Source organism: Mytilus californianus, unplaced genomic scaffold (genome assembly GCF_021869535.1).
Source record: "Mytilus californianus isolate M0D057914Y unplaced genomic scaffold, xbMytCali1.0.p SCAF_9, whole genome shotgun sequence".
Lineage (NCBI taxonomy): Eukaryota > Metazoa > Mollusca > Bivalvia > Mytilida > Mytilidae > Mytilus > Mytilus californianus.
Window position 1 is genome coordinate 63,358,393 of NW_026262745.1, and position 122,885 is coordinate 63,481,277.

General features: G+C 32.3%; 3 protein-coding genes and 3 long non-coding RNA genes across 7 annotated transcripts; 2 read left to right on the forward strand and 4 right to left on the reverse strand.

Annotated features, from left to right (window-relative positions):
• Positions 1–25,429: 25,429 nt before the first annotated feature.
• Positions 25,430–35,259, forward strand: LOC127714674 (uncharacterized). Of its 2 annotated transcripts, XR_007987864.1 has the most exons (3): positions 25,430–25,566; positions 30,130–30,305; positions 34,854–35,259. It is a non-coding gene; the product is annotated as an uncharacterized LOC127714674 (long non-coding RNA). The 2 variants fall into 2 exon arrangements; XR_007987863.1 differs by lacking the exon at positions 25,430–25,566 and having other exon boundaries at positions 29,689–30,305.
• On the forward strand, positions 31,486–32,899 carry LOC127714676 (uncharacterized). Its single transcript, XR_007987866.1, has 2 exons — positions 31,486–32,045; positions 32,357–32,899. It is a non-coding gene; the product is annotated as an uncharacterized LOC127714676 (long non-coding RNA).
• Positions 35,260–47,585: 12,326 nt separating the features above from the next.
• On the reverse strand, positions 47,586–80,371 carry LOC127714661 (uncharacterized). Its single transcript, XM_052220733.1, has 13 exons — positions 80,271–80,371; positions 73,366–73,475; positions 72,040–72,108; positions 70,527–70,601; positions 64,772–64,849; positions 62,301–62,399; positions 61,522–61,698; positions 59,737–59,892; positions 58,148–58,294; positions 54,458–54,550; positions 52,010–52,090; positions 50,329–50,412; positions 47,586–49,154 (listed from the first exon to the last, which is right to left on the reverse strand). The coding sequence occupies exons 2-13, from the start codon at positions 73,380–73,382 to the stop codon at positions 48,989–48,991; spliced, it is 1,242 nt and encodes a 413-aa protein (XP_052076693.1). The 5' UTR covers positions 73,383–73,475; positions 80,271–80,371; the 3' UTR covers positions 47,586–48,988.
• LOC127714673 (uncharacterized) lies at positions 65,870–69,729 on the reverse strand. The gene is made up of 3 exons (XR_007987861.1): positions 69,594–69,729; positions 67,277–68,104; positions 65,870–66,284 (listed from the first exon to the last, which is right to left on the reverse strand). It is a non-coding gene; the product is annotated as an uncharacterized LOC127714673 (long non-coding RNA).
• A 5,257-nt stretch (positions 80,372–85,628) lies between the features above and the next one.
• Positions 85,629–89,085, reverse strand: LOC127713942 (uncharacterized). Its single transcript, XM_052219896.1, has 4 exons — positions 89,007–89,085; positions 87,356–87,464; positions 86,157–86,236; positions 85,629–85,771 (listed from the first exon to the last, which is right to left on the reverse strand). Exons 1-4 carry the CDS (start codon positions 89,050–89,052, stop codon positions 85,629–85,631), a joined length of 378 nt encoding a protein of 125 aa, XP_052075856.1. The 5' UTR covers positions 89,053–89,085.
• Positions 89,086–94,071: 4,986 nt separating this feature from the next.
• On the reverse strand, positions 94,072–113,858 carry LOC127714656 (uncharacterized). The gene is made up of 12 exons (XM_052220719.1): positions 113,766–113,858; positions 110,547–110,607; positions 107,490–107,670; positions 106,671–106,973; positions 105,950–106,022; positions 104,456–104,538; positions 103,298–103,369; positions 102,294–102,338; positions 101,770–101,817; positions 100,894–101,163; positions 98,766–98,843; positions 94,072–97,889 (listed from the first exon to the last, which is right to left on the reverse strand). Exons 2-12 carry the CDS (start codon positions 110,571–110,573, stop codon positions 95,035–95,037), a joined length of 4,035 nt encoding a protein of 1,344 aa, XP_052076679.1. The 5' UTR covers positions 110,574–110,607; positions 113,766–113,858; the 3' UTR covers positions 94,072–95,034.
• Between the last annotated feature and the right edge of the window lie 9,027 nt (positions 113,859–122,885).

Genomic DNA, 122,885 nt, shown 5'->3' on the forward strand with positions numbered 1-122,885 from the left:
TAAAACATCATCATTTTCATCTCTGTCTACATATTTTTAATGATCACCAGCACCAGTCAGGACCAAATCAGCAGCACAGAACGTTCTCTCGCAGGACAACCTTACCCACCGTGATTCTTGTCACTTAGTCTCATTAACATCTGCTGATGGACTGCTAGCCCCGAGTGTATCATCAGCTGAGTGACTTGGGATTATTTTCCTAAAATTCTGTTTAAACATTTAAATTTTTTTTTTTTGAAAAAGAAAAACATAACTTCGTCAGTACTTAAGGTAGATTGGGTGTCTTCCTCCATCTTGGATTTTGAAATACCAGAAAACAATTGGTCTAGATCTTTAAGAAAATGTGCAAATTTTGAGAGTAGTAGGTAATTCATGTGTAAGAGTTTTCATTTCTATATAGAAAATGACATGCTTTATAATATTTATGGTTGTATTTTACAAAAAAACAGAATACTTTTGTTTGATTCAATTTTTTCCAACTTTGCCACATAAGGGGAGGCAACTCAGATGTAAGGGCAGATAATTCAGATAAAGTTACTTTTACAATAGAATGTGTTAGGAATTTACCTATTTTATTATGTAGCAAGAAAACGGGTCCCGTGACCCCATTTCTTTCTTTTTCTTATCTGAAAGCACAATATAAGAGCTATCTTCTCATATCTTATCTCAAAATTCTATGGTGTAGTTTTCGTTTTATGGCAGAAAATGGGGTTTTCCATGCATAATCTTTACAAAATTTGTCAATTTTGCACAACATGTAGCGTGAAAATAAGCCCCGTGACCCATTCTTTTTATTATTTGTTTTAAAAAAGCATGATATAAACTACATTTTGGCAAATTATTAAACAATTCTATGGATTATAATTTAGACACCCCATCTACCTTAATTACTTTTTTTGATGTTCTTTTTTTTTTTCATATAGCTTCCCACTTAGTCAAGTACTTATACACTCTATGTTACAGAAAAGCAGTAACGCAAACCCGTTTAAAAGGTTTTTTTCATTAATAGAATCCGATACATATATGGCATTGACGATTTTTCCTATCATCTTCTGCATATAATGTGTTACATGTAATACCATGACTATCAATGCCTTAGAAAATACACGAATGATAACATGTTTATGACGCGCTAAAAAGTTTTCACAATAAAAATTGATTATTGAATGTTGAATATTGAATATTGAACCAACTTGACATCCGTCTAAGCGCGTGGGACAGGTATTACAATTATTATGTACTCATAAAATTTGTCTGCGTTGCTTGAGCCAAAAAGTAGCAATGTCAATAAAAAATGAAAATTCAATGCATTTAAAGCCTACAGTAACAACACATGGGACAAATTAAGCTATGGTCATTTATTTTTCTCAGTTGGAAATCTAGTATTTTCAATGTTATTTTTGTTTTACGTTTCATGAACAGAACATTCACAGAAAGATAAGATATTCTTTCAACACTGATATTTTATGCCAGCATAGTGCGTGCTAACTACTGAGTCGTTCATACACACGGGGACCAAAGACCAAATGACGTAGAAGTTAATAAACTTGCATACTATAAGGGACCCACCATTTGATTCTATTAAAGAGGGGGGGCTAGGATGAAACATTTTGTCCTGCATTTTTTTTAATAACCTTTGTCCTGCCTTTTCATTTTTCACGCTGTTCGGTCCTGCCATTTTTTATTGGTTTATCCCGACTTTTTTTTTACATAAATTGTCATCCTGCCTTTATTTTTTGCCAAGTTGCTCATCCTGCTGTTTATTTTACTCATTACTCCTGTCCTCCTTTTTTCAAATTTCATCCAAATTTTCATACAAAATGTGCTTCGGTCAACGCTTTTACGTCCCACTAAAATTATAAAAGAAGCATTCAATTCTGAAATATAAACACATATTTATTTATTGAACTTACGAATATATCTTTAACTAGATAAATACTCACCATTTCAAATGATGTTTGTTCAAGAAAATTAAGTAAATTAAGTTTTATTTATTTCCCTGAGAATTGGAATACTCAAATTTACAATCATTTATTTATAATTATGATATCTTATTGGGCAAACATGTCAAATATATAAAGGTATTTTATTTCTTAAATATCTAATATCTGCACAGTTGCTACATTTATGTCTTCCACTAACTTTAAAAAAAATGTCCATTAACCGAAAAACTGCTTATACGAGTTTTTGTTTTATAATCATAATTGTACGTTATCATAAAACAAATATAGATAGATTTCTTCTGGTTATCAAAACGTTATTAAATATCGTGCGCACTCCAGCCATAGAAATATAAAACAAACTTGATAAACACACATATCGTTTGCCTTTGTAAGCTTGCACAAAACACAATCCATATCTAATTTTAAACGACGTAAATTCTTGTTTTAGTGAAAATTTCGAAAGATGAAAAAAATATGAACTATCGATAAAATATTGATTATAATAAATAAGGCCTTGTCAGCGCATTGATAGGACAATTTTAACGGGAAAATCGGACGTGTTAGCGCTAAAGTACAAATAAATAACCTATTGTAGCGCCAAGTTTTTTCACCCAATTCAAATTCAAGGTTCACAATAAACATTTATTAAAACATGGAGTCTTCAAATAAGTGAAGTTGAAAGATAATCAATTCAATAAAGGTTTTTCATAAGCTGTTTCTAATTAGTTTTGAAAATGAATATACCGATAATAATTATGAAATCTCTTTAATAAGAGATCGACTAATACAAAAATCAATGATGAGACAATGTAAAAATATCACATTATATATACATAATTATCTAAACACACTTCATTCATTTTAATGAATGTTCAACTTGTAAACTTTGTTTTCTTTAGAAACAAATTGGTAATCGTTAAGTAATATAATTTATTTTGGTTATTATCAATACTTAGTTCACATTTAAAACAGCAAAACCAGATGAACCTAATTTAAAGCTTATTGGAGTCCAAATTAAAATCGTACCACAAATCATCAATTTAACATATTACAGCGGAACACATGCGAAAGGTATTTTGTAAAATTTATGTTTTTTTCTGTTCCAAGACCACTACCATATTTCGCTGTGCTTTCATGTCGTTGAGAAACATTAAGCACTAATAGCAAACAATTGTGGCTCTTCTATTTTGGCAAACGTCATTTGTTATTCTGTTAAATTCAATATAATTGTATTGCAAGAACAAACAACGCAGCCAAACCTTGCACTTTTATTTGTTTGGCTTTCCAATCTGTCGGCCATGAGTCTAAGAATTAATACTGCTTTGGTGGTCTCGTGGAAATGTGCGTTAGGTAGTGGGTTCGAACCCCGACCGGCTCCTACTACTAGTAAATACTTGAAACTTGCTATGTCCTGCTTCCTCGCATTGAACGCGGCATCACGGAGTTATTAAAAGCAAAGATTGGTCGGTTCGGAGTCGGAATAATGTGTCTGGTAAGTCGACATGGCTTCCTATAAACTTTTTCTTGGTAAACTAGCACGTTGAATCCGACGAAGCGTGTCGGCTAAGTACAATCCAGAGTTTAATCGCAAGTAACATTTTCATATCCTAGTAGTCCTGTATATGCATACAATTCGACACTGGACGTTATACAGAATCCAGCCATCAAATGATAATTCCAGAAACACGTTTTATGCGGACTGTAATCATGATATATCTTTATCTTTTATCATTAACTTTTTCTGTTAGTGGGTCGTTACCGCTGCTTGTGGGCAAGATATCTCTCCACCTATTAGCAAGTGGCTGGGAATTAGCATGTTTTAAAGATACATCTTGCTTATAAATTTCATAAAATTCGTTAATAGTGCTTACACAACGTGGACATGTCAGGCAAATTTGACCTTTGACATTAATGGTTGTTCTGTTTTTGTCGTCTGGTGTTAATGTTCTTAAATGTTTATATATTCTACCCTGCACAAGACTTTGGTCATAAACGTGTCGACGCGGGAATCCTATTTTGGGGAGATCGGAGTGGTATTCGTATTTTGTTATACACACCTCATTTACTATCATGCGAATATCAATAACCTGTAAAATATACAGAAATCGTTTGAACATCAAAATCACATCGGCAGGTTTAATGTTGTATAAAGAAATGTACTTTTTATTTTTATCGTAACTTATCTATGGTACGAAGCAATATTAGTACTTATATTTTACTTAATGATAGAAAAACACGTGTCGATTTCAGATGCTAAGTATACAAATATTTATTGAGTTCTTTTTTTTTAGATGCTGATGAATTTCATTATCTATCTCATTTTGTTAAACGGTAAGTTTTTTAATTTATTCATAATGGTGATAACGCAAATACATATATTTTATATTTTATATAAACAGGTCAACAACACAAAAAAACAGACATTTCATGGTCAAGACACTGTCCTTTTATTGATAAAGGACATGGTCGTTATGGATATAAATGATCGTAAAAGAATAAGTAATGGTGGTCAAATATAGCTATAGGATTGTGAAAGATCTGGTATGAGATCGTTGGGACAACTTAGTATAACACAATTCAAATTTGAAATATTTTTTTTTTAAATCGTTGTAATATCAAAGACGAAACAAGCATCAACATACTTATCAGTGGTGCTCTAATGAAATATGTCAAATGTCAAATCAAATCATGAAGAATGTGTACTTGCATGAGCAACACTACGGTTGGAACATGTGGCTCATGATCTTCTTCGCCCGATGGAGCACTTGACTCATCCTCGGTTTTTGGTAGGGTTTGAGTTGCTTAGTCTTAAGTTTTCTGGGTTGCTGTCTTCTTGTCGTATTTCGTTTTGTTGCTATGGCGTTCTTCGGGTTTATTTTTCCATTGGAAATTTGAATATCCCTATGATATATTCTGCCGCTCTTTTCAAAATCACTGAGAGGTCAGGTTAAGGAATTTGTGTTAGATGTTCGGACTCCTTGGTGTTTTCCCAACGATACACTGCTACTTTTTGCATAGGTACTATTTCTGTACTAAAAATTAGTAGTACTGGAAATTTACTTTTACTATTTAGTACTATTTCTTTACTTTAAAATTTTGTAATATTTAGGTACCTGTATTTTTTACAGTACTTGATTTGTACTAAAATAAAAATTTTGGTACATAAATAATAACAACAGTGATCGCAATATTCCATGTTTGAAAATCATAACTTTAAGAGATTTGAAATAGACAAACTTTCAGTATGTATACTAAAGAAATTTATCCTGTTGAACTTACTTTAAATAAAGCTAATACTAACAATGACCACTGCCCTTTCCTCGATCTTGATATCTATATCATTAACGGAAAGCTTAATACTAAAATATATGATAAAAGAGATGATTTTTCATTTCCTATCGTTAATTATCCATTTTTAGATGGTGACGTTCCCTTGTCACCATCTTACGGTGTTTACATATCTCAACTTGTACGATTCGCTCGTGTATGTAACAATGTTTTAGATTTTAACGAGAGAAATGTATGTATTACTGAAAAATTATTACACCAGGGTTTTCGATATCACAAACTAGTCAAAACATTTACTAAATTTTATCATCGGTATAAGGACATCATTCGTAAATATAGCTCAACATGCAGACTTCTTATACGTTCAGGTATTTCACATCCAATTTTTTATGGAAATATTCTTTATAAAGCACAAAAATGTCAGTATTCACCTCTGAAACTAACAAAACCTTTAAATAGACTTATTAAGAAGGGATATAGTTACGATACTGTTGTCAGGTCATTAAAGATTGCATATTTTGGCGTTAATATTGATTCACTTATAGGGTCTTTGCATCTGCACTAAACACATTTATTTAAAAACCAGTTGTTGGCATGACACGGGTTATGTTCTTCTCATATATGTTATGATGGTATGATACTAAACCCCTAACGGGAAGGATTGTGCCTGATATTCATATGATGAAGACATAATCTTTCAATCAGTTTAATTGAAGTCTGGAGCTGGCATGTCAGTTAACTGCTAGTAGTCTGTTGTTATTTATGTATTATTGTCATTTTGTTTATTTTCTTTGGTTACATCTTCTGACATCAGACTCGGACTTCTCTTGAACTGAATTTTAATGTGCGTATTGTTATGCGTTTACTTTTCTACATTGGCTAGAGGTATAGGGGGAGGGTTGAGATCTCATAAACATGTTTAACCCCGCCGCATTTTTGCGCCTGTCCCAAGTCAGGAGCCTCTAGCCTTTGTTAGTCTTGTATTATTTTTAATTTTAGTTTCTTGTGTACAATTTGGAGTTTAGTATGGCGTTCATTATCACTGAACTAGTATATATATTTGTTTAGGGGCCAGCTGAAGGACGCCTCCGGGTGCGGGAATTTCTCGCTGCATTGAAGACCTGTTGGTGGCCTTCTGCTGTTGTCTGTTCTGTGGTCGGGTTGTTGTCTCTTTGACACATTCCCCATTTCCATTCTCAATTTTATTTCAAAATGCTGAAAATGTAACGGTGTAACCAAAAATCTGTAGTACTTAAATTTCAAGTACAAATCAAGTACTGTGAAATACAGGTACCTAAATATTACAATAATTTTAAAGTAACAAAATGGTACTGAATATTAAAAGTAGATTTCAAGTACTAGAGTTTTTTTGGTACAGAAATAATACCTATGCAAAAGTAGCTGTGTACAGGGTAAAATATTCTACCCCATAACACCCATTTTCTTTTCATATAAGACTTCAATAGATCATAAAGGGCCATTAACCAACATTTAAGCAGACCCTAGAATCCTTTTCTTGATTTGAGACCCATATGATATCAATGCAAATATAAAGTAAAGTCCAAGCCAGTCTTTTCCCGCCATTTAAAAAAAAAATATCTCGAAAAGGAGCTCCAGAACTTGTCAATATTTTTAGCTTATTTTGTTCCTAAACTAATGCTCGTCGGACTTATAGTATCACTTTTAAATTCTAGTTTGTTTTTTTTTTTATTTCACCGAAGTATATCCTTGAATTATTAACATAATTTCTTGGTTGTTGGTGTTTAATGCTATTTTCAGCACCATTTGCTATATCGCAGGCGGTTAGTTTATTTTATGGAGGAAGCCAGAGTGCCCGGAGAGAACAATCGACCTTCGACAGGAAAACTCACAATCCTAGGGCGTGTTTTATTGGTCTCTTCTGTACATATCCAGAATGTCTTCTGGTGAAGAGTCCAAAAAAATGAATATGGACCTCTTCTGGAGATATTCTGTTTATTAGAAAATAAATATAAGTCAGTTTCGAGTCGGTAGACATTGGTTGTCGTTTGTTGCTGTGTAACATGTTTGTTTTTCGTTCATTATTTTGTACATGAATTAGCTGTTAGTTTTCTTGTTTGAATTGTTCTACATTTGTCATTTCGGGGCCTTTTATAGCTGACTACGCGGTATGGGCTTTGCTCATTGTTGAAGGCCGTATGGTGACCTATACTTATTAATTAATTTCTGTGTCATTTAGTGGAGAGTTGTCTCATTGGCAATCATATCACATTTTATTTTTTTTTAAATGACTGTAACATTGTGCTCTGTTTTGGCATATTGATGTAATTATATAATAAGTGTCTGACGAACAATGAAAATTGGTTGGAAGAAATCGCTGTGTTCGGGATATTTTTTCTTAATGCTTCCATAACTCAATTTTGCTAAACAAATTCGGATTAAAGCCCTGCCCATTTATATCTGGAATAATCTTAAACTGTACAAGAATTTGTCAATGTTTGTCTAGTATATGATCGAAATAGGATACCTTGTCTATCAATTTTTTTTAAAGTAACCAAACTGGATTATTTTTTTATAAAGCAAAGATATCGCAGAGTTCTCAAAATCTTTTTTCCCTGGTGGTCCTTGAAGAACATCTACTGGTCCTAACTATTATTTAAATTGCAAAAGTTTGATGTTCAATACATTCGGACCACCACTTTTCAAAAACCTTAATTTTATATGCATGTATACAAGGTATACAAGGTCATTGCGTTTCTCAGACTGTTTATGAATAAATCCGTTGGTTGTGTACTAATTGATACTTTAGTCTGGAGAACAAAATTTATTTCAATGATAGCTTTGAACTAACTTTCAGTAACTGCAAATACTCTTATTTCGGTGCTTTGTGTCTATTGTCTAGTTGGGTTTTTTTTTTGTGTGTCTCGTACCGATCTTTCGAGTTAATCTAATTGCAACTTCTTTTTACAGTTTGTTCTTATGTTATATAGTAGTTGTCGTTGGTTCATGACTGTCGACTCATATTTGATTTTTATGCCCCACAAGGGGCATTATGTTTTTCGGTCTGTGCGTTCGTTCGTTTGTCCGTCCTTCCGTTCGTTCGTCCGTCTGTCCCGCTTCAGGTTAAAGTTTTTGGTCAAGGTAGTTTTTGATGAAGTGGAAGTCTAATCAACTTGAATCTTAGTACACATGCTCTTTCTAATTTTAATGCCAAATTAGAGTTTTGACCCCAATTTCACGGTCCACTGAAAATAGAAAATGATAGTGCGAGTGGGGCATCCGTGTACTATGGATACATTATTGTTTGTAAATTGTTTTGTTATATATAATTAAGCCGTTAGTTTTTTAGTTTGTTTCACATTTTTTTATGTCGGGGTCTTTTATAGCGGGCTATACGGTATGGGTTTTTGTCATTGTTGAAGGCCGTACGGTTGCCTCCTTCATTTGAACTCCGGTGGATAGTTGCCTCATTGACAATCATACCACATCTCCTTATTTTCATATTACATACCTGACCTTAAACTCGTGTTTTCCTGAACATGCATGAAATATTTGTCACTGGACGTTAAAAATAAGCAACCAACAATCAATCAATTTAAACTTGTGTTAAATAAGGGGAAATCCATTTGATATTTATTTTTATTTTTATGATGTCTTGGGTTACAGGAGGATTTTAAATATGAATATGGTGGCCTCATAAGAGCTTAAAAAAGGTATGATTAGCGCCAGATTAAAATAAATAATAAATCCGCAAAAAATCCTCCTGCCCCTCCCCCTTCCCAGAATATCAAAAGTCGCCCCCTACTGTTACTGTCCGTGAAGGTCTTATATTAACCCAGCTTATCGTCCCTACTGGGATGTCCTAATAAGGGTGCCATACCATAAAAACGTTTATCCCACAGCTCACATTCTATTGAATCTGCATTCATAAATTTATTAATGCTATTTTGAATAAGCGACGCCATGTTTGTTATGTGCCTCTGCCGTCTAAACTACCTATTTAAAAGGAAGAGATAGAGATAGCCAGAAGATCTTCCCAATGCAAAAAAAAAACAGAAATGGACCTCTTCTGGCTCACTACCGAAGAACAAAAAAAACGCCCCTAGTCAATTAAGATTGGAGTCAAACGCACCTGTAACGTATGGGGTTTAACTTATAACCACAGTGCTGACATGTGATACAGTAGATGAACTACCGAGTCCCTTTGGCGACAGAAAGGCCTCTAAATAACAAAAAAATTACAAGTTTGATGTTATGAGTGAAATTTGTTGTTGCAGAATTGTTTTGTGTGGCTTTTAAATTCATATAAGGCCAACGCAATATTTTAACAATGTTACTTTAAATTACTATTACTTGAAATATAATGAGAATATATTTATAACTTCAGGATATCAGGTTTTAGCGGGAGATATCACACTATATACGACACCTGTGACATGGGAAACTGCCATGAGCGTCTGCAAAAGTCAAGGACAAAATCTTGTACAGATTTATAGGGAAGCCAAGAATCATCTTCTCAATGAACATCTGTCGTCCAACATGTAACTATTGTTATTATTATATATCAATGGCCTGGAAATGAACGCATACGAGAACGGATCTCAAAGACTGAACATTTTTAAGAAAATTTCGCTAGAATCAACATCATTGCCATTGCATATGAGTCGAGGTCTGATACTTAGTCCCGTTTTGAAAATGAGATTATCAAAAATATGTAAACAAATCAGTAATCATTTATATCGATGAAATGAAATACATTTTGAGAATAAGATTTTTAAAATAGAGTGTTCCTCTTTTCTTCGATACATATAACTTTACATATTATCATCTCACATTACTTTTATCTCTTACAAAGATTGCATAAACGTTTAAACAGTAGTGTCATTTAACCTTATATAATCCAGGCATGTGGTGATTTTTGGAGATAAAATTGACTTAACTCCATTTACCTGACTATTAATAAACTTCACCTGTTTCACGTTATTATCACAGTTTTCCATTAAATTTATTCTACCTTGATTCAATTCCATATACAATTTACAACTTATTACTTAGTTAAACGTGCATAGTCTATTATACGTGTTTTATAACAGTTATTGTATTACACCACTGTCTGTATTTACGATTCTTCAATTTAAGTACCCATTATTCATAACATGTTTCAACACTGGGCTTTGCTGTCATAACATATTTACACCGGTGCTTTGCTTTTGCGCCAATTGGCATTTGATTTGCGCCAAAATTATCTTTCATTTGCGCCACAAATCATATTTCATTTACGCAAAATTAAAAAATACAGGTAAATACAGGTAAATACAGGCGTATCCATCTGATGAGTTAAGCCTTTTATAACTATTCACCAAAGTTCAAATGAAGTAGATGAAAGCCATCAAAGACAACCGTACGGCCTTCAAAAACCCATTTACTATAGCCGCTATAAACGGCCCCAACATGACAAAATATAAAACAATCAAATTCTGAGAAGACTAACGGCCTGTTCGTCTCAGAATTGACAATGTCCATCTGGACACATCAAACATGTGAACACCATATAATTTGAAACCTAAAAGACGCTCAGTTTTATTTTGAAAAAATAGTATGAACTTACTTACCCAGGAGGGAATACTTTAACAAAACTCTTATGCATGATGTAGCAATGAAAATTTTAAACTTTTCCGTTATATATTACCTGTAAAATGGCGCAAATGATGTTTTTATTTTTGGCGCAAATGAAATATAACCTTGTGGCGCAATTGAAAAATTGGATTTTGTAAAAATTGGTGCAAATGCAATGTGCCCATTTACACATGCTTCTCATACTAAGACTCAGAAATCAACCAATCAAAACATGGATTTGGTGTATCGAATACAAATTTTGAACTCCGAGTTCTGATTAAAGTTACCGAGGCTCCTGAGGGGAAAATTCGTTTAGGAAGCAACCATTTAACTTCAAACAGGGGGGCGGGGGTATGTTTTTTTTGTCTGAGCCGGAAATTTGTTAGTTTTTCAACGTTATCGATCTTCTTTTTTTTTCTTCAATATCTAACACTATAAGGTATGGGGGAAATCTAGATTCAGAATACATTTTTTTGTTGCTAAACCAGAATTTTTTTTTTTATCAAATTGGGGATCAGAATATATTTTTAGAAAATTCCATAACCCTCCCCTTTTTGAAGTTAAATGGTATTTCTCTTATCTAGCTTGCTTTTGGTCTTTTGTTTCAGGGGAATGCACATCTGGATAGGACTGTATGCTTCAAATCCAAGTGATTATACTAATCGAATATGGTCAGATGACGGATCTTCGCCAATTTATGAAAATTGGTCCTCATCAAAAACGGAAGGTGCAGGGAAAATATGTACTTATACCGTTGTACAGAATACGGGACTGGAATGGAATTTGGCAGATTGTGATACTGAGAAGAAATCGTTTATGTGCGAAGAAGACAAACGTATTATTTTAGTTAAGAATTGAATCTACTTTTTGTAAATTTCTTGGGGTGTTAAAGCGTTGACCGAAGTACATTATGATGAAGCGCGGATGCGCTTCATTCATAAAATGTGCGCACGGCCAACGGTTTCACAACCCTTTTATATACTGTGCAAGCTTTAGTAACCATGTAACCTCAAGTTTCCAAAATATTCTACAGAAACACCAAATAAAAAAAATAATGGTGCCTAGAAACACCTAAGATATATTTTTATGACACAGAAATTTTTTACTGCAATGAAATGTAGGATTAATTTCCTACAACTGTCAAATTCAAAGGAATATTTTTATCGACCCTTTTTCGTATGCAACCGGATGTGACGTACTATGATTTGGTGGTATTGCACCTTTTACAGTTGATACTAGTTACTACTATATGAGAGAGAGAGACGAAATATATCAAAGGGACATTCAAACTCATGTCGAAAATAAACTGACAACGCCATTGCTAAAAACGAAAAAAGACAAAGAGACAAACATACAACAGTACACAAAACACAGGTTAGAAAACTAAAGACTGAGCAACACGAACCCCACAAAAACCTTGGGGTGATCTCGTGCTTCGGAAGTGCTCAACATGTGAGACCCGTAGTATTTCTCATGTAGGTGATAAGTCTAATTCGGAAGGTCACATTAGGAGAACTGACATGTTTTGGAGATCGGAACCTATTCCTACTTTTCCCGAAAAATATGGAATCAAAACATTTACATGTCATTGATAAATATATAGACTGGTTTCCTGTCCTTTATCTGTTTGGGTCTGCTATACCCGTATGTTGCAAGGGAAAGGACCAGCCTAGTCCAAGTAATTATGACGTCTTGAAAGGCTATTTTATTTTTTCTGTGAAGGCGTTACAGAAAAAAATTTAAATAGCCTTTCAAAACGTCGTAAATATTTGGACTAGGAACAGCCTAGATAAATTGTTCCTCTCTTACAGTTCTCTTCAACAAGCTTTATATTTTAAATGATATAATATACTTAGTATATTTTTATTAAAGATATATAAATAGGTTAAACATTTGTGCATTAAACACTGGACACTTTTAATTTGCAAAACACTCATTTGCAAATCCGCCGCCGCCTCTCCTTAGACCTACAGTGTCGTGTATATAACCAAAATGTGCGGAATTACATGGGATTCAATAATTTCATTGCTTTTCTGCTGTTATTATTATATATATTTTGTAATTTGATTTAGAAAAACATGGGATTTTCAATATCCCATGGGATACGGCAAATCCCATGGGATTGACCATTATCCCATGGGATTTTGGTTAAATCCCATAGGATTTTTTTGGGTCCCATGGGATAATTGTAGTCCCATGGGATATTTGTTGTCCCATGGGACAAAAAAAATCCCATGGGACTATAACTATCCCATGGGATTTTTAATATCCCATGGGACAAAATAAAATCCTATGGAATTCAAATTATAAATATACAGTAATGTGTATGTTACAATGAATTCTGTTTGGTAGTAAAAAGTTTATAATATAGATATGAGTGTATCTTGGTTTTTTTCATTTTGTCACAAACATGTTTTTAATTTGTTTATATGACAATAAAGATTATTATTATTTTGGAAAGTATAATAATATTAAAAGTCAAAAAATAAAATCCTTTAACTGAAATAAAATGACATGTCTTAATAAAAGAAAAAAATATTGATTTGAAATCTTGTCTTGTTTGTTTTATTATGAAAATAGAACTGAAAAAAATATTTCATATTCTGACTGAATAAATTGACAAAGCACAGTTAATAGTTTAATGAGGTAAAGTTTTCTTTGTTATAGTTCCATTGCAATACATGAATATGCAAACGATTTGAATCTTATACCTTTGTGGTGTTCATAATATTACATTTATATTTGCAAATTTATAAAATAAACACTTTTCCTGTTAAGTTTTAGTTTTCTTGTTTCAGCTTGCTATGAACAATTATTCAGTCCACTATATAAGAGTCAAGTAAATAAATTATTTCATCCACTAGAATATTCAAACAATTCTTAGACAAAACATTTTTGCAATCTGTTCTTCAAAAATCTTTCTCCGTACATCTTTATTGGATGGAGCGATTTAAATGAGTTGACAAAGCAAGTTCATTTGGACAATAAAATACTAATATATTTTTTCATTCCTCCCTTCTTTCAATTGATAATTACGTTGTTGCATATACATGATTAAGTTCTTGTGCATCTATGATCATGATGATCTGACTCCTTTTTGTTTATAGTCATTATGTTGAAATTTCCTCTTTCTTATGTAGGAAAAAAACACATTCCATTTCAAATTAATAAAAAAATCACACTATGTAGAAAAATATCAACTTTAAGTTTGCTGTTCAGTATTGACCTGTTGAATGATGATCATGAAAGCCAAGATGTCTGACCTACAAATACACAAAACTCAAAAATTATAAATGAAGAGAAATACAGCAACAAAATGGCTATTTTATCATGTTTATGTACATTTTGATAAAAATTTCATTTGAATATTTAAAATTGTAAGAACTCTTATTTCAGTGCTTTGTGTCTATGGTTTTCATATTAGTTGTTTTTTGTGCCTTGTTGCAGTTTTTGAGTTAAGCCAATTGCAAACAAGAAATGATTGTAACAGGATGCAGTTATGAAGTCTCCCAAACGAAGCTCCCATTATTCGTAATTCCCAGGGTCGCCTGACATTGGGCAACGTCCAGTGAAAATTGGTTTGGTCCAGTAAAGTTATATGCATTAGTGATGCCTGGGGACTAACCTTGTATATCATTCAAATCATCTCGGCATGACAAACCAGAATATATATGGTTTAGGGGTGGGGATCTCAACCATTTACAAGATACTAGAATATTGGGGTTGGGGAGGAACCCCTGGGGACTGGCCCTATACGTCATTCAAATGTTCATTACATGACGAACAGGAATATATATGGTTTAGGGGTGGGGATCTCAACCATTTACAAGATATTAGAACATTGGGGATGGGGGGAACCCCTGGGGACTGACCGTATACGTCATTCAAATGTTCAAGACATGACAAATAGGAATATATATGGTTTAGGGGTGGGGATTTCAACCATTTACAAGATATTAGAACTTTCTCAAATGGCAGGGGGTTGGGATGACCCCTGGGGACTAACCCTGTATATCATTCAAACCATCTTCGCATGACAAACTAGAATATATATGGTTTAGGGGTGGGGATCTTGACCACTTAGAAGATGACCCCTGGGGACTAACCCTGTATATCATTCAAACCATCTTCGCATGACAAACTAGAATATATATGGTTTAGGGGTGGGGATCTTGACCACTTAGAAGATATTAGAACTTTCTTAAATGGCAGGGGGTGGGGGTGACCCCTGGGGACTAACCCTGTATTTCATTTGATGTGCTTTATCATGACAAACCAGAATATATATGGTTTAGGGGTGGGTATCTTGACCATTTACAAGATATTAGAACTTTCTCAAATGGCAGGGGGTCGGGATGACCCCTGGGGACTAACCCTGTATATCATTCAAACCATCTTCGCATGACAAACCAGAATATATATGGTTTAGGGGTGGGGATCTTGACCACTTACAAGATATTAGAACTTTCTTAAATGGCAGGGGGTGGGGGTGACCCCTGGGGACTAACCCTGTATTACATTTGATGTGCTTTATCATGACAAACCAGAATATTTATGGTTTAGGGGTGGGGATCTCGACCATTTACAAGATATTAGAACTTTCTCAAATGGCAGGGGGTGGGGATGACCCCTGGGGACTGACCCTGTATATCATTCAAACCATCTTAGCATGACAAACCAGAATATATATGGTTTAGGGTGGGGATCTTGACCAATTACAAGGTATTAGAACTTTCTTAAATGGCAGGGGGTGGGAGTGACCCCTGGGGACTAACCCTGTATTTCATTTAATGGGCTTTATCATTTAGAACATTTTCAATTAAAAAGATTGTGTCTATCACGAACGGTTTACAATTTATAATCATTTGAAAATTTAAAAAAATAAAATCCCATAGGGTTCTATAGTAAAACCCTCTTTTCTTTTTGCCCCTCAAAGTACCCCTTTATAAACCCCATTGCACAAACAAAACCCTGATTGCACCACTAGACATGTTAGTCTAACATATTGTGAAACCCTAAGTTAATCTGACAAGCGGTTTTGGAGAAAGGGTGCGGACAAGTTCAAATTTAAAAGCGGCGGAAGAAGAAGAAGAAGAAGAAGAATAATAAGAACTGAGCAAAAACAATAAGTCTTCCCAAACTTGGTTTGGGAGACTTAAAAATGTTTACAGTTTGTTCAAATGTTGTGCTGTTATTAAAACCACTGTCCCAGGTTATGGGTGGGTTGGGTGCTCACTAAATGTTTATTTTATTAGTTGATATTTGCTTTGAATTAGCTGTCAGTAACTGTGAGTACTAATAGATCTGCATGTTGAGTCTTTTTTGTTAAAGGGAAAGAATAAATTTCCAGCCACATCCGGTCTGTGTTTTTTGTAGCTGTTTTTCTGCTTTGTTGCATTCTAATGAGTTAATAAAATTGAGAATGAAAACGGGAATGTATCAAAATAACCTGACCCAAGAGCAGAAAAAAACCCTTTTCAACTGATTTTATAGATTTTATATTGAACTGACACTTACACCACTGTCCTTATTTAGAGGAGGATTTGGCGCCAGCAAACATGTTAAACCATGCCACATTTTGTAAGTGTCTGTCCCAAGTCAGGGGCCTATTATTCAGTGGTTGTCAATTGTTGCTATATATCATATTTGTTTTTTGTTTGTTTTGTGCAAAAATCAGGCACTTAGCTTTCACCTTTGTTTGTGGTGTTTCCCCCAAGCATGTTTAGCATGGATAGACACCATGCCCTTTTTAAATGACGCCATGCCCTTTTTGAATTGTTTTACATTTGTTATTTCATGGCCTTTTATAGATTACTATGCAGTATAGGGTTTGCTCATTGTCGAAGGCTGTACAGTGAACTAATTTTGTTAAATTTAATGTCATTTGATCTCCATTGGAGAAAAGTCTCATTGGCAATCATACCGCTTCTTATCTTTATATCAACCCTGCCATATTTTGCCTGTCCAAAATCAGGAGCCTGTACATAGTTCAGTGGTTGATGTTGGTTCACGTCCGTCATATTTGTTTTTTCATAACTTTTTTTTTTATAAATTAGTCTAGTATATTTGAAGTTTGAATTGATGTTTTTTTTCCAAATTTTGTTTGTGGTGTCTTTTATAGATGACTATATTATGTATAGGGTATGGGTTTTCTCATTATTTACAGGTCATCATTGGCCTCTAATAAGTAATTGCATTGCATACATCCACTTAATTGAACTCTGGTGGATATTTTTCTCATTTATTATACCACATCTTATTTTCATAATAATCATTATTCAAGGGCAATAACTTTTATAGAAGTGGACTTACCATTTAGGCTTTGTTGACGTCTGTAAATCTATTTTTGTTGATAATTTCTTTTGTTTATAGTTTCCCTTTATCTTTAATGTTCTTGCCCTACACATAAAAGGGTAAACATTATCATTTAATGACAATAACTACTATGACATAATGAGTAGGCAACAGACAATTTTGGATCATTTGTATATCTTGTCTTGCTCATCATTTTTGCTGTTTAATATTATCAATATTCTATAAAATGAGGTCACAGTAATATTAAACTTGGCAGACAGACATCTTCTTATTTTTATATGACACCTTGCAGTCATTCCATACACCAACAAGTAGACATATGCTTATAATATCTGATAAAATGAAAAAACCAAGAAACCATAGCATTGACCAAAGAACCATAAAATGCGATCATGGTTATATGAATCTGCCAGACAGACATGCACACCTTACAATCGTTACATCCACCAAATATAATTTACCTGTTGCTTAAAGCATATGATAAACTGACAAAACAATGCAAACTTTTCATCGACCAATGAACCATGAAAATGAGGTCAAGGTCATATAAAACATGCCAGACAGACATGTGCATCTCACAATCATTCCATTCACCAAATATAGGGGCCTCATTCATGTTATTGCTTACAGTATACGAAAAAACCACAAAAACTAAACATTGTCCAATGTACTATGAAAATAAAGTCAAGGTAAGATGAAACTTCTCAGTCAGACATATGCAACTTACAATCATTCCATACACCAATTATAGTTGACCTATTGCTAATTTGAAAATAAGAAAATAGAAAAACTGACCAAAAAACAAAAAAATAACATTGAGCAATGAACCATAAAAATGAGGTCAAGGTCGAATAAAACATGCCAGACTAACATGTACATCCTTAAAAAATTTCATACAGCAAATATACTTGACATGTTGCATACAGTATTAGAAAAACTGGACATTTTTACCTAGGAATAGTGATGTCATGGACTAAGAAAATTAGTCTGGGGACATAAATAATATTTTACTGTCATCTGACTAAATATACTAGTAAATTCTGTATCCATGGACTTTTTATACTAGTTATATTTGTCTGACCAGACAATTTTTACCAGGACTTATTTATCTCTTACACTAGTTCTCAGAGAGACATGTCACCTTACCTTGACACATTATTCTGACTCTGAACAAACCAGTATTTGCTCTTACTCCTTAATAATACTGTGTGTTTAGGGGAGAAGCAGCAAATACCAACTTTAAAGTCTTTGGTTTTACCCTGTTGGGTTCAAAATAAACAACCTTCTGCACTTGAGGTGAACACACTACCACAAGACCAGGCAGTATAATACAAGAGTGCACACGCTGAAATGTCTCGCCTTCTTTACTAACCATTAATTTTATGTTGATAGTCCTAAATACAAAGCTTTACTACAAGTAACACATAAACTTAACATGATCCAAGAAAATGAGGTCAAGGTCAGATAAACCAAACGAGAAATACATGTACACCTTACAATCATTCAATAAACCAAACATAGTTGACCTATTGCTTATTGTTTCTAAGAAACAGTCTTAAACAAGAAAACTTAACATTGACCAATGAACCATGAAAATGAGGTCAAGGTCAGATGAACCATGCCAGACAGACATGTACACCTTACAATCAATTTAGGCATTAAATATAGTTGACCTATTGCTTATAGTATCTAAGAAACAAACTTAACCATGAAAACTTTACATTGACCAATGAACCATGAAAATGAGGTCAAGGTCAGATGATACCTGCCAGACAGACATATACGTCTTACAATCCTTCCATACATCAAATATAGTTGATCTATTGCTTATAGTTGAAGAAAAACAGACCAAAGCACAAAAACTTAACACTGAGAAATGAACCGTAAAAATGAGGTCAAGGTCAAATAAAACCTGTGAAACTGACATGTACATCATAAAATATTTCCATACACCATTTAAAGTTGACCTATTGCATATAGATTAGAAAAAAAGACCAAAACTCAAAAACCTAACTTTGACCACTGAACCATGAAAATGAGGTCAAGGTCAGATGACACCTACCAGCTGGACATGTACACCTTACAATCATTCCATATACCAAATATAGTAGACCTACTGCTTATAGTATCTGATATATGGACTTGACCACGAAAACTTAACCTTGTTCACTGATCCATGAAATGAGGTCGAGGTCAAATGAAAATTGTCTGATGGGCATGAAGACCTTGCAAGGTACGCACATACTAAATATAGTTATCCTATTACTCATAATAAGAAAGAAATTAACATTACAAAAAATGTTGACTTTTTTTTCAAGTAGTCACTGAACCATGAAAATGAGGTCAAGGACAATGGACATATGACAGACGGAAACTTCGTAACATAAGGCATCTATATACAAAGTATGAAGCATCCAGGTCTTCTAGCTTCTAAAATATAAAGCTTTTAAGAAGTTAGCTAACGCCGCCGCCATCGGATCACTATACCTATGTCGAGCTTTCTGCGACAAAAGTGGTAGGCTCGACAATAAGGAGTTTACCCAAGATTTAAAGTTTCCAAGTTTTTGCAAAAACTGGATTAAAATCATCATTGAAAAGCAATAACTTTTTAATAAGATTTAAGTTTCTCTTTAATTATTACAGTTTTCGAGATAAAAAGGCAAATTCAAGAAATATGAAGAAAAAAAAATGGTTAAAATCTGTATTTAAGGCAACAACTCCTATAAGTCAGCTGCCAGTTTTGATGCAAATTGACAGTAGATCTTTTTTTCAACATTCTGAACATTTCTACCCTTGTCAGATATTGTCTATCTATTTTGGCATTTTGTAGCTTATTACGCAGTTTGGCTTTTTAGCCCATTGTTGAAATCTGTACGGTGACCTATATAGTCGTTAACTTCTACGTTTTTAGTTTCTGTTGAAGAGCCGTCACATTGGCAATGATACCATATTTGTATATGTTTTTGTCATGTAGGTGTAAGGAGAAAACCTTTTGATTTTCTGGTGGGATAAAAAGGGGAGACAGATTTTTTATCACCTGAGTGCGGAAATATGAAGATATATAGATAGAAAAATTATAAAGGGACATAACTGAGGAACGGTAAAAGTGATGCTACCCAAATTTGAACTTGATCTGAGTTTTGTGGTAATAAGCATTGTGTGTAAGTCTCATAACATTTGGTTGAGGCTAACTTAAGTAGAGAACAGAAACTAAAAATTCAGCAATTTTTCTATTTGTAAACACGCATAACTCTAGAACGGTTGTGTATAAGTTTTATGACATTTGGTTGAGTCAAACTAAAGTTAGAGAACGGAAACGAAGAATTCAGCAATTTTTATGCTTATAAAGGGACATTACTCAAGAATGGTAAAAGTGTTGCCACCAAATTTCGTACTTAATCTGTATTATGTAGTAATAAGCATTGTGTATAAGTTTCATAACATTTGGTAGAGGCAAACTAAAGTTAGAAAACGGAAACAAAAAATTTGTACTTGATCTTAGTTTTGTGGTAATGAATATTGTGTATCGGTTTCATAATGTTTGGTTGGGGAAAACTTAAGTTACAGAATGGAAACTCAAAATTTTGCAATCTTTTGATTTATAAAGGGGCATAACTCAATAATGGTTAAAGTGACACTACCCATATTCAACTTGATCTGTGTTTTATCATTGGAAGTCAAAATTAAACATTGCATTGTATAAAGCATTGATTGTAGTTGATTTAACTATAATAATGGACAAAGGAAGATAACTCCAATTTTAAAAATTACTTGATATTTAGCATGTTTAGAAGAAAATAAAAATTTTGTAATTTTCCATTTATAAAGGGGCATAACTCTAGAACGGTTAAAGTGACACCACCAAAATTCAAACTTGATCTGTGTTTTGTGGTAATAAGCATTGTGTATAAGTTTCATAACATTTGGTTGAGGCAAACTTAAGTTAGAGAACTGAAACTAAAAATTTTGCAATTTTTCCATTTATAAAGGGGCATAACCTAGAACGGTTAAAGTGACGCCACCAAAATTCAAACTTGATCTGTGTTTTGTGGTAATGAGCATTGTGTATAAGTTTCATAAGATTTGGTTGAGGCAAACTTAAGTAAGCGAACGGAAACTAAAAATTTTGCAATTTTTCCATTTATAAAGGGGCATAACTCTAGAACGGTAAAAGTGACGCCACCAAAATTCAAACTTGATCTGTGTTATGTGGTAATAAGCATTGTGTATAAGTTTCATAACATTTGGTTGAGGCAAACTCAAGTCAGAGAACGGAAACCAATTTTGGGACGTACGGACGTACGTACGTATAGACGGACAAGGGTAAACTTAATGCCCCCACCGCTACGGCGGGGGCATAAAAAAAAATAAAATAGCCTTGCCAAGCCGCCCTTGCTAGACGTCATAATTATTTGGACTACCAAAAGATGTAACCTAATTCTTACTTGTTTGGGGAAGAGGGGATTAACCGAACCACTATTCAATCTAAATCAGTGAACTGAATTGTTGTCTTTTGCAGTAGTCCGAGTCGACATCTGTAACTAAGCATGCAAATTGATAGTCAACAGTATACCTTTTTTCAGAATGTCAGCTTACAACAAAGAGTCACTGGTGATAGGGGAGTGTAACCGATAAATTGATCCTGAATCAGATAAGATTTTCCCAGTAACGGAGAACCCCTTTCTTTGAGTGAATATAAATAGTGACGGGGGTCACACAAATAAATTTAAATCTGAATTACAGGAACATCGATTAGCAAAGTAAACTTACATATTAATCTCAAAGTTATTTACGGTAAAGATAGACTGTGCTCCTGAATTAAGGTATTATACATTTGTGTATTTTACTCGGGAGGGGGGGGGGGAGGGGGGGGAGACTTCCTATATACAAGGTGATAGGACGTGCCGCTGGAATAGGTCACTTTTTCCAGCTTGAAAATATGGGAATAGGTGGGGAAAACTTTCAGAAATATATGATAAGGTCGTTAAAGTTCCAATTACTTGTATATATGAAAAGCCCTGTCATTTTTTCACAGCCGAAAGTCTCGCCGTAAGTAAACATTACATACAGAATCTTAGCCTTAAATATTCCACTTTTCCAACAAACCCCACGAAAACCAACCAATATGGGAAAAGGTTACAATTTTAAGATCTAAATTATATGAATAGGGTGGGGTAACAGAACCCCAGCGACACCCCTTATCAATTAAGTAATAAAAGTATATAGAAAAAAATTCTTAGACAAGTGCCTTTGATTTATCTGTCAGTCCCAGAATAATAAATATAATTGTATCTTAATCTTTGGAAAAATCCGATTATTAAATTGTTCAATTCTTTTACTTCATAATTATGTCAAAGTATACTTTTTAAAGTTTTAAATTTTAAAGTTAAAATGAATATTCCGTTTTGATCTGAGGAAAAACTTTTTAAACTGTAATGACATGGTCAGTCAACTGATTTGTTGCATGGCTGATTACAGGTAATTAAAGCATGCAGTAATTTTCCATTACGACAGTGCGTACATACCCTGGGGTGTGTATAACGTATTAGAAATACTATAGTTTTCTAGAGAACATCCTGTCTATGTGTAATACAGATTGATGACATTACACAAAATTTCTTTCGTTAAATGTAGTTAAGTATCTATGTCCATTCCCTATTGCAACACTACAATTTTTTCGAAGAAAAAAATGTTAAAATTAAAAAAAAAATCATTTATATAAAATAAAGAAGAAAAAAGTAGCAAATAAACTTATGTAACTACGCATTGAGTAAACATAATTTCACTTTATATGTACAAACCCTTGAGAAAACGTATATATAGATGTTTTTAAAAAGGCCAATTCCCAGTGGATTTATTTCACACTAGGACCACAGGCACTTGTCTCAGAATTTTGTTTCCTATATACCTTAATGCAGGGACTTTCTATACTAACTAAGTATAGAAAGTCCCTGCTTAATATAATATTAAAAGTATATAGGAATTTTTTTTCTGAGACAAGTGCCTGTGACTAGGAACTAAGATAACTAGAACTAAGTTCATTGGAAAGTCTTTTTGTCTGATACATGTATACCTATAGATAATGTACATAATTAAGAACAGCTTCAAATATATGCCTATAAATTAACGGTACGTCTAAAAACCGCTCAGGACCTCCTAAGTGCAGACAGGACATAAAAAGTCACTCAGGACATGTATATATGTTTTAGTGAGCGTTGAGGGTATACATTCGATAGATAATTTAATATTTGATCTTATAATTTTGGTTTTGATAAAATAAAACCAACATTAAAGAAGTTATTTGGGATACGTCATGCATGACCGATGATCATATTCAATACCAATCATCATTTTGATTAGGACGTATGATCTTTAATAATTAGGACTGATTGGTGATGGTTATAAACACATACAAGTAAACTTTGCAAACAAACAAAAAAAAAACAACGTTTCCTTAGAAAAATTTTAAAAATACATGAATATTGTTTTTACAAAAAAAGTTAAATAAATTTTTCGTTTTGTATGTAATAATTGAAGCCATTTAGAAATATAAGAAATCTTCACATAGTCGGGAAATTTTCAATTCAAGTTATTTCATTTGAATACGTTAACAAATATAGATCTTATTCGATGTAAAATGTGGCGTCCTTGGAGATCAAAATCCCGTTTAAATAGGGTTTGTCTACTTTCGTCTATTGCCGAACATTCTATAATCAAGGATTTTTACAAATCCTTGCTATAATATAATGAATCGCGTCGCCAATATCACCACAATTACATAAAGTACAAATACAATCTTCTCCTAAATATTTGGTATCTAACAATTTCAATAGGAAATTTTGAGTCGAAACTGAAGTACCAAATCTACAAAAAGAATCAGAATTTTTTGTAGTAGTAGGCGTCGTAAACTTAACTGTTTATAATCTTTTTTCTCTCCTAAATTAATTGAAACTCCTGAACTAATTTAACATTATCTATAGACAACTTACATATGCAAATCTTTTTAGAAGTATGTGAGTGTATATAATAATTTGTTCATTAACCTCCCTTTTTCCTTCTAACAAATTACATTGTAATCGATTTTATTTCCAAATTTGTGTTTGCTAGGATTGACACTTAGAACGTACAACAAAAAGTAACAAGTAAAAAGTCATGATTCAGTTTTAGGATATTTTTTTCTTTGAATAAACTTAATTTTAAAAACGTTTCAGTATTTTTCTGAAACATTTTTAAAAGGAAACGGACTTGTTAACAAAATTTATTTTTGAATAATAATATCGAATAATGATTTTTAAGAAAACAATCTGCCAAAGTGGTTTGGTAATTAACTGGCTTCATGCTGTCAAAAATGTCTCCTTTTTATAAGTTATTGATAAAAAAAAACTATTTGAAGGCGAATTAATCATTTCCTCAACTAAATACATTTATCTATAAATAAAGTCAATTCGTCAAGAACTTTCTCTCATATATTTAAACAATTGTAAAATAATTAATTTAAACTTTTGTACTGCGACTTTCTGTCCTTTTACCAATACTTATTCCTTGTTAAAATTTTTCATATCCATTTACGAATACTTATAATGTGATAATTAATTTTTCCGGATGCTTTTTATCCTATTTTCTTATCAAACAACCATGTTACCCGTAGAACGGAGTTAAGGTTCATGTGGACCCTTCGTCTAAAATGGCTGCATTTTTACCTCAAAATTTACCCTGAGTACAGACAAACCTGTGCATCTGAAAAAGTTTTAAGGCATAGCATGCCCTAGATAAATAAAATTCAAAAATATTTTATGTTTTAGAAAATTAAAAACTTTACGGGATTTTGCAGTGCAATTTTTTTCATTCCTCCAGAAGGTGCCAAAATAAACTAAGTTGGGAAAGAGGTTTGAGAACTTCCCAACAGGTAATAATTGATGTGAACTGTATTGATTGACATGGACAATAGATGGACAATAGATACCTGATAATAACTGGTGATTTAAACTGTGTACCGGAGTGGACCATATCAAGTGAAACTCGACTGTTTGTTTATTTTATCATCTTCTGCAGGGACGAAAAAAAGTGCACTGCAAAATCCAGTCAAGTTTTAAATTTTCTAAAACATACAATGCATTAGAAGTTTATTTATCTAGGGCATGCTATGCCTTAAAAATTTTCCAGATGCGCAGGTTTGTCTGTACTTAGAGTAAATTTTGAGGTGAAAATGCAGCCATTTTAGCCAAAGGGTCCACATGAACCTTAAGTACAAATTTCGGAATTAAGTACTTTAAATTTTCAACAACAAAATTTTACACTTTCATTTACCTGGATTTTTTTCTACGCTTCGAAGCCGCCTGAATCAAACTTAGCCAACACCTCGCATGGCGTATTCACGATGTGGAGGGATTGACAATATACAATCAAAGTTAGCAATATACAGCAAGTAAGTAATTGGGTGTTGAATGCCAGTAGATCTGAATTTGTAAATTGTTTAATTGATTTAACCTGTTTAGAACGTGTATTGTTGAATTGTTTAATAAAATTACACACATAAGCTGGGCTGATATGCATAAAACCACATGCTATAGTTAATTTTATAGACTGTTGTACGTCATTTGGTCGTTTTTAAGTTTTTGCCATGGCGTTGTCAGTATGTCTTCGACTTATAAGTTTTATATAATCTGCATCTCTTGTGCTGTATTTTGAAATGTATTACAATTGCTGCATCTTTACACATTCATCAATACACCAAAAAATATGAATAAAGCTTTCGTATATATAAAAATATGGAGATGTGGTACGATTGGTAATGAAACAACTATCCGCCAGTTCAATTCAAAAACCTGATATAAGCAAATGTGACTTACTTACTTACTTTAGTCAGAGAGATCTTGAATCTGAATTCAAGGATACGAAGTGGTAAGGGTTTTGAGGTGGGAGCATGGGGGCCCGCCCCTTTTTTGGAAAAATATTGGTTGATTATTTAGAGAATCACTGAAGCGGGCCCCCTCTTTATGCATGACAGTTAGTGCCTCCTTATGACATTTTTGATCCGCAACTGGTGAGGACTTCATAAAAAAATATTTAGTAAGTTTTTGTTTTGTGATAAATAATGTATTTACATTCACATAGACAGAAATAGGATAAAATAAACTACCGAAAGCTTAAGTCCACATAAGAGGGTATGGATGGGGGTTAACAGAATAGAGAATAACGGGCAAACAATAAATATTAAAGAATAATGAAATGCTAAAATATGAGGAAAGAGAGTAATGAGCAAAAAGTGTAAGTTTTTAGAAATATAGCTAAAAAAAATAAAGAACACAGAAAAAGAAGACCCCCCCCCCCCCCCCCCAAACCCCAAGATCCTGATTTCAACTTTAACCAGAGACATATATATACTATAGTAGAATGTAGGACAGTAAGTCACAGGACAAAAAGTCACGGACGAAAAGTCACAGGACAAAAAGTCACAATTCAGTTTTGAGATTATTTTTCTCTGAACAAGAAAACACTAATTTTAAAAATAAATTTTTGATTTTTTATTGAACTATAATATATGAAGCAACTTTGTAATTAAAATGTATTCAATAAATATTAATGATGATCAAATAATTGTTATGATAACAAAATGTCAAAGTGGTTTGCCAAGAAATATATTATTTACATGATTAAAATTTAATAATTTTTCATTTATCAAGGCTTATGAACAATTTCCTGAACTTAAAAATGAATAAATGTAAAAAAAAGAAATTATTTGAAGATCTTTTTCTTATATATTCAAACAATTGGCAATAAATTTTTTGTGACTTTTTGTCCTATCCAATTTGTGACTTTATGTCCTGTGACTTTTTGTCCTGTGACTTTCTGTCCGTTTACCCTATTCATAGTATAGCCCAGTGTTTCTGTTAAAATAAAGTTCTGGTCATGGTTAAAATAATATGTCAGAATTTGTTTAGTTGTAAAAACAATTACCAAGTAATAATCCATTTAGAACTTCACCTCCGGCAAAATTCAGGTGATCGGAGGGCAATAAATTGCGTAATCGCACACCTGTGAATCCACAGTCACAACTCTAAGGAAATAATGACCGGAAAATCGGACACACATAATTTCACTGTGTAATTTAGAAGCAAACTTTAGCAAAAAAATGTTTCTTGTAATATCATGATCATTACCAGATTTTACTTTTTAAATTAAAAGAAATGCCGAAAAAAAGAAAAAAACATTTTCTCAATCAAATACATTAAAAAAAAATACAACTATTTCAAGTAGTTTTTTAGAAAAAGAATTTATTTGATCTGAAATAAGTTTTCCTATTACTTTTCTTGATTAGCTATCGAGGTTATTCATCCCTTACTTTTTCGGGATACTGACTGCATAGTAAATTATCAATGTACTAGTTAATGTTCTCGAGGGATGACCCTATAACAGAGACATATATACACATATGTGTATATATGTCTCTGCCCTATTACGTGTCCGTAACCTTCTCGACACGGTTCATTTTTACGGCGGCTCAGTTTTGTCTTAAGAATAAACATAATTGATAAGTTTCTTTCCCCTGCATTCCTCGATCGCACTTGTAAAATAGCACATGGGTCTCAAGACATTAGTACACTATACGTTACAACACTTGCCGTCAGTACTCAAAATTGGAAAGATATTAAATAAGAAGGTATAGAAAATTAATGCACACACACTAATGACTATTATCAACCACAGACATGATGTTTTTCTCAATTTGCCTAAATCGTTATTCCGCAATACAACGGTGAAAACCCACCACTTTGAACACAGTCACAGGATCCGGCATGCTGTGAATTTGAAAGTTTCCCAAATGAGTAACTATTCATTACTTTTCTAGTGCCTGGGCCCCCCTTTCTTGGGAAAAATTTGGTTGATTATATAGGGATCACTGAAGCATGACTGGAGCCGGCCCTCCCTTATGAAAAGTTCTGGATCCGCCACTGTATATTCATAAAATAAACCAACAAATTATCCAAAAGATGAATAATACTTAATACTTACGACTAAGATTGATTATAAGTATACTTGAGTCGGTTTGAGAAAAAAAAAAACTTACAAGTAATCGTAAGTATACTGTATTGTACATGACTTAATTAGGGGACGACCATTTGATATTCTGGGGGGGGCCAGGAGGATTTGTTTTTGATCGGTTATTTATTTTTGTAAACTAAGAGGACAGATTATCTATTTTCTGCACTGTTGAAGCAAGATTTTTCATTTTCATTAAAGCAAGGGACTGATTATTTATTTTTCACAACTATATTTATAATATTTGAAAACATACAATTTTTAAATTCATTTTTTATTATAAATAATACATGAATAGTCCAATCATTATGTACCATTTAATCAGAATTGATCATCATCTTCTGTAGAAATGAATCTTCTGAATTCCCAACTGCATATACATGTATTGCATACATACAAGATATTAAAGTTTGGCTGTAATTAGTGTCTTATAAAAGTATTGCAAATCATTTATGCCGAGCGGAGCGAGGCTAAAAAAAATTTGAAGGGTTTTGGAGCCTCTGAAGGCCCCAAGTTGCTATAGAACTAATGATGCAAAATGTGTTTCCCATACCCTTTCTTAATCTGAAAATGAAAGTTCTGTTTTAATCATTTTTTGACAATATTTTGGTCTCAAAGCAACCGTGAGTGAAAATGTATAGATTCAGTGTAAGACTTAAGTTTTTAGGAACAACATCAAAAGACAAAGATAAAGCAAAAATTTAATTCACATAGTTAAGTATGTGGCTGCTGTTTTTTTTAAACTCTTGATCAAGTTAATAACAAAATTACTAAATTACAAAAGGAATGCAACACTAACAGAATACAGAAGGGCAATCAATAAACAAAAGACAAATAAATAAGAAACATTGATCCCCAAAAAACAGGAGCTACGTCTGAGGGAGAACAGAACTTGCTTCTTGCAAGACACTTGCCGTGAAAACAATTTGATATGAAGACAAGCTTTTGGTTTTGAAATTTCCTACATGAGGCATTTGCCTGAATGTAGTTACTGCCATATGTAATAAAAGTGAGTTAAGTGTTCCTGAGACAATAAACCTCAAGTTAAATGAAACCCATTTTTCAGACATTTCAAGTATTTAAATAATATTTATACTTTTATTTTTCAAAGATTTGGGAAGTGATTCCCGATTTTTTTTGAAAAAAAAGTTGAATTTTATGAAGAATCTGGTGCAATCTCATGCTCTCAAATAGACCTGCCGAGTTATTTATTTTTAATACATTGCAAGTCAGGTTATTTATTTTCAAACTACCACAGAACAAACCGTTTATTTTTGTGATTATCAAGGCTGAGTTATTTATTTTCAAAATCCTCCTGGCCCCCCCCCAGAATATCAAATGGTCGTCCCCTTACTATCAATATTATTTGTAAGTTTTTTTGTGAAACTGACTGCTGAATTGTTTTTCCATGCTTATGGTACATCTATTAGTCGTATGCTTTTTTTAAAACCACCTCCAGGGTATAATGTCTGCTGGCCCATAAAATCTGTTTGGAGATATAGGAAGATGTGGTATGAGTGCCAATGAGACAACTCTCCATCCAAGTCACAATTTATAAAAGTAAACCATTATAGGTCAAGGTACGGTCTTCAACACAGAGCCTAGTTTTTATCGAAAATGATAGTATATAGGTTAAATAATTTATTCATACATTTTTAATTGACTGACCTAGAATTATCATGATATTGAGGAATTTAAACCATTCCTATTTTTAAAAAAGGGACAAAAATAAAATTTATATATAATAACAGGGTGATACAAATGAGAAAAACTCTAGAAATTGTTTTCAATTAAGATAAATACATGCAGTTAATAATGGTTTTCAGTTGTTTTTTAAAGCAGAGGCAGATTTAGTTTAAAGTTGGAAAAAATTGTTTGTACCAACAAAAATAAATACACGAAGTTAATCCAGAATTTATATGTGTTTATAATTTTTTTTTATGTTTAGGTTGTCAGCCAGATGAAAAGAACAATGCAGTTCAAAAGTCAAAATGTGGATAAGCTGCGGTACAAGGTCCTACTTTTGCAGATTTTCATATTTTGCATGAATGAATTTGAAGTTTATATCGTGGAGGGCAGAGAATTTTCCTGCTTCTGAAGGATAAATGTAAAACATCTTGTTCGGTAAGTTTTATGCTCTGTTTTGATAGTGTTTGTGCATCCATCTGTCTTTCTCTAAATTGTATTCACTTAAAGTTTTTGGTTACAGTTCACCATGAACTTCAGTTAGTAAGTTGTGGTTTTACATGTATATACTCAAAATTTAGTACTTTAAAATGTTCATGTATTTTTGTCGAGCCTGCAACTTTTGTCGCAGAAAGCTCGACATAGGGATAGTGATCAGGTGGTGGCTACGGCAGTGGCATTAGCTAACTTCCTAAAAGCTTTATATTTTAGAAGGTTGGAAGACCTGGATGCTTCATACTTTGTATATAGATGCCTCATGATACGAATTCTGTCTGAAACATGTCCATTGTCCTTGACCTCATTTTCATGGTTCAGTGACTACTTGAAAAAAAAGTTCAGATTTTTTGTAATGTTAATTTCTCTCATATTATGAGTAATATGATAACTATATTTGGTATGTGCATACTTTGCAAGGTCCTCATGCTCGTCAGAGAGTTTTCACTTGACCTAGACCTCATTTCATGGATCAGTGAACAAGAACTTAGTCTTAGATGCATGATTTTTTTTATTAGTTGTTAGTGGCTTTGTACTAGCTGTCAGTAACTGCGAGTACTCTCAGATCTGTACTTAGGGTCTTTTTTTGTTGTTTGGATGTATGATTACCCGGCCATGTCCACTTGTATTTGTAGTATTTGTATTTTTATCCATCTGATGAGTTAAGCCTCTTTCAACTGATTTTTATAGTTCGTTCTTATGTTGTACTGTTACACCACTGTCCCAGGTTAGGGGGAGGGTTGGGATCCCGCTAACATGTTTAACCCCGCCACATTCTGTATGTATGTGCCTGTCCCAAGTCAGGAGCCTGTAATTCAGTGGTTGTCGTTTGTTTATGTGTTACATATTTGTTTTTCGTTCATTTTTTGTACATAAATTAGGCCGTTAGTTTTTCGTTTGAATTGTTTTACATTGTCATTTCGGGGCCTTTTATAGCTGACTGTGCGGTATGGGCTTTGCTCATTGTTGAAGGCCATATGGTGACCTATAGTTGTTAATTTCTATGTCATTTGGTCTCTTGTGGAGAGTTGTTGTCTCATTGGCAATCATACCACATCTTCTTTTTATACGACCGCAAACAAATTTTTTGTGGTTGTATATTGGTATGATGTTCAGGCGTCGTCGTCGTCCGAAGACACATTAGTTTTCGCACTCTAACTTTAGTTTAAGTGAATGGATCTCAATGAAATTTTACCATAAGGTTCAATACTACAATAGGAAGGTGGGGATTGATTTTGGGGGTTATGGTACCAACAGTTAAGGAATTAGGGGCCAAAAAGGGAAAAAAAATAAGCATTTTTGTAACTTCCAGACATAACTTGTGTGTAAGTGTATGGATCTCTTTGACATTGTACCACAAGGTTCCATATCACAAAGGGAATGCTGGGATTGATTTTGGGGGTAATGCCTCCAAATTTTAGGAATTAGGGGCCAAAAAGGGGCAAAAAACAAGCATTTTTCTAGTTTCATGACAATAACTTGTGTGTAAGTGTATGGATCTATCTGACATTGTATCACAAGGTTCCATAACACAAAGTGAATGCTGGGATTGATTTTGGGGGTAATTGCTTCCAAATTTTAGGAATTAGGGGCCAAAAAGGGGCAAAAAAACAAGCATTTTTCTAGTTTCATGACAATAACTTGTGTGTAAGTGTATGGATCTTTATGAAATTGTACTACAAGGTTCCATATCACAAAGGGAAAGCTGGAATTGAGTTTGGGGGTAATTACCCAAAAATTATAGGAAAAAGGGGCCAAAAATAAGCATTTTTCTAGTTTCCAGACAATAACTTGTGTTCAAGTATATGGATCTCTCTGAAATTGTACTGCAATGTACCATACCACAAAGGGAAGGCTGGGATTGATTTTGGAGGTAATTCCCTCAAAATTTTAGTAATTAGGGGCCATAAAAGGGCAAAAAACAAGCATTTTTCTAGTTTCAGGACAATAACTTGTGTGTAAGTGTATGGATCTTTATGAAATTGTACTGCAAGGTTCCATATCACAAAGGGAAAGCTGGGTTTGAGTTTGGGGGTAATTGCCCTAAACGTTTAGGAATTTGGGGCCAAACAGGGGCCAAAAAACAAGCATTTTTCTAGTTTCCAGACAATAACTTGTGTTCAAGTGTATGAATCTCTCTGAAATTGTACTGCAAGGTACCATACCACAAAGGGAAGGCTGGGATTGAGTTTGGGGATGATGAATCATAAGGGGGTTCAAAACATTTGGGGGGGGGATTTTTTTTTTCCTTTTTTTTTCTTTAAAATTTTCCATTTTAAATTGGTTATTTCTGATTTATATATAAAAGCAAATAATAATGATATGGTTTGAATAGGTAAATTAAATTTTTTTTAAGTTCTAAGACCACTTTCATTCTGTATCAGAAACCTATGCTGTGTCAAATATTTAATTACAATCCAAATTCAGTGCTGTATCAAGCTTGAATGTTGTGTCCATACTTGCCCCAACTGTTCAGGGTTCAACCTCTGCGGTCGTATCAAGCTGCGCCCCAGCGGAGCATTTTATTTATATTTAAGGTTAAGTTTTGGTGGTCAAGTCCATATCTCAGATACTATAAGCAATAGGTCTAGTATATTCGGTGTATGGAAGGACTGTAAGGTGTACATGACCAACTGGCAGGTGTCATCTGACCTTGACCTCATTTTCATGGTTCAGTGGTTATAGTTAAGTTTTTATGTTTTGGTCTGTTTTTCTTATACTGTATGCAATAGGTCAACTATATTTGGTGTATGGAATGATTGTAAGGTGTACATGTCTAGCTGGCAGGTGTCATCTGACCTTGACCTCATTTTCATGGTTCAGTAGTCAAAGTTAAATTTTTGAGTTTTGGTCTTTTTTTCTAATACTTAATGCAATAGGTCAACTATATTTGGTGTATGGAAACATTTTATGATGTACATGTCAGCCTCACAGGTTTTATTTGACCTTGACCTCATTTTCACGGTTCATTGCTCAGTGTTAAGTTTTTGTGTTTTGGTCTGTTTTTCTTAATCTATAAGCAATAGGTCAACTATATGTGTTGTATGGAAGGATTGTAAGCTGTACATGTCTGCCTGGCATGGTTCATATGACCTTCACCTCATTTCCATGGTTCATTGGTCAATGTGTAGTTTTCTTGGTTAAGTCTGCTTCTTAGACTATGTTAGAAACTATAAGCAATAGTTCAACTGTATTTAGTATATTGAATGATTGTAAGGTGTACATATATTTCTTGTCAGGTTTATATGACCTTGAATTCATTTTCTTGGATCATGTTGAGTTTATGTGATAGTTGTAGTAAAGCTTTATATTTAGGACTATCAACATGATATCAATGATTAGTAAAGAAGGCGCAACATTTCAGCGTGTGCACTCTTGTTTATACATTATACACCACATTTACTGTTTTTACCCTGATTTTATGGATTACTGAACATAGAAATGTCATAATGTGAAATTATAGTACATTCTTAGGTTAAAGTTTTAGGTTAAGGTACATAGCTTACCATGAAGTTGAATTTCATACACATGTTCATTATGTGTTGAATTTTTAAATTCAGTGCCAAACTAAGATTTTGAGCCTGATTACATGATTGACTAGACATTGACACATGCTAGTGTTTGCCAGGCATGTCGTCCTATACTAGGAATTTGTCCTGTACTATAAAGAACTTTAATAGTACTCGCTGAGTATGGAGTTTTTGTGAAAGTTTAATATTAGTGAGATTTTTGCATGACATCCTGTCAACTGCTTGTTGATCATGTTTATACATGTCTTAAATTTAATATCTGACACATTGGTGTTTTGTGAACTTGGAAATAAGTTATTTGATAGAATAATAATGTTTTGAGATTATCAAAATAAAAAACATCCCATTTTTACTATTAACGATTAAGTATTAAAAAAAAAGAAGATTTAGGATATATGTATAACCATATATAAAAATGAGACAGCAACCGTACAACACAAAAATAAGAAAAAAAAAACTATATAATTTTTTGTATCAATGTTATAATTTCCAACATGTCCAAAGAGTTCAATGTATTTTCTGATTGAAATAAAACACAAGTGGAACTCTTTCAGAACTTCAGAAGCTTAAAGAAGTGCTGTTTCTATTGTTGGCTTTCTGTATAATATATTGCAAATTCTTGTGAAAAATGGAATTTTATTGTATTTGCCTAAAGTTTTAACATTGATCTATATATATATATAACTGGGGAAAATACCTAAATGTTATAAAGAAGAATACATAAATTGATTGTTATATAATATTAGAATAGGAAGATGTGGTATGTTGCTAATTTGACAACTCTCCATCAGAGACCAAAGGATGTAGGAGGTTAGCAACTGATGACACTGGACAACCTTCAAAAATCAGAAAAATCCATACCGCATAGCTATTTTTATTGAAAATCATATGTTATTGCTACATGTATGCAAACAATTTTTATTATCCATAACTTCGTCGGATTTTATTGGTTCTTTTTCAGAAGGATTGAAATTCATCACTTAGAATAAAAGGAGAAAACACAGAAACAAGACCAAAATAAATTCAAAGACAAAAGTCAGATCAGTTATTATTTTCATCACTCAGTCGATGAATTGAAGTTCTATTAGATATCTAAAGATATTAAAACCACAATAATGACAATGTTCTGTGCTGATGGCCAAAAAGTGGACTATACATTATGATCACACAATGCTGGATGATAAGAAACTATTAATGTTTTGGGTGGAGGGATATCCTGAAAAAAAAATTAGATTTATGTAAAAAGCTACTAGTATGTTAAGCCTATTAATAGCATTTTCATTGATTTCAAATGGGAAAAAATTGTGTTGTGTTTGTTTCAAAAAAGTATTCTAGAATTCATAAATAAACATATATTGATACTTACATTATCTGCTTTGTTGTTTAAAAGTTTAGTTTTGAACAGTTATAGAACAATATAATTGCATTAACATTTCCAAGGAAAAAAAGATATTCAACTTAAAAGATTCATCTTAAAACAATTTACTACCAAACAGAATTCATTGTAACATACACATTTATTTACTGTATATTTATAATTTGAATCCCATATGATTTTATTTTGTCCCATGGGATATTAAAAATCCCATGGGATAGCTATAGTCCCATGGGACTATAATTATCCCATGGGACACAAAAAAATCCTATGGGATTTAACCAAAATCCCATGGGATAATGGTCAATCCCATGGGATTTGCCTTATCCCATGGGATATTGAAAATCCCATGTTTTTCTAAATCAAATTACAAAATATATATAATAATAACAGCAGAAAAGCAATGAATTTATTGAATCCCATGTAATTCCGCACATTTTGGTTATATACATGACACTGTAGGTCTAAGGAGAGGCGGCGGCGGATTTGCAAATGAGTGTTTTGCAAATTAAAAGTGTCCAGTGTTATTAGTGAAGCATTATTGGTTTCGTTAAACGTATTTTATTCAATTAATATATATAACACTTTATAGGTGTGGTGCGTCGAAAACAGTTTTATGGATTCACCTTCAACAGGAACGATCAAACCCAACAATGTAAAGAAGACAAAGGATGTTAAAGTACTTGAATCTGTTAAATGCTATATATTGGCCAATAAGGACCTCAAAAGTAAAACCAAAGCCATCTGTCATATTTGCCACACGGAGTTAGATTCTTAGTGTCCTAATGTTTCCTAAACATTTTCAGTAAAAAGTTAATAAACATACGGAGGGGGCTAGGAAGAAAAATTTTGTCCAGCATATTTTTAGTTGTAATCTCTGTCCTGCCTTTTTATTTCTAACTGTATGCGGTCGGGCCTTTTTTTTTTATTAGCTCATCCTGCCTTTTTTTTTTTTTTTGCAATGTGTCTCGTCCTGCCTTTCTTTTGCAACGTGTCTCATCCTGCCTTTTTTTAACTTAAAACTCCTGTCCTGTCTATCTTTTTTTTTATTTCATCCTAGCCCCCCCCCCCCCCCCCCCCCCCCCCCCCCCCCCCCCCCCCCCCCCCCTACAAATCAAATGGTAGCTCCATAAATCATTTAATACCGGATACCGGATCACTGACAACTGAGTTCGATTTCGCTGATTTCGTATTAAATCTGTTGCAGGTATTTGTACTACTGGTGTTTACTATACTTTTATTAAATGGCATTCTGGGAGTTTTACCGGTAGTTTATATCTCTCACCGGCAACTGTTCAGGATTGTGTTAACAATTGTGAATGGATAATAGCAAATTCTGGTGTTTGCTGGGGATTCGTATTCCGTGTGACGACAAATCCAAATGCATGTCTTACTTATGATGACACTGATGATCCTTACTACAACCTTATTAACCAACAAGCTTCCCAAAATCATTATAACTACATCCGCAACTGTAACTTAACAAGTAATTATATTATTTAAGTATTTTTATGCACTCAAAGCAATTCTGTATTCTGTAATTTTTAAAACTATTTTTCTCTATTCCTTATAAATTTGGCTCATTATTCTCTATTCATTATATTTTATCACCCCATTATTCTCTTTTCTTCATTTTAGGGGCCTATGTTTCTTTATTATCTTTTTAGCTATTTATTCTACACTTTTTGTGTATTATTTCTATTCTGAAAACCTAATCCAGACCTTCGTGTAATTTATTCCTATTATTTCTTTTAGATGTTCTTCTTCTTTTTCTTCTTCTTTATTAGTAGCCTTTTCTTTCCTTTTTTGTTTTATAAAAGAGAGGCGGTTGATGTAATATGGGTATTTAAACTCGTAAAAAATTACTAATGGTCAAGCAACAGTCTACAAAACACAACATAGAAAACTAAAAACTGGTCAACACGAATCCTAAATAAAGACCGGGCTGATATCAGGTGCTCCGGCAGGGTAAAAGGATCCTATTCCAAATCTGTTCATATAACAGGAACAATGATAACGATAATAAGATATGTCATACTCTCAGTTTAAACATGCATTCTTATTGTGTTGCATTTTTACATTCAAAACTTTAAAAGGTGACATAGGATACAGCTAAAACTAAACCAGTCATGGCATTAAATACTGATTAGGTCTATTATTGTGTTTTTTTTTCGTCGATTTGAATTTGCATGGACGATGATGCATGCAAAAAAGGAGACGTTTACCCTGCCGATGCATCCGGTCTTGTTCCTTTTTGAGTATTTTTTTATGTTACATCGATCTGTCCTTTCTTAATGGATTTACATGATTTTAAAATTTAATTTTCAATTTGTCCTCATTGACCTTATTATTTGTTTCATTCTATTTTTTCAAAAACATTTAAACCAAATAATCCTTCTAATGTAACTGTATTCAAAGGTCCGAAAGTTTCATGACTGCAATCTTTTTGGTTGACCTTTATAGTATGTCTGTGTCACAGACTATTGATTTGGCTAATTGACCTTTATAGTATAACTGTGTCAAAGACTATTGATTTGACCCAGTAGTAATTTTGTTCTCTTTTTTATACATACATTATACACCTGGTTTCAATATGCGTATTTAGACTTTAACTGCTTTTAAAGCAACAGTCTCAAGAACTAGACGATTTTTAGTAGATAGCTCGAGATTGCATGGTCTGTCTTGTTTTTCTCTATATTGTATGGACATTTGAATGTTTCTTTTTATCGTTTTCTAACTGTTAAGGTGTTACCTCTTCTTCTTTTTCAAATTACAGTTTGCAATTCGTCGTATCTGAATTCAATGCATTTTGAGTAATATCTTCAAAAGAGTACATCAAAACGTTCTGATTGTTTTCAAACGTTATAAACAACAGGAATTCAACCAATGGTGTACGCTTTTCTCATTTTGGTGTACGAACAAAGAGGTTACCCATAGTCTTTACGATAATGAAAAGGCGAATTGAATCTCGTTTGTTGTTTACGAAAATTGAATGACACGTCAAATTAACATGTTAAAAAATCATAATTATTTTTACAGTACACGTACTTAGTCAGTGTCCAGCGTGTTTTCCAACCACGGAAGCAACGACTTTAACAGAAGACTCGACCACTGCAGTGCACACAACGACAAAAGACCACACCAATGAAGTACACACAACGACAGAAGACCACACCACTAGGGTACACACAACGACAGATGTAGGTGAGATGACACTGGCAACAGAAGACCGAACAGAAGAGGGAACAACAACAATGAAAGATGAGACGACTACAGGAGAAAAAACAACACAGACAACAACAGAAATTGGAACAAACATTAGCAATCCAACAAGCCCTGGCGGAGGTACCAATTAGGATTTAAGACTCATTCATTTGATTTGAAGTGAAAGATTAAGGAAAAGCCATATAATTTTTTATGTATTTTAAAGTTTTTTTTTAAATGCTACTTTTTTCAATTTATAACGATTAGATAATGTGAAATGTCTCCAGTCAAGAAATACATAATCAAGCTAACTAAAGACAGAAAGAATAAAATATACGTTAAACGGAGCGGGATTAAATTAAATGTGTATCTTCTGATTCAATACAGCTGAAAATGACCAGACGGTACATAATTACTTGATAAAACAGATGTTGACATGGCATTTGATAGGATTAAATAGTTAAAAAGTATCTTCAATAAGCTGCAATTATACCATATGTAAGGTCAATGCCCAATTAAGTCATAATAAGACCTCATTCAATAGACGACTTTCCCGTAAATTGTCACAATGCTAGGTTATAAGTAAACGTAAAAGTAAGAACCGATTCTTCGATGACTTTGTTTACGCCGATTGACATTGGGTCAACCGGTGTAACTCATTCACGAAAAATAACTCGAGATTGGTGTATATCATAAAAAAAATAAAGGGCCTACATTACATATTTTATAAAAACAATTTAGAAAAAGTATTTAAAACTATATGTTGTACATAATATTAGATCAGAAACAATACACATAGCTTCATAGTATATGAAATTTTTACAGTTTTAATTTTTTAAATATAATGTATATTTTCAGGCAGTTCTCCTTACTGCACATGTACTTGTCAGAATGTAACTACCATATTCTCATTGGAGGAGAGTATTCAGGAAATCGTAAACAATATCAGAGTAGATAGACGAAAAATATCATCTTACACTAGAAAACTTATATCCGCTAAAGACTCTCGGCCATCCTCGGCAAGTATTGGATATTTCGGAATAGTAATGCTGTCGACTACATTTGGTGTGCTGGTGTTCTTTGATTTTCATAGATTGATTGACAAATGTTATACTATTTTCAAATCTAAATAAGACCTCATATTACAAGCACATTATTCCAAGCTGAGATTGAACGATATGTATAGTAGTACATAATGTTACATGCTTGGCTATTGATTGATATGTTGGTAGAGACTACATAAGATTAATCTTAGCTGTCGAATTAATTATAAATTATGTCCATAATCTTTTCTATGGAGGATTACAGTGTTGAAACATTTGTCGTTCTATAGAATGCACATAGAAATTTGTGTAACGGAAGATAACATCAGGAACTTGTAATGCATACCTTTGTAGCTTTCGAATTAACTATATACTTAAAACAGATAATGTGACATGGACCATTCCTCATTTCCTTGCGGTGCGTGTTCAACAGAAGTCATATATTTGTAAGCTTCATTCATGAGAATCACTTTTTCGAAAATTTCCTGATTGTTGCATACTTCGATATATGTGAGTGCACACTTTTGTACATTAACCCGTTTAGTGTAAATATCATAAAAGTTGAAACAGTGAAAGGTTTTTTTCTATTATTTTTTTTTTGGTTTTTGTTTGGCGAAGTTTCACGTGATTAAGTTCAAGCGAACTTAAGAAACTGAGCAGAAACCTCAAATACAAAATCTTAAGTTTTCAAAGCAGTATTTTGTAGACTATTGTTTGTCTTTTTTTTGCTATGATTTTGTGGGTCTCTCTTCGACTGATTAGTTTTGATTCTCTCTTTGGTAACTTCACCCTCTTTTTGTCTTTTTGATAATCATTGATAAATGTTCGTTATTGTTTATCATTGTTTTGCTTTTACCTGTGGTTTTTGGGGGGTATAGTGTACCAGTATGCTAGAGTTAGGTGCTTTTTATTTGATATAAAAATAAGGAGATATGGTATGATTGCCAACGAGACAACTATCCACCAAAGTTCAAATAAAGTGGATGTAAGCAATTATAGGCTATGCTTTTAAATTGCTTTTATATATCATCGGAATGAAACTGGAAATTTGAATTGCTTCAGGTTTATATACCGATAGATAAGGTTTAAGTTACAGCGACTACTTGACGCGCAGACTCTTTACTTGTCAAGTTACACATTGATTGGCATCAATTGTCGATAATAAATGTATTAGCTTAGGCAGTACTTAAAAGTGGGGTCTATATTGCAATCACCTTGTCCGTCCGTTCGTCCAACAAATAGTGTGGTCAGACTATTCTCGGAAACTATCAAACATAATGACTTCATATTTGGACAGTTTTGAGTTGTAACGTATGAGCATATCCTAGATTTGTCAGATACATGTACCTGCTTCATGTTTGCCGATATCTGGAATTTGTTAATCAGTGAAATGAACTTAATATTTTTTGTCACACTTTTCTCAGGAACTACATATTAATAGAATGACTCAAAATTTTGTCAGCAGCTCGATAATTGTGATGAGTTGTAATTTTGGTGCCTTTTTCGTTTCTGTAAGACACCTACATCCCGATTTTGGACACTTTATATCTCGAGTGGGGTTAAGCTTAACGCGACGGGTATATTCTGTTTTCTGTTTAACTCCCTGAAATATTCATTCACAGAATCAATGGAAAAATCGTTAGTATTGTCTTTTTTGAACGCTAATTAAAATCTTCCAAAACATTTACTAATGCTTTTCGAAAAAATCGCTTGCAATTTGTTGTTGATATTTTTTCTCAGCCAAATTTAATATTTTGTTTTTTTGGTTTTTTTTTAACATTGTTGCTTTCTAGACTCAACACCAATAATTATACATTTTGATTGTTACCCTTTAGTTTCTTAATACAGCTTAACGCACGCTTTCTTGTATTGTAAGTAAAACCTTACAATCACCTTGAAAGTATTGCTAAGATCAATTTTACACAATGCGAAATTAAGAGGGAAATGAATAAGAGGTTATTTTGGTTTTATGTTAATCTTTTTCATGATTACTATGTAATAAAACTTAATCTCGTGAACTGTTATAGCACGTCCACGTAAAAAACATGAATGCAAAACATGGAAGAGTTCGATCACTGTGTCAACAGCAGAGGTAATTTTTGTCACTAGTTTTACAATCTACACACACCGGATATTTGTTTGCTTTCCATTCTCTTGGAATTTGTGCAGACCGTATTATGGTTTTAGGTTTCACCGATGTTCAATTTGCTTTAACATCAAAATGAGTATAACCTAAACAATATTATTGCCAAGTTTTTAGACAATTGTATAAAAAATACGATATGAAGACTCAAAATTCTTATCTTTTGTACACACAAATGAAACGTTGGAAATTATTTTTCTGCATAAAAATGGGGTAATCGATTATTATATTTTTTACATAAGAACTTCTAAAAAGTATACGCAATTGTCATTTATAACGTAGAGTATGCTTTGATTTCATTTGATAGGACTTTTGAAGGAAACAGACTCGTTTCAGTTGAACAAAAAATGACAAAAAAATATGCCCAAATATGGCATTGACAAGACTTCCATTGTTTTCTTTAGAAATGGGGTCAAAATGAGGTCAGATTTCCGACTGGTGCAGCAAAAGTATGTTATTAAAATTAACGATCAAATTTTTATGTATCTTACAACAAAATTGCCCCTTGCAAATACATGTTGTCGGAACTGTAACAGTAAGAGAGTCTTGTATTACATTAACACGTGAAGTGCTATGTCGTTGCCGACTGCAATCAAAATACAAAAGACTGTTTATGTGCGCATATAAATTGATTGATTGATTCTTTGTTTTCTTATGGTCTGGTGGCAAATATTTCATGCATGTTCAGAACGATGTGCATTCCGAGGAGACATACTGATTCCTCATCAACAAAAGTTGTTATGAGTGCTCTTTTAAAGAACGCCTGACATTACCTACACACTTTGCACTGCATTAACGTCCCTTATCAAACGAAGCATGACTAAGTTTTTCATCACTTTATACTTGGTGTATGGTATGATTGATATGGTTTACATGTCTGTCTGTCTGGCAGGGTTAATCTGACATTGACCTCACTACATGGATCATTGATAATGTTAAGTTTATGTTATATATATAGTAAAACCTATATATTACAGAATTTTAACACCAGATCAATCAAGATATGTAAAGCAAGTGAGACATTTCAGCGTGTGCACTGTTGTTATGTTATTATCTATTTATCTTGAAAAGCCAAAAGAAGGTTCCATCATCTCTGCAAGAGTTGTTGTTAGTGATGTTCTAATGCAAAAACTTATGACATATTTTTAACACCGAATACTAGTATCCTGCTTGTTGTTTCTAGTCATGATACATCCCAAAAGATATATTAACAATTACAAACGTAGAACACATGAGAAGTATCAAACTGAAAACACACTAGATTGATTTATTAAAATCATAAGCTTGATCTGAAATATATTAAAAGATAAGTATGTCACGTAAACGTACTTTAAACATAAACATTGACACTTTTCCTAAAAAAGCACATTTATTATAAATAAACATTAAAATGCATGATCTACATATTTTATCATCATAATTAACATATCATACATGTATTTAGAAATATAAAACAAAGATTCTTATCACGGTGATGATAAACAACTAACAAAACGTAAAACAAAAAAAAAGAACGAAAGATAAACATTCAAAATAACAGTTTATCAAAAACAGCATAAAATGCTGACATTATAAATACTTAGGGAGCTACTACTTGATTTTTATGGGGAGGGTGGGGGGGAGGGGGAGGGGTTTGGATGAAATTTTAAAAAAAAGGCAGGACAGGAGTTTTGAGTAAAAGAAAAGGCAGGATGAGCAACTTGGCAAAAAAAAGGCAGGATGACAATTTATGTAAAAAAAAGGCAGGATAAAATATAAAAAAAAAAAGGCAGGACCGAATAGAGAAAAAAAAAGACAGGACAGAGATTACAACTAAAAACCAAATGCAGGACAAAGTTTTTCATCCTAGCCCCCCCCCCCCCCCCCCCCCCCCCCCCCCCCATAAAAATCAAATGGTAGCTCCCTTAGGGTAACAAAACACTTATCAAAGATGCTAAGCATATACTAGGTACGCTAGACGTGCGTTTTGTCTGCATGCCATTCATCAATGCTCTCAGTAAAATGATATGCAAATTGTTAACTACATTAAATGCATAATAAAATAAAACTTACATTGTATCTACTGTTTGATAAATCTATAATCAAAATATTTTCAACAACTACATGTATATACACTATTTGCATACAATTTAGCATTTTTATCTATTGTCATAAAAACAAAATGTCCAATAAAATAAGTAGATTTTGTTTAAACATTTTGTATAATTTTAATCAATGACATACAACATAATGAATACTTGGAGCATGCTCTGTCTATTTGACACAAGGACTGGCCACGATACTCCATCTTTAAACAACTAAATTATTGGCTTAATAATATGTATAAAATTATGAAAGGTTCTTTAATTTGGTACACAATAATTTTAGATCTTTCAAAAAGAAAATCATAAATATAATTATATGTTTCTTATAAACAAATTATCAATACACGAATGTATCAAATTTGTATATAAATGAACAAAAATTGGAATTAAATAACTATATGTAAAAGTGAAATAATTAACTTGTTCAAGGGAGAGTATAAACTCATTCATTCGCCAAACTTGTTGGAATTATAACATAGTACAAAGGGGTGTCCTTATAGCATTCATATTACAATGTACCTCTAACATACATATAACTCATCAAAAGAGTGAATGAACACTACATTTAAGTTCCAGCTGCTATGAATAGCAGTGGAACATCTATAGGATGGTGACTGCTAATTAACGAAATCTAACCAACAGAAATTTACATTTTTTTTTTATTTTTTAAAACCTTCTCAGAGAAATGCACCACTACTCGTTCTTATTGAAAAAAAACTGTCTCCTGCAAAATTTGATTCAAAGCTGCAGCAAACATATATATGCAAATTAGTCTTTCTACTGCGTGTTTGCTTCATACTTGCAAGAACTATGAATAATTACAATATTTTAATGTCATGTTGTCTACAGAAACAATACCTTATTCAAATTAAACAGCAAATTCTGGCCACATACTTTTTAAGATATATGATATTTTTGTATTTGTTGAAGTGCTCAAATGGAATTGAATTTTTAAAAATGCAAAAGAAGGATTTATTTGAAATGCATATTGTGGAGTCGACAATGACATTATTACAGACTACAGCTCTATGAATAATTCATACTTACAAAGCATGATAACTACACATTGAATACCCCATAACGAACTAACAATGCCTCTATGAACTCTCATATATCACATATAATAACTCAAATACCATAAACATGATCACACACCAAATTTCAAATTATTAACTTCCTGGAAAATGCCAGTAGTCATACACAGTCATAATTGTGTTATTTTTTTAATGTTTATGAAGACATATAGAATGTTTATAGATTATTGCAATCTAGCTGCGAACATTCATCATCTTTGCAATAATACTGCAAGCATAACTGTTACTGTTTCTGCAAATTTGAATCAAGCTTGCAGTAAAAACTGTGATGTTCTCAGGAAGTTTGCCACTTTCATTGTTTCTTTTTTTATATCCTTCCTGGTTTTTGATATTATAACTTCTTCCTGTTAAAGTTTGACCCTATATCCTGACATCGTCCGGAAGAATCGCTGCTAAAATACATACATCACAGATTCAAACTTTTTTGACAAGTGAATGCGAACCTAATTGATGCTGTTAAGTAAGTTGCAACCCCTAACATGGATAATTACCAAGTCTTAATATCATGTTTGTAAACACCTGGAATTAAAATCATGAGATAATTGTTATATGAACTTTGCTCAAATGAGTATTGTAACGATATATAAAAGATCATACGACGATTAACGTAATTTAACACGGGATATGTTATTATCTTAAAATGAAAATGAAAATAGCTGATTATTTACAATTATATTTAGTAAGATTAATATAACCTGGTATTGTGATTTACTGAGTTCGTTTTCGTGAAAAAAAGTATCAACAAAAATATCTAACTCCGAGATAAATTAGAAAAGGGGGAGTCGATAAAGACTGACAGTACCAAATGTTAGACCTTATCAACCAACGGAATGAGTGGGAAAGAACTGTCATATTCCTGACTTGGTACAGGCATTTTCCAAAGATTTAAAATTGTATCTGCCTTTGTTTATGTTATAAAAATGATAGAGAATACATGTTTACCCTGTTTAATTATCGAGATCAACCATTAACAAGACTGTATTCTTGTTTGTACCAACTAGAGGTGTTTTGTATTAAATTGAGATCAAATACAAAAAAGAGTAAGATAAAAAATGTTTATACAATATTGGGTGGTCGGGATGAAGGGGGAATCATATATGGCACTTTGCAATAATCGAAACAATTATATAGAGTATTCTAGAACTGTTCAACGATTTTGTTATCCAAAATTTAAAGGATTCCTGAAGTAACTGTTTTTGTAAAGTTTGTTAATTAGTCTTTCAATCCAAAACAGGAAGATTTAACGAAAAGTTGATATATAAATATATATTTACATTTTTAGTTTCAACCCCCAAAAAGGGATAATTAGTAGGTCTTACTATATGTATAATGTTTTTAAACTCTTGAAATTAAAATCATGAGAAAATTGTCATATGAACTTTTCTCTAATTAATTTTGTTACCACATATAACACGTATAAAAGATCATACGACGATTAACAACATCTAAGTAGTTTAACACGGAATATATTTGAATTTTGTTTAAAAATCAAAATAACTGATGATTTAAAATGAATTTCGTTAAAATGTAATACTAATCAATGCTTTGTTCTTTATCTTTACAGCGCAATTTATGTTTTTATTTATCAATCGCGACAACAATATGTGTTTTTACCATTATAGATTAAAATATATCAAGGATAATAAAACATTTTTTTTTAAACACTGCTGTAAGGAATGACGCACGTCTAATAAGTTAACAAAATGTGAAATACCATTCTTCAGGTAAATAAGGCAAAGTAATTAAGTCGTTTATGTTTAAAAAGACAGAAAGTGCGAAGATCAAACTAAAACTAATATAGGTTGCAATTCTGTAAATATAGACAATGCAATTTCCCATAGGAACTGCCTTTGCGGCTATAACTGTGCAACTTTTATTGTGAAGTTTCGTGAAAAATTATATCCCAGAACGGAAAGTTGATATGCACTACTATTTTATTCAAAGGTCAAAATATAGGGCTGTGCGGCATATTTCAACATTTATATGCCCTGAACTTCTAAGAGTTTAAACTTATACTATATATAATGTTTATAGATTATTGCAATCTAGCTGCGAACATTCATCATCTTTGCAATAATACTGCAAGCATAACTGTTACTGTTTCTGCAAATTTGAATCAAGCTTGCAGTAAAAACTGTGATGTTCTCAGGAAGTTTGCCACTTTCATTGTTTCTTTTTTATATCCTTCCTGGTTTTTGATATTATAACTTCTTCCTGTTAAAGTTTGACCCTATATCCTGACATCGTCCGGAAGAATCGCTGCTAAAATACATACATCACAGATTCAAACTTTTTTGACAAGTGAATGCGAACCTAATTGATGCTGTTAAGTAAGTTGCAACCCCTAACAGGGATAATTACCAAGTCTTAATATCATGTTTGTAAACACCTGGAATTAAAATCATGAGATAATTGTTATATGAACTTTGCTCAAATGAGTATTGTAACGATATATAAAAGATCATACGACGATTAACGTAATTTAACACGGGATATGTTATTATCTTAAAATGAAAATGAAAATAGCTGATTATTTACAATTATATTTAGTAAGATTAATATAACCTGGTATTGTGATTTACTGAGTTCGTTTTCGTGAAAAAAAGTATCAACAAAAATATCTAACTCCGAGATAAATTAGAAAAGGGGGAGTCGATAAAGACTGACAGTACCAAATGTTAGACCTTATCAACCAACGGAATGAGTGGGAAAGAACTGTCATATTCCTGACTTGGTACAGACATTTTCCAAAGATTTAAAATTGTATCTGCCTTTGTTTATGTTATAAAAATGATAGAGAATACATGTTTACCCTGTTTAATTATCGAGATCAACCATTAACAAGACTGTATTCTTGTTTGTACCAACTAGAGGTGTTTTGTATTAAATTGAGATCAAATACAAAAAAGAGTAAGATAAAAAATGTTTATACAATATTGGGTGGTCGGGATGAAGGGGGAATCATATATGGCACTTTGCAATAATCGAAACAATTATATAGAGTATTCTAGAACTGTTCAACGATTTTGTTATCCAAAATTTAAAGGATTCTTGAAGTAACTGTTTTTGTAAAGTTTGTTAATTAGTCTTTCAATCCAAAACAGGAAGATTTAACGAAAAGTTGATATATAAATATATATTTACATTTTTAGTTTCAACCCCCAAAAAGGGATAATTAGTAGGTCTTACTATATGTATAATGTTTTTAAACTCTTGAAATTAAAATCATGAGAAAATTGTCATATGAACTTTTCTCTAATTAATTTTGTTACCACATATAACACGTATAAAAGATCATACGACGATTAACAACATCTAAGTAGTTTAACACGGAATATATTTGAATTTTGTTTAAAAATCAAAATAACTGATGATTTAAAATGAATTTCGTTAAAATGTAATACTAATCAATGCTTTGTTCTTTATCTTTACAGCGCAATTTATGTTTTTATTTATCAATCGCGACAACAATATGTGTTTTTACCATTATAGATTAAAATATATCAAGGATAATAAAACATTTTTTTTTAAACACTGCTGTAAGGAATGACGCACGTCTAATAAGTTAACAAAATGTGAAATACCATTCTTCAGGTAAATAAGGCAAAGTAATTAAGTCGTTTATGTTTAAAAAGACAGAAAGTGCGAAGATCAAACTAAAACTAATATAGGTTGCAATTCTGTAAATATAGACAATGCAATTTCCCATAGGAACTGCCTTTGCGGCTATAACTGTGCAACTTTTATTGTGAAGTTTCGTGAAAAATTATATCCCAGAACGGAAAGTTGATATGCACTACTATTTTATTCAAAGGTCAAAATATAGGGCTGTGCGGCATATTTCAACATTTATATGCCCTGAACTTCTAAGAGTTTAAACTTATACTAAAATTCTATACTAGCCCTACCTCCTTAGAATTAAATTTTAGGCGCTTCCATGATTTTCTATACTGGTAACATTCCCTAGTTATGTCTCTATGATATGAAACACAGAGATCATATCTGGGAACCAGTACGTTAACAAATTAACATATCTATGAATATTATATATCTCCCCAAAAGAGGCGTGGCTTGTGAAACAGCTGTATTTACAAAGTGCAACCTATATCATGTATAAAAATAATTGTTTCAATAAACATTTGTACGATGGTGGTTAATTCTGAATCGCTTGACTGTATTCTGATTCTTCGAGCTCACACTGTCGGTTGGTTTCGTCAAAAGATTTGGTCCTATTCATGCTAATATTAGTAGTGGGCGCGTTGTCACTAATCTGTACAGTATTTGCACTGATGTGAAAAATTCTATGTTGCTCCGATGTTCTGAAAGATGCAAATTTAAAATACAATTTCTGAATAAAAATCCTCTAACAACTATGCACTGGATAAACATGCATCCACTTATTATGTTTTATCATATACGATTCAACAGCAACGTCTAATTCATAGACACACACCGTTGTTAAGATGCGGTTTAGGTCCGATTTTGCTCGAACAGTTAATTTTTTTCTTAAGAAATAGCACATCTCAATAGTAAAATGACACAATAAGAAAAGGAAATTATTCGCAAATATTACGACTATTCTATAGTGGTTAATACATATACCCCTTCTAAATGTCTCTGGTGACATATCGGAGAAACTAGCACGCCTATAATACGGCGATTACACTAATGCAATAATGGAGTGTAGAAATTTAAACAAAAAAGATGACGAACAAGTTTAAAGAATATTCTTTGCACGTACAGACATAGAACAGAAAATACCAGTTTGGTATTTTTGTTATACTTCAATGCTTGTAAAAACGATATATCATACTTTAATGGTTACGGTGATGGTGCTTAAAGTCCAAGATACTACCCATATAAGCTCATTATATATATAATATAAATGTTGATGCCGTTAAATTGTGGAATTAAAAGTCATACCCATCAAGTTTGTTAAGCATTTCTAAATGATAAAAATTTTCATTTTACAGACTGTTCCTATATTGTATTGTCAAAATACAGTCCATACGATAGGAACGAGATATGTGATGTGAATCGCTCGCATACATGTAAAACCCACCAATTGTGTTTATGCTCGTCAAAAGCCCGTTAATAGTGAATATCAGGCTGTTGGATTTTTCTTTTTCATTTCTATGATGTTGCCATTCTTAGGCCTTTTACAGAAGTCATTCAGATAGTATACTCATATAGTATACTAATCCGTGAAGACCATACGTTTACCTGTAATTGTTCATATTTTTAATATTTGGTCTTATTGGATAGTTGCAACATTGGAAAGTACACCACATCTCCTTATTTTCTTGAAAGTATGCACACAATTTCCTTTATTTTAGTATGGCTTCATTATGACGTCATCGTCATGTTGAGTTGGAGAGTGGACACATTTCCAGCTGATTTAACCCTTTAGTTTTGTTGGATTCAGAAGCAAAAAAAAACGAGATGATAAACATGTTATGTATCGAAATAATCCTTGTTAGAGTCAAAACTTACATCTGCCTTATGCTGTTTAAATTACTTGTTGTCGATGAAAAGACCGTTTGATTTTGATTGCATGTTGAAAAATTATCGGTATCACTGCAATAAAACAATGTAAGAAATAATGAAAAAACAAACGAAAATTTCAAATGCAACTATAGAACATGATAAACAATTTTAAATGATATAAATATGTGAAATGTCATGGCATTTCGCTGCTCATGGAGGTTTAATGACACAGTGAGAAAAAAACTTCGTTTACTATGAACGTTACGTCATATCTGTGTTTGGACACACAAATAATATATCTACCGAATTTAATTTTTTTTAATAGGCACTTTGTTGACATTCAAGATGTTGTTCGGTCCTTCATTCTTTCCTTTGATGCATGATGACGATAATAATAATAATTAGTTATGACAAGAATGTTGTTCATCACAGTTTAAGGTTGAATAACCAAAATTTCCAATGGTATTTTACAGGTTTTAAAAGCATCCACCATTTTCATATTTCTTTTCAGCTTAAATGCGCTCTCAGGCAGCAGAAACAATACTGAATGTTAATACCGTTTCTGAACATTGTAATTAAATCTTCTCATTAGATTATTCATCTACTTCGTGACCTGTTAAGATCATTTGGAAATGTGGAAAAAACGAACTGCTGCTTTATTTTTTTTTTTTCAGGTAAATTATTAGTTTATTTTGATGCCGATTACAAACACATATAACGTAAGATAATCGAATATTCAATTCAAAGGTGTATGTTGATGCACCTCAGTTTTTTCGTTAGGTTTATTGTATGCTTTTCCTGACCACGCTAAATGTCATTCCATTAAAGTGTTCAATTTTACTGTGTTATTCGTTATCTTTAATCACTTATAAAATTTCAAAATCCTTGATAAACACAAAGAACAACGCGATCAGAACGTTAAATCTGTACCGACTAAGACATTATCATTTGGCATGATCTTTAAGGAATAGTGTTCTCATAAAACTTTTTTCTGTATTGACTAGTCGTTTTGTTACAGAAAATAGAGACGTATCGATTTTTGTATACTTAGGTAAACAAGAGACAGCAGACCAAGGGGACATTCAAAACTTCTAAGTCGAAGAGAAATTGACCACAAAGTTCACAAAACAATACAAAAAAATAGATTAAAACTGAGTAATTTGAGCATTTTGTTGAAAAGTAATTTCATATCGTAACCAACAAAATTGATTGATTGATTAGTGTTTACCGCCACCTATAGCACTATTGGCTATTTCGTGGTGGTCACGTTTTAATGTTTGAGGAAGCTAGAGTGCCCGGAGACAACCATCGACCCTCGATAGGAAAACTGACAATCTTAGTCAATTAAGTTTAGAAACAACCGCACTGTGGGGTTCGAACTCACAACCTCAGTAACCCGCAAAAAATTCAAGGGCCCACACTCGAAAGATAATCATGCTTGCATTTCAAGACATATAGTTCCATTTATATCTTCCCCTCTGTGTAACATCTACGGGACTGTAAAACAAGGCGACTTCTAAGAATACTGTTTAAAATTATGTATATGCAATCGCGAGTTTTTATACATATCATATAATTATACTGGAGTTTGCAATCAAATGCAACATTTTTCATTCTACTTGTGCAAACAATTTGGTCATAAGCTGTTGTAAGTTAATTGCCGTATTTTTGTTTTCATTTCATTTACCTCTTAAGATCTTGCTGCATATTTTCCTTGTGCTCTTCAATGTCAAATATTCCATCTTCATCAGTTAAATCTACTCCCAATCTGAAGAAGAGAACACTTATGTATTAAAAATAATTGTTAAGCAAAATATTAACAGAAGTATAATTGGCTGCATTCCGTAAATATTATTCATAATAAGTTGGTAATTCGTAAATAATGCTTCACAATGTCACGACTGACAAATACTTTCTTTGCAACTCGTATAAAGTATCCAGCATGTTAACTCTCGTGTCGAACTCGGTGGACTCGAAATTTCGGATGAGTCGAAATATTCCCATGGTCTCGAACTTTGTTTCATATGAGTACATTTATTGACTAATTCTGATGAGTCGAATTTACTGTCCCGTGGTTAACAAATGCATTTGAACAGCATAGTTTATCTCAAACTAATACACATGTGTCAAAACATGACATCAGGGGTACAAATGGATCGACGAGTTAATCTGACAATACACCTGTAATAAAATTTCCGGGCATTGCCCACTGTATTGATTTATGACATGCTTTTTCCGGAAATTTTGATCTATGATTTTCATTGTTCACCATAATAAATTATTAGGGATTCATTGTTTAGATTATAAAAAATAGTTAATATGTTGTAAAATCAATTAACCGTAATCATACATAAATGAGCTTGGTTTTGCATAAAGTGAGGACTAAGAGATCACAAATACTCAATCGGCGTTTTGTAATTATCATACCGAAAAAGATTAAAATAAAAGAAAACGAAAAGAGATCTAAATTTTCTCAATCTTCTCTTATAAGAGAATGAACGATTTGTCAACTTAAATATCATGTTAAGATCGATTGCAAATTTTCCCTCGACTAAAAATATCAGCTGTATTTGTACGAGGCTAAGACGCTACATCTGTTTCGAGCCGAGTACAAATACATCTGATATTTAAAGACACTCAACAGTTATTGTCTTTATCCTGCAACTAATTTTGTACATTGTTTTTGCTTTGAAAAACAGAAAAACTCACATTTATTGCATTTATTTTCGATTTAAAATATACTAGTTCCTGTTTATTTTACCTTTGATGCGTAGTAATATTACAAATAATTCATACAATCAGCTGATGGGTACGCCGAATTGAATCTCGTATGGTCAACAATAATACATCGCTCGAAGTAAATAATTATTTATTATAACATAACAACTATTTTCAACAGTAAAAACAAATAACAAAACATTATCCGATTTAAAACAAAAGTGTACGATTTATCCTACGCTCCAGAATTTTGAACTGAACGTGACATTCACTGAACAATTGTTGCATGGTTGATTATGTGTGTTACACATGCACACATTCAAGTTTTGAACTTGAAGGTTGGCGCCGTAGAAAATGGAGTGAATCCTGCTGTTCATGTTTGTTTATTAGCAGAAAATGGGTTTATTTCATATTGCTTTAAATAAATGCTTGAAAACAACCATACCGTAAATTAATCTATTATAGTTCACACAAGGTCAAGCAATACGTCATTGGAATGCGACTGAATACACATTCTGAGGTCATGGAGGTTCATACAACACTCGTCAACAGCAATACACAAACGTAGTCCGGCAGTGGGCGGAGTTTTAAAGCGATATCTGTATAGTATACAAAAACAGGCTAGCGATATCTGTTGGGCTGTTAATGTATGATAAGACACCCGATTGCAAGGATAAATCCAGAATATCGATCCCTACCAATTTTCATCTGGATTTATCTTAGCCTTACCAAGCTAAGAAAGAGTTGTATCCCTTGGTTTGTCCAATTTCCGGTATTCGTTTGAGTCGAAATACGGGTATCTCGAAATATTTCTCAGGTACGGCTGACTTCGAGATAACGAGACTCGACTGTAGTTTGAAAAATCTGAACTTATCTATCTTTTTATTTTAAACGTTTTTTTTCTTCTTCTTCACATTTCCTGTTGCTTTCTCATTGTCTGATTCCAATAACAAATAAACCGAAAATTTGTATCAGCAACTAACAAGCGGGATGTTTAAATGACAACATATATATTTATTGATTTTATTTGATTGATATTTCAAAAGACAATCATTGTTAATTCATATGCGTACTCATTATTATACCTAAATAAAGAAGAACTCATACAGAACCTTTAGCATGTTTAAAAAGACAAAAAAGAACAAAATTTAAAGTTTTGAAAAGTTCTATATTACTTTTAGATAACTTGAAAATGTCTTGTCACTCAATAACCCACATTTTAGTGAGTGTTTGCATGTCAAACATCACAGAAAACTAGAGAATAAGGAAAATAACGAAACTCTCAGTTTATTATAATCTATGATGACTTGACATTATGTTTTGGTCTTTTACATATATCTCAAGAAAACATTGGATTTGAAGTGAAATTATAAACTCATGGGAATACATAACATGAATAGCTCAACTGACAACTTACTCCAAATATTTTTTCTTCGCATTTCGAAGTTTCAATTTTAATAGGATATTTTCTCTTTCTGTATTTCTTTCACGATCAATTAATCTTGCAAATCTGAAATAGAAAATTTTTTTTTTTTATTTTACACAGGCATTATTATCACAGGACAAACAGAATTTTGTCTTTAAAAAAAGAATCTATTATAGCAGCAAAGTAGTGTATATCAAAAGACTATCTTCAATCATGATGATTATTTTTGTTCATTGTCATGATATTTTGGGATTTTGTATACAATCATTAATGTTTACATGTCAGTAAATATACTACAGTTATTTGTACTCATTTACCAGTTAAAATGGAATCTGTTAATGCAATTTATCAACTCGGAATTCTGTTTTGTACTTTCTGATTTGACCTTTGTCCCGCCCCTTTCAGTTTGTTTTAGCAATCATGCGGTTTAAACTTTTGGGCTTGAACTGTTTTTCTAAAGCTGATTTTTTTTTAAATTTAATATATGGGAACATTTATTGCGTGAATTTGTCTTGACGACGACTTGATTTACAGTTGACGTTGAGGCCGTCTTGCAAATGATGTTCCGTAATCAAATTGTATTGACGTTGCTGTTGTAAGGACAGTATGCATTTTTGACGTAGCAACAGCACGTTCATGTATTTATGTCTATAATATTGTCATTGTCTGATTCAGATTTTCCTTGTATAGTGTCGGTAATATGGAAATCCAACATTTATTTACTGATGTAGGTGTGGGTATGGATAGAAAAAAATGTACAAATGTTGCATGAAGGAAAAAACCCCTAAAAAGTCATTGGTGGGTTTCAAATATCGGTTAAAATTCGTTCGACGTCCTTTATCCATTAGTTCAGATAAATCAGGTATTAAATATTTCTAAGCAGAAAGAAGTATGGTAAAAACTTACAAAAATATGTGTTACGTTTTTTAAGTCCATCGGTTAATCTAATTATAAAGAAAACTTATACAAATGAATTTGATGTGTTAGGACAATAAAGGACAGGAAATGCACTCTCTGATTTAAAAAGACTTTTTATGAAGGTATATTTTTAATAATTTCTTATGCCAATATCGAAGGTCTTTATAATGGGCAGGTGATACACGCGAGGACTTGCAGACTATCATCTGATGTATCACGTAAATGGAAGACTTAAGTTTACTGCGCTTTATTCACATTTCGATAATTTCTGTCAGTTTAGTGATGTCTGCGTTCAAATATTTAAAACTCCCAATTATTATACGAACATAAAATGCAGATAAAACAAAAAAAGAAACAAAATTCTGCCAGTGTGAGTATGGCGTAATCGATGGGCTTTCAGTCAATATTCCTATTACGTGTTTTGTAATATCAAAAAAGTCAGAAGGAGCATATATGATAATACAGGGTGTAGATAAGGCGTCTGCTATGAACCTCTACAAAACATGTTCATTAAAGTCAGAACTTCGTGTCTTGTCAAGAGAATACTTTGTAATTAAGCAAATTATTAAGATTGCGACAAAGTCACTTGGGAAAGAGCTGTTTAGGATAAGCGCCTTGTAACGATATGGTGAGAAGCAGCCATATCTCTATCATTATTGTCCTGTTACGTTTGCAATAAGAAATATGTTAATCGCAGACCAACAGAAAAAGAAGGTCTGGCGTACAATCTTTTAATCTGGATATCAATGATATTAGTTTATTTCCTATTAGACTGGAATCCTTCAAAGACCAATCCGACTGGTTGATGGAAAGAAAAAACTGTTGTGCCAAATAAGTGGTTTTAGCAGTGTACTGGTGAACATGTAGTCACTGAAATTAAATTTAGACAGCTGATTGTTCTGCGAATCAGGACGATACACTTATATCAATTGAAGGTTATGTGTAAATTTTGGCGGTTATTAGTCAAAGTCACTTCCCGGAGTTTGAACAAAATTATGATGGTGAGATTTTCAGACAGACTATCTGGTATGAAAAAAGATAATTTTGGCATGCCACCATAGACACTTTGGGTTATGTTGTTGACAAAGGACGGTTGAATAATTAAACACCTTGAACAAGACTTTTTTGGGGTATGTAATTTGGTATGGTTGGCTTTTAAGGAAAAGGCGGTTCTTAAATTTTATAAGAATGTCCATAAAATATTCAAATGTTTTAATCGGTGTTACTTAAGTAGCAGACCAGACGTTTTTGAGATGAAAATTCGAACTAAAAGAAGATGTGACAGAAATTAGCATAAAGTTCATCAATTAATGTGTTCTTTTGTTCATCTGTAATAAATATTCAAAAAAAGAATATATACATTTTTTTGTGAACTTTACAAATTTTGATAATTCTATTGATAAAATTGTGCACCCTTTGTTAAAAGTAACTGATCATTTTTAGCTTACCTTCGTTAAAGAAATTTCAAAAGAAACGAACTCAATGTCTGCTAATGCTGATGTTTCATCGATACTTTGTAAAATTTTCTTAAATTTTCGAATGAAATTTCAAAAAAAATATTTTGAAAGTTTGCAGTTAATTAAATGTTTTGAAGGGCATGCGTTTTGATAATTTAGTTTTCAACTTTTCTACGTTTATATGTATTTAAATATATTATCACGCTTATACAACGTTAACACCTATTTTTTGTATCCCTCTTTCATTCAATTTGATGTATTGGCATGAACAGTTTTGTAATTCCGTCATATGTCAGTTTTCTTACTGTTATCAGGTGTTTTGCACCAACTAACGGCAACAAATTGTATACAGGCTTTGAGCATGTACATTATCAATTGGGCAGGATGAAACGAAAAATTCTCGGAAAACAAATGATGGCGAGATATGCCCTTGTTAATAGGGCAAATTTGATCGTTAACAATTGTTTAAGTCATCAACACACACTAAATGAGTAACGGGTCACCCTTATTTCCAGCAAAAGTCAACCAACAGGAAGGATACGCAAAATCTATCTGTAGTTTTACATTACTAAATAGTGTACCACAAAATCACCTTTAAACTATATGCACTACACAAAATCAATTTCATGATATTGTCTAAGCCGAAGTGCCGTTATTCTGAAAATGTCAGTCAATCGGTCTGAAATTCAGCATCATAAACCTATGAACAAAAATGCAGAAAACCGGCAAATGTCGATGTCTCTAACCAAATAGGAAATCCGACCCTGGAAAATTTTTTAATCTTCAAAAATTAAGTTCATTAGTTTTCGAATTGTAAACTCAGATGTTGTTTTTTTTCAAATGAAGAGGATGCAAACTTTGACTGTGTTCACTTGGGGCAATACATTTCATTCGTTTATATATTGTTAATTTGGGACTGCGTATTGAAACAAATATATATTGATTAAATATGATTGCTTGCACATGTTGCATTTGTTGCAAAACAAAAACAAATCAGATACTAAAATGTTCCATAAAACCTATCATTTGACTGTCGATAAAATATTCATGATCAAACTTTGTATCAGATGTCCACATTTCATAAACTGCAGAAAAGAAAAAAAGACACTGATTGTAATTCCCCACGGCGGTGATACAATATAAGCAAGTTACGCTCACTCAGTGGACGTACTTGGTTTTGCTCCGTATGTTAGTCATGCAATGCTCTGATGTGTGTTTTTATCTTAACTTTAGTATTCTTAATATTTTTACGGGATTTGAACATCTTCAAAGTACTGTTGCCTCTAATTTATTCATTTTTGAATACCTTAATTGAGATTCTTCCATTAGGGTTGTTTTCCTTTCAGCTTCTTTATTCAAATTCTCTATTTCGTTGAATTTCGTTTCTACATTTTGTTTAAGTAAGGCTATTTCGCCATCTTTTTTCGATAGGAGTAAATCCATGGACTGAACACTGATTATAAACAGAAAAAACAACAAGCTAGTAGGTGCAAATGAACATTGATGTGAAGTATTAAACATGATAACCTTCAATTTGGCTTGCAAATGTCAAGTAATCGTGTAAATAATGATAACCAAAGGTAGGTTGTTTACGGCACAAGACGGGTTTAGTTTTTTTTTTACATGTAATTGATAAAACTTTATTAGAACATTAGACACAATAGCTGTGAATGCGGAAATACGACTTATGAGTTTGAATTTCCGTTTGGTATTTTGCGCCTATCTTTTATATTTGGAGGTTGACAATAAAGATGAACTACAAATCAAACTTGATCACGGAAAGGATGTTACAGCTTGCAGCTTCTACCCAGACTTTGTAAAATGTCAGCAGTGTCTGAGCAGAAAGTTGATGAACCAGGGGTATGTCAAAGAACGTCTTGTCCTTTTTCTAAAAAAGTGCTTCGGACCTTGTTGATAAATATTCCGTACCAACTTCACAAATAATACACGATGGTCTTGAAGTATAGATTCTGGGTACTGACGTTGTTTATCATCTTAATAACGTGTTGTAGTATTCTTTTATTTGTCTTTATGAATATTACTTTTACTGTTAAGTCTGGTTTTGGTGATATCCATTTGACGTGGCTCTGTACTTATACATCCCGTCATTGTATTATTGTTCTATGATAATTTTTGTATTCTTGTCTTTCAATTTTTGCTAATATGCTTTGTCTATATGCCTTTTTGTGTTTCTTTGTTACATATGACGTTGCTCTGTACTTATACATCCCGTCATTGTGTTATTGTGCCATGGTAAATTTTTGTATTCTTGTCTTTCATTTTTGCTAATGTGCTATGTCTATATGCCTTTTTGTGCTTCTTTGCTACATATTTGTTTGTTTTTATAGTGATTAAGATTACAACACAATGTTGACTGCTGTACCCCTATTTTTGACATTTTTACCTATTAAATCTGTTTGTTTTGTTCACACATCGTTGTCAATATAATAGAATTTTATGCAACTGTCATACAAGTGAGAGGTTTAGCTAGCTATAAAACCAGGTTTAATCCACCATTTTCTACATAAGAAAATGCCTGTACCAAGTCAGGAATATGACAGTTGTTGTCCATTCTTTTGATATGTTTGAGCTTTTGATTTTGTCATTTGATTATGGACTTTCCGTTTTGAATTTTCCTCGGAGGTCAGTATTTTTGTGATTTTACTTTTTACTACCAACCTAGTATGAGCTGGAATTTATTAAAAATGTGGTTTTTGTTCGACTAAAGCTTTGTGTTTTTCTTTCACATAAATAGATTATTGAATTAAATAAAGAAAAGCAGCGGTCAATAGAGGAAGTTGAGTTCTGTTTTAGTTTCTTATTGTTGAAAAATTATTCAGGTGTTTGAGAGAGAGAAGTCCGAACATAACATTAAAGAAGTATCATAAAAAGTACCATTCTATTAACTCATTCTTTTGTGAGTTGGCTTCGGATATCATTTCATGAGTTGAATGTTTGAGATATTCAGTTTCCATTAGTCTGTTATACAATCGTAAAGTGTTAATAAGTTCCATAATTTCTCTATCTTTTTGTGAGATTATTGCTTCATATCTGCAAATTAGAAATTGTGAAATGTCATTCCTTATAAAATGTTAAATAACATAGACTGGTTATGTTATAATGTTGGTCTTCTGAAAACGAAAAACAATTAACTTCAACAGTCCAAGTAATTTTCACCAAGGATAATGGACAAACTATTATTAAGTATGTCTAGACCAAGCTCCTGTTTACATGTATATGAAAGTGCATGATTGAAAAATGTTATCGCATAATTTCTTCAATCCGAATATAAGCTCAAATCACATGCTCTCTTCATTAGGTATATTCACACAGCAATAAACTTAAACGAGAATGTGAATTTCAGATGTCCCATTGTCTATTTAAAAATATACAATAATTTCAACAATTTTATATTTTAAGATTATATAAAGGACTGTATATCGCACTTTGATATATTCAATTTTTTTTATGTCTTAGTAAAATTGTTCGATATACTTGTGGATTGTAAAATAATTTGACCGCGAGCAACACTGAAGAAACATACATTGTCGAAATGCGCATCTGGTGCAGAATATTTATTATCGTAATGATATAACCACCACTGATTCGATACCTCTGCTGGTGAATAACATTAACGGTGTGCTTTATTTACTGAACAAGATGCTCATTAGGTCAATAGATACTCAAGACCTAAATATGTGAAACTCTAAACGACTCACACAAACGTTGAACAGCAGGAAAAACCAAACGGACTAAACGTATATACAAATATGATAAAAGCTATAAGACACCATGGGTTAACCAATGTGAATCAATTAAAGACAGAAATCCAACGCCTGGTTTAAACGACAATAAACGACGACAAAAAAGTTGTAAAAATAAACATTTCAGAAGTTAAATATTTCGCAGGTAACAACAAACTATGTTGTATTTTGTATACTGTTGTTTGTTTTAGTCGTTTTCTGTTTTTGCTATGGCGTTTTCTGTTTTTGCTATGGCGTTTTCAGTTTATTTTCTACTTATGAGTCTGAATGTCCTTTTGGTATCTTTCTCCTTTCTTTTAGAAAATTATCAATTTCATATTGATATCGCAGGAATGAAAAAAAAGTTTTTAGACTTGAATTTATAGAGAAATTTATTTCCCCAAATTTATGCTTTCACAAATGATATTTCACATATATTACAATAAATCTTGCTAAACTATGTATTTTTGTTGCCTATTTTATTTCAAAGCCTGCATATCAAATGCCGAAAAATTAATTCATATCTTATTTTCATTTCAATGCATGAATTCTAAAATCATTAAAAACAATGATTTTAAAAATAATTTCCTTAACATGAAAAATAAAAAGGATAGACAAGAATGAAACCAGTAAAAACAAGAAAGACCAGAAAAAATAGTAAACAGTAAATCCGATTTTGTTTTACAAATTTTACATCAAATGTAAACAAAATATTATCAAATTTAGTCAAGACACAGTAACTGTTAGCTGAGAGGAATTTACCAAGTATTGAATCCCTATTAATAGACTCACTGACCAATCGTTTCTTCATCATAGTAGTTATTACTTCTATACTAGAACCAAATCTTTAATAAATAAATACCTTCGAATAGCAAACAATATAGTCACGTAGAAAAGTAAATAAAATTCGAAAGTGTGTCTACATATAATATAATACCTTTTTTCTATTGTTTCTAACTGCTTCTTTTCTGTTGCAATAGCAGGAGATTGTACATCAATTTCATTATGTTCATGCTTGTGATTTGTAATTTGTTTTTGTTTTTGTCTGTTCTTTTTAACGTAATCTCTCAATGCGTCTATTTCATCATTCTTAGTCAAGAGTAAGTCTTCAAGCCTGTATGTACATTAACACTTCATATGATTCGTTGAATGAAACACTTAAAATATACGCACATTTCATTTTCAACGTACTAGTATTTAGTTATATAATATAATTCTTATTTGAATTTGACTAAATAACTTAACTAACATTTCTTTAATAATCTGCAATTAATCCCTGAAAGGTTTATTTCAAAATGGAATGCAAGATCTTTTCTGTATAACTTTAACAGACATGACTCTTTAATATGGAATCTAACATTTCTTTAACAGCGGGAACGAAGCATTTGACTAAGAAATATTATGCGTAGCATAATCCATAAAATACCAAGTAGAAATCATTATTTTTATTCGAAAAAAACAAAAAAACTAATGATCAATAGGGGAAAGACAAAAAAAAGACAAACATATGGAAAATGCAGATGTCTTAGCATTACGAATCATAACATATTGTCGAATTTTAAAAGTATGACAACTATAAAAAAAAAATGATAGAATATAGACAAATGTAAATTGGGTCATCAAGTTTGACGCCTTTTTAATTAAAAAAAAACATTACCGTGTTCAAAAAGCTTCAATAGTACCTAACTTTGATTCCATAACTTATTTTAAGCATACTTTTCTACTTTGCTTAGCATATGAACATTTTGCGCAACAGCTAGGTGATACTGGTGATCCATGTATTCTGTCTCTGTTTGAAGCGCTGGTAAAGTGTTCCTGAATCAATCATAATTACTCGTATAAGTATTGTAAAAAAGGGACGAAAAAATCTGTAAATAAAGTATGAGCAAAGGAAAGAGTTTATTTTCGTTTTCATGTACAAAGATTATATTTCCTTCTGATTTTTACTATTGTTTCCATTGAAAACTCATTAGTTGTAATGTTTATGTCAAATACGTAGTTTATTTCATTACACAAGCACCACTCAAGCATTGTTGCGAGGAAGAACGACACAAATCAACAATACACATGTTTTACTGTCACCTTCACGAATTAGTTGACCGATACGTGTTTGTGATCAAATCATGACACACATCCTGCCGCGGTCGTTAATCGAAATACACAAGTATAATCGTCTTATGTATGAATTTCCTGATTGTGTAATATTCCCTACTTTGTCATTCTTGAAAGGATCTGAATCCGCATTGTGAGAAAGGCATGCATCAGCAGGGTGCGCTTATTAAGGTTATTCATGTGGTCTTGATTTTGAAAAGCGATCCCATATGTTTTCTCTCCTGCTTTGTGTATTCAACATGTAATACTGAACATTGGTAAACCACTGTTGTCTTTTGTCATGTTTATATGATTATTGTTTCTTCAGAATATATATATCTGTGTTTTGATTGATTCTTCAAAGAAGTATATTAAGTGAAAATTTAAAATTTAATAAACAACAATATCGAACTCCATGGAAGATTCAAAACGTAAAGTCCCTTAACAAAAGGCAAAATCAAAAGCTCATACACATCAAACGAATATAAAACAACTGTCATATTCCTGACTTGGTATAGAACATTTCTTTAAGTAGAAAATGATGGATTAAACATGGTTTAATAACTAGTTAAAGCTCTCACGTATGACATGTATGACAGTCGTAAACGATTTCTTTATATTGACAATGTGTGAGCACAACAAACAGGTAAAAATGTCAACAACTGGGTTACAGCAGTCTACAAACAACTATGTCAACAATAAAAAAAAATATATAAAGAAAGCAAATCAGCAAAAGTGAAATAAGATTACAAAAAAATGACCATAGCACAATAACACGAAGAACACAATGGTGGGATGTGATTGTTTTTATGTTTTCTTGTTCATGCATGGGTCCCAATATGCGATTTCGTTTATGTGTCCACATTCTACATTCAATAACTAGGTGTTGATTGAGTAAAGTAATAGCAACCGAGTCTAGTCAGCATAATCAACACAAACAACTAGATTGTCCAGTAACTTTTAATGTATTCAAAAAACACCGACTTTGCCGTGCATTTTGTAATAGTACATCACTTGACCTGAGCCGTTGTTGACCTAGCTATTATTGACCTGAGTCATTGTTGACTGAAACGTTCTTTTCCAAAAGTGTATTGTTTTCATCATTTGTCAGACAATTGCCACTTATAAGCTTACATGATTCAACACATTTAAGGGGCAGATGACTAAGAACTGATGTTAATTTCAATTGATAAGGTAATCGGAACACATTTGTAATAACACTTTAAAAGTTTTCTTTTTTCCGGAATATTTTCATTGAGTTATTGTTTGAGAAATAACGTATGCTCACCTAATCAAAATCTTCAAATTGAATGTATTTTAACAACACGGTGTAACAACACGGCATCTGTCACTACCGAGTTCATGCTTTATTTTTAGGGGGGTCGTGGTGCTCAGTTTTTCGTTTCCTTGTAGTGTCTGTTATGTTAGTTAGGTCATCGTTAACATTAAAAGGACATGAAAATCTATCACAATAATTGGGTCAGAAATAATGTCGCCCAATGTTGTCAAGTTCTACCAGTTTACGTTCAAAATGTTGCAGATATCCTAACACTCTATAGAATTAATACACCGCATTTTAGCAAGTGATTGTATTTCATATCTCTATTAAATTAACAACAGGGAAACTACTTCAATAAAACGGTTTGCTTCATATATAGATGTTTTGTCTTAATACTTACACACGTGGTTAACTTTAGTCGAGGATCTATGACAATATAACGAATCCATCTTTCCAATCGTCAGCTTTGAATTTATCAGTAGTAACTTTTCTCCTGGATTATCGTATGGTGTAGATATTCCAGCTTATATGGTACGGGCTAAGTTAATATAGGATCATTCTTAACGCCACATTATTTGCATTACAAATGACTCCATATTTAAAAGAGGGGTTTGATATTTCTAGATGTTGATGCCATATCGCTGAAAGTATGGGTTTTAATCAAAAGTAATGTTTCTTCTGTCCTGATAATTTATTGCTTTACAATTTGACATTTGTCGTTAATTTAGTTTGTGTTGGAATAGTCTGACTCCTGATGAATTTCACATGTTTAAAAATACTATAAATCTCATGTATACATTTAATTTGATTTACTTACTCATCAATGCGTTTTCCATAGGGCCGCAGCTTCCGTTTATGTTTTTTGGTTTTCTTATTGACATTGTCTAAGTCTTTCCTGTTGAAAAAGCAAAAAGCAATTAATGAACCAGTTTATTCTTTCCTTGAGGATGGAAATATTGATATTGATATTGTTAGATAAAGGGTTTCATTTAGATTTAGACCTATTTGATCGCATGTTTTAGAGTTCCAACTGCATTATTATTTCTTTGCTTTACACAAATATCCCTTATGATTACAATAATGTTATTAAACTGTATTTAGTAGACAACGAAGTCAGGATGGGATGGGATGAACTCAATACAGACATTTCCTTAAAAAGTAAAAACAACAAAATGACCGAACTGCGAGAAAAATTCAAAACGGAAAGTTCCTAATCAAATGGCAAAATCAAAAGCTCAAACATATCAAAGGAATGGATAACAACTCTCATATTGGACTGAAACTAGGTAGGAACATCTGAGGGGTTATTTTTCGTTTATAACAATAATTCACCGAATTTTAATATAAGATGTTGTAAAGGTTTTTTAGTAATGAAATTGACACATTTGGTTCCAGAACATGAATATTAAGAATTTAAAATATGTGGTTCATATTTTGACACAATGTCCCAGCAGCAACATGTTTATTAAACAGATTTCCCATTCGTAAACCGCTGATGATATTTCTGATTTAGACCAGGTATGTGAAAATTGTGTTAGTTTAAACTAGCTTTTGTTCAGAAAGTTCCCTTTTTTTAGCTCACCTGGCCCGAAGGGCCAAGTGAGCTTTTCTCATTACTTGGCGTCCGTCGTCCGTTGTCCGTCGTCGTCCGGCGTCGTCCGTCGTCGGCGTTAACTTTTTACATTTTGAACTTCTTCTAGAGAACCACTGAATGAAATGAAACCAAACATGGCATGAATGTTCCTTATGAGGTGCTGACCAAGTGTTGTTACTTTGTAGCCGATCCATCATCCAAGATGGCCGCCAGCGGGGAACTTAGTTTAACATAGGAACCTATGGGAAATGCATACAAATGACTTCTTTTAGAGAACCACTGAATGAAATGAAACCAAACATGGCATGAATGTTCCTTATGAGGTGCTGACCAAGTGTTGTTACTTTGTAGCCGATCCATCATCCAAGATGGCAGCCAGCGGGGGACTTAGTTTTACATTGGACCCTTTGGGAAATACATAAAAATGTCTTCTTTTAGAGAACCAATAAATGGAATGGAACCAAACATGGCATGAATGTTCCTTATGAGATGTTGACCAAGTGTTGTTACTTTGCAGCCGATCCATCATCCAAGATGGCCGACAGCGGGGGACTTAGTTTAACATAGGACCCTATGGGAAATACATAAAAATGTCTTCTTTTAGAGAACCACTGAATTGAATGAAACCAAACATGGCATGAATGTTCCTTATGAGATGCTGACCAAGTGTTGTTACTTTGCAGTCGGTCCATCATCCAAGATGGCCGACAGCAGGGGACTTAGTTTAACAAAGGACCTATGGGAAATACATACAAATGTCTTCTTTTAGAGAACCACTGAATGGAATGAAACCAAACATGGCATGAATCTTCCTAATGAGATGCTGACCAAGTGTTGTTACTTTGTAGCCGATCCATCATCCAAGATGGCAGCCAGCGGGGGACTTAGTTTTACATTGGACCCTATGGGAAATGCATACAAATGACTTCTTTTAGAGAACCACTGAATGGAATAAAACCAAACATGGCATAAATGTTCCTTATGAGGTGCTGACCATGTGTTGTTACTTTGTAGCCGATCCATCATCCACGATGGCCGCCATCGGGGGACTTAGTTTAACATAGGACCCTATGGGAAATACATAAAAATGTCTTCTTTTAGAGAACCACTGAATTGAATGAAACCAAACATGGCATGAATGTTCCTTATGAGATGCTGACCAAGTGTTGTTACTTTGCAGTCGGTCCATCATCAAAGATGGCCGCCAGCGGGGGACTTAGTTTAACATAGGACCCATGAAATACATACAAATGTCTTCTTTTAGAGAACCACTGAATGGAATGAAACCAAACATGGCATGAATCTTCCTTATGAGATGCTGACCAAGTGTTGTTACTTTGTAGCCGATCCATCATCCAAGATGGCAGCCAGCGGGGGACTTAGTTTTACATAGGACCCTTTGGGAAATACATAAAAATGTCTTCTTTTAGAGAACCAATAAATGGAATGGAATCAAACATGGCATGAATGTTCCTCATGAGATGTTGACCAAGTGTTGTTATTTTGTAGCCGATCCATCATCCAAGATGGCCGCCAGCGGGGGACTTAGTTTAAAATAGGACCCTATGGGAAATACATACAAATGTCTTCTTTTAGAGAATCACTGAATGGAATGAAACCAAACATGGCATGAATGTTCCTTATGAGGTGCTGACCAAGTGTTGTTACTTTGCAGTCGTTCCATCATCCAAGATGGCCGACAGCAGGGGACTTAGTTTAACAAAGGACCTATGGGAAATACATACAAATGTCTTCTTTTAGAGAACCACTGAATGGAATGAAACCAAACATGGCATGAATCTTCCTTATGAGATGCTGACCAAGTGTTGTTACTTTGTAGCCGATCCATCATCCAAGATGGCATCCAGCGGGGGACTTAGTTTTACATAGGACCCTTTGGGAAATACATAAAAATGTCTTCTTTTAGAGAACCACTGAATGGAATGAAACCAAACATGGCATGAATGTTCCTTATGAGGTGCTGACCAAGTGTTGTTACTTTGCAGTCGGTCCATCATCCAAGATGGCCGACAGCAGGGGACTTAGTTTAACAAAGGACCTATGGGAAATACATACAAATGTCTTCTTTTAGAGAACCACTGAATGGAATGAAACCAAACATGGCATGAATCTTCCTAATGAGATGCTGACCAAGTGTTGTTACTTTGTAGCCGATCCATCATCCAAGATGGCAGCCAGCGGGGGACTTAGTTTTACATTGGACCCTTTGGGAAATACATAAAAATGTCTTCTTTTAGAGAACCAATAAATGGAATGGAACCAAACATGGCATGAATGTTCCTTATGAGATGTTGACCAAGTGTTGTTACTTTGCAGCCGATCCATCATCCAAGATGGCCGACAGCGGGGGACTTAGTTTAACATAGGACCCTATGGGAAATACATAAAAATGTCTTCTTTTAGAGAACCACTAAATTGAATGAAACCAAACATGGCATGAATGTTCCTTATGAGATGCTGACCAAGTGTTGTTACTTTGCAGTCGGTCCATCATCCAAGATGGCCGACAGCAGGGGACTTAGTTTAACAAAGGACCTATGGGAAATACATACAAATGTCTTCTTTTAGAGAACCACTGAATGGAATGAAACCAAACATGGCATGAATCTTCCTAATGAGATGCTGACCACGTGTTGTTACTTTGTAGCCGATCCATCATCCAAGATGGCAGCCAGCGGGGGACTTAGTTTTACATTGGACCCTATGGGAAATGCATACAAATGACTTCTTTTAGAGAACCACTGAATGGAATAAAACCAAACATGGCATGAATGTTCCTTATGAGGTGCTGACCATGTGTTGTTACTTTGTAGCCGATCCATCATCCACGATGGCCGCCATCGGGGGACTTAGTTTAACATAGGACCCTATGGGAAATACATAAAAATGTCTTCTTTTAGAGAACCACTGAATTGAATGAAACCAAACATGGCATGAATGTTCCTTATGAGATGCTGACCAAGTGTTGTTACTTTGCAGTCGGTCCATCATCAAAGATGGCCGCCAGCGGGGGACTTAGTTTAACATAGGACCCATGAAATACATACAAATGTCTTCTTTTAGAGAACCACTGAATGGAATGAAACCAAACATGGCATGAATCTTCCTTATGAGATGCTGACCAAGTGTTGTTACTTTGTAGCCGATCCATCATCCAAGATGGCAGCCAGCGGGGGACTTAGTTTTACATAGGACCCTTTGGGAAATACATAAAAATGTCTTCTTTTAGAGAACCAATAAATGGAATGGAATCAAACATGGCATGAATGTTCCTCATGAGATGTTGACCAAGTGTTGTTATTTTGTAGCCGATCCATCATCCAAGATGGCCGCCAGCGGGGGACTTCGTTTAACATAGGACCCTATGGGAAATACATACAAATGTCTTCTTTTAGAGAATCACTGAATGGAATGAAACCAAACATGGCATGAATGTTCCTTATGAGGTGCTGACCAAGTGTTGTTACTTTGCAGTCGGTCCATCATCCAAGATGGCCGACAGCAGGGGACTTAGTTTAACAAAGGACCTATGGGAAATACATACAAATGTCTTCTTTTAGAGAACCACTGAATGGAATGAAACCAAACATGGCATGAATCTTCCTTATGAGATGCTGACCAAGTGTTGTTACTTTGTAGCCGATCCATCATCCAAGATGGCATCCAGCGGGGGACTTAGTTTTACATAGGACCCTTTGGGAAATACATAAAAATGTCTTCTTTTAGAGAACCAATAAATGGAATGGAACCAAACATGGCATGAATGTTCCTTATGAGATGTTGACCAAGTGTTGTTACTTTGCAGCCGATCCATCATCCAAGATGGCCGACAGCGGGGGACTTAGTTTAACATAGGACCCTATGGGAAATACATACAATTGTCTTCTTTTAGAGAACCACTGAATGGAATTAAACCAAACATGGCATGAATGTTCCTTTTGAGTTGCTGACCAAGTGTTGTTACTTTGCAGTCGATCCATCATCCAAGATGGCCGACAGCAGGGGACTTAGTTTAACAAAGGACCTATGGGAAATACATACAAATGTCTTCTTTTAGAGAACCACTGAATGGAATGAAACCAAACATGGCATGAATCTTCCTTATGAGATGCTGACCAAGTGTTGTTACTTTGTAGCCGATCCATCATCTAAGATGGCAGCCAGCGGGGGACTTAGTTTTACATTGGACCCTATGGGAAATACATAAAAATGTCTTCTTTTAGAGAACCAATAAATGGAATGGAACCAAACATGGCATGAATGTTCCTTATGAGATGTTGACCAAGTGTTGTTACTTTGCAGCCGATCCATCATCCAAGATGGCCGACAGCGGGGGACTTAGTTTAACATAGGACCCTATGGGAAATACATACAATTGTCTTCTGTTAGAGAACCACTGAATGGAATTAAACCAAACATGGCATGAATGTTCCTTATGAGTTGCTGACCAAGTGTTGTTACTTTGCAGTCGATCCATCATCCAAGATGGCCGCTAGGGGGGGGGGGGGGGGGGGCTTAGTTTAACATAGGACCCTATGGGAAATACATACAAATGTCTTCTTTTAGAGTACCACTAAATGGAATGAAACCAAACATGGCACGAATGTTCCTTATGAAGTGCTGACCAAGTGTTGCTACTTTGTTGCCGATTTACTGTTCAAGATGGCCACCAGGATATTTTATTAAATAACGGGACCAATATTAATCAAAATTTGGCCTCAATCATTATTTGGGTATCTGTTATGATTTTTATCTATCTTTACGTGATTTCTAAAACCAAAGTAGAGTCAGGTGAGCGACACAGGCTCTTGAGAGCCTCTTGTTTGTATCCCAATCATAAGTAAAGAACTCAAATAAGTTCAGTATAGATTAAAAATTAATTCTTGAAAAAGATTTGATATATAAAAAAAACACAAAATCTACGGATGAATACCACACTTTAATAATGTAAACATACCAATGTGCAAGTTCTAGAAACTGTTGCTGGAATAGGTACTCTGTCTCAGGTTGCAACGCTGGTTTACTCATATATCTACGAATCAATTAAATATATTATAGGTAAAGAGAACAACAAATCTACCGTTTATGAGATTTTCATTGTAATCAATTTATTTTCATCTGATATTTGTGCTTTTTATTGTTACGGAAAAATTGGTTGCCTTTCTGAACAAGGTAAAAACATTAGCAGCTGTATTTTATTTTTTATTTTTGTGGTCTTGTCCAACATTTTTATTAATTCTTTAGTATGGTTTATTTTTCTTATGCGTTATCAAATTAATTTTGTGTAATTACAGTTTTAAAAATATTACACGTGATGCAATCCTTGTAATCAACACAATGAATTGAGGTGTACTACTATTTACAATTGATGTGATTCTTTTTTTTTTCTTTTGAACTGATGAGATATCTTTTAAAACGCTAGTCATTGCCGAGAATGATGATGAATTGTATTTCTTTCTTGGAATGTCTATATTAGTATTGAACAAAACTTTTGCGCTTTTTTTTTAACATTTACATGTTTACTGCGGCGATTTTAAAATGAACGTTGCAGTATTATTATTTAAGTTTAGAAAACGCCGTCTTAAATGATCAAAAAACTGTTAGTCGTTGAATAAGAAGGATTCTAGAATGTGTGTTATAAGGAGTTTCCAAGTAATACAGGTCAATTTAATATTCTTGAGTTAAACGATAAACTGTTGTTGCAAATGTCTGCAGAAGGACACATATGTGTAAAACAACTGTCATATTCCTGGCTTTTAACAGGCAATTCCTTATGAAAAATCATCTAATCATTTATTTGTATCCAAACATTTTTTCATTTTACAGTGCATGTTTGCTTCATATGCAATTTTTTAACAGTTACAATTTAATTAATAATTCACAAATCGGTCAATGCGATGATGATTGTATCTCCCATTACCATGGTATAGGTAACAAATGAACCGCTACGAGATAAACAGAAATTGACAATCAATGTTTTGTTAGCTATTATTCGTGTGTTTCTTTGTCCTATATGTTCTCCAATTTATTTGTATTGTGGTCCTGTCATGTGATGTTGTCGTTTTGGTGTTGTGTTTGACAATGCCATAAAAGCGGGAGGTTTGGCATGCCACAAAACCAGGTTCAACCCACCATTTTTTTCTTAAAATGACCTGTACCAAGTCAGGAAAATGGCCATTGTTATATTATAGTTCGTTTCTGTGTGTGTTACATTTTAATTTTGTGTTTTTGTTGTGTCGTTGTTCTCCTCTTATATTTGATGCGTTTCCCTCAGTTTTAGTTTGTAACCCGGATTTGTTTTTATCTCTATCGATTTATGAGTTTCGAACAGCGGTATACTACTGTTGCCTTTATTCATGTTCAACATTTATGTTAAACGGTGATTTTTTTTTTGGTATGAACACATACTTTTGTAAAATCAATTTATTGATTTTTATTATCATGTTTGTGCTGTTGCACATTTTACTTACTCATTATCTTCTTTAAAACTCGGTCTTCTGAATCGTTTGATTTTCTTGGATTGTTCATCCGTTGATTTCCTAAGAAAAAAGTGCATTCAACATGAAAACATGTCGAAATGTAAATCTGGTGCAATAAATCAATGTTATATGACAAACTACACAAACTTTAATCTAAGACTGAACATAAATGTTGAAGACTCCGATAGAATAAAAAAAATACTACATCTCGTGTTCATGACTTTCATCGTAGGCATGACTAGAGAAAGTGATGCCCGCGCACTCCACTCTGAAGTAACTGTATCATAACAAAGTCAGTGTAGGACTTTCTTTGAGATATTATTGTCTCAAGGAGACACAAATAATGCCCCCACAGATGCAAAGTGTTATTTAAAAAATACACAAATTGAGCATGGGAGCAAATAGGTTTATGGTTCACTTTAGGAGGAGTTATGCAGATACGCTATGCACCTCTTATGCAAGTATGTACTCCAAAAATGACAAAGTTCAACAATCTCCAAAATAAAGCAAATATAAATAAAAATCAACACCCTGACCACATGCGCACCCTAAATATATGTACAAACAGCCAGCAAAGTGAAAACTTCCTAGCATTCAAACTGCAGGAGAACTTATCCGGAAACACTATGCACCTATTATGCAAGTAAATACTCCAAAAAATGACAACGTTTAACTATCTCCCATAAGAGCAAATATCAATATATATCAAAACCCTGACCACATGCACACCTTCAATATAAGTACAAACAGCAAGCAAAGTAAAATTTTCCAAGTGTTCAAATTTTAGGAGTTATCTGGAATAACTGTATACCCATAATGGGACGGAAGAAAGGAAGAAGGACGAAAGGACAGACGGACGGACAGGGGTAAAACAATATGCCCCCAACATTCAGATACGGGGGCATAACAACTAAATAGAGCGGCAGAACCATCTTTCTTGTATCTATGTCATGATCGGAACAATTTTTAAATAAAAAGTCCGTTAAATTTAATACTGTAACAGTCTTTAAATTCGTGAATTCTTAAAAGTTATTAAATTTTGTATTGTTGCCATTTTCGGGTTATTATAAACTGAAAACAGATAAGGTATGAATTTCAGCTAATAATTCGCTCAGATCAAATGTATTTCAACCTACATGTAGCTCAATCTAAAACTTCCGTTGTAGTGAATTGCGTAATGTGTTTGTCTTTATTTGAGTCTTTTTATTCGATTTTCTCTTTAGCAGCAAGATTGATATTTCATTATATTCAGACCAAAAATATTTCCAAGATGAATCATTTTCTTTGAACTGTAAAAATTCACAAACTTGTACCTACTCTATCAGGTGTGGCATTTTCTGCGCTTCCTTTTAAAAATTATCCTTTTATCATATGATGCATTGTGGTTTTGCTACGTAGATAGAAAACTTCTTATTAAAGGGTATCACCTGAAAAACACATTGTTATTGTATATCAATTTAAAATGCAATATGTATATCAGTCATTCATACTAATGTAGTACCGGTTTATCATAATAAGATATTTGCGAAAACTGTAATACACCTATAATTAGGATTACAATAACACTCCGAGGTAGTATTCATAGCTTGGGTCGTCTCAAAGCGTGAATATAAACCGTCGTTCCAAACCAAGGTCTATTTCCCATGATGTGTCTCTATAGTTGAACAACGGATTTGTTTAAGAAATATATCAAGTAATGTGTACACATGGATTATTGTACATGGTGTTATCCAGGTTATCCAGGTTCAACATATTGTTAATGTACTGAGTTTTATAGAATGGACAAACATCATTTAATGAATTTTACATGAGACATAAAAACAGATTTCGTTTTGTCGTTAGCTAGATTGGGACACTTAAAAATTAATTTCAACAAGACTTTGTGTAAAGAAAGGGCGATCAACTAAGGAGCATGTTGACATGTTTGCTAATACAAATATTTTCCATGTTTCAAGAACATGAGGGATACAAGGGTTGGATCCGTGAAATCTATTTATTCTTCATGGCATTATACTTGCCGTTCGTTATACATTTTTTTATCTTTAACATTATTCGGAATTTGGAAAACACTTTTGTCCACATTTTTAGTATAAAAAAATCTAGAATATATGAAAAAAAAAAACAACACCGTTATCATTGAACATCTTTGTGTTAAATACTAGTATATAATTTTAAATATTCGTCAGACTCTGTTGAAATGTACAAAAGGTGTACCCAAATAGTTGGATTGGTAATATCTGTATTTTCATATTAAACAAGACTCATACCGGGGTCTAGACCTGCGTCGCTTCCTGTAATTGATTGTGGTTGGATGTATACTGAAGCATAACTGACCATTCCCTTTCATTGAAGGCAAGACAAACTTCTGACGATAATTTTCCTTTAACAATGAGGGCTGTTCAACTATTGAAAAACAGGAAGTATAAAAAAAAAAATCACTTCCTTCCATAGAAGCCAAGACAAATTTGACGAACATTTTCCTTGTGCAATGAGTCTTGTATAATCATTAATTATCGGTAACAGGAAGTGGCTGCATGGGAGATGTAGAAATTGCTAAAGGCAAGACACAACTTTGGAATTTTAACATAAAGAGAAGTACTTTGTGGAACTAGAATTGTTCTCTGCTTTTTTAGATGGCGATAAAAGTTTATTTACAAAACATATCTATTTTTTAAGAAGCAAATTGGCAAGATCGATGTTGATTTGGTAGGATGATTTGTACGAAAATATACTTTGTCTGGAAATCAATAGCTATGGTGCCTGAACTTGTTTCATGAAACTATCCAACTTTTATTGATCGTTGCTTCAACGAAAATTAAGGCTTTAACATGTATTTTACACTGACAAAATCAAACGCTATCAATCAACGGAATAAGTGAAAAACAACTGCTACATTACTGACTTGATGCAGGCATTTTCCGAAGAAAATGGTGGATTGAACCTGGTGTTTTAGCTAGCTACATGTAAACCTCCCACGTGTATGACAGTATTCATAGTTCCGTTATATCGACACAATTGGGTGAGTAACCGAAATAATTGTCTTCCTTTAAAAAAAGTTATAAAATCTTTAAATCGTCTTACCCTTTTGGTAATTGAATGATAGAGATTCAACGTAGATTTGTAAAATTGGAACAATAATTTAAAGATTTAATTGTGTGAATTGAATTGTTTTAGATATTCCGTGAGGTAACATATATTCACAGCTAGTTCTTGTGCATTATAAAATAAAAGTGTATTTTGATGCATCCTAAGTACAGGACAATTATGTGTACACATATAATTTTTTCTTCAAAAATGTCAGTTATGATGCATTGACTTTTTTTACTCATTTACCTGAATTACGTAAAAATTTGTTTTACTTGTAAATCAAATTTTTGCTTCACATAATTTGCATAATTGGTATTTAAAACTTATATAAAACATAATATATCCCCCGTAGTTATCAATATCCTTTTCCATCAATTGTATTATTTCTACTAGCTACAATATTGAATTTCATCACTGAATTTGGTCAGGCATTCCAATGGTTTATTGTTAACCATTTCAAATATGAAAACCAACGGCCTGGTTTTTGACAAACAATAAACGAATAATTCAATTATGACAGAGAGCCACTGATTTCGGGCTGCAGACAGACAAATCAAGAATATTGCGGGATTATACATATGTGTGAGCGCATTACCCTCCCTAACCTAGTGTACCGTTGTACTACTATGGTTGATAAAGCGCATTGATACAAGTAACGAATTGAGAGAAGAAAAAAAAACAATAAATAAACGTTGCCTTTATGATATTTGAAATCTCAGCAATGGAAAAAATTACTATAGGTTGAAAAGTTTTTCGCTTTTTATGCAGATTTGTTTTTAACCAAAGTTTGCTATTCAGTTTTGAATTTTTAAAAAAATGTAGTTTGAATGCTCATATATTTCTCAATACACCAGATACATATTTAAATGTATTATTCAATAATAATAATAATCTTAATTTAGTCTATTGCAATCAATATATAATTTTTTCATATCTATTCGTTTATGGAATTAGCTTGAGGCAAGCAATTTAAAGAATGATATCTAAATAAGATTATATTTAATTTTAGAATCTTTATTTAGAACTGGTTTAAACAAACTTTTACTTGATACATATTTTCAATTAGACTTTCTCAAGATTGGATAGCTTGATTGTTACTTGTTAAACGTCTGTCGTATAATCTCAGGACGAATGAGATAAAGACATTTTATTGTTTATATTACTTTTTGTCTTTGCTTATTTCAAAAGAAAAAATAATGTTTTTTATTTGATATTTTGTTAAATGTTCTTTAGATTGTCTAATACAGTCATGTGTTTATTTACCTTTCTGTATTGTTTTTGTTTTTATGTCTGTCGCTGTCTTATAAACTGACACTTGATATTTTTGTTACATCAAAATATAAATCATGTGATTGGGTAAATCCTCATAATAAAGATAATGTTTAGAATTGACGTTATAGCAGACACGTTATTTCCTTCCGATACATAAAGATAAACTACACAGACTTTAATACTCACGCAACTGTTGCTGTGCAAAAGTTATCACTTTCGGTTCAACTCACAGAGAAACTAATGTAAACATACCTGTGATATACCCAACTTTACAAAAACCACCTGGATATTTATCATGTTTGTGAACACATCATGCTATAACTCGGTGCATAACTCTTATTTAAATCTTTATTTACCAGAGCGACTTAAATGCCAACGTTGTTTATTTCATAAATCATAGGTAATATCTTCATGATTCAATATAAGAAAACATGTATTTAAAAAGTTCAAAATATTATTCGTAATCGTTAACCGACATTCATAAACACAGTAGATAGTTTCCAGCTTGAATCTTGTTTTTTCGAGTGATTTGATCGGATTTTTCGAGTATGACCACGTTTTGTTGAGTGAATATGATCAAAATGTATATAAAAAAAAAGACTTATCTTGTACAAGTACTTAGATGTGATATAATGATTGAATTTAATATACCCGACCACACAAGGTTAGTTAGTACATATTTTTGGGTTATACAAGTTGAATTTAGCTTTATAACACCTTTATTCCAAAATATAGAATACTATTTTTATATTGATACCCATGCAAATGTCAAAGGAATTGCATAATTCCAAACTATATCCTTAAAAAAGAGACATTTATAAACCTTCTTGTTATTGCATTGTAAATTCATTTTTATGTCCGTGTTTTTTCAAGTGCGGTCCAGGTTTGATCGAGTGTATAAACAAAATTGCAATGGCTTAAGTGTTATATGTCAGTGCAATTACGTTTAAAAACTATGAAAAGATTCAAATAAAGTACTTTTCAAAGAACGAAATTCATGCATTAAATCAGTTTGATAATACTGTATTACGTAACATGCACATTCATTTTATAACAAAAAAAAAAACGTTTATTTGTGTATATTATTGTTTGCCCGTCTTATACATTGCGTGGACACCGAAACATGTATATTTGGATAGATCAACATGTCCAAGCACATGTAAACATGGTGAAACTATCAAAGAAGTCCGCGCCCAAGTACATATGTTGTATGGATCCAAACTTACATATATCGATGCCGAATCCATGCAGTAAATTTTATGTGATGTGAGCAATCTTCATGTTAGCGAACCGATATGGATTTCATACTGTATAAAGTTTTCATGTAAATAACATTTATGTGAGCACAAACATATATATATATAAACACACACATGTATATATATATATATATATATATAAATATATATGTAAATGTTGTTGATTGCAAATGAGACATCTATACTCCAAAGCTCAAAAGACAAACAACACAATATGAATGACGACGAAAGAAAGTAATTATAGGTCGCTATACGGCCTTCAACAATGAAAAAAACCGTATACCTTATAGTCAACCATAAAAGACCCCAATATGGAAAATATGAAACAATTTAAAAGAGAAAATTAACGACCTAATTTATATAATACAATGTTCGAAAAAAAAAACAAATATGACAGACGTGAACCATCGACATCAAGTAAATTACAGGATTTTGACTTTGACTAGCACTTCAAGAATGTGGCTCGGTTAAACATACTTGTAAGCTTAAATCCTCCCCTTACTTAAGACAAAGGTGTTACTGCACAACATTAGCACAAACTGTAATAATCAGTTGCAAATGACGTATCTCAATATATCGGTACGCAGTACAAAGAAATCAACAAACATAAAAACAAAAGACAGAAAGTACCGATATAAATGAACTTTCAAATATTGAAAGCTAGTTCAAAGCCAACTACAACTACTCAATAAATTATGTTTTCCCAGACAAAAATAACCAAGCAGTACGATGCTGGATTGATACTACGTAAATTGTGAATATGTTAAGCGATTGAGAATATTTGTTTTAACAGAAACTATATCTCATATATTTCATTTACTATTTATCTTTATGATATATTGTCCAATCGTTCTAGGAATGGAAAAAAAGAACAATTCTCAAATGCTACAACTGTGATGAGATGTATGATCATCAGAAGTATGTTATATTTGATCACACAGTAATAAAACATTGTGATTGCTACCTTTCGATCAGTTAGTTGTTCCTGAGAAATAGAGTAGACGGTTTTACGTTTAGACATTACAATTTACAATGTATATATAAGGACCTCTGCGAAAGACATGAATTTAACATGTTAAATAGACCAGGTGTACCCTACTTTATACACATTTTCTTAGTATTATTTTTAAAGGCTAACATTAAACCTTATAGATTATTCATATAATTGTTTACTATATATTCCGTTCAATTCAAAATCTATTGTCAATAGGAAATAGTGCAGAGGCGTATTAGGTGCGTTTTTTTTTTTTTTTTTTTTTTTGCTATTGTTATTTTATGATGGAATCGGGAGGCGGGCTCCTGGCTCTCTTAGTAGAATATTTATGTTATTTTGCATTTTACTAATTTATTATTGATGTCCCTTAGTTTTCTTATAATTATTTTTTACACTCAAGGTTTCGCAACTGTATGAATCATAAAATAGAATTTACGGTAAAAAGAAAATATAACATGAATTGATAATATATCTTAATACTGCAAGGTTAATGTAAAATGAATTCAAAACAGAAAGTTATCATTAAATTGAAAAGGGTTGAACTTGATCATTATTATAATATTATGTTTTTGTGACTTATTATGAATGTATAATATTGTCCCTTGCTAAATTACAGGTATAAACTAAAAATGTCAGTTTTTTTGGCCAAGAAATGACATCTTTCTTATTCACATTTTCTTTGAAATACCCGTACCATTTGGTGAAAAACATTAAATCAGCGTATAAATAAATTTCGTTTTGACTAGCACAAAAATGAAGCCCTTAAGGTTTGTTGTGTATGTTACATGCAGGTATAATTAATGAACCAGGGGTATGTCAAAGAACGTCTCATCCTTTTTCTAAAAAAAGTTCATCCGAAGGGACTAAGACCTTGTTCATAAATGTTCCGTACCAACTTCACAAATAATACACGATGGTCGTGAAGTATAGATTCTGGGTACTGACGTTGTTTATCCTCTTAATAACGTGTAATAGTATTCTTTTATTTGTCTTTATTGATATTCATTTTACTGTTAAGTGTATATTTGGTGATATCCATTTGACGTGGCTCTGTACTTATACATCCTGTCATTGTGTTATTGTGCTATAATAAATTTTTGTATTCTTGTCTTTCATTTTTTTCTAATGTGCTTTGTCTATATGACTTTTTGTGTTTCTTTGTTATGTATTTGTTTGTTTTTATGGTGATTAATATTATAACACAATGTTGACGGCTGTACCCCTATTTTTGACATTTTTTACCTTTTATGTCTGTTTGTCTTGTTCACACATCGTTGTCAATATAATGGAATTTTATGCGACTGTTGTACAAGTGAAAAGTTTAGCTAGCTATAAAACCAGGTTTAATCCACAATTTTCTACATAAGAAAATGCTTGTACCAAGTCAGGAATATGACAGTTGTTATCCATTCGTTTGATGTGTTTGAGCAATCGTGCTTGTTCATGCATGGACGCGTACGATATGTTGATAATAATTATAAGATTTGCCCTGTTCGATGCATAGAAATTTATAATGTTATTAACTATGTTTGTAGCTTGACAATATATTGTAACGGACTTTTGATTTATTTCAGAAGTATTAGTAAAAATAAAAAGAATCTAATACTTACTTATTGTTTACAAAGTACAAATTATCCTCTTCCGTTTCGATTTAATTCATCGGAAAAATAAAGAATGCTAGACTATTTATAAATCAACTCATATCTATTCGTAAGTTCCATTTAAATGTTATACCTGGATGATAAATAGATTGAATTTGTATATGATGTCAATATGTCTTTATTCAATATTAAAAAAGATATTTAAAGTATTTTGACCATGTTATAAATACACTGTGGATATACTGTGTACAGCCAGAAGTTATTTAACTGTAAGGTTGTCGGAGTGTCATTGCTTTTTCATGACAATTTGCAGGGTTCAACATGTTTTCGCGTTTGTTTGTTTTCTAAATTATATTATTAACAAGTTCTACTTGAAGGTATAAACAATAGAATCCAGGACAAAAAGAAGTTATTGGTAAGATACTGTATAAAAGATAACAAAAACACTAGTATATTTAAGCCATTAACAAAGGTAAACAATGTTCATTAAAGACATAAATTGTTTCCATGTTCATACCCTTTTGCTCTTTATTAGTATTGTCCAGTTTCGCTCATTTAGTTACTAGTATATAAGATTTAATGACAAAAAATGAGATTCAATTTTATTCCTTTTCCTAAAAATATGAAACATAAACTATTTTAATTATTTCAAATTTTTTTTAACGGTAATTTGATTTGTTTGGAAAAGAATTTCTGTTTTATTCTTTTGTCGTTAAATGTGTGTTTGTCTGTTATCCTTTCATGTCTTATAAAAATTATAATAAAAAAAAAAGAACTCCAAGGAAAATTCAAAACGGAAAGTCCCTTAACAAATGTCAAAATCAAAAGCTCAAACACATCAAACGAATGGCGCAAGTGTAAGGGAAAACCGTGATAAAAGAAATTATAACGAAATGCGAAAGGTAGATTGCGTTAATTGATTCTGAAAGAAAATAATAATACACCAAAACATTTAGCAACTTGTATTCAAAGTTTCATTAACAAATAGAAACGCATAGAAAATATCTTAAAAAAATCAACATCGCTTTATATTCATCTCTCTCATCTCTTTTATTGTGCATGTGCTCTGTGATTATGTGTTGATTTTTAATAACGGTCACGTTGGGTTAACTTCGGCAATAAAACACGAAAGTTAATAAGCAAGGATGATTGATTTTGTTTTTTGATAATGTTGATTTGTTAATTTGTGTTGATCATTGTCATTTAGCTTTGTTGCTGCTACCTGTTTAAACATCGGACTCGAATTTTTTAAAATTGAGCTTTTCTGTGCGTATTGCTGTGGGTTTTATTATTCCATATTGGCTAGAGGTGTAGGAGACGGGTTGATATCTTACAAAACATGTTTAACCCCGCTGCATTTTTGCGCCGGTTCAAAGTCGGGAACCTCTAGCCTTTGTGTGTTATTTTTTATTTTGGTTCATTTGTACTTTTTGGAGTTCAATTTGGCGTCCTCTTCAATGAATTAGTATACACTATAATTGAGGTGTGATTTGTATCCTGTCTTGGGGTGTGGGATTTTCTCGCTTCTTTGAAGACCCATTGGTGCCCCTGAGCTTTTATTTTTTGCTCTTTGTTCGGGTTGCTCTCTTTGACAAGTTATCCGTTTCCAATTTCTATTTTATAATATGTTTTTAATTTCGTAGTGTTCTAATATAAAATAAAACGCATGCGAATGGAGAGGTTATATGTGTTTGCAACCAATTTTGACGACATATTTCGATAGACTGGTGCACACTTGTTCCCGACTGGTTATGCATGTTTCCTAATGAACACCTTAACAAAAACATTTTTTTTAAATTTCACATATATTAGCTTAGTGTTTTTTTTCCTAGGCAGTGCATCTAGAGTGTAATTATTTTAGAGTATGAACGTTTTTGTTAAGGTTAATCCAGAAAAGCACTCCTATTTATCATATTTATAAAGTGTTATTTCAATATATATTGAGATGTGGTACTCGCCTCAAGTTGGTCAGCAAACAACATGAAAAACAACACGAAAAAAAAAACAACAATGATCGCTACTAGTAGTGCATGGTAAGCGTATCGTTTCTGAGCATTAACTTTCTTGGTTTAATGAGATGACCGCCATTTTAGTAGTAAAATTCATTCAAATCCATTCGAATGCGTTTGATTTAATGAGATGACCCCCATTTTAGTAGGGGTTTCGATGTTCAGTCTATACTTATCACTTAAATATTTTGTTACCTGAGTTTTACTGAAAAAAAATCCACCATTCAAAAAATGGTTTATTTTCGTCACCTTCCATATTTTAAGTATCAATTTGAATATTAATTGCAAATATATCGTGCATCGCCAATTTTCAAATCAAAGATTTTTGTAATTGGTGTTTCTTTCGAGAAGTTCAGGGTTTTTCACAAAAAGATCCTGCTCATGCTGTTACTGAGACAAAGTTTTTCGAAGTACATTGTATGTCATCTTTCCGGACACCTAAAGAACGCCATTCAGGCTGACCATTATTAATATCTTTGTTCTCATTTATTGCAGCCATAATCCCATCTTTCTTCTAAAACTTATGACTTGTCATTGGGTACGAGTTATCGTCGTGTCGTGTTTACAAATGAACACTTTATCAAGAACATCAATTCAACGTACAATTAGAAATAACATATATAACATGGGAAAACATTAAACATATCACTTTCTATATCGAAACGACAAAATATTATAGAATGGCAATGATTTATTAGAATTTATAAGTACAATATACATAACTTTTTATTTTTTATTTACATTTTTTAAAATGGAACGTTTCCCTGAATGATACAGGATATGTGATTACAAAAATAATATAAAGCAGCTTTACATTGTGTTTAACCTTTTCAAGGTCCATTTAGTGTTTACCTCAATTGTATTTCCATTCTCAGATTCCACTTCTGGCTTAAATTCTGCATTGTTTATGTTTTCTAACTCTAAATATATAACCTTTTCTGGATTGTCGTTCGTGTTTTCTTTCTTTTCAGAGATTCCATTATTTTCCAGTTTTGAATAGTTTCTTTGTTGTTTTTCTCTGTCTTCTTGTTCAAATACTACTTCACTGCTTAGTTTCGTTTTGGATTCGGATAGTAACGCCTGATAAGGATTTATATACCCATCGTTTACACTTTCTTTAGAGTCTTTGCTCGAAGAACTCGATTGTGAGTCGCTACTATTTTGATATATACGAGAGTTTGGTGAGTCGGGACACATTCTCTCTTCGTCAATTTCTGCATAGGCAGAAGCATCGACTTCAATGTCATTATTTGTCGAGCTTCTGTGTACACTGTTATCTTGTTGGCTAGATAAATTGTTCGGAATGATATGAAAGATTTTTCGAGGATGGAGTTTATTGCGTTTGCAATAAATTACCACGACACATACCAACACAAAGAGCAGAAACGAAAAAATCCCAACGGTGAAGTTAACCGTTTTATGTCGTGTAATTTCTGTAAAAAATTATATTTTATTATTATATTTAATAATATTTAAAAAATCAAAATATACCTGTCTATGCAGTAAAAATTATATACGCACACAAAATACTTTTCTCATAATGATTTTTCAATCTAAATACATTTGACAATATATATTGTGTAAACAAAGTTGTTATGTCTTTTGTTTGAAATAACGAATTTTCTTTATCAAATTGAACATTTACATGATTTAAAGTTATTTAAATAACAAAATGTCAATCTCTGATTTTCTTTACCAAAATCTTACTTTCTATGTATAATAAGGTGTTGGTTAAAAAAACTATATTACTTATTTTTTCTCAATTTAAATTTGATGGTTCAGTCTTTTGTTCAAACTGGGAATCCCATTTTGTTTTACAAAATCTACTATGAAAATATGATTAGACTGAAGCTTGTTTACTTCAAATGATTGAAACTGAATTTAATACATCGGCTTTTGGAGTTTCCGAAACATGACTTAATATTATCAGTTACTTGTACATAAAATATCTCTAATATTATTTCCAATTTTTACATGATTGTTCAATATTTTCATTTTATTCTATTTTGAATTTTTCTCTGAGTTCCACATTTTAAATATTATTGTATATTGGGCAAAATACAACAAAGCAGTGGTTTTCGTCTTTATAATCAACTACATGATAATAAGAAGTTTATTATTACTGTGTATCTCATCTTTTCCAATGAGGTAAATGTCAAAGGCAAATTGAAACCAACAAAGTATAATACATTTGTTTTGCATATAAAGAGCGTTTGTCCCCTATAGTGACTTCCTTTAACCTAAATGTCATTGCCGCAAGAAATAACGGTAAGAGTATCCTAATTGGATATGTTATCAAATTAAGATTTTACAATCACTATTAGGAGTAATTTGATTGTTTTTTGTGCAAAATAAGGTAGCACAAAATTAGTTTAATATGTTTTTATCACAGATGTTCATGACTTGTTTTTACCAGGTAGACTTTAACCTCTCGACAGCTAGTGTGATACTTACCGGAGCATGCAATGCAATTTATATTTACAAAGGTAAAGATAAAGATGGGTGTATATATATAATAAATTAATGACAAGATCTATTTTGTTACATCTTGTGATCCGTTTATTTGGCAATCGCCAATGGCAGTCAGCAGGGTTTAAGAACATCAGTTGTTCGACCTGCTAGTCAAATGCGTTTTGTTAAAATATACTTTTTCACTCATTTGGTCTTATGGGAAATGTTGTTTTTGCTGTATTTAGACCCTTCTACCAAGAAATTTGTTTTGCATGCACACGTATAAAAATTGCGGTTTTTATCAAACGCAATCATAGGTTTGAACGTTGTTGTCAATTTAAACTTGTATATATATATATATATATAAACGCCTAAAAAGTGAACACAACAACACCAATAACAAAAAAAGGAACTATAAATGTAATTATTTATAAATATTTAGGATAACAGATATCCTTCATCAGTAAATATGATTGTGATGTTGAATGAATCATATATCAGTCTACTTAGATTAAACTATAACAATCTTGAAATTTATATATATGATAGCTAATGAGACATTAGTTCGCCAAATAAGAAAGAACACAGATGAACAAGTTATCTTCTAACCTTCAACAAACCTATTTACTTTAATTTTGTTGACATTCCGTAAGATTTTAAGTAGTTTTCTTGTTTGTACAAGACTTGTATAGAGTAGTTTTTGCATAGCCTCGTCTGTGCATTGTTGGAACGTTGGTTTTCATGATGATATTAACCTAAAGTCCGATCTTTAAGGTTTTGATATTGAATAACTAACTCGACAAAACCGACAGGTAATCTTAAACTATTAGTGAATACAGCGATGGAATTTTCTTAAGACTTTTCTGTAGTGTAAAATGTGTGAAAAATTATTTAATTAATAAGATTATTAACCTCTTGGAATGTATGGGTGGGTACCATTCAAAATGTCTCTGTGGTTCTGGATTTTAATCTGTGATATAATGGGACGTAGTATGTTTGTTGTGCCCTCTTGATATGATAATGTTGTTTGTGTCAAATTGGTAACCAAATCTGTATAATATGAATGAAATAAATCAAATTTCAAAATGTTTTCTTTTGACCTAAGACTTATATAGACACATATTATTGGTGATTAATACACAAATAATCACAAAATTCAATGAATTGTTAACAGTACCAGCAAGAATCATAAACAGCAGGAAATGATTTTTTTTTTTTTTTTTTTTTTTTTTTTGCCTTGGTTTATAAAGTTGATAAATAAAAATTGCACCACATCAAAACTAATTTGTGTAAGTATAAGGGCAATTAAAAATTTTCAAATTTATTTGAAAACCAAAAAGGGAAACATTTACAGGAAGAGGAGGAAGGAAAAGATGGTGTGCTTTAAAAAAAACTACATAAATGATTGATAAATATTCAGAATCATATTGCTCACATTCTTCACTTTTTGCAGTATCGTTGGTTGTTAGCAATGTTGTTTGTTCCACTTTGATACATCCCATTTCGTTATCACATCTAAATTAAATGTACATGTATATCAATTATCATAATGCACACCAGGATAATAAATAGGGAAACGAATTGTTTTGTTTTGTTTCTTTTGATGATTGTAATTACAAATAAACTCTTCCAACTGAAAGACACGATTTATGATAAGGGGATCTGTTTGCCTATGCTGGTAGCAGACATTGATGTCATTGATGGCCATTGTATTGAGAAAGGGTTAGCAACAAGTAATTTGGGGTTCACAGTTGTACTGTTTTAAGGAAAAAATTCTTACCCTGACCAATATATCGTCTACATTACCTAGACAGTACCCACTTGAACTGAACTTTCAGGTGAAATTATAGCTCACTTTAAAGAAATTTGACAGAGTATTTCGGCATTGTCGTTTATTTTCTTTAAATTATGAGATTTTTTGTTGTTAAATACCAATGTTGTTTCTATATGACTTTATTATGTCATTGTCATTGCACTGTTATATTTTAGGGGTTACAAATTACGTTTCCGATGTAGATCATTATAATAAAAAGATTCTGATATGTAATAAAACTTTAAAACGAACTATTAATTGACGGAATAACGCAACGAATGGAACTTTTGTAGAAGAAACTGCTGTGAAACCCGAGGCACCTGAGTGTTTTCATAATTTGGGTGGGATCCTGTTTTAATCTGTTTTTTTTGGGGGGCGGGACTTGCCTTCTAGACTCTTGTTTGTTTCATAGCTTTTTTCATAGGTCTTAAATGTGATCCATATATATATATATATATATATACACAAGGCGAGATATGTATACCAAATAATAGAATAAAAAGTTTCATATTACATTTCATAAATATGTAACAAGAGGAAAGTGGAAGAAAACGCATACAATAAACACAATTATCATGTTTCTTTCATTTTAACTTGTAAACATCCTTCTTCCCCTGAGAATATATCTTAGATAAAATAGATAAAATAGATGTTACTCTCAAAATCATCTGTATGCTCTATGTGTAAATGAAAAACGTTGAAATTCATACATCTACGTAAAAATAGATTGATATTCAAACACATGTAAGATATTACATTTAATAAAAAATATACGTTTTTATATCAAAATTTAATTATCATATATCATCATTTTAGCTTACCTCTGATCTAATTTGCAGTGGCAGTATTCTGCACATTTCATACCAAATGTGTTTCTTGGACATGGTACACATGTTGATTCAGCAGCTGAGATGAACCCGATAGCACACGCTTAATGAAAGAACAAATTAATAGTTTTCATATAACTAACGAACGAGCGGTTTTTCTGGAAATTTGAGGATGAAATTTAGATCGACAAAAACTGTTCTTTGACTCTCTGTCATATCCATATATTCTAGTGTAAGTGATATAACAATATTAGTAAAATAATTTTGTTAAAAAAATATATGGCTCATGTCATAGTAGTCATCGGATTTTTGTTCAATTGACGTATACTACAAATGTACTTTTTTTCATATAGAAAAGTATTCCGATATCACTGCGCACTCAAATTAACCAGGAATATTGGACACCAAACAATTGAAAAGGGTCGATTTAAATTAAAACATGAAAATGCATCGAAACAAAAAAATGATTAGCCCTTCATTTCAATCGGAAAAAGTCCTTATCTTTTTTATTTTGATCATCAGGAAGGAAACAGCTGATTGAATTAGGTTGATCAATAATTAGTCAGATATAATTTTACATATGTATCCTTTTATCGGAAACTATGGACAAAAATATAATGATGATTGTATGACACAGGAAATGACTGCTTCATATCTGTATCAAATTTCCTAAAATGTTTTACAATAACCTCGTGGTGAACAAGCTTGGCGTCAGGTTGGATTGCCACTTGCATCAGCAGAATGTCCAACTAACCTTTTTTGTTTAATACTCTTTTCCATACTTTTGTCTTTAATGTGAAGGAGAAATGTATACCAGAAACATGTTTAAGGTATCATGCCCTTAAATCAGTAGTTTACATTTACATAACTTCAACTTGCCTCTGTGCTGCTTCAATTTGAAAATTCATCGCTGGACATATCAAGCGCATCTTATGTCCATTGTTGTAAATATAATTATTTTACTGTGCCAGATTCGAATTTCGACAATTAATGACTCCTCAGTGGTGGTTGCGGTCAAGTATTTCATAGCCTTTTACACAGAGATACATCTCGTTGTATGTCATTTTGATAGTATCATGCAAATACTAGTAAACGAATTTGAGTTTGAAAAGGTCATTGTGATCTTAATATCATCTGAAAAGTCTAAACTATAATATATTTAGTCATGTTCATTCTTTTAGTGAATTGTCCGATTTATCTACTGCGATTAATTCAGTAATGTTCAGAGAATTCGCTTGCAGTAAATTCAGTACTGTTTAGAAGCTTTCCAGTCAATTTAGAATGGTGTTTATCTGTACAGGTAGGTAACAACTACTGAACAGTCTGAACATAGACTGAAAAGATCTTGATTGACTGCAAGGGAATTGTCTGAACAATGGTATAAGTCTACATAAAATCACCAAGGGTATAAGTCTACATAAAATCTAGATAAAAAACGATTTGTTCAATTTTGTAATATTGTTTCTTTATAATTACTTGTCTATTTTTGAATATATGTGTTGAATGCGCAAATCTTCGCGCATATAAGATTTTTCTTAATGATGATCGATTAAAAATGCACAATTTGAAATTCCTTTTGCTAAGTACTTGAATTCTGTAAAATGGAATTATAAACCAGGAAAAATAATCTTAATTATTAACTTACGTTCACATTTTCCGTTACGATTCTCGTAATTGTCACAGCAGGACATCTTTTTATAGTAAAATATTCCATTATGTGATTTCGCGCTACAATGAATTTTTAGAAATATATATTGAATGATTTAATAAATGCACAATTTTAAATACATCTTAGAGGAGATGAGGACATTTGTCAACTGTCTTTTGTGTTGTGTTTTTGTTTTGTTTTGTTTTGTTTTTTTTATTATTTTTTTTGTTGAGGCGGATATAAAATGGTCATTATCATTTTGCCAGTTGTACAATTGTTTGCGTAAACCACTTTTGATGATGAGTCTTCATGTTTTGTTAAACAAATGAGGAATGCCTAAGCGAGTTTATGATCAATTTGAGGGTAACTTTTCGGACGTCGAGTTGTAACTTTTTTATCTTTTTATTTTAATTTTTATTTATTTTTGTAAGAACTGTGGTTGTGATTGCCATATAATTACCCTATATAAATCAACTCGTCGGGAGCCACTCTCTTTAGAACTCGTTGTTTGTCAGAAATTATCTTGCCAAGATATCTGGTCAACTTCAATATTATAATTTCCCATTTAGTAATTTTCTTTTGAGGCCTCCTCTTACGCTGAATTTGTTTTTGATCTTTTGTCAGATATTCGGAATCTTAAAGATTTTATCCATGTAGTGCCAGTAAAAATGTTCCTCGCTAGCCCTACTTTTCTTTTCGTAATTCTATTACATCTAGTTTCAAAAACATGGTTTGAAAATCTTTGAAAAATCCTTGTTATTTTTACATAGTTTTTTGAAAGTAAAAAGTTGCCGATGTTAAATATATGAAATATTAGAAAAAACATTTCCCGCCAAATTTTCAATTGATTGTATCTCAAAAACATAGACCTTTATTTGTTTCTGCTTTTGAAGTCTCTTTATTTATCTACTATTAATTTATTACAGTTTTTTAAAAGCTTGTTATTTTAAAGCAGAGAAGCGAACATCCTTGAAATTTGAAGGTCAACAACTACACAAACTACACAAACATTCGAAAAAAATTGAAGGCATATTGACAACGCCATGACAAAAAAGTAAAATGCACGAAAAATAAAACAACAGTCTACAAAACAATACATAGGAAACTTATGACTGAGCAAAACGAACCCCAACAACAAAAACCGGGAATGATCTCGGGTATTCCGAACGGGTTACAAAATGTAGCAGCTCCTGTAATATACGTTGCAATATTATATCAAGTAATTATGCTACATGCAATAGTGGAATGATAATTTCCTCTTATGTAACCTTAAGACACAATCCAAATCGTAAACCATCAGTCATGTTTAATTTCTAAATCTAAAGCTAATAAAAAATGATACGTTCTTAGAACAAAGAATATACAAGACTATTATCTCGACTTCTGAATATTCCATTAACCAAACTTTATGTATTTTATTTAAATCCCTGACTATACTACAATATATTAAAACAAATTAAGTGATTAGATTCTGTAATAAAGCATATGAAAATAATGGAATTCATTAGTTTTTATGTATAGGAAAGTCTTTAAAAGTTTCGATAAATGACGTGCTTTTAACGGACCATTAAATCCAGTAAGCGATATTAGAAATTAATACAATATAGATATGTTCAGAAAAAAGAAAAATATGAAATTTGATTTTTTTTCTTTTTTTTTTTTTTTTTGCATACATTTATGCATATTTTCGTATTTTCTAGTGATCAGCTTGCAAAATCTATGCTAACCGATTGATATTGGGTAAAAAAAACTATTATAGCAACGTCCTTAAGATTTTGATTTAGTGAAAAAAATTAATAATAGAGAAAATTTCAAATGGAGGGTGACTATTTGAATTATTTGCAAATTTTACAGTCGATACTATTCTCCAATTTGTATAGTTTCCGAAAGGCGATGATTCCATTAGACAAAATATCGAATATCGTCGGGTGAATCAACTTAAGAAAATGGACGTCAATCCGATCCCGCAAATACTGTAACTTCAAATATTATTTAGATAAAGGCAACAGTAGTATACCGCTGTTCAATAGCCATAAATCGATTAAGCGAAAACAAATCCGGGTTACAAACTAAACCCGAGGGAAACACATCAACTATAAGTGGAAAACAACGGAACAACAGAAACACTGAGCTGCAACAAAACAAACGCCAGCATACAAAGAAACGGACTATTTGATAACAACTGCCATATTCCTGACTTGGTACAGGACATTTTAAGAAAAAATAGTGAGTTGAAACCTCCCACTTATATGGCAATGTAAAAAATACCGCTAGAATGACAACATTACGTGACAGGAATACAGTACAAAAAAACACAAGAGAAATATATAAATAAATAATATAAAAGTACATTACAACATGTAAACCACAGAATAACAACGGACACCTCCCATGCATTTACGATAGTACACCAGTACACAACAAACGAAGTATAAAATGCGCGTCACTCGAATGTATCAACGCCACGAAAAGTGACGTATTTTTGTGACGTTTATAAAATGGACAACAATACGAGATATGTTATTGCGATCTAAGAAAAATCTGCATTCATATGTATGTATCAAAATGACATTGCAAGTTCTTATGGTTGCGATACCAACCTAATCGCCAATAATTTCTTTATATAACTTGTTATTTGGTTTTAACAAGTCAAGTTGTGTTAACAAGTAGTCTGTTTTAGAATTGTGCAAAGGAAATTACAAGGTGCCGATCAAAGAAGAATACAAAGGGAACATACTTTTTTTTTATGTATTCCGGTGTACACTATGCATTTAACATTTTGCGTGGATTATGTAATATCGCTTCTACGTTTCAACCCCTAGTGGAAACATTTTTGTCTGCATAAATATTGATTTCATGCTTTACTTATAACGATGAAGTCGTCGTTTTTATGACAACTTCGATTAACAACTCCAAAGATTAAGGAAAGAGATTTTCAAAGAAGAAAAAAAAGTGCGTGAGGTAATTTTTAGGCAACTAAACTTTCCGAGACAAAAATGTAAGTAAGCTCAGAGGTTTCAATTAAAGAACATAGGTTGGCAGCTTTGTCAATAAAGCATAATGTTATCATATGAAAACAGTTTGTTTTGGTTTACAACTATGAAAGAGCTTTTAACATGACTATGCGGTATGGGTTTTGCTCATTGTTGAAGGCCGAACGATGACCTATAGTTGTTAACTTCTATGTCATTTGGTCTCTAGTGGACAGATTTCTCATTGGCAATCATACCACATCTTTTCATTTTATATTTGACACAATTCTCAGTAAAACACCCATGTCTTCGTAAAGTTTTGATCAACCACAGGGAAAATGGCAGTGGCATATGTGAGTAGAACTCTTACTTATTAAAATTAATGGAGCAAATTACCCTCTGATAGTAAGAAAAGCTCTGCCGATAGTATGGGGCATGAAATAATTTCAGAAGCCAGGTTTAAGAAGTATGTTAAACCGTTTTACTATTATGAAATCAACGTAACTCTTCCTGTTGTGTTTATTAAGACAATACTGTTTCAATTGACATTTTAGACTGCAAACGCGAATATTGCTAACCATTTACAAAATGTATGTTCCATAAGAACATTAAGAATGAGTAAATAAAATGATTGTGGACGTGATATGATCGTAACCCCACGTACATGTAAAAGAGAGGCGAAAGATACCAAAGAGACATTCAAATTCATAAGTCGAAAAGAAACTGAAAACGCCATTGCTAAAAAAGAAAAAGACAAACAGACTAACAAGAGTACACAAAACACAACATAGAAAACTGAAGACTGAGCAACACGAACCCCACCAAAAGCTGGGGGTGATCTCATGTGCTACGGAAGGGTAAGCAGATCCTGTTCAACATGTGGCACCCGTCGTGTTGCTCATGTTAGTACAAACCCAATAAAAAGACTAATTCGGTAGGTCACATTCGGGGAAAAATCTGAAGAGTTGTTTTAAATACGGCTTAAGCAATACATGCATAGAACGGGGAAGAAAACTCTTAGTATTTCGAGCCATTCCACATTTTATAATATGAAAATGAAATCAACAAGACTTTATCTAAAACTTCAGAAATGTAATCTTGTTTTTTTTTAAGTTTGACGCTTGTTGGGACTAATATTGTACAACGTATTTGCATATATGTTTTCAATTAACTAAAGGTATGGCCTATTGTCGACTATTGTTTCAAAATTGACTTAAAACACATTTATTTTCAACTTTTCGATATAACACTTTAAACTTTTTGATAAAGCAGTTACAGTTGCATGACTAAATGAAATATTTCAACATTGTCAGCAGGTTTTACAACAGGTGGTATTGCCAATGATGGGATTACAATGTGGATTTGAAGACATTCCGAAGTCCCTTGCATGTTGTTATGAAAACCGAAAAAGTTCCGCACAATCAGTTTCCAGCTTGCGATTGCTGCTGTCAGTGTTAAAGTGTTATTTTGGCTGCCTTCGCTCATTTATCAGAAAACAACGTAATAATAGAAATAAAATTTTCTTCAAATGCTATTGAGTCAAAATCTTAAAATGTCTGCAGACAATATTGAACTATCTAGAGGTAAAATATGGGTAAAAGAAATGCAGAAATGTATTTCAAAATTATGTTTCGGGTGATACATATATTTCCTTTTATCTGTAAAAAAACAGAGATAAGAAAAAGAAAAAAAAAGCTTTCAACATTTTGCTCTGGATACCGTCTTTTGATCATGAAAAGTGTCTTTCATGCTTCATAGTTCCATGAAGGTTGGTCCACGTTATTGATGTCGAGATATTTTTAACCTCAGACTGCAAAAACGTCTTCTTCATTGATCATTCAAAGACCGAAAAAACATACAAAAATATTTTCACAATTTTACTCTGGATACTGTCTTGTGATAACGAAGTACCTTCTTTGCAAATTCGGTTAATTCCCATGAAAGTTTGACAAAATTAATCATATCGTAAAGTATACTTAGCTTTTTTTAATGGTGTTTTGTCATGTTTGTTAAGTTTGTTAAATGAAGCTTCGAAAAAGTTCTTTAATATAACTATTTTAAGAATGATTTACCACATGTTTTTCCTCGAGCTATCATTTATCCTGGAAAATATGTATCAACCATGTCAACTAAAATAATGAAAATTAAAAAAATGTGTGTCTTCTTACTCATAGACGTGCGTTGATGTACCATTGAATTAACTATAATACCTGTATGCTTTGCTACAAATTCCAGCACAAAAACAAATATCCAGCGTTAAATGAAATATTAGTATGTAAATCAACATGGTAATAGTTATTGGACTGACATAAAACTCTCATTTTCTAATAGTTCAGGCATTCGTATCAATTATGTACACTGAAAGGCTAGACCTCGATAAACAAACGGAAATAATACAACATATGATAAAATGCTTTAAATGATAGTTTGTCAATTTGCCATTTTCAATTGTTTTTTATTATTTCCTCAAAATGTTTCAACCTTTTAAATATTGCAATTTATATATGAATTTTCAAAAATGACATACAAACATCATCTAATATTTTATACAGAATTGACTTGATTCCATGGATTCGCTTCTGCTATTCCACGTTCTTTGAACAGTAATAAGTCTTATTTATTGGTGAATAGGACACACACGAAAAATAAATTTAAAACAATGTTTTGTACTAAGATGATGTTGCATTAATTTTCATTTCGTACTGACTGTTTATGAAAAAAACTCATCAAAGTTACTATGATTATAATTTGGTACACCAGGCTTGCGTTTCGTTGGTACAACACTGATCAGAGGCGTTCGAATCAAAGAGTCGGACGGCAAAATCAACTAGGAAGTTAAAGAGCAGTGTAAACTAAATATTCCAAAAGGTTCTACCACATCTGGTTAAGGCCATTTCTGCCTAAAGGAGAAAAGACTCAGTATTTCGATCGATCTCAAAGTTTCCTTAACAGTAAATTTACAACAAATAAGATATCAATGATATTTCATGTCATGTTAGTTTTTCACAAGTCACTAAAACTGCTATAACATTAAAACAGGTACTGTCTAAATATTAAATATTTTCTAATTTACTCAAAAATTGCACAACATTAGAATGTCCGTTTTCGATTGCAAAATCGAGTGCTGTTTTCCCTGCACTGTCCTTCTCTGAAATTAATAAGGGTGCTTTATCGAGAAGAGTCTGTACGATTTCCTCAAATCCTTTGATACAAGCAAAATGCAATGGTGACCTCTTTTTCCTGTCGAAAGTTGAGGGTACGGCGCCTTTTTCTAACAAAAGTCGTATTATCTTAGCTCGACCGTTTTTGGAGGCAGCTATAAGCGGTGTTGTTCCTTCATTATCACGACCATCAATGATAGCAGATTTCGTTAATAGCATATCAACTATTTCATAATGATCATCACTACAAGCTATATGTAAGGGCTGCTTACCTACATAGTTGGAATGGTTTATATCTGCACCGTTCAGCACAAGCATGGTCGCTATTTCTTGGTCACCACGTTTGCAAGCAATGTGCAAAGGAGAATCTCCTTCATCATTAAAGGTATTAATATTTTGTTTATTTTCAAACGAGGATTTAATTGCCTCCACTTTTTCATGTTCATGTCTGAGAGATGAAACTGCTTGATTTTGACATTCTAACGCTTCATCGGAAGGATTGTAACTGAGCAAAACTTTTACAATTTCAACGTTTCTTTTACCGCATGCAACATGAAGTGGTGATTTGCCCTTTTTATTACATGCATTGACAGAGCAACAATTATGCAATAATATATTCACTGTTTTTTTGTGTTCACCTTTGCAAGCAAGATAAAGTGCTGAACGACTCTTATTATCACATTTCGAAATGTCAGCTTTATTTTGTATCAACAGTTTGACGACTTCATCACGTCCATTGCTTGAGGCAATAAGCAGTGGTGATCGACCATAATCGTCACATTCTGATACGCTGGCTTTCATGTCTATTAGTAATTCTGCTACTGCTTTTCTACCACTTTTGCATGCAGCAAAAAGTGGCGTCCATCCATTTTTATCTCTAGTAGATATACTTGAACCTGCTTGTATCAATTTTCTAACTGTTTCTGTATGGCCGCGTCCAGATGCCAGAAATAAAGGTGTATGTTTTTCGACATCCAGTAGGTCTACAGTATGCTCTTTATCCAATAACAGTTTTACAACATTTTCATGTCCTTTTTTAGATGCTGCGTGCAGTGGTGTCCTTTTTTTGTCATCGGATTGCGAAATGTCCAGGTTTGTTTGAAGCAGAACTTCAACAATTTGTTCATGACCTTTTTTGCAACAAACATATAAAGCAGATCTACCTTTATGATCACGCACAGATATATCAGCATTTTTTTCGATGAGTAATTTCACTATGTCTATATGATTTAAAAGCGCTGCCATATAAATAGATGACCTGCCAAAAGTATGAGTACCGTTTATATCACATCCTACTTCCAATGCAAAATCAACAATATCGGCATATCCCTCTATTACAGATTCAATTAAAGGTTTACACAAGCTGCTGATATCATGACTGCGTTTTTCTTTTAATTCAGTATAATACGAATCATGATCGTAATTCTTCCAGTCCGTGATGGATATATTTCTATCTTTTTGGGATGCATTGTTATTTTGCCTGGCTTTTAAGTTCGCTATGCTATCTTTAATTTTAATAAATGTGAGATGTTCTCGACAATGTTTTAGAAATCTTTTACGATAAATTTTGTCTTCCAGTTGTCTATTGTGAAAAAAACTATAAGTATCACCATTTTCTAAATCATTAATCAGTCTATCGAAATACAGGGTCTCATGTTCCGTTGTAATGCAAATAAGCATTTCCTTTTCAGCTAATTCATTGTGTATTGTTTCAAGTTTATATCTTTCTGCAATGAACTTACTACTTGCAAATTTAACAAAATGACGGAAGAAGTATTCACCACATATAACTGCAGCGATATCGTATATCTTAGCATGTACAAAGCTGCAAGTTTGGTCGCTTCTAACGACAAAGGTCTTTTCCAAAATATTAAGATTTTTCTCTAATTCGGCTTTCACTGATATATCTCGAAGATTTAATGACAAATGTGTAGATATGCCATCTATAGATCGTTTTACCTTTTCAGGTAATTTTGGCGCATCCAGCCAATCAACAGTGAATTGGTTATCTAATAAGACCAAAAGAGTAATTAGAAAGAACTGATCGCGTTGCTGTTCTTTAATCTTGTTAATATCTTTTGTTATCCATTCAATTGGTCTTTCAAAGAATACACGAATTTGATCGTTTAATTTACCTTTCGAAAGCTTACAAAGTAATGGAAAACTTAAATCTTTTATACTGTCAACCATATTAGCGTGAAACAATTTATTTTTTATCATAATTTCTCTCTCATTGTCTGATAAAGGCCATTTTGATAGGCTGACTGTGTACTGTTTATAAAAATCAAGCATACTAAATAATGGATCATTATAAACATCACTATTACAGGCTATTAATATTTTTATGTTTTTCTTAGCAATATCTTTTTTATCTAAACGCATTTTCGATTCGATAATGTCCTCAAAAAGTGTTGTATAATGAGGTAGAACCCAAAGATCAACAGACGTTTTGTAAATTGTGTCCCTTCCACAAAAATCATCTACTACGAAGACTTGTTTTCTATCCGCATTGTAGAAATTTCTTATTATAACTGGTACCATTACTATAGGCACTATATCGTAATCTTCCTCTAGCCACAATTTGACGGCAAGGTGTCTAATCAATGAAGTTTTGCCATCCCCTGAGCCTCCAACTACAAGAACGCAGTTCCTTTCTTTTATCGTTTCTTCTAAATTCGTTGAAGCTGTTGTTGGACTAAAACGTTTGTCGTCATCGAGCCAATCGTGTATGTACCTTGTGTTAAGCTCTGAATAATAAAACATAAAATAATTTCCTTTTTAAAAAAAATATATAAATACTTGTCAACTATGTGAATATGGTTGTACATTTATGTTTACCTTCCTGTTTATCACCTTAATTTGATTATTATTTGATTAAAACATAAAAAAGATAGGAATCTTTAAAATTATTGGTACACCAGATCAGACAAACCACCAACACCCAACTCGTCCCAAAATATAGACTTATTAACAAAGACAAGCAACGATAAAACAGATAGTCCAGACCGTCTGATCTTTAGATTTACCGTTTGTGTCTTATTATACGTTGCGACGATTTGGCTTGGCGTCAACTCGCATGGCAGATGATACATGCAATAGCACGAGACGCTTACACTGTCGACGGACCACGTCTTGTTTTGTTAAGAGTTCAAGTAAATGGCTCGGGTCTTGTTGTTATCTTGATCTGTATATTTTAAAGAATGGATTTACGAGGTTGGAACATCAATAAATTGTACGGGCACAAAATTTGCCTCTTTTCCATCTAAACAATATGTCGTAAAGGTAAAACTCAAAAATAAAAAAAAACATGTGCACATTGTACATGTTGTAGCTATCAACAGGATGACCACCAACGCGTACAAGAAAATAAATGGCATATGATGTGGAAGGCAGAGTCAAAATGTCCTCTTCGTTATCTATAAGAAGGTAGCTAATAAGAACACATACTAGCTGTTTGTTGAATACTAACTCTAAAAAAGAGAAGCTTTAATATAGTCACAAATATGTGAACTCACAGTGCATTTATGTATCAAACTTGTTTTTTTTTTCTATTTAAACAGGAAATGCGTATTCGCTTTATCCATTGTCATCTATATCTTGTTGACACATTTAATAGAATTTACCTCTGTTGTACTGTGGGATGTTTTTATTACCATCTTCATCGTCACTCAAATCCTCATCAAGTTTATCAAAATTGTCAACTACAATACAAAATTTCTATTATAAAAAAAGGAGATGTGAAATGATTTATCAAAAAGACATATATGCGGCAAAGACCAAAAACAATGATCTGAACAAGGATCTAATATGAACCACTACAAATCATCATAAAGTCTACAACAACGAACATACACAAACTGTAAGAGAAAACTCTACAGGCTTCAAATGACTCAATCTTATTGATTATAAATATAAAATCAAAGTAATGTGGTATAATTGCAAAAATGAGGGAACTATCCATATAACCAAAGAACAAATAATAAACAATTAAAGGACCTCAACAATGAGCAAAACCCATAAGTTATACTTAAGTAAACAATAGAGGTTCCCATGTGACAAAATATAAACATTTTAAAGGATAAAAAGACCTTTACAACACAACAACAATAAATGATTCACAAGTATTGCAGACAAAATATGAAATATCATTTCATAAAATTTTCAATAGTTCAATGAGTCAATATGTATTGCCATTTTGCAAAGGGTTTGAACATACGTTTATGTATAAACTTTTTTTTATTAATCGAATAAGATGCCTTTACGAATTCAATTTGTTTTTTTTTTAAATAAACAAAACATTAGCTCTGATATTATTAAGAAGTGATTTAATTTAAATGTTTATTGAATAAAAAGAAATTGATAATATGAAAATGTTGACTTTTTTTCTCCCTTCAAATTACATGCATCATTCAAGTTTGAAATAGTAGGTTCAGATAAAGCGATTTCATCAAAAAATAGTTTTAATTCATTAAATGTTATAAGTTAACATTGAATTTGAAGAAGGGAGTGTTCTATTTGTAACTTTTTCTTTCGTCAGCTCCCTCGGTTGCATTATTTGAGGTAAATATTTGGTTATGCCGCATTGTACAACATATATACAGGTAAATTTTCATCAACAGTTAAAACAAACTATTGAATGCTTTGAAAGTAGTAAGGGAACTAGTTAAAAGCCCTGAAAGATCAGTTGTAGAACACTAACTAGAGGCCAGGATAAAAATACATTTAACGGTTTTTTGTGTAGTTTAGGTAACCAGTACATATTTATATAATTTTATATATATAATATCATTTCTACACACGCTTAAAACACATGTCATATGTCTATCTCTAGATTCGCCTTACGTGACTAGGTAACACTACGACTATTGAAGTTGTATTTTTTTTATATAGCGGATGTAGTCGAGAAGTCTAGAGCGCTGGACATGAGGCTAAGCGATTGTTGATGAAGTTTATCAAAGGTGTGAGTTCAAATCCCGTTGAGGGACAAAAATTTGTCAGCATAAAAATCTAATTCTAACACTGTTGTGTTTAATTTTCAGACTTATATATATATATATTTTGGTCTTTTGGAAAATGTTGTTTGTGCTGTATTTTGACCCCTCTAACAAGAAATTTGTTTTGCATGCACACGTATAAAAATTGCGGTTTTTATCCAACGCAATCATAGGTTTGAACGTTGTTTTCAATTTAGACTTGTTTATATATATATATATATATATATATAAATACGTCTGAACCAATGACAACTCTACGACAGATTTTATCCATAGAGTCGTAGAGTTGCCACTGGTTCAGACGTATTTAAAATATAATTATTTCTGTGACTGCATTCCACATTAATTTGTAAGATCCTCTACGATAGATAATTCAGCTGATCTGTAATATTCCATGCTCATGCCTCATATATCATGTACTGTGTTACGACGCTAGATAAAAACTGACGAGGAAAGGTAACACCCGGCCACCGAAAGCTTGATTTTTGTCGAGCCTAGGTGGTCGAGTGGTCCAGCGCGTCGGGCATAGTGCAAGGCGATTTGGTGCAACGATATCTCAGTAGCATGAGTTTGAATCCCGGCCAGGGAAGAACAAAAATGTAAACAGTTGCTAGGTGAAATCCATTATAACGAAATTGAGGAGCATAAATAAATAGCATAGAGAAAACAAATATAGGAGACATATCGATCCTCAAAGGAATGTAAATTTAGTACTTTATGAGTGTTTATACTGGTACGTAAGTGATTTACAACATACCGTGTGTTTCATTGATCTGATTTGCAAGTGTTGAGTATCCATGGACTTGTAAAGCTTGAATAAAATGCTCGAACCAAGCCTTGTTTCCTCTCCATAGATTTTGAAGAAGTTCCTGATTTTTGTCCTTTCGCCTTAAGCATTTTCCTGATATAATAGGTAGGTCCTCTTTGTGTAAAACGTTTTTGTTTATCATATATGTAGTTATAGCGTCGTAGTCTATTGTCGTGATGATATCGTAATAATTTGCCTTTATACGCCTCCTGAACCTATCTGCATTTGCAAAAAAATAAAAATATTGATATCAGAGTTAGATGTGCAACGTTTATTGGTATTCATTTTGTACCGTTTACAAGAGTAAAATAATATGTGTATCAATTATTATAATTGATCAGATAACGCTTACCACATTACCTTTCAACAACAAGGTGAACATTAGACAAAAAAGACCAGTAACCGTCCGCATGGTCAACTTGTAGTTAATGAATCATCAGACCTTGCTTATTTTTACCTCATATATATTTCTAATATATGTACTTTTCGAACCGTCCATTAATTTTTCTTATATCAAATACATTTTTACTTCTGAAATTATAGCAGTTATTTACATTTTAATATCTTTCATTTCAAGAAATTAAAGTAATGTCATGTTTGCAAATATGAAAATAGTATGTTGGCCTCAGATAAAATGTTCTGAGGGACACAAGTACTTTAAATTTTAAGTTCATGATGAGCTAAAACCCAAAAATTGTCGACAGGAAAAAAAGAGACAATAGAAAATCAAGACCAAGGTAAAAGAGGACAGTAGAAGAAGGGAAAACATAGAAATGCAGTTGCCTAATACATTGTATGTAGTTTTTACATATATTTAATACATGCCTCTTAAATTGCTTTCTATTTTATTTCTCATGTCGACTGACTGGACGTCTACAAAAATAATAAAAAGCAGCTGCATGATAATAGACAAGAATGTGTAAGAAGGGGTACATCAACTATTCGTTATTTTCATATATAATTCTTAAACATTTTCTTGGAGAGGTTGATGAAATTTGTTTGGCCATTATACCGATCTTTAGGAAACTAAGCAGTTATTCGTTGTCGGTACAATTATGGTTTAAAAATGACACATCTGATTTATGTAATTCTTTTATGAAATATAATTTATTGTGAACTCAATTTTTAGTAACTGTTACTGTCGCAATGATATTTTATCAGAGGAATTAATGTATAATAGTTTTTTTCTTATTATTTGCTCAATATTGTATTATTAGGTGAATAAATGTAAGACATTTATGTTATTAAGATTGCTGCATTTGAGAAAAAAAAATATAACAAAGTTTTTTTTAGTCATCGTTCACTTGACCATTCTTTTGATTATTTAACTATTTTATAACATAACTTACTAAAACATTTTGGAAACTGAAATACTGATAACACTATTGATAAACCTGAAAATATCAACATGAAGATATTTACCAATGATCAATTACAGTATACTTATAGACATTTTAGAAATAGTGATAGGTTTTATTGATTTATATATAACCCATCTATTCTTCATTTATAGGCCTTTTATAGCTTACTGTTGTGAAGATTTGTATCATTGGCAATAATGCTGCATCTTCTTATTTCTATATGAACAGCACCACATTGTTTTAATTCCTTTGAATATCGAGTACAGACATGCTTTTCATATAGTATATATCATGACTATGATATTAAGACTGGATTGTTTGCAGACAGTCTGTCGAAATTACTGGTTCTGTAGGAGGTTTGATAGGTTTGACATTGATAGTTTCAAATGCAATAAATATGATAAAGCAGAGATGACAGCGGTCTATCGACCACCGATTGTCGATTCAGTATGAAATAAATTGTTTAACAGATCAACTATACATTGAACAATGTAAATTAGGTGTAGATAATACATGAAATTTCAATGAAAAAAGGAAATGTATTTTGCAACTTGAGGCATCCTATACGCCAAATATGCAAAAATATCAGTACAAAATAATGATGCTATGCTGTAAATTTTCCAAGTCATCATCTCTCAGTGCTTTTCAACTTCGTATTTTATTCGGCCTATTTAATAATTTTGATCCGAGCGTCACTGAGCAGTCTTTTTGAATGTATAGATCATTTAAAAGATTTGATTTGCATTACAGGCATCGACTTTCAGGTTTACACAAAACCAGTAGTTGTTTTTAATTATAGAAGAAACGTTATTTTGGTAAAACGATGATTTGTTTTTAAATTTGCAGAGTATTTTATTTAAAATTGAAGTGTCCAAAAGTTAATCTATCGTAGCGTAATCTTGTTACCTCTAAAATAGTATTTAATCCTTACATTCGTTCTATACTTTTCTATTCAAGATGTGAAACGCTTAATATCAAATTGAAATACTTACACATAGCCACAAGTGCGGTGTATACACAAAACACGAAGATCATTATGTCTTCTTTCTGAGATGATCTTTGATCTGTAATAATTATATGTCAGCCGCAATTAGAGGATAATGTAATGACAACTAATTACTTTATCAGTTATTTTGTTTGGGTAGGACAATATTTTTGTACTACACTGTCACCACCAAAACAAATTAGTTTAAATATTCTCTTTTTATCTTTTACCATAGTTAGATTCTTTTTCCTTTATTATTCCCTACTACTTGTGTACCCTTTAATGTTTGACACTGAAAGGGAAGCAACTCAAAGGACTTGTGTTAAAATAAAACAAAAAAGTGTTAAAAAAGGGACTTCTGTAGTTCCTGTCGTATAAGTATAATCAGGTCTGATTTTAATTCAGTGCACAGAAGTAAATTGGAAATCATATCCAGTGCATGTGACTTAACACGTAAATAGCGACAAAACAAATCAAAACACGAACGATAAACACTTAGTTTAAAATTTGTATGAAAAGATTGTAACATTATTGAAAAGTAAAAATGAAGCAGCATGCAAAAAATGAAATAACGAAAATACCGAACAAAGTATCATATATTAAGAACCAAATATATATTAAAAAAACTCATCAAAAACAGGAAAATAAGAAAAGAAAAAAACATCAAATCTGATATGGTCGAGATGGAGCAACAATACTGAAAATAAAGGTATCGCAATACGAATCATACTTCAAGACAAAACATTTTTTTTTCTCTCCGGTTTCATAGTTGCCTCATAATTTCCTTTAGCAGAGAGAGAGTCTCGACATCAGAAGAATATTCCGGCTACCTTTTAAATTCTACACACAGGATGAAAGTATGACATTCCTCGATCATTTTTGGAAAACCAATTATTAAACTGTATGTATATATGTATGTTACTATGCTATGTACACGATTTCAATTTATTTCAATTAAAATATGTTTCTGTGTAACCTTTGGCTAGTTTAAATCATACGTTTATGCGATGTGTGCAGTATTGATATACATTTGTTTCCTGTATTTTGTTATCGTTCCAATTTGATCTTTCATTTTGAATATACAAACTGTATACACTATTTTTTTGGCAAAAAAAAAACGTTTCGATGGAATATTTCAAACAATACATTGAATAAACAAACATACATGTGTCCTTTGCGTCCAGATGTTGACACCAAAAGCTATGATGTAACATAGAAGATAGTTTCGCCTCTACTTGTTGTGTTTTCCTATTTCAATGTAATGAAATGAATACTTCATACAACTATTGCTAATTTAATTATCAACAATTGAACAATTTGAATATTAAAAATATTAGGTAAACATCATTTCCACTGTGGTGATATCAAATACCTTCAGATGTTAATATATAACAGTGTTACGTGTGCACGAGTTAAATTACAATATGGGAGAAAAGGTGTCTTGTTTTTTCCATCTGTAAATTCAAAGTTAGTCTAAAGATTTAACGACAAATGCAGTTTTAATATTACACTTTTTCTTATCTACTAGTAAATTCTATACGCTATTTTTATAAATTTCTAGCAACAATGACCCAATCCGTATAAAGATTTTTCGCCTAACCGATCATGCATAACCGCACTGCGTACGACCAATGATTTGTTTTGACTCATGAGTACCGAATCTAGGAGGAAATGCACCAGTCTAATTATTTAGTCTTTTAACTGATCCAACCAGGATTGGACCAAACACCTGAACTAGTATACATTATTATTTAGGGACCAACTGATGCCCGCTTCCGGGTGGAGGATTTTCTCGTTGTTTTAAAGACTGGTGGCCTTTGGCTTAGACCGCTACGACGAGATCATCGAGTGTTTCAAAAGCTTAAATTTTTTTTTAAGATCCTAAATGAAGTCTTATGTTTGACACTTGCCCCGTCGAATGATGTGTTTCCATCTCCCGTTTGCAACCCACGGAAAGAAATTGCTCGCAGTTTTGTTTCTGGGATGTACGAGGCATATGTTAATACGCGATATCGACCGGATAAATTATAAGCATCTCCGAAATTTGGATTATTGATTGTATTAATTATTTCAAACAGGAGGGAGCTCATTTTGAATTAAAATACATTTAATTGCAGAATCAAAAAATGATAATGTCGATTAATGTAATCTCTGGCATGATCAGTATCGAAGATATTGGCATTTGAATATGTGCATGTCCTCAAAAAAGAATCATGTCAATTGTTGTCTTTTTTCATTTTTTGCTATGTGTGTGTCATTTTGAGAATGTAGTGTTGATGGAAAATCTGTGTTAGTCTCGGGGTAAATACATATCTATCTTTATTAAACTGAAGAGATATAACATATTATATACACACCTGTTGTTTTGTTGATGACCGTGTATTTAACACTACATGTATTTAAGTATACATTGCTGGGTTACTATCTCTTTGGTGCTACATATATTTTTATTCGCACATTACACGCTTTTCATAAGACTACAACATTAAGTCATACACATAAAGCTTCATCAATCGTGTGTTTTTTTTACAACTCGTAACTAGGTAAAGGAATCCATATACGATGCATTAGTAACACGATGATGATAGATGCTTTTTCCCGTTGACTTTTAATATTATGAACGAAACTGTTTCTTACTTTTATTGAAATGTTTATTTACCTTGTCGATTCTTTGCCAGTTTTTGAACATTTATAGTTTCCCGTCCAATTTGATGTTTTAACACACTGGTAATCTGAAAGAAAAAAATGTTTACGTATTTTATAATATTTTACGTAATGTCTGATATGTTGTAGATAGGGAAAGTGGAGGATTGTGACATGTTAAACTAGTTTTACCTTACCACAATTCGTGGTTATATGGACCAAATTTGTTCGTTTAGTTTGTATTTATTTGATTGCCTTTGTTTCGGAGACAAGTGTTGTTTGTTAATGTGGTCTGTTTTACTGTCAAAATGTTTATTTATTCCGGTTTTCCTTTGTTATGTATAATTCAATAGGGATATATCCTATCAATCAAACTTCTCTATAACTTTACCGGCTAAAATGTAAGGCTCTATTATTACTTCTGTTATCAAATGTGAACAATGTTAAAAAAAAATACAGAAGATACTGATAAACAAGGAATTTACCTCAATCAATTTTACTTTACTACATTACATCACTACAACAACCTTAAGTTTAGTTATATTATTTTTATCATTGAACTTTAAGCAAAGAGCAATCATTAAATATGCTATAAAGAAATATTGTTTTAACAAGGCGCTCCGGTGAGTGTGTGAGTGTTCTCGGGTAAAAGGTTATAATGATCTTATCTGTTCATCGCCTTAATGCATAATCAAATGTACTTCATAGAAGCTGAGTCATAAACCTGCATCAATTACCTGGTGTTAAAACGTAATCATGCCCACAAGACCTGAAATAGCAGGAACAGTCTTCATATGCTGGATAGCAAAAACAGTCATTGTTTGGTTTATGCACGAAGCCGTATCCTTTTGTGTGGTCACATCGACATGCTCTGTCAGAGGTTGAATTTCCATTATTGAAATTGTTTTGGCCTTCTTCACTACAGTTCGACTTTGTCAAAGCGCACTCACTACTGTAATTAGTCCAAAATTTAAATGGTTGAAAGAAGTCGCCGCTACACAGTTTTCCAGTCAAAGCACCACTTACTACAAACTTGTAGCCTGAAATGACAAAAGCAGTTACAAAATACATTTTAAATAAAGCACCGTCACACCTTTTTGTTCAACGAATATGCTTAATATATATGTAAGTATGGTAAACAATTTCAAACGTGTTTTTAGGTTTATATATCAACACTTTGGTAAAATAATATGTTTAGTTGCTGCACCAAAAGATAGAGTTTGTTATGGGATTTAAAATACGATTTCCCTTTAGGTGCCCGATTAGGATGATATGTTTACCCGGAGTCTTGTGTATTTTGGTCCAGTAAATTACTTATATGTATGTCTAGTAAATAGAAAAGGATATGCATATCATGTTATTAACTTCATTTGCCGGACACTGCACGTTGAATGGTCAATTTATTTCTCAATCTTGTTTTTTCTAATAATAAGACAGAAAGATTCAGAGAGTTCAGAAAAATTGGATATGAAATTGATTTTGGTATGACACTTTTCCTTTTAAAGAAACATATATATCAGTATCAGTAGTTCAGAAAATGTATTAATAACCCTCACCTGGTCGGAAAAATTCGGATCCATTTCTACAAAATTCAGTAGGAGCATTTCTATTTTCGTCGAGCAGACAGTAATAATCAGGTACAGATCTGTTGCAAAACCCCTTTTCTTTAAACTGCCACTGTGAACTATCGGGACATCTTATATCAAATGTCTGCAGCAACGATGCCGGATTCAATAGCTATTAAAATAGTTTTTGACGCCACATTGAATATGAAAATGAATAAATTAAAAAAAAACAAATAATAAAGTAAATTGAAATTGCATCTAACTCAATCAAACAAATGACTCTCGGACGATGCGATTTGACAGGTTCGTTCATTCATTCGATAAGCTTTAAGGAAAACTTAAGCTGAGTATGAAATTATCATCGATACTTCATGAAAGAATATGAATTATTTTTCCTAAATGTTTATCCTCCAGTAAAGATACTAGTGTCAAATTATCGGAAGTATTCATTTTGATTAGGGAAATTTGTTTTTGTCTTTATTTTGAATAATTTTTTTATTGATCAATAGGTCAACTGTATGCGAGGTTTAACGTTAACATAAATAATAGTATGTTGAAAGTCTTGAAATATAGTTTTGTTCTTTGCATGAGCTAGTCATTGTAAATGAAGTGTTTGTTCATTATTTAAAAACAAAACTTATCTCATTGTTAAATCTGTTTTTTTTTCATTGTGAAATGTAATTTCACAGCCCCTGTTGTCATAATTATATCAGATTTAAGGTGGAATGAACTGTTTAACTTCAGATTAAGTACTTTCTATTCTATCTTTGAAGCAGTATAGATAAACACCGTATTTCGTTTTTAAAATGTTCATATTAGTTCTCGCCGTGGTCGGTTACTCTTTAGTTTCATGGGTAAAAAAGAATTTGTTTAAGTTTTCTATTTCGTAATCAAGATATAATTTCATGGGTTTTATTTTAGTATTTGTAAATGAATATTGAAAGTGAATCATGTGGTCAATGTGTATTTCAAAAGTAAAGAAAATGTTGTTTTTCCCAAAGAAGACCTAGAATTATTTTAAAATAGATATAAGAAGATGTGGTATGAGTGCCAATAAGACAACTCTCCATCCAAGTCACAATTTGTAAAAGTAAACCATTATAGGTCAAAGTACGGCCTTCATCACGAAGCCTTTGCTCACACCGAACAGCAAGCTATAAAGGGCCCCAAAAATGACTAGTGTGAAACCATTCAAACAGGAAAACCAACGGTCTAATCTATATAAAAAACGAGAAACGAGAAACACTTATAAACCACACCAACAAACGACAACCACTGAACATCAGGTTCCTGACCTAGGACAGGTGCAAACAAATGCAGCGGGTTTAAACGTTTTAACAAAAGACTATTTAATTTTGGTAACTTAATTTAAAAAAAAATTATTAAAATAAGCTATTTAGCCATATGCTGGCGACTCCAGTACCTTTGGAAAAACAACTTATTACAGCATTATATATTACAGCAATTAATACAAAACGTTGCTAACTGAAAAATAATTGTTATCCAATAAAATTTTATGGACATTTTTAGCAACTGAAGATGTTAAAGATCGTAAACACTTTTTTACAATATGATGTTAATATCATTTATAAAAGAATAGGATAAGATAAGCTGGTAATTATACTTTAAGTGTACAAATTTAAGATGTCATCGTCACGCATTCCAATAGTCCAATTTTCCAGGAGAATTTTATTTTCATGGACTAAAAAATATATATATGAGTAACTTCCTTAACTTAAAAAATACTTCACTCAAATCAATTAATTTGTTTAAGACATCTTTTATGCCATATCACTATAGTTAGAGCGGCTTGCTATTCATATTAGTAAATATTAATGAGCAGGTCTCAAAATGCCGTATTGGGCATCATTCCTATAAAAACATAGTCCTATTGGTCAAGTGATAACTGAAGACCTTTGCATAGTAAAAAATTAAATTATGTCATCGGTCCGTTAAATGGAAGAGGTACTTCACGTTACTGATGAATTCAGTTGAGGCTTATGCCAGAAAATTTGGAAAGTTCGAGCAAAATAAACCAAAACTGGACATTTTTTTAAATGGATCAAAGTTGTTCGGTCATGAATTCAGAAGCGCATTAAAAATTTACGATGTAAAATGAGCTACAGGTTTCTGAATCGTTTCAGAAGCCTAGGGTTGTGGTTGCTTTATCGTATTTTTGAGACAAATATCTTGTTGTACCAGTAGAGAAAATTTCAGACAATTTGTGTGTGTTTTCACTTTTTGGAATGTCTATATAAAGAACTTGAAATTCACAGCAAAACTGGGAATACCACATAAACCCCTACATCTTTCATTAAAAAGGAGATTTTAAACAGTTTTACTGTGTGTCGATGCATGCATAGCAGGAGACACTTACCTTGTCGACACACCCGGTATCGCTCCTTTTGGGGTTCATACGATTCCCTCCAAAAAATGTTTGCTACCTTGCTTTGGTCTCTACTGACTTGATAAATGAATCGGTAAAGTACTTTCGCCTTTATTTAGAGTATTACGTAAAAAAGGAATTCAGCAGGTGTCTTAGAAAGAAAATCAAATTTACCAAAACTGATATAGGGTGATACATGCGTAGCAGAAAATGTTTACCCTGTCAGTGAACCAGTCTCGCTCTGTTTCCATTGCATCAGATTCTCGTCGTTTTGTTTTTCATCTTGATTTGTAAATTCAAAATAAATTTACTAGATTTTACTATCAGTTAGTTACTGCTGTTTCTCTTGAGACCAAATGACGTAGATGTAAGCAACTATAGGTCACTGTACTGTTCAGACTATTAAGAATGGTCAACAGATAAATAACAGCTTTAAATAACTGAGAAATAACTGCACAAGTGTCCGAATTGTAGCGAATTTATCGGAATTCATATGTGCGTAAATATTTTGAAAAACTGGACGCAAGTTACTGATTTTTTTCTAAATACATGTATATAAAAATGACCATATGGTTTCATATTTCCATTATAAGATCAAAGTTTTGGAAAATTATCTACAATTCACAATGTATATATTCGCATTTTTCGTGAATTATACTTACATGCAAAACAAAAAGCCATACAAACATTCTGCAGTATACTATCAATACAGGAAATTATATCCTATAAAATATCAAGTAACTAATGTATACCGAAACGTATAATCCATAACAGATAATTATATTCTAAAATCGATATTACACACAAATTCATATTCGATAATTCGATAATGTTACAATGAAATTTCAACCAGTTTAAACTGTCAGGTAATATACGGTTTCAATAATTACTATTTGAAATAAACGCATAATTAACAAGTCAAACATTATTACTAATAAAGACGTCTTTACATAATTAATTGTAAACAATACAAGATATTCTCTTATAAAGAACTTAAATTGTAATCTATTGAAAGTCATGTTATCTTAGATTTAATCATGTAAAGTGTAAGGAGATGGGTAAAGTGTCCCCGTGTTTGTTTCCCTAGCAGAGTCATAATCTGAAAATTGTAAAATCCTTCTGGTATTAGAACATTAACACGCTTAAAGAATCTATGAAAATAAACTCATCATATATACTAGGATTGAAATTTTGTATTTGCGCCAGACGCGCGTTTCATCTACAAAAGACTCATCAGTGACGCTCGAATAAAAAAAAGTTAAAAAGGCCGAAAAAAGTGTTAATTTGAAGAACATTGAGGACCAAAAAATCCTAAAAGTTTTGCCAAATACAGCCAAGTTCAGCTTTACATATTGATGTTGAAGAAAATTTTTGCAAATTTAACATGTTTTTACCAGGTTAAGCATCGAAGAACGTTCTTGAGAAAATGAAATTCGTTGAATTCGTTGAATTGGGAAAACAATTGACGGGGTTCAGGTTGTTCAGTCTATAGTTTTCTATGTTGTGTTACATGTATGTAGACTGTTACTTGTCTTTAGATCGTTTTTCTTTTCTTTCCATGGTATTGTCCGTTTGTTTTAGACTTATGAATTTGATTATCCCATTATTATCTTTCGCCTCTCTATCAAAGTACACATTGAAGTATATAATACTTTGATATTTTTTTAAAGATTGAGGTATGTTTTTATAACATTGCTCTTGAGTGAAATTAAGTAAATTAAGTACAAATTACCCTACCTGTTCTACGGTGAGATTGAACTAAATGAAAGGCGATTATATGTATTCCTCAATGAAACAGAGTCTAAACGACATAAAGACGCGTCTTAACAATATTTCAAGTCATGAATAATCTAGTGTCTAAAATAGTGAGACGATAATAGATAGAAACTGCTATCAGTACATCATACTTTATATAACAAAAAAACTTTTAATAGGCCGGAAGACAATCAACGAAGGTGTCTCTTACTTTATATATGCACAAATGTCCCCGTTCAGACTAATTTATTCTTGATTTATGTGAGCTAAAAAAATCTAATAGTGGATTAAAAGTAAATACTTCAGCCGATTGTTCAGATTTCTATCTAATGCAAGCGATAAGAATAAAACATTCAACTTTCATTCGATATCACGAGTTGGCTGACCGTCATGGAATATCCGTTTCACAGATGATAGCTGATATATTCTAAATGCTGTAACTACAATCCCATCCCCTTTTCCCCGAATGTGACCCACCGAATTAGACTTATTACAGGGTTTGTACTAACATGAGCAACACGACGGGTGCCACATGTTGAGCAGGATCTGCTTACCCTTCCGGAGCACCTGAGATCACCCCCAGTATTTTGTGGGGTTCGTGTTGCTCAGTCTGTCGTTTTCTATGTTGTGTTTTGTGAACTGGTGTTTGTCTGTTGGTCTTTTTTTTTAGCCATGCATTTTCAGTTTATTTTCGACTTATGAGTTTGAAATTCTCTTTGGTACCTTTCGCTTCTCTTTCACCTTTGTTCATACATATCAACTGGAGTTTAAAACAAAAACAAGCATGAATGACCTTTTCAGTGTATCATACAAGTTTATTTAAGAGAATATGCACACGACGAAATTGTTAAACAGCAATAAAAAGAAAGGGATGCCTAGGGGTAATAAAAAAAACCAAACACCATGGCCAAAACTAGAAAAGATGAAAAGTCTACCAAATGTCCACATAGAGCTTTACAGAAAATACAGATTGTGCTACACTAAGCAATACAAAAAGTCCAATATTTACGGGAAACAGTTTTAAACTATAAATTTACAACTTTCTTTCCATTCCTATAAATAAGTTGATCACGAATTGAAAGTTAGTTATAGTATGACATGTAAGTCTCTTGAGTCACAATGAGTTATTTAAAGCAAGTTAAACCAGTTTTTCGATATCACAAACTAGTCAAAACATTTACTAAATGTTATCATCGGTACAAGGACATCATTCGTAAATATAAATCAACATGTGGACATCTTATACGTTCGGGTATTTCACATCCAGTCTTTTATGGTAATATTCTATACATTGCACAAAATGTCGTCATTCAACTCAAAAGCTAACCAAACCTTTAAACAGACTTTTTCAGAAAGAATATAGTTACGATACTGTTGTCAGGTCATTAAAGATGGCATATTGTGGAATTAATATTGATTCACTCATAGGGTCTTTGAATCGGAAATAAACACATTTATTCTACAACCAATTGTTGGCATGATACGGGTTATGTTCTTCTCATATATTCTATGATGGTATGATACTAAACAACTAACGGGAGGGATTGTGCTTGATTTTCATATGATGGAGACATAATCTTTCAATCAGTTTGATTGAGGTCTGGAGCTGGCATGCCAGTAATTACTAGTAGTCTTTTGATAATTTATGTACCATTGTCATTTTGCTTAGTTTCTTCTGTTACCTTTTCTGACATCGGACTCGGACTTCTTTCAAACTGAGTTTTACTATGCGTAATGCTGTGTGTTTGTTTATTCTATATTGGCTAGAGGTATAAGGAGAGGGTTGAGATCTCACAAAACATGTTCAACACCGCCGCATTGTTGGTGGCCTTGGATTTCCATTTGAACCTCAATCCCAACAAACTTTTCATCATATTTCAACATATGTGGTTTTATCCCGATACGTGCATTTCATGGAAGTTATTCTCATGTATGGGTAGATATGTTAAGTGTGTATGTTTACCTTTAAATAAACACATATATATATATATATATATTTACTTCATTATTACAAATTACCTTGACACCACTGATACAAGTTTGTGACATTTAAATGGAACTGATATTCACAACTATGTGACAAAAAAAAAAGATAATACAAGAATACAAAACTTTTCATTTCTTACCTTAAACAAAATATTTTTATTTGTTTGGAGAGATCCCAATTGTCCAGTCAGCTGTGTTACTGTTATACACTGTTATACACAATCTATATTGCGAAATTCAAGTACCCGGATTATTACATGATATAACATGCACATTACGTATCATTACACAGTAGACAACGTTTACGTTTTAAATGTATTTCTTTTGTAAAATAAAAAATAACAAATAAAATAATTATACCGTGTAATAATACAATACATAAATATGTACTATTAAAGAATTTTTTTAAATATTGATAAAAAGTAATTAAGTTCTCAACGTCTTGCCATAACTATGTTCAAATAGTCTACTGTTGAATTCAAATCACCTAAAGTATGATGAACATTACTTATTTCTTTTACTTTAAATTTGTCAGTATTGAATTCAACTAACTGTTGATAACTGAAGAAATATATATATTGATACAGTGAAATCTGTCCAAACTGAAACGTTTCTAAAGAAGAAACCTCATATGTCCTCCTATAACGGCATCGGTATATTTTTTAAAACTAAAAACCGATAACCTATGTGAACCTTCCAAATATTGCAATGACTTCCACTGTAAATTAATTTGAAAAAGTTATAATTGTAGCATTGTGTCTTCAACGGCAATTTATATCATGAAGAAAAGGGGGAATTGTTGCGAAATCCTAAAGTAAATTATCTGGACTTTAAAATTCGATTTCCACCAGGTTTGGCCTAATGGGAAAAAGAATTTACGTTGAAATGACTAATGCTCCAATGAGATAAAAGCACTTTCATACCCGTCGTTTCTCTTGTTTTTAAATCACGGCTTCTCAAATCGATCGCTGAAATAAGGTTATACAATTTATTAAATTGTTCGCTTTCTTTGATGAAGTTTAAACCAAAGGTAATTCCAATTGCTTATTTACTAATTGTTGTTTGCAATTGGATTTGGATTTAAAATGAAGCATTGACATTTGCAGTATATTTTATTATAAAGGTAGTAACTGACTCTCAAACAAGATAGGATAAATCCTTACAAAACAAATTCTGTTGATTCATTTTTATTCGTGGTATACCAATTTTCGTGGGTTTCGTGGGTCACAGCGAACCACGAATTTAATTCAACGAAGAATAATCCCGAGAAATGTGCATGGAGTCGGATGTTAATTTCCGGTTATGTTATGCAGTTCTAGTATAGTGTTGACTAGCGATAAACATTGTAACAAATCACATGTTTTTATTGAAAGAAGATACAAGTATTTTGATTAAATCAATAATAAAAATATCGAATATCATTGATAATTTACTTTTTAAAATTGATTAAAACTGTTCATGGAAAATAACTGCAAGCTGTTAATTACCGTGTCAAAGTTTGGTTTACTTGTGATTAAAAATCAATAGGATTAAGTACGGGGATATTGCCCGTTGGTAATATTGTTTATGACAGGAACATTTATTTTCACACATTTTACTTATATGACTGTTTATTATATCGTGATTAGGGAAATGAGCTTCTAATCATAGAGTTTGAATGCCTTTTAAAATTCCGACAAGAATTTATAAATTGTCAAAAAAAAAACAAATAATTAGTTGTCTCTGTCCATTATTGTAATATAAGTTTTCAATGAACACTTTAATCAGATTGACCAAACGAGGATTTTGACAATTCAAACCTTTTTCAATGAATTCCTTCTTTTTTGTTTGTTTTATTATTAATCAAACCAAGGAGAATATATGATCTCCTATATAAAAAAGAAATCAACGAATTACGTATCTGATTTTTTTTTGTAATCAGCGATCCACGAATTTACGTATACCACGAAACGTCTTTTTTTCTCTATCCACGAAAATTGATACCCACGAAAATAAATGAATCCACAGTTGTTCATATAAAATTAGAGTGAGCTATATATTAAACGAATTAAATGATGTTCATTCTCAAATTATTTTAATCGGGATACAAGTATTAAAACAACCTTGAATACATCTTACTATTTTATTACAGTTACATTCTTAACTGATTCCTTGTCCAGGTTTTCCACATTGCTGGCCCAATATGGTTTTAAAACTCTTCAACGTTTGTATTAAGTTTAATTTAAACCATTGTGGTGACGTCAGGCTATTCATTTACCGTGGATTCTTTTTCCAGAATCAACGCTTCCTAAATCTGCCGCTGAAATTGACTCACCAAATTATATTCAATTGTTTCCTTTGTGTGCCTAATTTCATTAAGTTTGAATTGGCTAATTTACTGATTTCTGTTCACTAATGGAATTAATTTAAAAACTTACCGTTATTTTTTGTAATTTTTATATGCCTTCACTGGGAATCGAACCCTTCCTTGAAATCTTTTATGTGTGACTGACATCAACACATCGACGAAACCTCTCGGCTACCAATGGGTTACACTGTAGATGTCTATTTTATATATTTAAATGAACATCTGATATACATCGGTTCATCGGACACACAGGGCTTGTACCTTTATATAGACACAATAGGCAGTCGTATAGTATGAGTTAGTAGCCGCGAGGTTAACATGGTTAAAATCAATGAGTCAAAGATCGGGATTTGTCGGTTTAGGTTCGAATCCCTGTATTCTCTCTGTTGTTCCAATTCTTAAGTTATCCTGTTTTTTTTTCTAAATTTGCATGTTAAAGTGGATATTTTTGTAATAATAGCGAGTTTTTACCGTTTTTTTTTTAATTATTATTGGCTATTTCACATGTTTGAAACAAAAATGATTACATTCTATTTGTCAATTTTTGTTTTATAAATATAGTATGATTTCCTCTGTTTTACTACATAATTTTACAAAGGTTTGTTCGCAAATTCCTATGCGAGAAAATCGTGATGTGTCTAGAGTGCTAGAAAAATTTCGATAACATACTTATTTTATATATGCTTTTTGGTCGGGTTGTTGTCTCTTTGACACGTTCCCCATTTCCATTTTCAATTTAATTAGAAATAATTTCGAATATGTCTTATTTTGTATAAACAGATAATATTCATATGCCTGGTAATATAAAGATCTTTAAAGGTAGAAGTGTTATATTTGTGTTTTGTTAACCAATTAATTGTGATCTGAGATTTATCAATGCATCGTTGGACACGATAACATGGTTATTTAAACTCACTTACAATACCTTCTAATTAAGAAAAGGCTTTAGTTTTGAAAAGAAATTAACACAATAGTTTAAGTTATAGATACAATGGATAAGCGTAGATTCATGAAAAACAAACCATTCGCCCTCCGGGCTCATGGTTTCTTTTTCAAGAATCCACGCTTATCCATTGTATCTATATAACATATTCACTTAGTTGGACATCGTGCATCAATATATCACTAGAGATGCATTTTTTTTTAAATTTACTTTTATCGGTAACGCTTGAAAAGAACGCTGATGTATAAATACCGGAGTACGATAGCTATATTAAAAGGCTCCTAAAAGAATAGTTACATTCATCGAAGATCAATTCAGCCTGAGGGACTGGGGTCGGCACCTGAGAATCTAAATAAATCCTATAAACGGAAAATTTAAGAAAAATGTGTTAATAAACATGCAAATACCAATGTACTGACTACTGAACTGATGATACCCTCGGGTACTAACAGTCCATCAGCAGAGGTATCAACCCAGTACCAGTAAATGAAAATAACACTCTATAGTTATTATGCGTTCGAAGGGCTTTTCAGGATTAACTATCATTGTCGAAATGCGGAGTTAATTTTACTAATGGCACCGTTAATGTTGTTCAACATAAAGTGAAAATCACCCACATCTTTTAAATTTATATTTTTAATCTGCAAGTTTTCCATGCGACAATGACTTTTGTCGTACAAATGTAAATTTGTTCTTAGACAAAACATATTCCTATCAATCCATTTCGCACATAAAAGAGAGGCGAAAGATATCAAAGGGACATTCAAACTTATAAATCGAAAATAAACTGACAACTCCATGGCTAAAAAAGAATAAGACCAACAGACAAATAATAGAACACAACACACACCATAGAAAACTAATTTACAGTCGCGGATTCAGATGGGGCGCAATTCTGGCCCGCCCCTTACATCTTAAAATTATCATATATAGATATAAGAAGATGTGGTGTGAGTGCCAATGAGACAACTCTCCATCCAATTAGTCACAATTTGTAAACGTTTGCATTCAACACGCCCACATCTCTGTAAGAGATGTTTAAGGTTGAGTCCTTCTCAAATTGAAAATTCGTAATCCGTGTTTGTATATTTCTAATAAAACAGTAAGAGCGATCTACTCTTTTTTAAATGCACTTTCAGGATCATCTTACAAAATTCATACTCTTACACCCTTCAAATATGAAAAGAGGTTTAGATTTATATTACCACCTTAGTAATATATTTCGTCTTTTCGGAGCACCTCGTGTCTTTTAAAGCAATGATGGCAGAGATTTCACAGCTAATACCATGAGTGACCAAAATCCTTATGGCCCGAGGTAGTGATTGTTCATGGAATGCATAGACACTCGCAAAGTCAAGGATCCCTTAAAAAGGCACACACAGACATAAAGGAAATGTTAAAATCATAGATGAGCAACTATGGTACCAGACAGTAGTCTGAAGCTTTGTGTTTTGTTCAGTTGAACACAAAGTTCGTTCTCATATCATAAAGTTATCAAACAGTCACAATATACGACTCCTCAGGTGTTAGAGGCCAATATTGGTACATCGTCCTCTTGCCTCAAGTCAAGGCTTGAAACTGAAAGTAAATTTTAGAAGTGAAGGAAAATAATGAAACCAATGATCCTGAGGAAAACACAGAAACTGAATCGTCTGCATCAGAACTATACACAGACGGAGACAGAAAAAGATATTGATAAATGTTTGATAGGCGAGTCTAGTTTTCCCATTGTTGATGTATGTGAACAAATTTTCTGGAATAAACTTTATCACTAACTCTCGTAGTAAAAATAATGTGTTTGGATGAAAATCATAACACCACGTAACCTAAAAAGTAAGAATTATAAAATCATAAGTCGAAAATCGACAAACAAGACTTTCCTTCACAAAAAAAAGAAAAGAAGAAGAAGACATTTCTCTAAAAAAACACACAGAAAACTAAATATTGAGCTATATCAGTTCCTGATCCTCTTGTGGCATATATCAAGAAAAATCCAGTGACAAGTTTTTTTTCATATCCAGCAATACGTAAAAGTAGAACATACCATTAGTTATTTGTGTCACAGATATTCCCAAAACAGTCAACCAGATCATGATGGCTTCAAAAAATATTTTGAAGAGACGAAATCAAAATTACAATTAAGTACCCTTAGTTTACAATGTTTGTGTCAACAGATTATTTTCTGATCTTAAACATTGTAGCAGCTTTGGGAAAATTCACTCCTTTGGTTCAGTTTTTCGAAAGAAGCAAGATGTGGCTTTCTTGCAAACAACTTTCTAACAAGGAAATGCTGATGAGAAATAAGAGAAACAGCAAATACCATTTATCAAAATCTTTGGTTTGACAAAACTACTTATAGCCTGGTATCAAACTGACAACCATACTATAATAGAAGGAATCATTCTACCATAAGAATACCTACTGTGGGTCCATTTATTTTCCTGGGTACTAATTTTAGTAGATTGAGGAAAAATTGTATTTTCATGGATTTTTTATTTTTGTGGTTTCTGCAATACATCCAAATCGGCATACAACCCCATAGAAATTTTGTATTCAGTTCAACTTTTCAATTCATGATTCACCTTTACCAACGAAATCCACGAAAAATTTGCATCAAATGAATGATAATAAACCCGCAGTAAGTGTTCAGGCCTTGAGGGAGATGATACTTTATAATAAATACAAGATACAGAATTTCATAATAATTTTACTAGGAAAGATTAATAATGAGTATCACAGATCAAAAGTAACAAAATACAATGATTTATACTAGTACATACAATCAGACATATATAATATCTGAGATAGGTAACTTCATATAACAGATATTAAAAGTCTTTTGAGATCATTATTTTTTTCTCATAATTGAAACATCATTAATAGAAAACAGAAAGTTAAAATATATAAAAAGTATTAAGATAATTTTTTTCATAAAAATCTATTTTTTTGACAATTTTAATTTTCTGGAAATGAGTGTTGACTCTTTCATCTAGTTTATAACAAGTATTTTAGGAAAAGACTATATTTTATCAAAAAACCCACACAAGTCTTTAATGAGACTCTTCAATCTGGAGTACTATATATGTCTCTGATACAATAAATACAATATCCTTTTCATCACTGGCTACTGTTTGCCAACAAATTTTAATGTCTAAACTAAAGGTTTTTTACATTGAGTCCCCAATAGAACTGAATTTATGACTATCATATTCCCCTTTCTAAGTAGCGACTATTAAGTACAGTTATTCCTAAAATTCTTTGTCCCTTGTCATAAAGACAGGAAACGTATTTCACAGTTTAATCTTTGTTGTCACATTTTAAATCTATGCAGCAGTTTAATCTTGTCATGAGGTAATAGAAAAAGAAATGAGATTTTTTTTATCCACCAAATAATCATGTACAATTAGAAGAGAAAAGGAAAGATCTTTATGTTTTACTATCACCCATAAGTACATTATTCAACTTATTATTAATGCTTTCCCTGATCTTTAACTGTGGTTGAGCAATGAATAGAAACAGTTAAAAATTGGTTGTTAGTGCAATTGCAAAAATTCTAAGTCACAAGTTTCTCAAGAAGGTCGAATGTAAATATGATTAGTTAACATGAATCTTGTTTGTTCAATTGGAAAAAAGCAAATCTTTACAACAAAACATTTGGTGAAATCTTTTCTTGTTGAGTCAAATCATTATTATTTTAAAAGTGTACAGCTATTCTATATCAAAATTTAATCTTGATTTTATATAATAAATGAAATAAAAATGTATTTTTTACTTTTTCTATCTAAATTAAAGATGTTTTCTTATATAAGCTAAGGGATGTTCAAAAATTTATTATGAGGGGCAATGGGAGGTTCTCAAATTAATAACATATGGGTGGTTGCATTTTCCTTAGAATTTTGTAAAAATTAGAAGTAAAAATGAACATTTTTATTCTATGGGTGGTAGATGTCTTAAAAAAGTGCCTCCCATGCCGGGCATGCATTTAATTCTGGAACTGCCCTTACATTAACCTGCATCTGTCCATATGACATATCTTTATACTTTCCTTTCTGTAAAATTTTAAATCGTTAATTCCTATGGTTCATCAATTTCGAAATATTGATTGATTGATGTTAAACCTCACTTTCAGCACTGTTGGCTATTTCATGGCGGCCTCTTTTATTGGCTGAATAAGCGTGAGTGTACATAGAGAGAACCATGGACCTTCCGTAGGAAAACTGACAATCCTAGTCAATTGAGATTGGAGTCGAAAGCACCTGCCATGTGCTGGACCGGAACTCACACCTCAGTGTTGACAGGCTAATGATACAGTAGTTGGACTACTTAAACCTCTTGGCCATCGAGGCTCCAAATAATTTCCAAATATGATAGAGTATCCAATATAATTATACAGAACACAAAGGCAAATGACTAAAACAACCCACTGCTACTATGCTTTACATTTAATCAAATAATCTCAGTAATAAAATAGATGTATAGCGCACTAAAGGTTATTCTTAGCGATGATTTTTTATGATAAATTCTATAGATTGATGGCGTTTAACACCTTTTTCAGTAGTATTAGCTACATCGTAGCGGAAATTTTTATTAATGGAGGAAACCAGATTATCTAGAGCTAACCACGGTTTTTGCAGGAAAAATTTGTTCCTAGTCAAATAAGTTTGGAGTAGAATGGACCTGTGGAGAACATTGTTTGAACTTACAATCTCAGTATTGACAGGGGAATGATCACTGTAGATGAATTACTGAGACCACTCAACCACCAACACCCCTATTGATTGTTTTGATAAATATGTTTAAAAATTAAGCTTTGTATACTCACTAGGATGTTAGATCACAACCTTGTTTTATCATGACTAATTTAACATCAGTAAGAATGATGTTTCAATGAATCATCATCTTCCAAGTGTGGAGTAAAAAGATAGCTTATTCCAAAACATATGTTTCATTATGACTTACAATGAGGATGGGGATTCATTTTTTTTTTTTGTTGGTATAAATTTTCCATGGATGGAGTACAATTTTACTATTTCACATATTCCCATATTTTGTGGTTTAACCAATTGCTTTGATCAAAGGAACTAAAACTTTGGATATAATTTAGTAACTAAATTTCTGTTTTCCCTACCTATTAACCTATGAAATTTTAAAATTGCCATATAAGCGGGAGATTTGGCTAGCCATAAAACCAGGTTCAACCCACCATTTTTTGGTATCCAATGAAAATCAATGAATCCAAAATAAATGATTTGAATGCATATCATATAAAACAGACCATCTAAATAGAGGTAGATTTAGTTCTCAGTAGGAAAAAAAACATTTACATTAACTTGATAAATATAAAAAAAAATGAAAATAACAAATTCCAGTACACAATAAAAGTCAATTTCACAATAAACAATATCAAAACATTTATCAATATCAAAAATCAGCAAACAGTTTTTTTTTCCATATAAAAAATCCATTTAATATAAAAATGAGAAGATGTGATATTGCCAATGAGACAACTATCCACCAGTCTGAGAGTAAAATCTGTTATTTATAATGCACAAAATGAAATTATATAATTATGAATTCACAATATATTGTAAAAAAAATGGCTGTCTTCAAAAACTGTCACAGTTCATATAAAAAATGTGTGTACATTTGCATGGTAGTTAAGAGTTATTTTAGGGCAAATACCGAATAAGCATACAAAATTTTCTGTATTTCACCACAATACACTTGTATACCAAAGAGAAGCTCTTAGAAGCTTAAATTGCTCACTAGGCAAATTTATCCCTTAATTGCTCAAGAGAAAATAACGTCCAATAAATCAGTCTAAATGACTTTGTTTCTACCAATACCCTTAAATTTCAAAAACATTTTTATTTTAAGAAAAGATTTTTTTAACATTGGAGTAGTCCATTTACTTCTGTCAAAAGGACTGTATGGTCCATAAACTACCATATGGCCTTAAGTGCCATGAAT

Bases quoted from the DNA above. Each gene is read 5' to 3' on its own strand.
- LOC127714661 (XM_052220733.1), bottom strand. The intron at 64,850-70,526 runs GTATGTTTACAT...CTTTTTCAACAG, and splicing joins TTTCTAGAACTTGCACATTG to GAAAGACTTAGACAATGTCA. The intron at 58,295-59,736 runs GTACTTTTTATG...GTTTATAATCAG, and splicing joins AAGAATGAGTTAATAGAATG to TGTTCAGTCCATGGATTTAC.
- LOC127713942 (XM_052219896.1), bottom strand. From the start codon at position 89,052: ATGTCCTGCTGTGACAATTACGAGAATCGTAACGGAAAATGTGAAC. The intron at 86,237-87,355 runs GTAAGCTAAAAT...CATTTAATTTAG, and splicing joins CACTGCAAATTAGATCAGAG to ATGTGATAACGAAATGGGAT. The intron at 85,772-86,156 runs GTGAGCAATATG...CATATTATACAG, and splicing joins TACTGCAAAAAGTGAAGAAT to ATTTGGTTACCAATTTGACA.
- LOC127714656 (XM_052220719.1), bottom strand. From the start codon at position 110,573: ATGTTTGTATGGCTTTTTGTTTTGCAT. The intron at 106,974-107,489 runs GTGAGGGTTATT...TTGTCATTTCAG, and splicing joins ATCCGAATTTTTCCGACCAG to GCTACAAGTTTGTAGTAAGT. The intron at 102,339-103,297 runs GTAAGTATTTCA...TGATATTTTCAG, and splicing joins CACCGCACTTGTGGCTATGT to GTTTATCAATAGTGTTATCA.